Genomic DNA, 122,462 nt, shown 5'->3' with positions numbered 1-122,462 from the left:
GCATTTAATGAGGATTGTGAACCTTTAGCTGTGGGTGTTCATGATGTTCCCTAAAGCTGAGGGAAAAAGAAAGGCCCTGTAATCAATCACAAGGATAATTTGGAAATTACAGAAGAGTGGAATATAGGCAGCTGGAGGAGGAAGAGGAAGAGGACCGTGACCTTGACATCATTGAAATGGCCGTGTAATTATGCGTGGATTGTGGAAGGAGAGTGTGGGACACTAAGCAATATCATATAGGGCAGGCATGTGCTTCACTTTGCTTGGTCGAATCTGAGAAACTTCTAAGCCTTGCTTCAAAAGGAGAATGAAGACTTGAAGAGTGTGATTGATCTGTCTATGTCCATACGATCATTACTGTTCCCTGCGATTTAACTATGAACTAGTTAGTAGCTTCTTCTAGTGTTAGTTGGGAACATTTAGGTTGCATAACTGAGAATTGAAGTGGTAATAATATTGGCACGTAGATTGGGGAGTACTAGTGATAGATACTTCACAACAATCTCTTATATATGTTAGTTATAACTAGACCAAGACCAAATTCAATACCCATTAATGATGCGTATATGCAACGAATGTAATTGGAACCAATGAAGGTTGATGTAATTTAAGCAAGGAAAAGAAATCGTTAATTACATCCGTATCTTGTTACAGTTAGGTATAAATTTTTGTAATGTATTTATTTTTTCTTTGATTCTATTCCTACGATTATGTGATGAAAACAATTATATTTAATAAAAAATTAATAAAAAAATCACTTTAATACTAAACTAATAATAATAGTGCTACTAACTTACCATTTCAGATATGTCATGCAGTTTATTCTGATTTGTAGAATATATATTTATAAGTCATTCGTTTTATTCAGCCGAACATATTTTTTTAAGTCGTTCGTACTGTTTATATTCTGTTAAGTTGTTCATTTCACTTTTAAATAACTCAATTCAGTATTTGATTATCCCAGTCAAAGAACAGAGAATACTCGACTTAATTTCCTGGCCAAAAAAGAGGGCTGGGAGGTAGTGGGTACTAATGAGCTCTGTGAAAGTTAAAAGGAAGAAGCTTCGACGCCCATGCATGTGATGTGCCACCAGCTCCTGTCCTCCCACCGAAACCCAAGGACCTAGTTCTAGTTTCATCATAAAAAGCCAAAAGAAGAAAGAACTCGTAAAAACAGGTACACACATACATCCATATTATCATTGAACTTATTTTAGCAAAAGCAAAAGCCTGTTACCTTCCAAGCAAAAGAGAGATACAAAAACTAAAGGGTTACTAGTCTTAAAGCAGTAAAAACCCTTTGGAAAAAGCAGTCTGGGCGGTGAAAACTCTTCCACAGTGGAAAGTCTATCATTAATCTACTCGGAACCTCATCCACCATTACGGAGAGAAATACCAAAAGACTAACGAGATCTCGCCGATTAACTTACACGTCAAGCTTTTTATCGGGAAAAAAAAAAAAAAAAAGCCTTAGTATACAGTCCTACAATGGCAAATTGGTATTGAAGTTTGCATATGGCCAAGTGCGGTGTCGACTGATGTGGGATGTGTCATGTGCGGGAAGTCTTCCTTGTTTGGTTATAGCAGTTCAGAATTAAAGCGATTGATTGATAGCAATTGTGGGTCTTCTTCTTCCTTGATAGAAAATGCTTTTTGTCAACGTTTGGGTTTGCAAACCTTTACTGCCTTTTCTTTTATATTTTCCTCTTTTCCTTGAATGTGGTGAAATTTGCTGCGTGATTAGCGCCATGGATTGTTAATAGTCTCAGCCTTTTCAAAGTGTCCTTGGTGATCAGCTCCTACCTTCTTTGTTTTTCTCGTTCTCTTTTTCCTTTTTGACCTCTGCCTTAGTGTTTCTTGCAGATTTGAGTTTTAAAATAACTAAGTGGGAAGCTTGTGGCTTAATTGATAAAATACAAAGTCAGAAAAAGAACAAGAACAGTGATTTCAGCTGAAAGATTCATTATTTAATATAATAAATCAAGCATTAATAAAACACAGATTTCCCAGAAACCCAGATAAGATTAACAGGAATCAATTTTCGGGATATGGGTTCCAGAGAAGAAGAGATAACAACAACATATTGGGAATTAGAAAAGGAATCCAAGGATTAACATCCGGCGCAAAGCGTTTTCTTCTCAGCCTCTTCCTAAAGTAGAGTCTCTTCTGCTCTGGATCCCACTGAGCTTCCTCTACTCCTTTAGCAAGAATCAATGGTGGAGGGATCTGATAAGGGCACTTGGACCTCCAGGAAGTCTCAGGGGGCCCAAGTTTGAAGACCCTTTTGAGGAAGAGAGAGATGCCCCATTTGAGATGAGTATAAGAAGGGGATTTGGTACAGAGGACTGGTGGGTAGTCCCAGTTTAGGTAGCATGGAATTTGGGTGGAGATGAAGAACTGGGAATGGAGAGGTGGTGTGGTTGTTGGGTTGATGAGGATGTGAGTTAAGGCATTGAGCCTTTGCTCCCATGTTGTGTCTTCGTCTCCCATTCTTTTGTGCTTATCTCTCAACATGAGGTTGAGGGTGCTCACATTTTCATTCATAAGTTGGTAATTTTAATTCAATTTCACTGTCTATCTAAGTTAACTTACAGTATCATAATTTTTTATTTTTACCGCCAAAAAATAGAGAGGAAGGAAAATGGAGCTCGGATACAGCTTCCTTCTCTTTGAAAATGGTGAGTGGTTAGGACAGAGGGTCCATTTCATTACAGATTATAATTGAATCTAAAGCAGGGGAAACCATGGAGCTCCATTTTCCTTCTCATGAAAATGGTGAGTGGTTAGGACAGAGGGTCCATTTCATAACAGATTATAATTGAATCAAAAACAGGGGGAAGTTTTAAGGCCATTACAGAGGACTAAAGCAGCAACCGACAATGCAAAAGCTTACGCAGCACAGATGGATCGATGCCCAGTATATTAACCAGTCACCTTTTACTTGTAAATGTCTCACTGATTGAGCACACTAATGTATCAATCTGGATTTCAGAAGTATAACAAGATATGCATCAGGTATGTTTTGAAACTATTATACAACGAGAATCTGACATATAATCATAATTGTAAAGCTAAGGTCACTGATCTCATAACATTTTTTTTTTCCGAGAAAATTGATCTCATAACTTGAACCAAGATATCTGTTAGCAATTATCCAAGTGTGGAGAATTCGTGTTCATTCACCCTCAGGACTTGTATAGGTCTGCGAGTGCATATAGGTCACGTCAATAGAGCAACTACCTTGGAATTTTGAGGAGAGAAACATCCAGGCCATCATTATTGGCAAGATGATGAGGGCAGTAGCCTGAAAATTAGCGACTTTGATTAATGCCATGTAATATAAAGCTAAACAAGCTATATATGAGGCTATTTCTCTCTACTCTAGCAATAAGTCGTTGTAGTATAGTGGTAAGTATTCCCGCCTGTCACGCGGGTGACCCGGGTTCGATCCCCGGCAACGGCGGCAATTTTTTTTATTTTCATTTATTTTCATGCAATTTTAGATGGAAAAGAATATGTTAAACTTGACTACATACCACATAGAAAACCAATTCCTCATTAGCAAGAGCTGCAGTAAATTCATTCTTCTCCAATGCCTCTTTGATGGAATGCTGCAACTGCATGAAGAAAAGGTTTTCAGGAATTCATTAGCAGACAACAGAGGTGTCTAGTTGATGACAACCTGAAACAATGGATGGGCAGATGAAGCAAACATGATGTTTCGACTTTATACAACATAATCTAAATGTACAGACAACTGGAATAGTACGATCGAGACCCAGTCAATAAGGTTCCTTAAGCTGCATCAAATAGGGAGGGATCAAACGATGCAGTGGTTTTTCTTAAAGAGACATTAACTTTCTGACTAGGAAGTATGATAGTACAACTGCCGGATTGCAAAAGAGACACAAAGACAAACCAACAGATGATAATACACTCCAAAGATAGAATTGAAATAGTAAGACACCAGTTTTCTCTTGTCTTGCCTTCTTTTATCAGTAATTCCATCTTACCACGTACTTAACAACAACTATTTGCAAGAGCAATAGACAAGTAGTAAAAAAAATATGGTAGCAGAAGGAAACTAATTTACAGTAATGGCGCCAAAAAAGTAGCTGTTGCAGTTGTAGAAACTGGAGCAATCCTTGACAATCAATTTCTCAATGTTTTCCATATATGTTTCTTGAGGTAGTTAGAAACCATCTGACTGATCAAAAACCACTATATAGCATGCTTTCTTTTCAAGATCCTCAAGTAACTGATTGATTCAACTTTCTGCTTAGTGAGTTTCCTAATAAAAAGACAACACCCTAGAGTGTACCGCAAACTTCCACAAACATTTATGGCATCTTCAAGGTCTCAAGTTAAATAATTAAAAGCTTGTCCCTTGAGGATTCTTGGTATGTAGAAACACAACAATGAAAGTAGGCAATTTCTAGAAAACCTACAACTATACTAGACATCAGAGATAATGGGAGGTTATAAAGCTCTATCACAGGAATGTCATACTAAAAAGTAAGAACTCTGAAGAAATACTAATTAAGACAACAATTTTGGCACTAACCTTATGGTGAGACCTCTTAAATGCTATAAAGAATCTTTCCAATTGATGCAGGGTTCGTGAGAAAAAGGATCTCACGTTAGACCCAAGCAGCTTCAGCAAATGGTCATCAAGAAGGTTGTTGAAGAACTGCAAGACATCAGATTTAATGGGCTAGTGTTAGATTATAGATAGAAAAATAATGTATCAGTTGTTGACAACACTTTATGCTGTCATTTTCTGAAAGAATTTAAAGTTCAATCCAGCAAAATTTCATTCAAAATTCCGGACATTCATATAGACCAACTTTACCTTCAAGAATGTGCATCTTGTATAGCTTACTTGCCTTTGAACCCTCAAAGTCCTCGACTATTTCAAAAAGCAACTAACAACTATCAGTGAACTAGCAGAATGCATCAAATAAGGAATGTCAAGCCAGTTTGAAGGAGGAAATACTTGTTGAATATGAAGAGCCTGCTGCAGTCTCTGAAGTTGAATCCATTGCTCGGTAACCATGTCATTCATCTGCAAGCAACAAGAATCAAATCATCAGCAAACTCAACACTCAATGACAACATCACACTCATAAGACCACAGACAAATTGCACCACCATATTTACCTTCTCAGCCTTAGAGGTAACCATTTCAAGCCTCTCCTCAGCATCTTGTGCTTTGGACTGCAAAACATGAATGTCGAAATTGTTCTTCCTTGAAGCGGCCCAGAGACGCCGTACCTATCAATTCAAAATCCTAATTCTCAAACCAGTAATCCAATTCTTCAACTAATTACTGACTGAAAATGCAAAAAAAAAAAAAAAAACCTCTTCTTCTAGAGCATTAAGTCTTTGATCACCATGCAATGAGTGTTCCTGTGATAATACAAACGAAATTGCACCTACATCATTTTCATTGTTCATATGAGCTGAATCGAACCAGCTCGAAAGAAATGAAAACAAAACCTTGAGAGTGGATAACACAGATTGCAAATGGTGGATCTTCTGCGACATGTCGTCAATCAGCTTCTCGCGCTGTTCGATTTGATCGATTCTCTCATTCAGATTCCGAACGCTTTCCGCAAGAACCGATTCTGCAGAAACGACATCAATAGCTATAACAGCAAACGCTATAGCCTACGAACTCGAAAAAAGAAACGAAGAGTGGAAGTGTGAAATTACCTAAATGAGCGATTTTGAGCTTGAATTGGTGGAGTTGGGATACGACGGAGGAGGAGGAATCGTCGTTGGTGGTTTCGGAGAGGGATGGAAAAAAGGCGGGAAAGAGGAAGAGGATTGGGATTAGATGAATTGCTGCTACTCTCATTCTGTCCTTGCAGGAATTGACTGTGACTGAAGCGCTTCGTGTTTTTTGCGCCGATCTCAGAAAATTTGCAGGGAAAATTTTCAATTTCCGGTTTCAGTGAAATGAATCAGTTAGTAGTTACAGCGCCGGTCGAGTCAACAAGAGGAAGAAGGAAAGTGGAGGACGACGACGTTTTAAAAAATGCAAAAGAGTGACAATCACTTTGTCGACGAGGGTTCGCCGATAGTATTTGAGCATCACTTTTACACTTTTACTTTTACCCATGAAATATTGTCAGAACTCAGAAATGTCAATTAAGGGACAATTTTTCATTGGCATTTGGCAATGACTGAGCATTATTTTTTTACTGACAAATAGCAAATTTGTTGTGCTTATAAGATATGCTGACTTATGAGAATGCAAAATTCTTACGTAGGACAAACGTACCACGTGGTTGGTAGGGTGGTGATTAAATAAATCAGTTGATTGCTTGGTAAACTAATTTCTAAAAGAGGTGGTTGTTAAGTAAATAAGTTGTTTTCAGTTTCACCAATGCAGCTACAATAGTCATGAAAATTTGGACATCACCCTAAATCTCTAGCAGACCAACTTTCATCAGCAACATTTGAACATCACTTCTGTGGATGAAGTATTCGTCGGGAACATTTGAACATCACTCTAACCGAACATGTCAGCATTGCTTTTACTAACGAAATTCTCTTCGCATCAATCTAACCGAAGAACTAATAACTTGATGCAAGATTATTAGAATTCATTAGCATGAACTGCAAATAATCAAGTATAATGAGGTAAAGAAATGGTAGATCCGTAGATACAGCAGAGTAGCATGTTTTTTGTCTCATTTTTTGTGGTTGTATAGCCTTGCATATCTTCAAGTGCATGATAAATCCTCTAAACTCTGGATTGTTATTAAACAAAACTATTAATTAGCCCTTTACAAATTTACATTATTTTGTTTAGGCTATAGGCTATATAGCCTATAGTGGCTGTCTCTGTACTGTGAAACAATTCAGGAGAAGGAAAACCCTCTGTACCCTCTTCACTGCCCCGACCGGTTAGATAAGTCATAAGTGGAACAGATATGGCATGAGAAAGCTTTGCTTATTCATCATTATTGATTGCAATCTGAAATAACTGAATAGTTACTTCTAGCACTACTTTGGGTGAGCTTGAGCTAGCCATCGAACTCGGAAGGGAATCGGCACGGTTCAATTCCCCAACTCTTCTCAGCATAGTCGCGGATTGTTCTGTCACTGCTAAATCTACCAGAACCGGCTGTGCTAAGGATGCTCATTTTAGTCCACTTCTTTGGATCCGCAAATGCTTTATCAGCAGCAGCCTATTTTGCACGTAGATATAGAGTTATAGAACAAGAGGAAGTATACTTTGGCACTCCCATGAAAAGTAATGATTACCTGTGCCTCTAAATAGCTCCCAAAGTCAGAGCTGAGCAGATAGAAGTCGTCACCCTCCACACTATCACATAGAGATTGGAAATAGTCTTGAAAGCCAAAATGACCATCTCGGATCAGCCTACACATTATTATAATTATCACAACAAACTTAGAATCTGATAAGATAACAGCTTGCTCAGAAAAGTTACATCCGGCACATGGCATCCAACACAGGTCACACAAATATCTCTCAATGGCTAATTTTAAGTGTGCTTCCTATGGTGATTGTAGTTGCATACCTTAAAACGCGTGCACATTGCAGTGGCACGTCATGAGCAGGTCCTTTCTCACGCAATTCAGGAACTTCATGAATCTTTGCACCAAACAAAAACTGCAGAAAGTAAATCTCCAATCAGTTAAAGCTTCCAGCTGTATTACGTTGCCTAGAAAAATCTCGATTGGGGCCATTCTGTTCTTACAAAATCTCAATGTATTCAACCACACATCATCTGATCTTTGAGGAAAAACCAATGCATACATAGTTGCACCCTTGAGTATAACCTTAGACAACACTTACCAAGTTCTCTGCCCCTATTTCTTCAACAATTTCAACTGTAGACCCATCTTCTGTAGCCAAGAGTAAACATCCGTTCATGAGAAATTTCATGCTGCCAGTTCCAGAAGCCTCATGTCCTGCAGTGCTGCACAGGAATCATCAGATGGTATGCAGCATATACACATACTAAATATATTTCTCTAAATAAAGAAGTTCGAAACTTTAGTTGAATCATTGCAAGCCTCATATGCACCCATCTTAACAATAACACCGCTGATATTGGGGGATTTTAGTAAACTACTTGAGCCAAAACATAAATGAAAAGCTTGATGAGATAACCAGTATTCTAAAAACCAACTAGTCATTGGTCTATAGTTTCATATATCACGGTATTCTAATTTGAAGTTTTACTACAAAAATAGCACTTGTCTACAAACAGTAATGTTAACATCTCAAATCTGAAAAGTGCAGTAAAACTTAAGTTGGAACAAAATTCAAGAAACTCAAAGTAGTTTTTAAAGCAATTGTCTTTCCATGGGTTCAATCATAGTCCTTCAATGTTTACAAACCTTAAGTGCTGGGAAAGGTCAGCCCCTGGTATTACCACTTCAGCGAGCGATACATTATAATCAGGAATAAAAACCTGAAACAAAGAATTTGCATCAAATCGCAGATGACTGATACCATGTTGACATGGCAAGACCAGAAACTTCATTCCCTATGCTAGTTCCTCACAGTAGCTGTGCAAAAACAGAAGATAGGAAGAATGCATTCAGAGACATAATTCTATCCCTTACCAGCTTTAGAAGATCCCCAACGTCGCTATCATTATTTATCTTTTCTGCTACAGCATGACAAAGTTTGATAATCTTCTTTGCAACTTCATAACCAGGAGCAGCTTTTCCTCCAATAATGCAGACACGGGGTACAACCTTGCTCTGTTGACTCTTATCCATGTTCTGCAGCAAAGTAAAAAAGACAACTTATTGATTAAAATTCATAAATGGTAAGCATATAATGGTACACAATTGAATGAGATCAAACAAGGTTCCAACTATGTCAATTCTCATTCCACAATTAACAAATTACTTCCCACCAACATTCAAGCCAAAAGATGATAATTACTGTGACCAAGTATAAAATACTGATGCACAAATGCTGGAGGGTGGTAAGGTAGCTCCATTTAGAACAACAAAAAAGAAAAAATCCAAGGCTTCTTTGTTAATGAGTTCTATTAGCGTGGAATACAAAGTTCTTCTGAAAAAAAGCTTCACCTTGATACAGTCATATCGATGAATGATGCCAAGTATATTGAGCAATTGTCTTTTGTACTCGTGTATTCTCTTTGTCTGCACATCAAACATTGCATCTAAACTAACCTGCAGTTAGAAGTGATACATTGCAATGTTAGATCATAAAGAAGCTTCTATAAGACCTGACTACTAGACAAAGGAAAGAACCAAATATACATTCCAAGAAATTGCGGTCCCAACCTTCACACCACTCATTGCTTCAATGTACTCAGCAAGCCTCATCTTGTTAACCTTCTTAACCTACGCCATGAAAATATTTGCAATAAACAAAGAGCAGCAACATAATACAATCTCGGTTTCTAAGGAAATGCACAAGTATGAAGCCTATAGTGTACCATCATCCATTCTTGTTGAAGATCAGCATCATCTGCATATTCTCTCAAGCCAGTCAGAAGGTCAACATTACGAATCCAGGCTTCTGTTCCAAGCCATTTTGAGAGAAGAGCACACAGGCTAGGATTACTCACCACAATCCAGCGGCGCTGAAAAATCAAATGTCAGTACATTATCACATTCACATATACTTGAACATAAACTGTATGCTACTAGTGGATATCGAATTATCAGTCCCTGATACACCACTGCATCATAAGAACCTTTGTAAATATGTTATGAGCCATACGCAATATTTGTCAAAATAATAATTAATAATTTATTTACTAGTGTGCGTATGCTTGTATGTATGTATAAACAGAATCGAAAAGTCTAATGAAACTAGTAAAGTACTTGATAGACGACATTCTGAACGTTATACCTGGGTGACGCCATTTGTCATGCATTGAAATTTCTCAGGCCACAGTTCATAGAAGTCCTGTTAAAGAAAAGAGGTGTCAGTCTGTCGACTAACCTAATAGAAGGTACTTAAGCAGTTTGGATTATCTTGTAACTTAGTTATAAGACAAGAAAAAATGACAATGATGCAAGGAAAACAAAGTACCTTGAATAATTTTGTTTTTAATAGTTCTGAATGTACTGTGGAAACACCATTCACAGTATGAGCACACACAACCGACAGGTTTGCCATTCGGATACTCTGTCAACTCCAATGGTAGTCAACGATCAATTTACAAAGTATTTCATATCAAACCAAAGAATTCTTACAGAGATGGGTAAGAAGAACTACCAAAAATTCATATGCTAATATAAGGTTCTTATGAGAGGATTATGCATAATATCACACAAAGGGTTGATATAATAGACAGAATAAGCACAGTGGTCCAATACCAAGACTATAGAGTATACAAAGACTACCAGGAGAAACACAGACTCATATATACCATGAAGTATGAATTATAATGCTTCTAGAGGTACCTTTACAGCAGCTTCCTCAACAATAGACATCCGAGAGAGACGATCATAATCTAAACCAATCCTCTTCTTCAACTCTTCGACAAAATTGAAGTTAATGTCATATATAATCTGGAACAACAAATTAGTGATAAAGATTATTAAGTGACAAATAAATCATTTTATACTGGTTATTATCAGAATATATATGTATGGAAATTATCAATCGTCTATATGGTTGGTTGCATGACAATCTGATGGAAAGAAATGAACCCTTGCATGAATTGATTAAACATCTCAAGGCCTAGCATACCACTTATATATATATATATATATATATATATATATATATATATATATATACACCCTTATTGTATTGGAGAAGGAGGACGAAAACGTCTTCAGAAACACATTTTACAAATAAAAAGCAAAGCATGCAAAAAATAGTCATTAGGAACGCACTTGTAAATGGCGTGGGAGAAGACTACCCAGTAAATCAACAGGGATTTTCTCCAACCCTTCAGCAATTACTGCATGTATTGTGAAAGAAAAGAGTTTGCAAACAATATCCCAAGCTTTATTCCAATCCAAATGCTCTTCGTCGACAAGCACTCTCATGACCTCGACTATCGCAAGAGATGGGTGAGTATCATTGAGCTGCAGAGCAACCTAATTAAGACAAAGAAAGGTGAGCCAACAAAAGAAGGGAAACCAGAAAAGCAAACCTGAATGACTGTATTAGAAGAACTCCAATGCACCAATAGAAAACGGAAATGATCCCTTAATTCACAATACTAAGTCATAAAGCATTCTTTTCCCTACAATTCAATATACATGATAATATAACATATATTAGTGAGATTCAAACCTTATCAGGAAATTCATCAAAATTACTGTGAGCATCTTTGAACCTCCGTATTATGTCTTGTATGGATGCTGAGACAAAGAAATATTGTTGTTTTAACCGCAGTTCCTTCCCCTGTAAACCAGGGAGAAAAAAAAAGTCAAAAGTCAAAACGGTAATACGCAATGTTATAAGCAACAATAAAGTTTCAAGGTTATTTCAAAATGTAACTAACCAAATTAACAAAAAGGAATTAAACCTGATAAGAACGATCATCAGGGTACAAAACACTACTTATATTTTCTGCTTTCTGTCTAGAAACAAGAGCATTGATGTAATCTCCAGTATTAAAAGCTTCCTGCATATGAGAAGTTTTGCATAGGAAAATTAGCCACCTCTAAAAGTTATAGGAGGCAAGAGATGAATGCTATAATTTTTTTTTTTTTTTAATGGAGAATACTGTATCCACTTTTTCATTTAGCATTTTCATGGGATGCTGTCTATCAAAAAAAAAAAAACTACCAAATGCATGATAATAAAGATAAGTAAAAAAATTACCATATCACGTTGATCACTTGGTTTTCCAGCCCATAAGCGGAGAGTAATGGTGTTCCTGGTTCCGTAACCAGGTATAGGATTATCATAAGCCACAGCTTCTACCTAGCAGTGTGTAGACAAACCACTAAGCTGATGAAATAATCGATCATATCCATAATGTTCACAACATGTAATCCACATAGCAAATATAAAAACATTATCAAAAGATTTCCTCAAGGATTGAACCCTCAGATGATGGAATAGAGTTCATTGCCTTACCAATTCTCCAGGGTTCCAAACATTACATTTTTCTCCGTTCAAGATTTCCTCTTCAACAGTCCCATAGAACTTATTCATGTAGAAAAACAATACGAAAAGTTACCAAAACTTTTGTAAGCTAATAGAAGAAATAATGAATATCAAAACAAAATGGAATGAGAAATAAACACTTAAATTAAAAAAGAGGATATGCTTGCAAACCTTCACTGGATATGTTACATGAACCCGCTCTGTCTCCCAGGGATTCCCAAAGTTCAACCAGAAGTCAGGTTGTTCATGCTGAATGCCATCCAGTATAACCTGGCGGAATAGTCCATATTGGTAGCGTAGTCCATAACTGCAAGTTGGAAATTGCAACATTACTAAATAACCTCCCATTACGATAATACAGGGGGTAAAAAATAAAATAAAACACAGATTATTTTCACAGATTATTTTCATATTGATTAATATATTCAGATCTCAAAGCCATCGAGCATGCAAAATATGACGATAATAGGTGAGGCACATAAACCTATTATGGGATCATACTCTTCATGGATTTCCCATAGTCTTTCTATTTCTAAGGATAATGGCTTCCATATTTCTTTATATACAATAGAGTTCCCTTCCTTTCCCTAGACTTCCCTGTCTTAAGGGAAAGACACCATAGAGCTAGAAGGGCCGTTCATCGATCCTAGTATTAGAGACAAAACTTAGATCGGGGTATTATAAATTTAATTAAAATATGCTAATTATAGAGTTAACATACCCCCATGCAGGATAATCCAAAGTTGCCATAGAATCCATTTGGCAAGCTGAAAGACGGGCTAGGCCACCATTACCAAGGGCAGCATCTCCTTCCTTGAAACATACAAAATTAACTTATCCATGGGACAATAAATTGCCATCTGTACATGCTATTGATACATAAATGACAATAATCTTATATCTTTCCAAATGAAGTTAGATTAATAGTGGTATATTCACATAAATATAGTTGGTGTAAATACGTTCTACCTCTAATAAATATATGATGTTCATGCAGCATATATACATGATGTACTGATGCCAATACCACATTTAATACGGTAAAAGATTGATATAAGATTCAATGTTTCCTGAGAGAGCAAAATGGGGGAATAATATCAATGACAGTGTATCAGTTCCGGCTACTTTTTTATGTTGCTCTAGAAACTCCCATCACTAGAATTACTACATCATATTTTCCAAATAACAAAAGAACTTTGAAAGCACATGAAAGGGTATCCTTGCTAACCTGCTCGGCCAGAACTTCAAACTCAAAGCCAAGCTGACTTAAAGCCTCTGCGTATTGGTCTCGGATACCAAGGTTGATGACACTATTCGACAATGAACGACCTGACAGTTCAATAACAAATAGCGTTTAGCAGCAAGTCGGCAACTACATCAAAGCAACAGTTACTCCAGATGAAGTGAGCAACAATTACTAGTGATCAACTTAATGGCTATTAAATCATAATGAAAACCAATCTATAAGCATAACCAAAATGCATAAAATGTAAATGGGAGTGCATCAATACCCATAAGAAACTCAAGCGAGAGGAAGTACACGCGCTTCGGATCTTTCCTCTTGAAGTAAAGCTGAGTATCATGTGAACGCTCAATCAAGCGATCTCTTACACTGTGCGCTAAAGCCTACAAATTCGAATCAAAAGCAACTTCAACACGAAGAACTTTTCCCGCCAAAAATTAAAAACGCTCAAATTCACAGCTGTATCCAAACTAGCTAAAAACACAATCCAGATGATCAACAAGAAGAAGAGAAATTTAGATTTTACCTGATAAGCTTCAAAATCATCAAAGCTAAACCTCGACCTGGCCACGGTGTACTCAACGTGGTAAAGAATATCCTTCTGAAGACTAATCGGGTCGTTTTTCAAGAACCCGTCCATCAACCCGAACATCCTCTCCGCCTTAGCGCCGCGCTCGCCGGAGCCCAGGCCCAAACCCGGCCTGCGGACCACGACTCCTCTCGTGGTTGTGGTAGGCCCCGCCGTGACGGACCCGGCGCAGTCGTCGTCGATGGCGTCCAGTAACGCCTTCTGGATCCGGTCCAGGCTCTCCGGGTCCTCGATCCTCGCGCCTCGGGAATCGGTGACGAAGAACCGCTTCACGAAGTAGTCGCCTTCGAATTCCACGGTGGCCTTGTCGACGCGGAGGCCGAGGACGTCGAACACGCGCGTGATGATCCCGAGGAGGCCGATGCGGTTGCGGGCGCGGATCACGAACTGCGTGGTGGAGGACGCGGCGGCTCCGTCGGATTCGGAGTAGTAGTCCTCGGAGTTTTCCACCGTGACCGAGGAGGAGGAGGATGACGCGGCGGAGAGCGGTTGGAGACATTGTTCGGCGCGTAGAGGTCTGGAGACATTGTTCGTCGGCGCGTAGAAGATGGACGACGGCGACGGCGGTGATGATCGCGGGAAGGGTGAGAATGTGAGGGTTGGTCGGTGGTGGAAGGTGAGGTAGCGCGAGGGTAGAATCGACATTGCGGAATGTGAGAGGTTAGAGAGAGATCAAGAGGTTCACATTGGCGTTAGGGAAGAGAGAGAGAGGTTGGAGGTAGAAGAAGGAGGAGGAGGAGGTTTGAGTGTAACTGTCTCTATGTGTGACTGTGAGTGAGAGAGCGTGGGAGTAGGAAAAAGAGCACGGACTTTTTTTATTTCACGGATTTCAAGTGAGGGGTGGCGTGTGGGCGACCTCATTGGGATACGGTGAGGTTTAGTTTATTGCTAACATTTGGAGGGAAGTGTAATCGGCTCGATTTGACTGTGGCCGATTTTTGATTGTTTAGTTCGTAGAAGATATTGATTAGGATTGAAAGTTTGTAAGAATACATGAGTAATATACGGAAAATCTTCTATGTACCCGTAGGATCAAATGCGATTTCAGCCCTTGATGTTTGTGATCAACGTTTCGTCACCATTTTTTTTGTTATTCACTTAATATTATCCAACCGTCTGTTTCTATAGATGTAAGTGCACGTCGGTGTTTTGAATCTCTTCCGAGTAATGTAATGTTTTATGAATTTAAACTTCAGTAGTATGACGAGTGTATGGTGGTACTTTGAATCTCTTCTGAGTAATGTAATCTATAAATTCAAGCTTCAGTAATATGGTAAAGCTCAGAAGAATATGCATTATGATTATCAGGTATTTCTGTGCGTTTATTCGAGTTAACCTTGATTTTAAGAACTTAAACTAAGTCTGAACTTAAACTTATTTTGTAATCAAGTCAAGTCGTCGAGTCAAATTCCCAGTTGGAGAAAGTAATGAGCTATTGACTCCCATCCTAAGTTTGGAGATTATTTTGTAATCATGGAAGAGAGTGAAGGAGATGATTGCAGAAAATTCAAACAAAGGTTGGATCTGTTTTGAGTTTTCTATGCGTGCAGGAAGGGACATTGCTTTTCGAAAAAACCAGGAAGCACGGCCTCCACCGTTGCATTGCATCCTTCAAAGCAAAGTCACAGGTCACAAAACTCAAGGAGGCCCAAGCCAAACCACCTCTCCCAAACTAGAGAAATTTGGGATCGAGGTGTGGTGACTCGTCTGATTTACTATACAAATTGATATTTGTGCAAACAATAAAAATAATGCCACGAACGAATTTTTTTTTTGAGTCCCAGAAGTATTTTTATTTTTATTTTTCAAACTTGAAAATTTTAAAAAAATAAAAAAAAATTCATGTGGAAGTTTTGAGTGCCATCACTTCGGAATATGTCCTAAAAATTATGTTTTATCAATATTAAAACTATAATACATGAAAATTTTGAATTAAAAGTGGTCTTGACATAATTTAACATGTTCGGGTAAAACATAATTTTTAGGAATTACTCTAAGTGATGGACCTCAAAAATGCCAACCCAATTATTTTTTGTGCGATTTTCTCGGTTTTTCAAATTTGAAAAACTGTAAAATGAAAATCAAATCACTATTTTTAAAGTTTGTCAGTTGTAGAATTACTTTTAAAAATCATAATTTACCAGTGAAAAATTTTTGGTGAGAAAATAAGAACAAGAATTTTTGGCCGAAAATCATGTGCTATAATCCACACTTTTAGGTAAAATCATGGCTTTTAACTTCTTCTTTTTTATCAAAAAAGTTTCACAATCGGTTCTCACAAAATTAAAAGTGTACATATTTCCATTAGCCTAGTCTTGCTTACTTGCAAGGCCTACTAATTGGTCCGACTTACTTGCATGGACATTGTTAACCTCACTTACTTACTAAAGTGAACATAGTTAACTACATTTATTTCCATGAGCATGAACATTGTTAACCTCGCTTACTTAATGATGAGCCATTATTTATCACACTCCAATAAAGCTAATTTCAGCTCCACCTCAAGACTCCAAACTCAAAACCAAATCCTTCTCAAGACACGTGGCTCTCTTGCTCTCCAGCACTGCCACCTTAATACCACCACTCCAGTCCTAGTCAACAAAATTCCACCCACCACGACGTCGTTTCGCCCTCCTATACAAAAGCGAAAATTCAAGTGGTTTTTCACAGTAAAACTCTTGTCTGGAAACTTCGCCACCGTTCTGGTCCCTTCTCTCCCCCTCAGCTCACCTCAATAAGAGCCATACCTTCTCTCCCACCACACCCATATCACCAAATTATTTTCAAGCATTCAAGCTTTGATTTTGAAGCAGTTGATTACAGAAAGATTCAAACTTTGAAGGAGAGTCAGGAAGAAGAAGACATGGGTGTAGACTACTACAAGCTTTTACAGGTAGAAAAGAGCGCCACAGAAGATGAACTGAAGAAGGCTTACAGAAAATTGGCTATGAAGTGGCACCCTGATAAGAACCCCACCAATAAGAAAGAAGCTGAGACCAAATTCAAGCAGATCTCTGAGGCCTATGAGGTTGGTGACTCTTACCCTCTACTTTTCTCTTTGTGTTTTTTCAGTTAATTTGATGCTAATACTTGATTTCTGATCTGGGATTTGGGGATTTGAATGCATGTTAGATCTTTTTTTTTTTTTTTTTTTTTTTATGTTTGGAATGTGTTGTGTGAATGCTAGAGTTTGATCTTGTGTGAATATATCGTATGGCAATAGAAATAATCTCTGCGTTTTGAAGATATTAATAGTAGAATTCAAGTTTATAATTATGGTAGAATCTTTTTTGGATGTGTTGTGTGTGAACGCTAGAGTTTGATCTTGTGTAAATATATCGTATGGCAATTGAAGTGATCATATATATCATCCGGGTTTTGAAGATTTTAATAGCGGAATTCAAGTTTATATGTATGGTAGGATGTGATCCTGAGTCTTTGGATTTGCAGGTTCTGAGTGATCCACAGAAAAGAGCAATCTATGATCAGTATGGTGAAGAAGGCCTTAAGGGCGGCATTCCGCCTCCAGATGCTGGGGGGCCTGGTGGTGCCACGTATTTCCAAACTGGAGATGGTCCAAATGTGTTTAGATTCAACCCCAGGAATGCCAACGACATTTTTGCAGAGATCTTCGGGTTCTCTAGCCCGATGGGTGGTGGAATGGGAGGAGGTGGTTTTGGTAGTGGCATGAGGGGTGGAAGATCATCCTTTGGTGGAATGTTTGGGGATGACATGTTTAGTTCTTTTGGAGAAGGCAGACCGATGAGTCAGGGACCAAGAAAAGCTTCTCCTTTGGAGAGGAAGTTGCCGTGTAGTCTTGAGGAGCTCTATAAGGGAACCACAAAGAAGATGAAGATATCTAGGGAAATCGCAGATGCAAGTGGGTAAGTGCTTCTCACTCTGTTTATAATTGCTTTTGTTTTTGTTTCTAAATAAAAGTAGGTTATCACAAACATCTTTTTTTAATCCTATTCCATTTGCATTAAACATTCATGATGCAACGTTGGCTCCAATGTGAGATCAAGTCGTTGTCAATTAGGCCAGTGGCTGTTGTTAGCTTACCTTACATTGCTAGGATGATGACTGCAGTCGCATTTGTTTTCTTTAATGTCTTCATGTCTTGAGCAATGGGAAGTTAGATGGCTGATCTTACTGTAGTACCATTGTGATTGTTTGTATTCATGTTTTAAACAAACATTTGATTGCTCTGTTAGGATGGCGTGAGTACATCCTTTAGCTGGTGATCTACAAATTGCACCAGCAATTGTCTTCATGTGAATCCCATATCTGTTTAGTGGCCTAACTATCATGTTATGCAGGAGGACATTGCCGGTGGAGGAAATCTTGACCATTGAGGTCAAGCCTGGCTGGAAAAAAGGAACAAAGATCACTTTCCCAGAGAAGGGGAATGAGCGTCCAAACGAAGTTCCTGCAGATCTTGTATTCATAATCGATGAGAAACCACACAGCACATTCACAAGGGATGGGAACGACCTGGTGGTAACACAGAAGATCTCGCTGGCAGAAGCACTAGCAGGTTACACACTGCATCTCACCACACTAGATGGGAGGACCCTCACCATCCCCATCAACACTGTCATTCATCCAAACTACGAGGAGATAGTCCCTCGGGAGGGTATGCCTATACCAAAAGATCCCTCCAAGAAGGGCAACCTTAGAGTGAAATTCAACATCAAATTTCCAACTAGGTTGACTTCTGAACAGAAGGCTGGAATCAAGAAACTTTTGGCTGCATAATTTTAATTTTATTGCTGCTTTATTCGAGTCTCAAGAGTGTTGTGAATATTTTTTGAGATGACTTGTATCCTAGTTTTAATTTTAAGGTTTACATTTGGTTGTAATCAGAAATAAAGATTAGTTCCGTGTGGCGGATTTTCTATAAGCTTATAGAGTCGGAGTAAGTAATATAACTCTTTCCAATATGGAAAAGAAAAATATGGAAAATACATATTGTAACACATTTGCAGTATAACTCATTTTCGTTACACTCTTGAACATAATTTAGGTTACACCGCATATCACAGCACTCCTACCAAGTACTTGTATCCAGACCATCCATATCCATAAATTGGTAATGCCTATAATACCAAGGATGGTAACAAAAATGAGAACTAATTGAAACCAAGATAGATTTCCACCTCCGGATGAGACCAGCGCACCAGTGGAGCTGCAATATCAAAACGCAGCTAGTACGTCTCAGATACTCCCACAAACAATTCAAAGCACATACTTCAATCACTGTAATCATCATCGTCTGAAGCTGAATCAGTGCCATCATCATTTATAATCCTGTTTGGGACTTCATCTGAAGCATCACTCATATCTACATCCCCTTCCGAATCTTCTTCTCTCGCTTCCTCAATGCCATTATTATCATCTTCAGAAGCATCCATCTCCTCATCACTAGGTTCTCGTAGACCACTGTTCCATCCGCTGGAGGTCCCATCAAATCCAATTTCCCAGTTCCCTTGTTCATATCCCACTGCTTGTTCTTCGTCGTCAGATTCCAGTGCCTCTGCTTGCTCATACTCCTCTCGTTGTTCATCACCTTTTATATGGATCATATTGATATTTTCATCATCCCATTCCCCAGCCAAGTTTCTGGGTGATTCCCCTCCACTGTCGGGGCTACTGCGTAGGTCAGTCACATGACCCATAAGTGTCCCCTCGACAGCCCTGTTCTTCATTCTCCTCTTTCTAACAGTACGTCGGCCCCGTCCACTCCCTTGTCCCTGCATTCTTCGCCCCACAGGTCCTAATCTTTGACTCATATTCTCGTTCTCATTACCTCTAGCTTTTCGCCGACTACCACCAGATTTGGACTTTTTACCACGTCCTTGCTCACGACCTCCTCTACCACGTTTGAGGCTGTTTCGTGCACTTTTCAGGTGAGTACTTTGTTCGTTGTGGTCTGTCTCTGTTGGTTCGATCTCCCTATCATTTCTCATTGGGGTGAATCTCAAAGGAATCTTCTGCAGACAAAAAGCAGGAGTAAGATCACTTGTTAAGTATTGTGGTGAACTCTGTATGAAACACCACCTGATATTCAACAGACATGGCAAAATAATGCCCCTTTTAAAAAAATTTCTTGTGTTGGACTTTTATGAGAATTCAATGCATTGCATCATCTTACCGAGTGATTTATTTTTTGATTTTGGTAATGTAAAGCACATTATCTTTCAACATATATTTTATGAGCAGCCTGACTGAGAGCATGAGAGAAGAAAACGACAACTCACAATATGTTCTCCGACTTCCTTGTCGCCATTGGGCTCAGGTTTCTCATTCGGTATATATGTAATTGCTGAGTCCATCTCATAAACCCTCAGAGCCACAGCTGCCGTGGTATGTGGTATCCAAGGAAGTACAGAAACTGATTTGGTGTCTAGATAATCACGATTAGCAATCACTGACTGTTTGCTGGAGCCCAGTAATTCATCAGTCGCTGCAAAGTTTGATGACACAAAGTCTCGTTTCATCGCAGTCTCAAACACAGTTAACATCTGCAAAGAAGTGTTCCAAAATTGATCAGCTCCTCAAACAAAAATTATGTATCCGGAATATACGTGATGCACCATGGAGTAGACGCATGCGGAATTGAGAATTAACAGATAATCATAACGCCAGTTGATATTGGGTTCAATCAAAGAAATAGAACTGCAAACAAACCTGCAGAAGCTCTTCAACTGATGATGACGCATTCAGTTTTGCTCCCCACGTCTTTCGACAGTCTTCTGTCCAAAAGGATTGAAGGGCTTCGGGTGGAACAGATACCTGTCAATCAATTTTGAAGGACGTTAACACCGGAATTGAACAACTCGAGATACATTAGATGCCACAGGCTGTAAAGCAAGCAACAGTTGAAATTCTTTCTAAGTCGTAGTATCTCACCTCAACAAGAGCCATGAAGGCCTTGAGCAATTTGCTGGCCAAAGGAACAGAAGTACCAGGAACATGGATATCGCAAGTTTCCAAGTTCCTTCTCTCTTTACATTGTATTACATGTTCAGAAAAGTCAAGATTTTCATAGGTAGCACCAAACGTCTGATGGCAGAAACTGCAGTGGGAGTCTTCAAAGTGGTAACAACTGAGGCAGAAATCGCAAAAATCAAAGAGCTGTCTGCACCTCTTTTTCCCATATTTTGAGGCACATAATGCAGATGTACTAAAGCATTCTCTCCAGATCCACTTCTGAAAATCTTGATACCTACTCAAGGCAGCCCTTTTCTCATTTTCATTTCGGTTAAGCTCAATTCTGAAAGAAGAGGACGTCTCCCCAATGTCAGTATTTAAAGCAGAAACTGTACTTCCAGGGCTGTCGAAACCCGAAGGGTAGTCGGGACTAGAATCCATTTCATCAGCTTCTTTTTTAACATGATTTCTACTTGAAGGATGCACATTTCTACGAACATTTTCCTTGAAGGATGCCTCAATCTTTTGCAACATTAAGCGTAAATGGGATTCTCTAATCCCACGTGTATCCAGTGACATCAAAAGAGTGTCAAATGCCTACAAAACAATAATGCATTCAGCAAATTAAACCACCGAAGTAACGCAAGGTAATTACCATTTGCAGCTCTAAGGGATTAGGAAAGAAGAGTATGTATAGTCATAGCATCAGCGAAAGGTGGAAAAGGCAAGAAACCACTAATTTGACATGTTAATGTTGATTTAAGACTGGGTTACAAGTATTTTGAAAAGAAATATAAATCTAATAAACATACAAGTCATTCCATAGGCCAGCAGGCCAAAACCTATTGCAAATATATTTTAGGACTTGAAAAAACAAGGCATGCTGGCGACATCAACCAAAAGACCAAAACCTCAATGCTCTGATACCTCAATGGTGACAGAGCAAACTTCCCCAGGAAGCAAAACACACCTATCCCTCAGTCCCATCTGCTTAAAAAGGATTGACATGGTTTCCCTAAGGGTGAAATGTGACTAGCAAGACCGTAAACCAACAAAAGTCAACATGAATACACACACAACTGTTGTTCATTTCAAGCATGATCTGTAAAGCAGATGATAAACATGTAAACATTTTAAGTACCTCTTCGGTGTCAATAAGCCTCCAATTTCCATTGTTTAGTTCAATAAAGATTCTGCCTGAACCAGGATCATTGCTTGATGCAGATGCAACAAATTGCCAGTATCGATTATGCCTGCGATCTTGGCCAAGAGGGAGGGACCTGTAAGCATACATCTCCTCTGCTCTGTGGGCAATATATGATTTCAACTGTGAACGTGACTTTTTTGATGCATAAGCCAATTGCTGATTCAAGATGTTTTCAGGACCCATGGAAGTATCTTGAGGTACCATGGCCCTTTCAACAGGCACACCATTCAGAAGTACTAGTGAACCATGATTCGAATTTTGAGTTTCTGCAGCTCCTTCCTCATTGATTCTATTATAAACATCCAGTAGAGGACTTTGGCCGTCTTCCACTCCGGGAACATGTGCTTCAGCTTTGCCTCCCATGAAAGATGGAATATCAAATTTACTCACATTCTCTTCTTTTAGGCGACTTTTGTCAAGCTGTGCCTCCGCCCACATTTGCTTCTTAAGAGCATTTGCTGCTTCTAAGCGATCCTGTTGAACAATTGGTGTCAAATTTAATAAAGAAAAGAAGACACTACATTGATGTTCAAATACTTCAAATAAAATGCTTACCTCAAGAACAAGACGAATAGAGTTTCCTTCATTTGCAATACCAATTAAGGAAACGAGAGAAATAAGACGCTCTTCGACACTGAGATCAGAATAATCCCCTTCTGTAAGCCCTTGAACCCATGACTCACCTGCCTTGCTCTCATCAATCTCCATATTTTCTTGATCAAGATTGCTAGTACTAATTTCTACACCAGAAACACACTGCTTGGAGGAAGCACTTGGACCGTCTGCCTCTTTGGAAGCAGTAACGGGGAAAGATGAAACATCCTTATCAAACTCATTTTGCACAGTTGGTGCAACATCAATGCATAAATTTTCCTGTCCATTCTCTGAAAAAGGAGTCACTTCATTAAACTGATCAGGGGATTTCTTCACTATGGCTGGAGTAGCTACGTCATCAACTTCAGGGTCCTCATCAACGTCATCACAATCAGAGTCTTCATCTCTCTCAACCTCTTCGGCATCATCTCTTTCAACCTCATCGACATCTTCTGCAGCTAAAATCCCATTTTCAAATATCTGAACCTTCTTCCTAGCTGCAGAAAGTATGGCCTCAGCATCAATAGGGTCCTTTCTGTAAGCAGATCGTACACGATATGTTGAAGGCGCAATTCTTTCAAAAAGCTTAGTATCTCTTGTCAGAGCAACTGAAATTGAAGCCTCTGGAGTCTTGCTTGTTGTCAGGTCTCGAAGGCCAGATTTCTTACAGAATGATAATCAATGACAAACGAATGAAAAAGAAAGTCAGGAAAGAAGCACATAATTCCAATACCATACAGACTTGGCTGTTGTCACAACATTGTTTGTGTTAAAAGTGCTTTAAATTCACCTGAATCTTGTCAGCAAGTTCTAACACCGTCAATCCCTTGTTTCCCTCAAGAGAAAGGACATGAAAAGCTGCAAACTTTACAGTTCCCGGTGTCAACCGATGTCTGGATCTCCGTGGAGCTAATAAGCCCTTTTCTTGCATTATTGCAAATGCATTTTCAGCTGCTGAACCATTGCGGATAGTTGAAATTACATCACGACAACCTTTACCCTGTAATTACAATGGGTCCCATGAATCTTTTGATTTTTCTATAATAAACATTGAACAAGCCAAAGGCCTAATTTCTAACATCTGAGTGCACTCTACCGAAAGAAAAAATTTCATACGAACAACCACATTTAACGTCATTCGTTATTGACATAGATGGCGCAACATTAGAACGCAATGCCAAATCTGGAAGGCCAAAAGTAAACATTATGACACTCTTTTCACCTAGCATTCAGTATCAGTTTAAATTCAATTTTTAATTAAGAAATACAAATTTTAGGATTTTTTTTCCTTTGCTTTATAAACTGATACACCAGAATGATGCCCTTCGAAATGTAAAAGTATTGAAAATTAGAGAGGGAACCTCATCATTATCAGGCAAGTATGACCATGAGATACTCCTTTTCTTCAACTGTGGTCCAAATCCAGCAGAGAGTGCTAGTTGGCGAAAAATTTCAGGCCATGTTAGCAGATTTAAGTGCTTCTGCCAGTTCCTTATGTCAAATCCCCACGCATATGCCTGAACACAAATAAAACTCAGTAAGTTCGAAGAAAAATTGGGGAAAAGACATAAGATAAGCAAAATAACTGGTGCAAGCATGCAGAGAGTGGAAATTACTCCTTCAACAATCTGTGGATGTCCACCTCCAGGATTAGCAGCACCATTTTGATTGAGACCTAGTCCAGTAGAAGGTGTCCTTGCAACATCTTCTATATCCTTTATAATCAACCTCAAGAGAGCAACATGAATCTCTCCTAACAACCTTGAATCCTGATATCAAAATTATATAATATCTCAGTGGGCAGAAAACAGATGAAATGCGCAATTTTGAAATAAAAACACTTATTGGCGGCTCACATAGTCATGAAAAGCTTGAACAAACTCATCCACAGTAAAAGGCCATAACTCAAGAACATCTGCAAATGTAATCAAAAATCTCCAAACCTGTCAAACACACCATCATGTTATTCAATCATCAAAATGAAGGCGTTAACTCGAAATATAAGCAAAAGAGTACTTTATAAAATAACGAGTAAGTGACCTTTCTAGAAGGGATCTTATGCAGAACAGCCTCACAGTTAAACTTACAAACCATGAGCATAGATCACCAATCAGAGTATACTGAGATTTCACTTTTAAGACAGTTGTATACATACACAAACACTAGAATCCAGACCTTAAGAAGTCTCTAATTGCCACTTAACTGACCCAACTACGCCAAGATCAACCCAACCCAAAAGTTTAAGGTCGGTAATCAAAACACCATCGTTTTGGAGGTAATAATTAGTCTCCAGTACTAAAAGCAAAGTACCAAATGATAGGATTACAATGTCCACAAAACACAAAGAATAAATACTTGTTATTACTTTACCACAAGAAAACTAGGAAACACAAGTACAGACAAGTATCAAGAGACTACCAGGATATTACAGACCAGTGATCATGTATTGTTCACAAGGAATTAATGTAAAACCATAACCTATACAAGAAAAACTCATATAAGAGGAAAAAGGAAGAACGCACCATGAGAAAGTTACCAATGTTCTCCTCTGAATCGATCCACGGATGAACTGCAAATGGTTTTTTCAATAGCACAGACTTGGGTGGAAATGCCGTCAGATCATCTAAAGCACAAAAATCATGTGGTCAGTTCAAATGGTTACAATGGAATATTATGTAGCAAAATAAATAAAGATAATCCCATTATCAAACAAGATATATCTGATATTTCAAAATCAATTGCCCAAAAGAAGGGAACTGTTTGAGTGGGAAAACCATGGAAAAATAGTAAAGCTTTTAGAAGAGAATGCCAAGCAACACTTACCTCTGAATTCATCAAGGTTGGTGTCGGGATCAATACTAATTATTGAGGATAATCCCTTGCTTGCAGCAGCCAACTCCATTAGCTCTAGTTGCTCATCCTCATAAAGTTCCATAGATTTATTAAGAAGCCTTCTTGCAGTAGCCTTCTCAAGTGCAGCTTTGCGTCTCACTTCCTCTCTCTCTTTTCGGAGCTCTTCCCTTTGCCTCCTTTTCTCAGCCTGCAAGATGTACCCAAGAGAGATAAGGCAAAGAAAGGGGCACAGAGAAACAAGAATATGCAATATTGCACTGAAAAATCAAACTATGAAACAAATGCACTACATTAGTAGATCCCAAACTTACTCTTATATGTTCTTTTTGCAAAAACTTCTCCCTTCGTTCGATTTCACGTTTTTGCTCCTTCTTTGATCTCTCTTCCTCTCGCTGCCTCTCACGCATCAACCTCTCTTCCTCCTTTCGCCTTTCACGGTCTTGCCTTTCCACTTCTTTCCTCATTCTTTCCTCATTCTATAATAGAAAAATCAAAATATCAGCATACAAACTGCTATACTTCAGTATATAAACTTATTGCTGGAAAATCAAACCTTTCTCCTCAGAATATCTTGTTTCTCCAGCTCCTTCCGAATTCGAACTTCATGAGCTTCTACTTCTTTAGCCATTCTGACTTCTTCAGTCTGCAAGAGGCAACTATTAAAGTCTTCCTTGGCTGAGGACATATACTTTGAAACAAATGCAGTTGAACAAGTATACCTTGCGTTTCCTCTCCATTCTCAGCATAGTGTCATTAATTTGACCATCAGACAATACATTAGAGTTTTCCGGTGCAATAATAGGGGGTTCACCATATTGAGTATTCATTCTAACATTGATAAAGGGGTCCCTTTGAGGTAAGCCATCATCACCAGGAGATGAAAAGGCCACTGCTTGCCTCTCCTGTTGTGACAGAAGACGAGCCCGACTGTGGCCACCGTGAACCCTTGACAACTGTTCATTTCCACTTGCAAATGGTGAAGCTCTTGCAGTTGGACCATCAATTGCTGAATCATGAAAATGAGATTGAGCAACTTGTCCATATACATCAGGCCGAATAATGGGGTGGTCTTGAAGATATGGATATTCATGGAGAGATCTTGGAGTACCCTGAGAAGAAGCGCATACTAACTATAAGCCAAAATAGGACCAAGGAACCTCTCAAGAAAGAGATTACTCGTAACATGCTACACAACTCTGACGGATATTAAAAATGCAATTTTCTTTCGCTATTTGAAAGAAGAGAACATATATTTGCCCATTATCATCTGACAAAAACAATCATTTTATCGAAGAAAAGAGATGCATACTTTATTTAGTTTTGCATCATGCCGCTTCTGCTGCTCTGCAACTGATTCACCAAGCAAAAATCGGAAGTATTAGCAGAAATCCAATTGCATACCAGAAGCAATCAAGCAAAAGGCAATAATGCAACTGTGTTTCCTTTTAGGTAATAACTAATTACTTATGAGTAGCAAGTGTAATCTAAATGCATTCAGAAACGTTGCTAAGCTTATGAAAAGACCAACATATATGAACATGGCAGAGAAAGTACATTTCTGGTTCCTCATGATCAAATTACGACCACGCATGTTATAATCACAAAAATAGTCAACAGAATTGTCTTATACAACCATAACAAGCAAACAATACTATGCATAATTCTGCAATCAAACGCTATATAAGTCGGGTACAAAGCATCTCAAACCAAGCTGTATACCTAGAGGTGCCCCGAATGCATCCGGGGGCAATTGATCAAACTCTATCCCAAGCACAGGGCCATCTTCCCTTAATGGCTCTCCCAATTGAGCTTCCACAATAGCAATGGCTCTAAGCTCCGTAATCGACTGCTGTGACTCATAATGCCTCCTCCTTGGCATATCCTCAACAACAACACTCCTGGACACCACATTGCGGTCTGCATGACCAAATGGGCTCGAGCCGGAGCCTGAACCCGACCCATAGTCACTCGCCGGCTCCGACCCATGTGCCAAGTCATCAATTGGAGGCTCCGGCAACACCGCCACTGATTTCCTCTGCTTCTTCGCCGGTCCTGGACCCGGACCCGGACCCGAACCCGAACCTCCTTCCTTCTTATCCTTCAGCCTTCTGTGACAGAACCACATCTGCAACTGCCGATCGGAAAGCCCCAATTTCTCCGACAGCTCCGCCCTAATCGACTCCGATGGGTACGTCTCCACTGATCAAAATCAAAAACCCACAAAAATTAAACACAAACCCAGATCAAAAAATTCAATCTTTCACAAAAATTCGAACCAGAAATTTCACGAATCGCGAAATTCAAACTCACACGCATAGGCCTTCTCTAGGGTTTCGAGCTGAAACGGCGTCTTCATCTGGCGCTTGGGCTTGCCTCCGTCGCCGGAATTGTTCAATTTACTATTGCTATTCTCATGGTTCCGATTCTGATTATCTCCTTCCGAACCCTCCATCGAGATCTGGGCTCTCAAAATCTTCAACCTTTTTTGGAACCCTAGAATTTTATCCCCAAATTGTTTTCATGAACAAAGACCAAGACTTTACGAAAGCAAACAAAGAATCTGAGGAACCCTTTTTCTAAACGATTACCGTAACAGTCAAGGTAATAATAATAAGCGATTGAGAAAGAGAAAGGGGTAGAAGAATTATCATGATGGAATAATATTGATTTTGATTTTGATTTTGATTTTGATAAGAATAATGTGAATAATATATAAATGTGGAAATCGAAAATTGATAATAGCAACAACAACAGCAACAAGTGCAGCATCAAAAAATAGGATGAGGCAAAATCAGGAACATAAGACCAACAACAGTCTTTCCTCACTCTAATTCCACCTTCCATAATTTTTTTTTGTTTTTCTTTAATTTTTCTTTTTCACTTTTTTTTTTCCTATTTAAATTTTGTTTTTGGTGACTTGGTTCTTTTTAACTCGTTCCTCTGTGTGTTGGGCTAAGACGCTAAAAATGAGTAGAATGAATCTCTCTCTTCATTAAAAATTCCTTGTAGATTGATGATCAGAGATTTTGAAGGGTTGGTATGATTTGAAATTTCCCGATGAATCTTTATATATAGTTCTAGACTCGAATGGTTAGTCACTTAGTCTTATATTATCTCAATACATCTTTCTGTTTTATTCTAGTCTTAACTCATTTCTCTACCTTCTTCGTCACGTAGGTTAATCCGACGAACACCTTAAAAGTTCTTCAATACCTGTGAATATTGCAACCATGATCTAAGAAATTTATTGTTACATCATTCAGGGGCAGAGCTCGCACACTCTCAGCTTGTTCAAATAATATCACAAAAACAATGTCACAAATAAGCACACGGCGTACAACCTCTGGAAGCGAAAATCCCATATTAGCCCCACAATCAGGGAATCGAACATAACTACTTGGTTGAATCTCAGTTACCTTCATCAATTCATTATAGAAACACAAACGATTCCCAGGCATCGAAAAGCAACATAATTTTTATATACGTGTATTTATGTATATAATAATCTGAGTTTGCTGATGCAAGATAAGTACAATGAGGGATAAACAAAAGCAAACAAGATATATCTCCAATTATAGTACAGTTCTTCGAATTTCCGGCAAATTGTCTTCCATCTTCAAGAGTGACATCAGGAAACAAAGCTCTACACTACGAATGGGAGCAACGAGCGAACTCTGCAAACAGAAACACAAACACAAACAAAACATGCATAGAAACACAAATTGGAAGTACATTATAACTCTCATGGAAAAAAAGGAACCTCATCTGCAGTGGGGGGTTATCATGAATAATGTTGCAAGAATTTCAGATCAATGTTACAGTCCGGATTTCCAGCCAAACCTATTAATGAACGACCAAAAAAAAAAGATTGATCATCTCTATCCTCTATAAAACCTCCATGGTATATCATGAAACCCACCAGTCAAGTAACGAAGCATAATATAGAAATGCAGCATGCATTATATACCAAACATCGTACTTTGGAAAGAAAAAGAAGCTCATCTGTTGTAAATGTTGGCCATCGTCTGCAGAAACTCATCTCTCCTTACTCCATTGGACTTCATAATCTGTCATTAAATAACAAAACAACAGGTCAGTAAATCTTAGACCTTGTCTATTTGGCTCCCTAATATGCCATTGAAAGAAGAAATGTGTGGAAGCATCAAAGCAACAAAGATAGAGCCAAGTATGTAAACTAAACATTTTACTCTCTACAGAGAGCTTTTAAAAGCACCTTTTCTATGTTGTGTGGGTAAGGCGGTGGTAGAGCATCATTTGCCATAGGACCCCAGAGCTTTACACACCTATCTGATCCAGAACTTGCAAGAGTAGGAAAATGTGGATGGGGCTCTACATGATCTAGACCACGTGATCTAGCACTACCCTTCATAACACGAACAAGTTTACCTCCTTTCTTCTTCCAAATATATATATATATGACCACAATCACTCCCACTCAAGACATAATCATCATTGGGGCCAAAGAAGCTCACTGCTCTGGGTGTCCATGCATTTCTATTTCCCAAGAAAACTTGTGGCTTCTCAAGCTTCAGTATCTTTGGATAACGCAGAAGATGGCGAGGGACCCAACCCCATATTCTTCTGGAATAGATATATATGCTCATTATAATAAGTCACAAGTAGCTCACTTGAGTTTGAATTAGCGTAAGCCAACCCTGTGATGTGAACACCATTTCTCTCAATCAAGTGGTTAGGGCAAAATGTGTCCACTGGTTTATCTAAATTCCTTGGCGCATCGCGCTGCAAATTTCTGATGTCATAGACAATTGCATAGACATCATCAGCTCCGATGCAAAAGTAATTTGGATCACTTGGGTCAAATACCATGGCATACACCTCTACCCTCTCTTTGATGTGCTTCTGTTTTGTCAATAATGGGGTGCAACGAAGTAGCTCCATAACAGAGTTGCTTCTCAGATCAAACTGAAAAAGCAAAAACTAAAACTTTGACACTCGAAAGTAACATGAGAGCATATGTATCTATAAACAGCATATCATAAAGTTTACATACTTGTCGAATCAAACCATCCTCACTACAGCTATACAGTATGTGGGGAATATCAGGCTTGACAGCAAGCCTATACACACACTGACAGTTTGTTGCCAAGCTTTTTACAACAACTTGACCATCCTCCAAGATCTCACCTAGTCTCACCTGCAAAGAAAGAATATGAATCAAAACCATAGTACAATATAAAAAACTAGGGCCATTAGCCAGGAAAGATTGCTAATAGAGAAGCTTTTAGATCTCATTTATCAACATGGACACAATAGATATTGGTTGGAATGATGAAAATGGTTCTAGCTAGAAAGCTCATGTATTTCCAATTCAAACAGTTTAATATTGTATGCTTCATTTGTTCATCAGAAATAGGATAGAGTACTTAGACCACCCAAATTCTTTCATCTTTTCCCATCCTGTATTGTAATGCCATGTTCTGAACAGGGCTCATTACTTCATTATCTAACCCACCCTTTAAAGATTCATAGATCACCTCGGAAAAAACAAAACAAAAATCAATCAAATCAGGAATGTTTAGATTTTCATAACGCACCATCTACTGAACAGCCCTAAATAACAATGCAACACTAGAGCATTTTGATGACCCCATCCAAATCAACAGCAGCAGCTCTAAAGATAATGAAGTGAATAACAAATGTGAATGCAAAATATCTACATAATAACAACGAAAGACAAAAGGGACAGCACCAAAATTTTCTTCTATAATGGAACAAGGCAATGAGGCATACACGAAAAATTCGTAGACAGAAATTCTACCTGACCATTACAACAAGCAGTTTCCAGTCTCTTGTCATTGGTATTATGCATTATCCAGGTATCTATTACCGGTGCGCGGTGCCCGGAATCGTACGAGAGCCTTCTAGTTTGAGTTTGAGTTTCCCAGTTCCAAACTGTGACTTTGCCAAAGCAACCTGTGGCAACCACCAGCGTTGAATCTGACTATTACTACAGAGGACCCTCGATCATACCCACCGAACTCTCTATAAACACTTAACCGGTTCTCACCATGCTCTGCCACAATGAGTAAACAAAACAATGAATACTGGGCATTAATGTAAGTGAAACCCAGATGAAGAAATAAGTACAAGCAGATCATGAAATCACAAAATCTCAGAAACCCAGCTCAGAATAAGCAAAGAAAACAACACCCAGATGAAATAACAGTAGCAAGTTCATGAAAATCACAGAATTCTGAGAGTGAAAATGTAGACCTCATTAACGGAGAATTGGCGGGCGAAGCGTGTGGGTCCCATTTCACCTGTCATCTCTCGGCGAACCCGTCTTTGATTCCCATATTTCACCGGCGTTCGGAGGAGCTCAGGGAGGCTTTTGGGAGGAGAAGACTGATAGCAATTTCGCGGGAAATAACCAAGAGTCAAAAGTGTTTTCAACTCCCTCGCCCTTTTCCTCCGAGTAATATACAGTAAAATTCGTATAAATGAATATTATTAGGAGAATTATAAATAATTATTATTTTAGAGGAGTAATTATATTATCGATAAAAAAATAAATTATTATTTTAAAGAGAGATGATCAAGATTCAGATGATAAAGATGTTTATTTGAAATAGACATTTCACGCTATGATAACTTTAAATAATTATTTGTTACAAAATAAAAGACGTACGAAATTTGGTGTATGCATTGCAGAAAATTAAGGATGGAGTTCAAGGAAAAAAGGAAGGACTATAGAAAAGTATTTTGAAAAATTGTTGAATTGAGAAAATAGAAATTGTTAAAAGTTGTCTAATATGTATTATGAGATTTCCCTTCACATGACTAATCATTAATTTAGGGAATTTCAGTTCTTGGAGCAGCGAGCCTTAAGGCGTCATTTGGGTTTAGCAATGAAAGACATGGTAGCTAGCCCTTGGAAATCCTACTGAAATTCTTCTTTTTCTTTTTGCCCTTTTAATTTTTGGGTTGACCTTCCACTAATCCATCCAGTCTATTACTTGCGTTAAAGATGGTTGATTACTTGAAACAATACCTACTATTGATCTTCTTCCCTTTTTTACATACTTTCCTTATTGAATCTGGATTTCCTCACTGTATTAGTAAAGTAATTGCTTCAGACTAGTGCACGCTTATCCTATCCTTACTTGGAAAGGACTCCTCTTGTTACTTGGAAAGTCCAGATTACTTTCCTATAAAATTGGTGCATGGCAATAACATTTCCTTCATTCATACTGGTCCAAATCAAGGTTCAATATCCTCTACAGAAACCTCAATCCCCAGCATTGTTCATTTCTATTATCAGGTGAAGAAGAAGAACATGGAAAACTCGGAGGATTGGTGCTTCATCTGCAAAGATGGTGGGCGTTTAATGCTATGTGACTACGAAGGCTGCTCAAAAGTTTATCATCCTAAATGTGTGGGAAAGAGCAAATCCATCCTCAAAAGCCAAAAGAGCTGGACTTGTAGGAAGCACTTGTGTTCCGAGTGTTTTAACGGATCAGTCACAATTAGCTTCTCATGCCTTTGCTGTACATACGTATTATGTCACCCTTGCTACACAAGTACTACTAGTGCTGCTTCTGAGTTTTCACTGATAAGAGGGAAGGACAAGGAAGGCCTATGCAAGGAGTGTTTGGAGCTAGTTAGGCTCGCGGAATCAAACTCGGAATATAGACCAGATGGAAAGAGACTAGACTTCGAGGATAGGGATACATTTGAATGCCGATTCAAGGAGTGTTGGGAAATCATAAAGGAAAATGAGGGCTTGACTTTGGATGATGTCTATTCCCCAAATAGTAACAATGATGAAGGTGACGACGATGATGATCATATAGAAATTCACAAGTCAATATTGGGAAAAAGGAAGGCAGAAGCAGAAGAGTTTATAATTAGTGACAGTGATGATGATGATCATCTACAATTTCAGAAGTCTATAATACTAAAAAGGCAGAAGGTAGAAGCGAAATTTATAGGATGGGGATCAGAACCTCTGATTCAATTCCTCCAATCTGTTAAGAAAGATACAAGCAAACAATTATCGCATCGTGATTTGGGATCTGCAATCTATGAGTATGTCATCGATAGACACTTTATTGAGTACACAAATAAGAAGACAAAGGTTAGATGTGACTATAGGCTGAGTAAAATTTTCGGAAAGGAAGAGGTAGATGTGGTCGATGTACTTAGTTTTCTGGATCAACATTTGGAGAATGTTGAAGAAACCTGTTATGCATCTATAGTAACTAGTAACATGAAGCTTGTCTACTTGAGAAGGAGCTTAGTGGAGAAGTTGATGTTGGAGCAGCCCGAAAGTTGGGAGAGAAAGGTGGTGGGAAGCTTTGTGAGAGTGGAAAATGTTGAAGGAAATAATTCTTCTGATCACAAACTCATACAAGTTAAGGGCATAACTAAGGAAGACAAGAATGATGAGATTCTTCTGGAACTGCTTGGGAGAGAGGATCCGATTTCAATTTCTCTGCTATCGGATTGCGACTTCACTGAGGAAGAATGTGAGGATTTGCAACGAAGCCCGGAAATTTGCCTGCTGAGGAGACATACAATTGCCGAGATTGAGCAGAAGGCAAGAGAGCTGCACGAGGATATAACCAAGGATTGGATTGAAAGAGAGTTGGTCCGGTTAGAGGATTGCATTACTCATGAGAAAAAGCAGAACGGATGGATCAGTGGAGATCTAAGTGAGTATTGGCGCAAGATAGAGATGCTACAACAATCGTCTGAACATGAACGACGCTTGAAGCAAGTGCCACAAGTGATTCCAGAAAGGAATAAAACTTGCTTGTTCTTCTGATTTAGATTTTAGAATGCTTACTCTGTAGACCAATTCACGTAAATAACACAAAGCAAATTTTAATCTCAAAATTTATATGTATAATGCATATCTTACTCGACCTTGCCATTTGAATAAATACTCCTCGTTTCGTTGAGATTTCAATAAATAAAAAAATAGTCATAATCTGCTGGCCAATTCAAATAACTAATGCATATCTTAGACGCTAAACCCTAACATAATCCGTAGCTTGATCGGACAACTTATCAAATTTTAGCTCCTCATTACTAGAAAGTGAAAATAACTTGAAGATTAATAGGTCCTGGAAAGTAGATTTATATACATGCCAACCCTTTTTCACCTTGCTGCTAAGGAGAATAACTTAAACTCATTTCTTGGGTGCCAAAATATGAATTTCATTGGGAAACATGTGACTTATTACATCTATGACTAGGGTCCAGGACCATTCGAATCACTAGGCCCGTAATTTACTGCTCAGTATGCCCTATCAACTTACAATCTTCGACCTGAACTACCGAAAAAAGAGTGGATGGTGACGACTTAATTTCTTATCATTTCTTAAGTAGTTCTTAAGAATTGATTTGACATAAAACCTCTTAAGAACCCAAAATTGAATTAATTTGATGTAATACCTCTTGAAAACTCAAAATGGAATTGATCGGAAGTAATAATCAAAAAGCTATGAAATAAATAGAGAGGAATGCTAGCAATCTTCCCTTTCAACCTTCTCCACTTGTTATCTGCCAAGTGTCTTCTAACTTCACTCAATCCTATAAATTAAATGCTGTGAAAATCAATTTTTATTTCTTCCAAATTTGCCCATAATTAATGCAATATTTCTTTTATAATTAATGAAAAGATCTTAAACTTTACATTATTCTTTTCCATTCATTTCTCTTCTTCTCTCTCTCTCTTTGAACGTTTTTTTTTTCTTTGATACCCAACGTTTGTGCTCATTCTCTCCCTCTTATCATTTTTTTTTCTGGCTCAAACCTTAAATAACGAAGTATAGGTATAATCTCTCCTAAAGTTTGAGTTAAATTCTTCACATTGTTTTTCTGGAATGGAAAAAGGTCTCTAGCTAGGTTCCTCTTCTAATACTCTTTATTTGTTGAAACCCAAATTTTTCAGAAATCTTATGGATCAAATCATTGCTATATATAAATTAAAATTATTAGCCAAAGTGCCAAACCCAATTCCTGTCCTAGGGGTCGTCAACGGGCCGGGCCGGGCCGGGCCTTGCTATATTTTTAAATAATAGCGGGCCGGGCTTTATTAAAAATAGACGGATCCAAGCCCGTCCATATAAAGCGGGCTTTGCGGGCTTTTTCGGGCCGGGCCGGGCTTGGCCTTGCGGGCTTTTTTGGGCCGGGCCTTGCGGGTTTTATGTATAAATAAATATTTAAAGACACAAATATTTTTTTTTTTAATCAAGCTTTGGAAATTCATTGGATAATGATCAAATACAATCAAAGATAACATATCTATAATTCCATATTGTACCAAAAAAAAATCTTTATTTATATATAGATACTAATTTATTGATAAATAAATTTTTAAAGGCACTAATTTTTTATAAATCTATATTTATACATCATACACTCCAAAGAGCAACATATAGCAATTCAAAGAAAATGAGAAAACTGACAGTTGGATGTGATTATTACAATAAAATAAGAGTGTGGTTAAAAATTTAGTCAATTTCACCATAGTTTCAAACCCGATCGGATTGGTCAACTGTAGTCACTTGCATGTTTTCTTGGTTGACCGATGGTGTGATGAACGCAAAACTTGCTTATTTTTTTACATCACGTTTGTAAATATTTCATCGATGGATGTGTGTGGACATAAGATAAAAATTTCAATTTTTAATTACAAATACGTTGGCCTATACTAATTTGTCTCCTAAAGTTGTATGACTTATACATTGCATTTAAATTGTTGAGGTCCATTCTAAAACAACCGTGAAGTGGAAGATGAATTTGGAGAAACCAACCGCTCGATTGAGAGATTGTAATATTTTATGGTGGTTGTAAAAAATCTAGCCAATTTGGTTATCGTTTCGAATTCGATCAACTAGGTCAAACGTAGTTACTCTTATAAACCTATATTTATATATCATACACTCCAAAGAGCAACCCCTATCAATTCAAAGAAAATGAAAAAACCGACCGTTGGATGAGTTTATTACAATAAATTATGAGTGTGATAAAAAATTTAGCCAATTTCACCATATTTTCGAATTCGATCGGATTGGTCAACCGTAGGCACTTATATGTTTTCTTGGTTGACCGATGGCGTGACAACCGCGAAACGTGCTTATTTTTTCACATCACGTTTGTATATATTCCATCGATGGATGTGCATGGACATAAGATAAAAAAAATTAATTTTAATTACAAACACATTGGCCTATACCAATTTTCTTCCTAAAGTTGTATGACTTATACATTGCATTTAAATTGTTGAGGTCCATTCTAAAACAACCATGAAGTGGAAGATGAATTTGTAGAAACCAACCGCTCGATTGAGAGATTGTAATATTTTATGGTGGTTGTAAAAAATACAGCCAATTTGGTTTTCGTTTTGAATTCGATCAACTAGGTCAAACCTAGTTACTCTTCTAAACCTATATTTATATATCACACGCTCCAAAGAGCAACCCCTATCAATTCAAAGAAAATGGGAAAACCGACCGTTGGATGTGATTATTACAATAAATTATGAGTGTGGTTAAAAATTTAGTCAATTTCACCATAGTTTCGAACTCGATCGGATTGGTCAACTGTAGTCACTTGCATGTTTTCTTGGTTGACCGATGGCGTGATGAAAGCAAAACTTGTTTATTTTTTTACATCACGCTTGTAAATAATTCATCGATGGATGTGTGTGGACATAAGATAAAAATTTCAATTTTTAATTACAAATACGTTGGCCTATACTAATTTGTCTCCTAAAGTTGTATGACTTATACATTGCATTTAAATTGTTGAGGTCCATTCTAAAACAACCATGAAGTGGAAGATGAATTTGGAGAAACCAACCGCTCGATTGAGAGATTGTAATATTTTATGGTGGTTGTAAAAAATCTAGCAAATTTGGTTATCGTTTCGAATTCGATCAACTAGGTCAAACGTAGTTACTCTTATAAACCTATATTTATATATCATACACTCCTAAGAGCAACCCCTATTAATTCAAAGAAAATGGAAAAACCGACCGTTAGATGAGTTTATTACAATAAATTATGAGTGTGGTAAAAAATTTAGCCAATTTCACCATATTTTCGAATCCGATCTAATTGGTCAACCGATATTTAGAATATATATATATATATATATATATGCACATATTTTATATAGAAGTATAAGAACTTCCACACACACACACACACACACACATATATATATATATATATATATATATATATCTATATATATATAAACACACACACACATACATGATATATTGATATATATATATATCTATATATCTCTATATCTCTATATATATATAAACACACACACATATTATATATATATATATATATATATATATATATATATCTATATAAACACACACACAAATATATATATATATATATATACAGTCCGGCTACACTAAGGACGTCCTTAGTTTTTCTTAGGTACGGATTTCCAGTTTTCACCCACTTTCCGATCAAATTTTCACATCTTAACCGTTCAGTTTTTAGGTCCTAATGTATAGATCACCTCTGCAAAATTTCAGCCAAATTGGTGATCATTAAGGCATCCAAAACTGCAAATTACAACAATGTAAATGAACGGTTCCAGTTCGACAGATTCGGTTCGTTCGTGTAAATTGCAGTTTTGGACGCCTTAACGATCACCAAATTGGCTGAAATTTTGCAGAGGTGATCCATACATTAGGACCTAAAAACTGAACGGTTAAGATGTGAAAATGTGATCGGAAAGTGGGTGAAAACAGTAGATCCGTTCCATAAGAAAAACTAAGGACATTCTTACCTGAGAAAAATCCTATATATATATATATAAACACACACAAATATATATCTATATGTGTGTATATATATATATTTATAAACACACACACACATATCTACATACATATATATATATATATATAATATTTTACGGGCTTTTACGGGCCGGCCCACTACCCACCCGAGGCGGGCTTTGCGGGCTTTTTAACGGGCCGGGCTTTTAGCCCTCAGGGCCGGCGGGCCTCCATCGGCCCACTTGATCCGCGGGCTTTTTGATGAGGCCTATCCTGTCCTCCTATGCATCTCAATTCAAGTGATTGCTGGTCTGCCTTCATAGATTTCAAAACCCATAAACCAAAATTGAATATATTATATATATATATATATATATATATAGAAAGAGAGAGAGAATTAGATTTTGGGTTTCTATCAACATAGATAGTTATCAAGTTTGGAAATATTATTTATCAACTCTTTCTAGGTTTGTAACTTTGTATTGAACAAAAAGGAATGGGAAAAAAATAAAATGAAAAAAATAATAGAAAGAGACAAAGAAGTGGAGGTGTGGAACAGAGATAGAGAGAAAAAAAAATAAGGAAAAGTAAGTTATTGCATTAATTATGAGCAAATTTGGAAGAAATAAAAATTTATTTTCACAACATTGAATTTATAGGACTGAGTGAAGTTAGAAGACACTTGGCAGATAACAAGTGGGGAAGGTTAAAAGAGAAGGTAGATGGAGAATGTTGCTAGCATTCTTCATAAATAGAAAGTTAGAAACCAAAGAAATGAGAACAATCTTTTTCTTTTACGTCAACTCGTTGCCCTATAAATAAGGTTAATAAAGAGATTGATGACAAAGCGCACAATAACATAGTTAGGGTTAGTAACTGTGCATTTTGTCATCCATCTTTTACTAAGACATAAAACAGATTGAAAACTTATTTTGGGAATTGATAATGAAAACCCATGAAGCAAAAATAGAAAACAAAGATATAAGAAACAATTTTTCTCTTCTCCATCATCATTTTTAGGAAACATAGGTCATCTTTTTCAAAAATTAATAGTTGGGGTTAGTATAGCTACTAGCTAGCGTGCCTTGAAACAATTTGTAAGCTAATGGATGGAGTTGATTTTAAAGAGATAATCAAACACCCATAAAACAAAATAGAAACCAAAGAGATAAGTAACAATTCTATTTTTTTACGTCATGCTCATTGCCCTATAAGTAATAATGATGAGAATAATGGTGAGAGTTAGTGCTTCATAGATTATGGGAGTTAGGAAGGTTTAAGGTTCTTGTAACGCCCTAATACTTATTCATACTTATGACACATTATATAAGTAGGCTAGTTTAGTTGAGTAAGGTGTAGATGAGTATTTTGTAGAAGTTAGACTAATTCTTATAATCAGGTATCCTGAGAGTCTCCTCCATATCTCTCTCTAGGAGCTCTGTACATGTCTTTGGACTGTACATCTCCCATATTGTGTGTCATTCATGCATCATATCTCCCTTCCCCAAATTAGTTTTCAATATTTACGCTTCCACTGTTATCCAACAGATATAAGTGAGAAAAGTTAAGCAGCAACAACTAATGGAGTCAATCAGTCAAAGAACGAAGAAAACAAAACAACAGACCATCCGACCTGGTTTAGGGAAGCAACTTATGTTGAAAAAGTTTAGCTGTGAAGAATATAGAGGTTGAGGGGTGAAAAAAGTGGAGCTACGAGCATATGATCTGCCAGAGTGGGAAGAACAAGCAAACTTCTGAAGTCTGAACAGCAGACTTTAAAGACAGAAGAATCTGCTGGGAAAGAACCACCCAAACATACCAAAGCCATACAAGATTGTAAACATCAATTCATCCAGTTAATGTAGGCGCTGTGCATAGGCACTTGTTAAGGCAGAAAAGGAGAGATAGATGAAACCATTTCGGCTACAAGATATCAAAGCAGAACAGAGCATAAAAAATCCGAAAACCATTCTCAAATACCGCCAAGTGTATCTAGCCAAATATTTGTTGAGAAAATACTAATGGGCTGCTATCTTAATGCTGCATTACTCAATTAATCCGTTAATGGTTCGGGTCATCCGCTAATGTGGAGTGAAAGTGTGAATCTTACGAAGAAATGGGAATGCAAAACTCACTTCCCCCATAAAAAACTAATGGCTCACATATAAAACATCTTCATTCTGTCAATAGGAGACTTCTAGAATAAGAGCTCTATATGAGAGGCAGATTAAATTGATACATTATTGAGACCATTGCAAATTAGAATGTCTTTGTATTCTGAATCAATGGGGAAAAATAGAGGAAGAGGAAAATAAACAAACTCTGACTGACATAGATAATAGATACTCAATCTGCCATTTCAATCTGAAGGAAATTTATGAAATTTACAATGCGAGATTTCCTCGATGTCCCATTCTTCCTTTCTTCTCATGCAGCTTTCGCTTGCTGGTTTAAAAAATAAAGTCAAGGGAAAAAAAATTATATTAGATGCATAATATTAACAATTTTGGTCTTACTTAGATAACAAGTAAATGCTCTTCAGAATCAAAATTCATTATTGATGATGACTAAATCAAGGATTTTAAAGCACAAACACCCTTCGGCTAACTGAAGTAAACCAGTAAAAGTAGAACACAAATCATTATAAGGCCATAAACAAGTGTGAATTAATGAAAAGAGTACTATTGTCTGTAATAATTTTTGTATCATAAGAATGTAACATGAACTTATATCTGACTCACCCGTTTCTCTTCCTCTATCTTGGCCTTGAGGTACGAGTAGATAGCAACTCCAGCAATTGCAATGGCCGTTCCAATACCAGTTTGTGTTGAAATCTTGTTACCTGCGGTGGTTATCAATTCGTTACAGGAAAGAAAAACTCAAAAATCTTTATTGATCCAAAGAAACAAAGCTGAAGTTTACAAAGGGGTAAAGAAAATCAAAAGCAGATCAATGAAAGCAGAAGAAAAAGATAAGCATCATTACCAAAGACCACAATTGAGAAGCCAATCACAAACACACGTTTCAACACATTTCCAACTGCGTGTGTAAGAGGAGCCACTCTCTCAAGGGTGTTGGTGGCGAGCTGATAATTGAAACCCAAAAAAAGGGTCAAAAACTTATAATCAACATTCAAGATATTAACATTAAGGTATCATTTAAGGTAAGGACGACAGTTTTACCTGATTGTAGAGATGGTAAAACAACCCCACCCAGAAGAGGTCAGTAACGAACTTGACAAGGCCTACTTTAGCAATTGCATCAGCAAAACCGTGCTTAAGCAGTTGAGGTCCCTCCACCTAAGATATAAGACAGGACATGATAGAATCAAATTATTATTTCATTTCGAGAACCAACACTTCCTGCAGGGATCTCAGTAGAAGTTTTACTCACAATGAGAGCAGGTGGAATGCAGACAAAGAGTGCGATGATTGAAATGTAGGCATACAAATTGGTGCTATCCATATCAGTCTGCAAAAATCAATAAAAAAAAAAGGGGGTTAGTAGCAATGCCTAATGTCCTATTCAAAAGAAAATGAAAACAAAAGTTTCAGAGAGGCTAAGCTCACCATGGCTTTCTTCGAATAGATACTCCTGTAAGTGAAGGAGATATTTGAAATCATAGCACTAATGAAGCCAAGCCAGTTGAATGACAACTCAGTGAGTGATGCCATTGACACACCTGCATTTTAAAATGCATAATGGTCTGATGATTAACTTATATACCCAGATTAGGAAAAAGATAGTTTGAATACATTTTGCAGTATTCTAAAAGAAGAAAACTTACAACTTTGCTTACTGTAATTCTGTAAATTCAAAAAAAACGAAGCATATATACTTCAACTAACTACATGATCGAACGAAAATAAAGAGAAAGCATACCAAGAACAACAGGAAGCAGAGACAACCACAAGGACAAGGGGATTGACTGTCCAAGCACGAATTGAGAAGCAGAGGCATTGAAAAATGGCTCTAGAGCTGAAAAAACAAACAAAGCTTCAAATGTTAATGCTATAATTACAGTGCACATGGTAAAATTTGGTCATTTACTAACTACTACAGTACTATTATTACCAACAGTAACATATAGTCAAATTTTCCTTTTACCTTTGATGGTGTGTGTGAATGAGACGGCAACAGCCGCAAATGAGACATTGCTGGTGACGTGACCAATTGCGTGACACACCGCAACAGGGATGAGCAACTTCAATTGGTTCGAGTCCATAGGCTACAAGGAGTTTTACTACAGTTAAATTCTCAATTGTATGGATTTTTACTACTGCGTCTACAAATTTAACTTTTCACTTTTTTACTTACAGCGCGCTTAGGAAGGCCCACGGCCCAGCTGATCAGACAGTAAATCACCCCAACTCCCAAGTGTATCACCGACACGAAGCTGTAACAAACTTTCTCCAGATCAGAATTTTAAAATTACCAAAACACCCTCAGTCGAAAATGGCGAAGACTTACTATGGATACGGGAAGTAATTGTAGATCTTCTTGTTCAGAATGTTGAAAATCACGTTCAGAAAGTACCTGCGGGTGAAGGACAAGTTCGTAATTTCAACTCCTTGAATTAGTTAGTTGAGGAAAAAAGTTTTACGAGCCGTTAGGCGGGGGGGGGGGGGGGGGGGGAGTGACGTCACACGTACCACATGAAGAAGAAGAAGCCGGTGACCAGAGCCGGGTACTTCTGGATGAACCCGACCTTAGCTTCTCTGTGAAAAAAAAACAACACCGAGAGTCAGAGAAACAAAGGAAGAGAGAGAAATCGTCAGGCCGAGTCAGAACGGAGGAGACGGACCTCACCCGGCGGAATCGCCTCCCTCGGCGGCGGCGGCGAGGCAGGGTTTGAGAATCTCCTTCCTTGACGACGGCGGGGAAGCTTCGAGAAGCAGCGCCGGACGGAGCTGCCTCCCCCAGATCAAGTTCCCGCCCTCGCTGACGGTCCCGATCGGCCGGCGAGCCGGGGAGACGAAGGAGACGGCGCCGGGCTGGCGCGGGGACGACTTGCGGAGGCTCGGGACCGACGCGAAGGCGGTGGCGCGTGACAGCACTCGCGACTCCATGGTTGGGTGAAGAGGAGAGAGGATTCGGTTCTGGGAAAACTACACTGAGCTCTTATGGAGCAGAGAGCGGTTATTTGCGTTTGTTTTCATTCGTGAGGGTTGGGATCGGGTGCGGCGCGGAACACGGTAAGGGGGCGGGGGGGGATCGGACGGTGATGGGGTGGATATGATGGGGGAGGAGAGTGAAGGGTAGGGAAAGAGAGAGGTGGATATGATATGGGTGGTGGGAGCCCACTTATCCCTATTGAGAGGCTAACGAGCCACGAGGCGGGATGTTGATTTTGAAGGCTTATCGTTTTTGTTTCCTTAAGGGAAATTCGTCCAAACAGTGTCTGAACTTTTCCAGACTATTAATTTTCATACCTATACTTTGAAAAATGTCATAATGGTACCTGAAGTTTTGGCCCCGACCTAATTTCCGTACCTAGCAACAGTAAAGTCGTCAAGGGCGTTAAATTTTGAGGGGTAAATCTGGAACTTTAGGTATTCTCAAGGGAAAATCTTCTAAACAGTATCTGAACTTTTCCAGACTATTAATTTTCATACCTATACTTTGAAAAATATCAAAATGGTACCTGACGATTTAAGCCCGACCCAATATTCATACCTAGGAACAGTAAAATGGTTGACTCCGTTGAACAGTACCAGAAAAGTATGCCAATAACTACCATGCCCAATACGAGATTCAAATACCAATATCAACATGGTATACCTAGATCTAAATATTCATATACCCGTATCCAGAAGAACTCAGGAAGATCGGCGTACGATGCCAGACCACCGCCAACAGCCGTACTCAGACCCATACTTGATCGGAACCCGACCTTCATCTACATCGACGACCTGAATTCGGAATCGTCCTCCGACACCCCAGAACCTGACTTAGGGTCTCGCGTCAAGGCTGTCTAGCAGATTGCCCAAACTACGACATCTCGTTTTGACAGAGATCGGAATCGCTTCGCCATTCCATTTCCGACAGAGATCGGACCCAGACTTGACCCAAAGTGGAATTACCAAAATTTCAGATTCCTTTGCTATCAGACTCGTCGGATTCCAACCTAAAGCATTGAAATTTCCTTGTGCATCCACCCGAATAATCTCCATGATTCCAATTATCTGGTGAACTAGGCTTAAAACCGAGCAAACCCTTGCAAACCAAACCATTTTTGCTGTTATAGCTACCAAAATTTCCACATGCATCTACCTAATCACGACTTTTCTTTCCTTCTTCTCTGTTGTCTTCTCCCAAACCCATCAAAAAAAGAAAAATTGAAATTGATTTCAGCTGCAAATAATTGAATTTGATTTTTTGGATTGTGGGTTTTGGGATTTTTGATTGAAATCGAAGCAGAGAAGATGCTGGAGAAGATCGCGTTGCCGGCGAAGCCATCACTGAGAGGGAATAATTGGGTGGTTGACGCCTCACATTGTGGATTCGATCTGTAATAGCGAATTCCAACATATCTTCTAGTACCAGAGCTTCTGTTAGGAGTAAAGAACCCGAGTTCAATTTTTTCTCCTGATAGAAAACTGAGGTAGGTAGCTGAGTTCTGCGGCTCTCAACTGAGGTAAGACGAAGACCTTTGACTTCGAGGTCTGGGGGGCAATGTTTGAACCCAACGGTAGTTATTGGCATACTTTTCTGGTACTGTTCAACGGAGTCAACGGTTTTACTGTTCCTAGGTATGAATATTGGGTCGGGCTTAAATCGTCAGGTACCATTTTGATATTTTTCAAAGTATAGGTATGAAAATTAATAGTCTGGAAAAGTTCAGACACTGTTTGGAAGATTTTCTCTTGAGAATACCTGAAGTTCCAGATTTACCCCTCAAAATTTAACGCCGTTGACGACTTTACTGTTGCTAGGTACGGAAATTGGGTCGGGGCCAAAACTTCAGGTACATTATGACATTTTTCAAAGTATAGGTATGAAAATTAATAGTCTGGAAAAGTTCAGACACTGTTTGGACGAATTTCCCTTTCCTTAATGTATTCCTTTTCTTTGGGCGAATCCGTGATACTGTTTATGGTTCACGGGGAAAAAGATAATTCGGTAATTGTTGGGGGACCTTTAGTGTCAAGGTATTTGGTCGGCCGGTTTGACAAATCGTGGTCGTCTGACTAATTCGATGATCAGACCGCTCAACAATATCTCGTTATTTATGTAAGTGGAAAAAAAAATAACAACAGTGTTATCGTAGCTATTTTGAATATGAAAGTCTATATCAATGAAATTCAAGTACAAACCTGCCATACGTGACAAGGCTGTCTCAGTAAAGACTGCAACTTGATGTTCAAAGCTTTATGGATATATTTGGCTACAATATGGATATTTTCTACTTCATTAGTGTTCATTGTTTTAATAGTATAGTTAAAGGCGTAATTACACACAGACTCTGGTGAGCTACACCCCACGCTAAATTTTGAAAAAAAAAATGTCAATTTGTAGCTTAATTTTAGTTTAAATTAAAAAGTAGCCCACCCTAAATTTTTAAACTTAGCCCATATATTTTTTTTTGGTCATATGTATGTTATCTCTTTGCTTGAAGTATTTTATTGTATTTTTTTTTTCTATTCTACTTTAAGAGGCATACTTGCATCAAAAACTTACTTTTTTTGGATAAATTATGTCAGAAAAAGAGTTAGTTGAGAATTATGATACAGATTCAATAATTAAATATTTTCTGTTCTATTCAAGAGCGCATGATAAAATATGAATAGGTATGTTTTTTTGTCTTAGACTTTTGTTATCGAAAATTCTATCAAATGTTTCAATGTTGATCCTTTTGATCAGTTAGCTATTTGATTATTTGATATGTATTTAATATATGGGGTAAGGCTATGGTATGTTAACTTTTCTCATACATCAACTATTTTTACCACTATGAGGACTCATTTTAGCACTTTAAAATTAAGGATTCATTTTACCACTTTAAGGATTCATATTACCACTTTAAGGACTTATATTATTATTTTGAGGACTCATTTTACCACTTTAAGGTAATTATATGCATGTCATACATTAACACATTGTAGAATTTTTATAATATATGATGAGGTTTAAATTTAAGGAAGGAATAAAACATGTTACTTGTAAACTTAAAAAAAAAAAAAAAAAAATTAAGCATTTGTAAACTTTTATTAAAAAAAATTTTTTAGCCCACCCCATTTTAAAATCCTAGCTCCGCCAATAAGTATAGTTACTTCTTAGCCTGTAAACCTTGAATTGATTTAGTTTTGTTGTAGTTTTATGAAATTTTAAATGTGACATTTTGTAGCGTTTTTGATAAATTATTACGTGAACGTTGATATAGGATAATCTTTGTCCGATATTTGGTAACCAAATTGGTTATATGTTAAACAACAATTATCCACAGGAGCCTAGTTCAGAGTAAAACAGTTACAATTAAAGTTTAGAAATATGGAAAAAGTAAGGGGAAAAAATGGATGAAGAGTATAATCACTATAATGGCATATGGAATTTTTTCTTTTTCCATTTGGGTTAGGAAAGTTTTGAAGTGTCAACTCAACTTCACCATTTGGTTGGGCCTAAACAAGACACGACATGACTCTAACATAATTGTCGTTGGACCCAATCCATATATATACACGCACAAAGCTCAAGTATTCGTCTCCGGGCCCGATTCGATTCTCAGTGTCTCTAGTAAATGCTGCAGTGACTGTCCGCACCGATGCCGTTAAAAGCCTCCGGTATATTCCCAGACCGTCGACGACGACGGAAAACTACGCCGAATCAGAAAGACACCTACAACTTCATAATGGGTAGTAGCAATTTGCAGATTAAGGTAGCCACTCCTTCTCCCTGAATTGAATTTACATTGTTCCCACTTCAATGCACGCAAGGTGTTTGATGAAATGCCCCACAGAGTTTTGTGGTTTGAGTTTACTGATAAACTCGTGGGTAATGTTGTTTTTGTAGTTCTGGACTAGTTTGATTCAGTTACTTGCGTGGAAGTGAGTGATAGTGAGAAAGAGTGGTGGGAAAAACTATGGGGAGTAAAACCCTGTTTAAATGGTCGAAGCAAATTACTACTTCCCAAGTTGGGCAGCTGATAAAAGCTGAGAAGGACCTCCAGAAAGCGCTCATCATATTTGATTCCGCAACAGCTGAGTACACCAATGGTTTTCGGCATGATCATAGCACGTTTGGGATCATGATCTCTAGATTAGTCTCTGCAAACCAGTTCAGGTCTGCGGAGGCGCTGCTTGATAGGATGAAGGAGGAGAAGTGTAGTGTTACGGAAGATATATTCTTGTCTGTTTGTAGAGGGTATGCTAGAGTTCACAGGCCACTGGATTCTGTCAGGGTGTTCGACAAGATGGAGGACTTCCGGTGCAAACCAACTGAAAAGTCTTACATTACTATATTTGGGATTCTTGTTGAAGAAAACCAGTTAAAGGTTGCTTTTAGATTCTACAGGTATATGAGGAAAACGGGCATTCCAGCTAGTGTTGTTTCACTTAATATCCTGATTAAAGCGCTTTGTAAGAACAGCAGTTCCATGGATGCAGCTCTTCGGATACTTCGTGAGATGCCTGATCATGGGTGCACCCCTGATTCATATACATATGGTACTTTGATTAATGGATTGTGCAAGTTAGGAAAGATTGGTGAAGCAAAGGAGCTATTCTGTGTGATGGGAACAAAAGGCTGTTCACCGTCTGTTGTTACGTATACTTGCTTGATACGTGGTTTGTGCCAAAATAACAATTTGGATGAAGCTGTGGAATTGTTTGAAGACATGAATGACAAAGGTATCGCCCCAAATGTGTTTACTTACAGCTCTTTGATGGATGGTTTTTGCAAGGGTGGACGTTCTTCAGAAGCAATGGAACTATTAGACTTAATGATTAGTAAACACCATTTGCCCAACATGGTTACTTATAGTACTTTGCTTCATGGACTCTGTGAAGAAGGGAAGCTTCGAGAGGCTTTGGAGATTCTGGACAAAATGAAGCTGCAGGGCTTGAAACCAGATGCAGGGCAGTATGGGAAAATAATAACTGGCTTCTGCAATGTTTCCAAGTTCCAAGAAGCAGCAAACTTTCTTGATGAGATGGTCCTTGGTGGGATTTCACCCAACAGATTAACCTGGAGCCTTCATGTTAGGATCCATAATGCAGTGGTTCAAGGCTTGTGCAGTAGTGCCAACCTAACTCGAGCTTTTCAGTTGTATCTTAGCATGCGCACCAGGGGTTTCTCAATTGATTTGGAAACTTTTGATACTCTAGTGAAATGCATTTCTAAGAAAGGTGACCTGCACAAAGCTTATCGAATTGTTGATGAGATGGTGCTTGATGGATGCATTCCAGACTATGGAATTTGGAATGCTGTGGTCAAAGGGTTTTGGGATCGCACAAAGGTGCGTGAACCTGCCGAGTTGTTGCAAGCTGAGCTGATGAGCGAATTAGCTGATGAATTCTGACCTATTAAGTGCTCAGGTACACTTGTATCCCTTATCATAAACATTTATCTACCCCGACATTGCTTTGTTACTCTTCACAAATTATACAATAGTGAGAGCAAAATAAGCTCCTGGACATGTTATGATCGTCTAGACCAATTTCTTATTATTTACTTGTTTACATACCTCAGTCTAGCAATACAGGAAAATGCTCTGTACCTTTGGCATGTAAGAGTGTAAGACAAATAGATTTGACAAGTAGTTCTTATATCAGTGCCCGTAACAATCTTTGTAATCATCTGATCCATCAAGAATTTGGAACTAGAATATACAAACAGAACAAATTAATAGTATATCCACATTGACAGAACTTGGAGGAAGCCGGAATCAAAGAAAGAATATGTAAGCTTCAATAACAGAGCTCGACAACTTAAACAAACAGAAGATAATCGTTAGCTTGCAGATAGGGGGAAGCTAATTCCATGGCGCTTGGTTGGAAACACAACAAACAGCATACTGCAGAAGACACCAATGGCAACTGGCAATGATGTGAGAACCTCCTGAGCCTTATCTGACGGCGTTGGGTAGAAGCAATTCACTACATTCTGATCAAATAACGCAACAGCTCCAAATACAAGTATGGACATGAAGGCGTGGAGGAAATCTATAAACTTCAGTTTGAAATTTGCTGCAACATCTGGTGCAAGGGTGGCTGATCCATCGATGACCCATAAGCCTTTGAATGTAGCAAATCCATAGCAGACATTTCCCTTCTTGTCCCTATAGCTGTCAGTGAAACTCAGTAGAAAACACGAAGCGCCACAGAGGCCTACAAGGCCAGCAGTCATGGCCCTGCTGACCGAGTCGCAGTTGCCTTGGTTCGTAAATATAGGTGCCAGAAGTTGAAATGCAAGAACTGTCCCAGTAGGTAAAAGATTAGCCAAATGAGCTGTGCTCTGAAACGTCTGGTTGATGGCTCTCTGTATCAATGTTCTTTTCTCATCTATTTCCGGAGCTGGTGTATCATGCAAGAGGGGAAGTTTTTGCTCACCATCATGCTTGGATTCCTTTGATCCTATCTTGATCTCCATTGACAACGAATGCGTATGCTTTGGTCTCTTTGCTAGGTTTGTTTTGAACATGTATTGTGTGAATTCTGTTTTTATACAAGTATATAGAAATGAAATTTGAGTGGAAGTGAAGGGAGGAAGAGTAGTTAGTCCTGTCTTGCAAGGAAGAGAGACTGAAATTTGGGTAAAGCAACTAGGAGAAGTCCCACAATGCTTATCAAGCTTCTGTTTTTTATTGCTTTCCGTCCAAGCTTTCAGGACGGTTATATACAAAAGCTCGTTAAAGTTGCCATAAGGAGAATAGGAAAGGGGTGAGGATCGGGTATTCAGGTTTAAGATTACAAGGTTTTTTTTTTTTTTTTTTTTGCAAATTTACAAGGTTTTTTTTATCCAAGGAATAACCTTCCTAGAGGTTCAATATATGAATAAATCTTCAGTACATAAATGGTAGACTAGACTTTTGCGGTGGTAGACTCTTGTAGTGGTAAAACGGTAAAACAATTATTTTGTATCTACCGGTACAAGAAGTTGGTCTATCATTACATCTGGTAATCTACTACAAATGAGTTAATATATTAATGTGACAAAGGAGAAGTCTAATTTTATAATATTCCTGAAATTTGTGAGAAGATCCACTCTTCGGATTTATTAGGCTGCCTTCTAGTTTTGCTTAGACACAAGAAACTCTGTGTTTGGATGAGTGGTGTTTGCTTTAAGGAATTGTTGTTGGATCATATGATATTAGTATAATGCCATACTCATGCCTTGCACGTTATGACAATATATAAATAGCTTAGAAACATATGTCATGCTTGGAACTTTAATGCCAAACAGTCCCCCATTTTCATTATTGGCCACAAACCCAGCCCATTTTTTGGCTGGGCTGAGGATATACCACATTTCTCACGGGTTCTGGGAGCTTGAAGATAGGAAACACTCACGGGCATCTAAGAAAAACTTTCTGGGTGTCTACCCTAACCCTAACCCTAAGAACAAGAATCGAAAGGCCTCACTTTCACATCATAGTTATAGGGAAGACAGTGCCATCTGGGCCAAATGTCCTGATCAGCATAGTTATGCAGAAGAGAGAGGTCATATCAAGTAATCAAACCAATTTGACAATTCTTTTCCCTCCTGAGTTATGCACCACCAATTAGACCGACCATTGCCACTGTCTTGATCATAGATGTGATACATAGACTAGGATCGATGGTCCTGCTAGGACTATACTATGGTAGCCTTCAGCTTTCTTCACTTTTTACAAAGGCAGAGTAGCAGCTTCTACCCTAAACCCTTGGACTCTTCCTTTGGCATCCGTTATAGACTTTACCACAACTCACTTTTCAGGTAAAAGAGAAGCAGACTATTATTTACTTCACATCATCACATGTGTGCAACATCACATAGCTGGGAATAGTTTTAGTTTTGTCATTCTCCCCTCATCTTCTTTTTCTTCTTCTGCTTCCTTTTTTTTTTTTTTTTTTGAATTTTTTCCAAGTCTCTGAACTAGACTGCAGAATCTGATCCAGTTCCAAATGGTTAGGTAACTGACTACCACCAAGAGCCTGAAGTTGTTTGAATTCTATAAACAACTATCTTTGTAATGTGTAGGAAGTTCTGGATCATCCATCCAATTCTATAAACTCTGTGATGTTACTAGGAAAGTATGTTTTTAAAAAATTTCACTGTTTATTATTCTTCTTGCAAAAAATGTTGCCTTTTATACTAGCATCTGAGAAAGATGTCAACAGTTTCCCATTTTATGTATAACTTTCTGTTTCTTATATTATTTTCCGAATTCATCATGACTAGGAACCCTAGCTTCCTACTCCCCAAATGATTTCAAGATTGTGAAATATAATGACACCAGTAAACTTTGGACCCATATATATTATAATTTTGTTTCTTTATGAGCTTCAAGATTTTATAAACAAAATGTCATGGCCTGTGAAATTAATTAATTAATTAAAAGGATTTTCAGTACATTTTAGACTTGACCCCATCCATAAATCAGACCCTACAAAATGCAGAAGCAAATCATTTGGGCAGGAAAGAGAGATGGCTCTACAGGGTGTGCTGGTGTGATGATGAACTGTCCCAATTGCAATGAGAATGAGCCACACTTTTACTTACAGATCAGTCTTTGAGAATGAGTATAGCCTATTTGCACAAACAAGCATGTAGATCAGGGAGTGTATGATCCTTAAAAGTCCTAGGCGTTTAGCATTGTTCTTTTCACCTTCCTCTTACTAATGAATAGCTTGGACCCTTCTGTTTTGGTTGTTGGTTTCACCTTGCAGGTTCTACTACCAATTTGATTTTGTTCTGCTTTTCCCTCAGATTTAAGAACTGGTTCAGAAAGCAAAAAATCAATGATGTCATACCCATGATAATGCTTTATGCATATGCAGAGTGTATCCAAAACCATATTGATTTTGTATCACAACTATCAATACTCAATTTGTTATACATCAACTTTTCTTTGTGTGAAAGTGTGAACCATGCACACTTCATAGCAAGCTTTATTCGTTTGTCTAGTTGCTTCTATCTTAGCCTGTTTGGAGCATTTGAGCAAACATCTTATTTCACGTCAAGGAAAAAAAGCAAAGCATAAAAATGAACTAGATAATTTAATTAACTCGTGACATATTGAGTGTCGCGATTGCTTGCACTGACACTAGTAGATTCTCTCATACTTAAAATTTGAAAGTTAATTATTAGAGTTCAGTTTTGAGGAGTGGTGTTTAAATTTAAATAACAAACAAGGACTTGATTTAACGCTTTTCTATATTTGTGGGAAGTTAAAATTCAGACTTTTGACTTTAATTTTTTACAATCTTGTGTAAGAACCAAGTAACCAACTACCATCCAAATGAGGAGAGGGAGGGAATCAGAATATTGCGGTTGCCTATTAAATTTTGTTCATGGCGTATAGACTTGAAAATAAAGAGCAAAATAGAAACTGATTCAAGCTCACGGGTTCTGCTCAAAGAAGACAAATTGTCACATCTGCTTCCTAGGTTAAATTAGGCCTAACCCATTTCTTAGGTTGTCGTTAACGATAAATTATAGTGTGTTAGTTTTTAAAGAGAAGCAACAAGAAGGATTGAGGGCAGCTGCACCGTCTCTTATTTAAAAAAACATTTCACACCGAAACTAAAATTTTCTTCCAGAAAGTGTCATGGCATGCCTGTCATTTGTCTGCGTTTCCATGATTCTATCCATAACTTTCAGTGGCAAAGCAGATAGATACGGAAGCACAAGCAACCAAGAAATCTATATTGCCAAAGGCTAGTCATGCGTCAATCACTTTTCTACAACAGTTTTTCTGTTTTTGGCTCCTTTCTCTACACTTTTTCTTTCTTTCTTTGATATTTCTTCAGCTTAAAGAATGGCGAGGGGTTCTTCCTGTATTTGACTCCTCAAATCTCCATCATAAAGGAAAAGAAAGAAGAACCCTGGAACTCTGGAAGGAAGAGTAACAAAGAAATAAGACTCATGACTTCATTGACATCAATACTCAAACATACCTTTTACCAGAGTCGAAGAATTACAATACTTCAGTTTTATTAACTTGAGGTTTAAAGTTCAAGTTAGTCAAAGATGCTGAAGTGTGAATACAAAATTCGATTAAGTCAAAAAGGGCTGGCCTTCTTTCAACTTTATGTTCCACCAAGTTACGATTTTTTTAACTCATGCGTTTAAGGCGATTTGATGAACATTATCATAATCTAAGCAGGCAAGGCCTGTTTTCAAGCACATGATTTTTGCGAAAGTTTGATGACATTTGGTGAAATTTGGTGCTAATATACTTTCTTTGATCTCTTTTCGCCAACCCTGGCCATGTAATCTAAATATTAACTAGCCTGATTACCGTTTGTCAGCAGTCTTTCTCGAACTTTGTACGTCAATTAATATCATAGTTGGTCTTTAACTTCGTTCATCGTCTTTATGGAGTGAATTGAGATAGATCGGGTATTCTAAAATGAGGGAACTTTGTTGGAAAGTACTAGAGAAAACATTTGGAAAGAAATGTAAACTCGGGAAAAACTGGTGAAATCTAACCAAAGGCTGGATTATATTCCCTCAATTTAACAAAAGAGTAAAAAGTCTACAGTTTGGAGAGCAGATAAAATTGTCATTTGAAAGACGCTTTGAAACTAAACGGATAGTTAAAATGGGGCACAATAGAAAACCAATCCAACTTCAGGGTGTCCTAAACTCGTCCCATTTTAATATGATAATAAAATGGTTAATCAAAACTCTTAATGATGAATTGATGATAACATATTATTCCCGCGCTTAAGACTCCAATGGCCATTTAACACGTAACATAATCCTAGTCAGAGAGAGTCTGATTTGTTTAAAGCTTCTAAAACCCTTTTCAATTTACTGATCTATGATATTTAGCATACAGCTAGATGTGCATTTGGTGTTGGTTTCTCATTGAGCATGGTCTGTGCCAAGAATGTGTATAAAGAAGTGAAAAAGTTTTCTTTGCCATAACTTTACCATTAAATCCTTGGGATGGATAAGCAACACTCTTTCAGAATATGCATCTTTTGAATAGATCATGATCTCAGAGAATTAGAATAAACGCAATCTTAATCTGCATTCATTATCTAATCCATCCTTCCTTGCTTAAAAAAATGAACTCTAAAAACGCATCCCATATGCTAAGACTAACAACTAGAGGAATAAAATCTTTTGGGATCTTCCCAAGTCTAGCTACCACCACTAATGATTCAGAGTAGCAGCAAAGTGATGAAACCTGTTAGAAAAGAAGAGAAAGCAACACTCCATATGGAAGAGGAATTTCCCACAAACAGTTCACTGAGTTCAGAATTATCTTTTTCTCACACATAAAAAGGGAGATTGATAAAGGAGAAGATGGGGGCATGGGAGAGAACTAGAAAGGTGTAGTTGAAGCATAAGAGGACAATTATGATTGTGGTTAGGAACAGACTCAAATGGGTTGGATCCACCATACCCATGACAACCTTTATTTTGTATCTTTATCAACCATATTAAATTGAACCAGGGTCACATTTCCCCCCTCAAAGTTTGTAAAAGCCTTCTTGATCTATTGATCTTGACCCTACATATCTTGGCATGTAGGTGCCACAAATACCTCCCTAATCTTTCTAGGGTTTATGGCCTTCCTCCTTATGGGTGTGCTGCTTTTTTACCAATTCTTTTTGTATTTTGGGTTTCTTGATGAATTATTCTCTTTAGTTCCATTGACAATAAAGTTAATATCATCATTGTATTTTGGGTCTTCATCAGTTGGACCACTATTTCTTCTAGCCACACAAAAATTGAGCCTTAATTAAACCATCATTGACTCCCAAGGATTTTGATTTGGGTTTTACTTAGTTGGACCAGTACCCTTTATAGCTTGTGGACTGCAGATAAATGTCTGGTTAGCAGTTCAGCAATTTGGGTACTTTAGAATCTGTCAATTAATTAATCAGAAGTGTCATAATCTCTAGAAAACAGGGTCATTTTAGTTTTACTTCGAAGACTAAATAAACATAGCTCAAATACCATATATAGGTCAGAAAAACCTCAAGTCAAGCAAAGAGATTAAACCAGCAGGAATCTATTTCAGTGGTTAGTGTTTCTAAAAGTTCCAAACTCACATAATAAGCACTCAGTACCTCTGAGGCATTTTACAAACAAATGATATGCAAAGCACCCTAATCAACTTTCCATCAATCGAAAGTTATCCTTTTGTCCAATTTTCCAAAGTGAATCATAACACTAATGCTTCCCTTACAAACAAACAGCAATGATTTTGCAGATTTAGCTTTTGCCAACACCAGAGTGACAAGTAGCACCATCAATTTCATATGCATATGCAGACACTCACACACACTGTTATTCATGTTAGAGAAGTGCAAAGCAAACCTCATGCAGACGTTATCATGACTGATAAAGCGAGGCTGGTTTTCAAAAGCTCTCCATTTTCCTCTCCTCTTTTTTCCCAGGTGACAATCCCCATGATCTGCAATAGTCTTCAGCTAGATGGGAGTACTGTGTGGCTATTCTATTCCCCAAGTGCATAATGAGCATTCCTGCTCACTTCACCTGCAATTGTTGTGCCACCTTTGGCATGCTGCAATGCTACTCTGTACAATAGTACTTAGTAGCTTACTTGGCATCAGCTAGCATCAGTAAAAGCAAAAGGACTTTTTGATTTATTAATTTACTTTTCTTTTTTCATTTTTTATGACAACTTTGATTTTCCGAGTAAACTTTGTGGACCTTTTTTATGCCCTTACTAGTACTTGAATTTATGAACCTATAGCTCCTTATTCATTGAGGTTAAGGTGCTCAATTAAATGTCTAGAGGCGCTAAACCCTAATGTCGTTGTTCAATAAAACTTGTCAATCTCTTAAACTTTTTATTTGAAGTGATTGTTGGAGAAAGGGGATTCTGATCCCGGCCTTTTGTATAGGCGCAACATTTTTCAATAAGTTTCCCTAATAAGTAATAACTATCGTTGCTTCTCAACTTCCTAGCTTGTGATCTAGATAAGATGTTCAATGAAATGCATTAAAAAAAAACACAAATAACTTGTATATTTTCCATCACTACAAGAAAACATGTGTACGTGTGTCTAAGTCTTGTTGTAAGTAAAAGCATTTGCATTGGGTACCAAATAGTTACAGCATTGTGTCTATCACTCTCTTAACGTTTCTCAAGTAAGAATCGAAGCAGATGCCAAGGACCAAGGTCATGATAACTGGGAATCGATTAATAGAGGTAGGTGGTCCGGATGAATGTTATAACACCTGTTAGGTACCCTTTTATAACGAAATTAAATCAAACTTTCACAAGTTAGAAACTCAATTTATGATATAGTACTACTCGCATCAAATTCGTCTTCCGACATCGAATTCGTACGGTTGTTACTATACTGTACATTTTATCTGAAATAAGGATAGAATTCTGTGTGTTATTGATGCACCTGGCAACCACTATTTCAAAAAGAAAAGAAAAATAGTGAGTGCTATGAAAATTTTCATATAGTAATCATACTATGTATATCTGAATCCACATATTAATTTGGATTTTGGAAGATGGGATATATGCTCCCAGCAGCCAAGTTTGAAAAATGTTCAGCACGTGCCTTTGTTTTTTGTTCAATCAGATTCCTTCACTCAAAGTCTCAAAGCTTCTTGGTGGCTGTTTATGCCGAGAGAGATAATGTAATTATCTTTTGGGCTAAATACTGTTTAGTACCCTGTGGTTTGTGCCCAACATCAATTCAGTCCCTCGACTTTCAATTTCATAAAAAACACCCTTGCATTTATCAAATCTCATCAAATAGATCCTTCCGTCAACTACAGCTGTTAACTCGCTGACATGGCATGCCATGTCAGCTCCTGTGGGCCCCATCTCTAAGGCAAAGATGGGTATTTCGGTCATTTCATTATTCAGATACAAATCCCTTCTTCTTCCTCTCGTTTCTTTCATCTGGCGAGAAGATGTGCAGCGGCTGTGCTCCGGCGAGGAAAAGCTCGCAGATCTCTGGGACCAAGTCGAAGTCACATCGGCGTCGTTAGCTTCCTCGCAGCGGTGTGAAGCGGAGCCCGGTCCTCCCTTCTCCGAACTAGCAGCGATGACAGCAGGACGAAGCCCGAATGCTTCTCGAGTTTTCCGACATATTTTCCGACTCCGGCCATGGCTGCAAGAGAGACCCGTGGCGGTAGCTTCGTCTTGGCGAGGTGAAGAAGCCTATGGTACCTTCTTATCCATCTGTTAACTTGGGAGAAAGAATCGAATAGGAGAAGATATTTGAGTTTTCTGACGAATTTCCATGTTTTCCCGCGACGTTTGGTTTCAATTCAGGTCTCAAACTTTGTTTCCCTTGCCAAGCTCTACCTTGCTATATACTTGAATTTAAGTTTGGAAGAGATTAGCAAAAATTGGAATTTTGGATTTACTGATCCACCGTGGTTCACTGTTCACGGTGGTGGTTTTGGTCTTCCTTGACCAATTTCCGACCATGACATGAAACAGTGAGCATAAATTGATGATTTGATGTTTCTGGAATCGTTGAAGTTGTAGAATTGTCTTTCTTTTCTTGTTTTGATTGAATGAGTTTCTAATTTTTTAGGATTGTTTGATTGGATTTTTGGTTCATTCTGTTTCTTGGAATGAAATCATAGTTGCTGCTTTGATTCTTTGGGAAAGATGAGTCCTTGCTCTGATTTTTTTGGGAAATGGCACTTTGGTATGTGATTTATGAGGTTATGATCTATAAATCGGATGCTTTTGTCATTAAAAAGATTGATCTTTTGAAGTTTTGATTTATGAGCTGCTCGTTCAATTCCTTCTCTGTCAGTCAGTCGTAGTGCTTTTATTTTTTATTTTCTTTTGACTCTACTGTCTGGTAGCTGGGCTTCACTTTTGTACATGAAGGAAACGAGGGGAAGAAGAAGGGGTGATTTGTATCTGGATAATGAAATGACCAAAATACCCATCTTTGCCTTAGAGATGGGGCCCACAAGAGGTGACGTGGCATGCCATGTCAGCAAGTTAACAGCTGCAGTTAACGGAGGAATGACGGAAGGATCTATTTGACGGGATTTGATAAATGCAGGAGTGTTTTTGATGAAATTGAAAGTCGAGGGACTGAATTGATGTTGGACACAAACCACAGGGTACTAAACAGTATTTAGCCCTTATCTTTTTATAATTTTTATCCCGCCTTTATTATTATTTTAAATAATTAACCGGCTACACCGATAATTATATATTTTATCCGTAATAAGGATGGTTCTAATATTTAAGAGTTGTATGTCATTTGATGATTCTTTTATTTTACAAATCCTTTACAATAGTGAATAATTTTTAAACCACCGGTGTCTATCCATCTATGCAATCGCATGATTAAAAACACTCGCTCCATGACTCCATCTCTTCACTCCAGTGTTCAAAAATGCAGAGTAGCTAGGGTTTATAAATGTGCTGTCATTCCCCGACTTAGCCACCAAAATGTCTCTGCAGCCTCAGTGATTCTTAAATCTTTCCCTTGATTTCCTTCACCTACCCTTAAACCTTTGAAGTTTGAATTCGACAAGAACAAACCAACGTTTAAATCAGGTGTAAATTGAGTTGGTGAAACTTAAAGCAATCCCAACAACTAATACCATACTCATTCACCAAATAGCTCGGTCTTTGGCAAATCCAGTATGCTGGTAAAAGCAATAAAATGGCATTACATTCTCCATCTACAACTCTGACATCTACTGCATGCCTACATTGAGAAATGATTTGGGGAAGACAAACTAATGAAGGTGATTTGGGGTACAAGAAAACAACCCATACCATTTTGAACTACAAATTTACAATCATTTAAGTAGCTATGAGTTACGACCACTTGATATGTTTGTTAGGTTAGTAATGCTTTTGAGTTGCTACATTATGTCTCCTTGACCACTTCAATGACTGACTATAAATATATATATATATATATATATATTTTTTAAGGATATATCTTGAAAAACAAAAAAAAAAAGGAAGGTAGATTTTTGAGTTTCTTCACTCAAATTAGCTCTTGAAAATGCTTTATTACTAGTGAGATAATGGCATGAAGAAATAAAGGGCTTAAAGTAGACCTGTAAATGGACCGGATTTGGATCGGATTGACCTAAATCCAAATCCGTTTACTTAAAAAAAAATTCGATCAAAACCCGCTCCGTTAACCCTGCGGATCGTTGATAGCTCGATCCAAATCCTTATCCGCCGGGTTAACGGATACCCGATCCGCTAATCCGACCCGTTATAATTTCAAATATTTTTAAAATTTTAAATAGTAATATTAAATTTATATCATGATACCTCAAAAGATATTAATAAAATATTAAAACAACATGAAAAGTATCACCAAAAGTAAAATTATATCATCAAAATTCTTAATGCTTCTTGGAATCTTGGGTGATAGACTGTCCTTTAGATTTCTGCAAAAAATTTGTATTAGAAATTCTTCATATTTTATATTTTTAAAAAATAATAATATATTAATAAAAAATAATATTTTATTATTACAAAAACGGGCCGGATCATTAACGGATCGGATCGACCTAGATCCGTATTTGATCAGTTAAATAAATGGGTTAACGGATTCGGATCATTAACGGATCAAAACTTTCGATCCAAACCCGTCCAATAGTCACGGATTTGAAGCGGGTCCGGATCAAAATCCGGTCCATTTACAGGTCTAGCTTAAAGTGGTTTGGCACTCGTGGTATGTCAAAACATGTCAAACTTTGGTGGTGGCTCAGATTGAAAATGTTGTGCTCAATTGTTTTGACAGAATTGATCGACTTCGAGGTCCAGTGTGACTTTAAAAGCATGTTGGTCATCGCTATGACATCTAGTTTCTCGGCCTTCATCCATTCCTTGTGCTTCACTGACTCTTGTTGGTTTTGTGCGTCTGGTTAATCGGTTGATTAACAGCGTCCTGAATTGGCGATGGCAGCCAACGTCCTGGTTTTGACTACAGCGTCATGGCTCTAGTTTGGCAGTGGCAGAGACGTGGCTGTACTAAGGGAGTAGTGGCTAGGCCTGAGTTTGGATAAGTTTTTGTTAGGATTTGGGTTCTTGCGGGGCTTCACTAGGTTGTTTACTATTTGAATTAGGTTTTTCTTAATTTCAATAATTTCTAAATTTTTTAGGGAACTATGCTTGTTTATTTTTTAACAAGCACTGATTAGTGTAGATTACTTGTCTATTTGCTATGTTTTAGTGTTCATAGCTTATAGACTCGCTTTTATTTAGTGAGTGCTAGTTGTTTAATGAGTGGTTTATCCCTATGTATCATCGTACCCTCATAATTTTTTGTTTGTCTTTAAATAACAGCAAATGAGTATACTATGATCATTTTGACTTGATTATAAAATTTATGGATTGATTCAATAAACAAGAAGATATTAAAAAAAAATTGTACCAAGACTAAGGCTCGACGAATTGTCACTTCTCAAATCGTGGAGTTCGGCTTGCACGTGGGTTACTATGTCCTTGCATGGCAGCTGAATCAACACGTAGGGCACACTCAAACCCTGTTAACATGGCTAATGTCTGGTTTTGGGGCTTCGTTGCCTTCCCTTAAAACTCGCCCATGCCATTTTTGGGTAATGGATCCAGAAAAATATGACAGTGAATCTCAAAATGCCGTGGAGTATTTGCTTTGAGATTTGAGAATATAGCGTCGAGAAAAGGCAAGTTTGAGAACAAGGTCACAACTTTCACTGCTTTGTTTTCTTGGCTTTCTGCGGTGAAAACCCAGAAGCATGTCCTACACTCCTACATGCAGTACTCAGTACTGTGAGTTTAAGTGTTGCATGCAAATACACAAATAGGAATTTGAGGGCTTCATTCGTCCTATTCTCTTCTTAACTGAATAATTCTCCCTTCTGCTTCAAACTATTTGTTTCTGCAAAATATTGTACTCACAATCTCGCTGTATCACACGATATCTTCTGCAAGGTAAGAAGATCAATCTGTCTCAATAACAAAAATGGATTACAAAAATGCAAACTCACCCCTTGATAACTTGCTTGGCCCAGACCAGAAATCTTTGGAGATATGATAATTACAATTCGATTCGTACCCGATCGTCTAGTATAAATTGTGTTTTTCGGTTGTGCCTATATTATTTTAAGATGTAATGATAAATTTCATTAAACGCGATAGTGTTATAAAGAAACTCACAGCATTGGGTCTTAAGTAATATAATTATTTTTGAAGTGGTAATCAAAAGTAACATTTTACCTCAACCTTTCATTATTTAGAATATATGGGATATTTTCTATTAACGTCTCAACTTATTCATACGGGGTAACCAAATAACCGAAACATCTATATGCAAAGACACTTGGATTTTTCTTTCGTAAAATTCGAACTTCAACTAAGAAAACACAAAAATGTGACATTTCATTTTCAGAATGGAATGAGAGTTTCTCAAAAATATGGATAAATTTATTAGGGCTGGGCACGGGCCGGGATGGGCCGGTTATATGTTGATACCGATCCCGGTACCGGAAATATTTTTCGGGACGGGCCTTGGTTTTTTTGAATATGGTACCGATGGTACCGAAACCGAACGGGATCGGATCGGGCCCGGGCCCATTTCGGGATCCCAGACTCCCTTGTTTTTTCCTATCACCTGATTCACTTAAGGATATCTGGTTTTCCAAATTTCACTCATCCCAGAATGCAAATACATATTTCTAGTAGTCCTAGCACTACAACCTACAAATCTACAATGTTGACACATTCAATTTTGTCTTAAAACAAATCAAATGAAGCACATCTGCCATGAAAAGAAGAAAAGAAGAATGACAAGTTGACAACAATCACAACATGTCAATATGACAAAATATCAAGTCAAAAATCTGCAACTGATTTAATTGTAGATCCCATTCATTTCATTGATCTCAGTATGCAGCCCTGCAAGTGCAAGATCCTAACAAACTAACTCCACTAGTACCCAAATTTGAAAACAAATCAAACTGTACAAAAAATGTAGTTATGCACTAAAACAATAGAACCTGCAAATTTGACACACTTGCACAGTTGCACTATTTCACAATCTAATATGAGTAATATCAAATTATCAATTAATCAACACTTCAACACAATGAAAGACCAAGCAAATCAGAAACGAATCAACTCAAAGTTCTGCAGAAGTGCAGATAACAATGCAGAAGTGCAAATCAAAACAAAATTCTGCAGAACTGCAGATAACAATGTAGAACTGCAGAACTCAAAGTCTAAAACACAACAACACAAGTACACAACAGTGACAACACAACCATTACCAATTCTGTAGAGGGTTTAAAATCAATAACAACAACATAGATTATGAAACAAATCGAAAGTTTAAAGTCTTAAGTCTTAACAGAAATACACGAAGTCAAAACATTTGAAGTCTTAAAACATAATTCATCAAACTCACAAGGTGCAAACTGAACTAGTCAATAGAAATAGGAATCGAAGAATTGGTTGAAATTGGTCAGTTTAGGAGAAAGTGTAAGAATGGGGTAAGAGATGAGATTGGGGATTTCGGAGAAGAGAAGAAGTGAAGAATGAAAAAAGAGAAAATGGATGAATTGGGGATGGATTCGGAGAAGAGAAGAAATGAAGAATGGAAGAAGAGAAAATGGATGAATTGGGGATGGATTCGGAGAAGAGAAGAACAGAAAAACAGAAGAAAAGAATAGGGAATTAGGGATTGGGTCGAATGGATGAATGGTCGATAGTTCATAGTTAATATCGAGATCGTGTGCATTCAGTCCTACATGAAACCATTCGTAGGACTAATTAGATGTAGTCACGTCATCAAACGGGACGGGATTAAACGGGACCGTTAGGGTCGGAACCGGTACCGGGCTCGATTTCTCATAACGGGACGGGTTCGGGTCAGGGCCTACATTTTTCAAAATTCATCCCGTATCGTCCCGCCAATTTTCGGGCCGAGATCGGGACGGGACCAGGATATCGGTTTCAGGTGCCCAGCCCTAAAATTTATGAATAATGTTAGGTGAACCACTTTTTTGGGTACCACATATATCCCACTTTATGTGACAGCTAATGTGACACAACCACATCATTTAATAAAATTCTGTAATAGGTTGAACTTTATGCTACATTTGCTGTTATATAAAGTGGAATGTATATGGTACTCCAAAAAGTGATTCACCTATGAATAAAGAAATGTAGAAATAGCCAAAAATCAATTAAAATTTAGCTTGCAAGGGCAATTTCACAAATTCTCACAACCCAAGATTTGGGAAGTTTGAAAATTCCCTCCTTTACCCGTTTTAGTATTAAATAGTGTCCCGAGTTCTTAATTGATTTGAAACGACGTGAAAGTAACTTGGGGTTAACAATTCTTAACTTGTGGTTTTTACAGTGCGTTTATCAAGATGCCTCTGCCTCTGGCCCTCTGATTATTATAATCTTCAGCGAATCACGGAAGTCTACTTGATCCGATGGCTGATAGAGACTGCTTGTACTCTCATCACAATCTCTGAATAATATTTTACTGTGTACGGCAATCACCTCAGCAAAATCTTTGTGTTGATACAAACACAACCATGAATTAATATAGTTTCAGAATATTGAAAAAAAAATGTGGGAAGGAAAAGAAAACATTATTTGAATATTTGAGATAGTGGAAGTCTTGTCGTACATAGAAATGTTGTAAAGCTAGCTACTAAACACATTAGGAGAATAGGAGGTTTACAACAAAAATAGAGCTGGCCTTCATTATAAAACGAAGGACTTTGGTCGGCAACTGTAAATTGGATCGATCATGTTCTGGTATTTGGTTCCTTGACGCGGATAATTCATTAATTTAGAAAAGTTGTTCACCTGATTGGCTGATCTTATATAATTCATAATCAACATCAAAAAATTCACTATGGAAAAATTTAGAATTTTTTTCTGCGATAATCATGTAAGTACTAACAATACTAATATATACTCAACAAAGTTCGATAGCTTGTTAGAGCAACTCCAACCGTTTCTTCATATTTTGATTTTTCTCTATTTTAGGAAAAAGAGACTCATTTTTGCTCCAACAGATTCTCTATAACTATCTCCATTTTAGGGATAGTGAGGAAAGAGAAAACAAAATTTTCTAAATTGACAGCAATTTCTAAAATTTTATGGAATAATTATGGAGATTTTAGAGATTGCTGTAAAATAGGGAATTTGTTGGAGTTAGAGACGACAAAGATGCTAAAACTTTGACTTTTACTTCCCTATAATACATAAATGATAAGTAAGCTGTTGGAGTTGCTCTTAGTATGATGCACAACTGAAAGATGTATGGTTCAATTTATATGTGGTTAGACGATGAATTTTTTATTTTATTTAGATACGTGCAGTGCAATTAAATGTATCATAAAAATTTCCATTTCCATTGACATCATTCGTTATTCAAAATTCGAAGGGTTTATGATCAATATCTCCTTGTTGATGTAAACATGATAAATGCACTAAGAATTGTTCAATATTGGTAAATGTTACGTCGATCTCATCGGAAACCTAGCATGAATAATGCTTTCTTGGTACATTTAAATGTTTAATGCATAAAACCATGACGTCGGCAAAGCTCATCTTCTTCTTTTTTTATTTTTTTATTTATTAGTAACGTCGTTTTCGTGGACTGAAACTTGACAGTAACCCCGGCCATCCCTTGTCAAAAGCTCCGCCATAGGCGGTGCTGCTTTTACAGTTTAATCTGTATATAACCGTGAGGCGTCAGACCACAACAGTAGTCGTCTCTCACTTTAAGCAGTTGCCCACGCTAAACATATCCATCTCTCTCTCTCTCTCTCTCTCTCTCTGTAACCCTAGCATCTCACACGTGAGGCAACACCACCTTGCTCATGCATAGCTTGCTTGCTTCAAAGTTCAAACCCAGGCTTCTCTTACGTACAGTTTCTGAACCAAGTTCCAAAGCTCGCTAGCTTCCTCCGGATCTGCACCACCCATCAATCGGCATCGCCACCACGATGACGCACCCACGTGTCGACGTCTCAACCTCGATACTTTCCCTCCCATTTTGACCATTGACTCAATAAGTAGTAGTATATTTTCAAAATTATGTCATATTGTTTTCTTGAATATTTCCAGGCTTCGACACTTCGATTATCCCACTCAAGTCTTTGTCACATTAATTGCTCCCACCGACTGTGTATGACTGTATGTGATTAGTATTTTCATTCAGAGTATTTTTAGCAGGTTGTCTATTTTAATTTTTTAATTAATTTAGATATAGCATGTTTAGTTTTTTTATATATATTTTAGCAACTGCACCACACCGGCTCTCAATTATAACTTTTAGCTATATCGCTCCTAAATATAGAGAGCTCGCTCTATATAATTTAAAATATTCATTTCAATTTATTTTATGTAATTTATAAATGCATTTAAACTATTTAATCTTCATTTTGAAAAATAATATAAATTTAAAACTAGCTAAAATAGAGAGTACTGATGCACACTTATTTCTAAAGTGGCTGGCTAAAATGACTTTTTAGCTACTTTGGCTAAAATATGACTAAAAAATGGTTAGCATTGCTAAAGATGCTCTCACAAATTATTGTTGTAATATAGAAAATTTTAGAATAATCAGATGTATACTAACAATATTTAAGTGGGTACGAGTAACACATATTCGCTATATTTTTACTAGACATACGTAAAATATGTTAAAACATCTTTTCTCGTCATTGTATAAATGAGAGATATGACTGTCAGATGTAGTTACGCAACATGACTGAAGAGTGTCTAAACTAATATGTCATTTTTTCAGTATCTCTTTTATTTAGCTAACATTTTTTTTAAAAAAAATATCAGAAATAACATTTGAACCAAATTATAAAGAAATTTTTACAATATAGCCTATCAGAATGCATTAAAGATGCCATTTCCAAAACCCCTATTGTCTTGTTAGATAGTAATTCACTTAATAAACCGTTAATAGTTCTAATTTTAACTCATTCAAATTAAGAGCATGACGAAAGATGGTAATGAACATCAAAATTACAAAACTCCAACATTCTAAATTTCCAAAAATGAAAATTTGAAAGACAATATATTTTATAATTATTCAAATGTCCCCTTTCCTTTCAATAAAAGAAAAATTAACACAAAGTAATTTTCTACTTATGATTATATGAAAACAAAAAAGGACTTATGGGTTACACTCTTAACAATTATAGTTAATTATAGTGAATTATCTTTAACTACACAACATAGACAAAGAAAAGAGAACTAGAAATCCAAAATGTGCACTCATCAAACTTGGGTGTGGTGGTCACTTCCATAATTTATCTCCCAACACAATCAACTACACTTACTTACTCCAATCTCCTTTTTCAAAAAAACAAAACTCCCCATATATAAGCAATATTCACCTCCCCTCTGTCTCCCACACTCACTTCCTCACACTCACTTTCCTTCTAGAACCAAAACCCCAACAACAACAAAAATGAAGACAAAAGTGCTTCTCTTCTTCCTCCTCCCTCTCCTCCTCTTCTCCTCCACCTCCTCCTCCTCCTCCTCCCCACTCACCCAAGAAGGCCTCTACCTCCAACACATCAAACACTCCCTCGCCGACCCCGACTCCTCCCTCTCCTCCTGGAACGACCAAGACGCCACCCCTTGCTCATGGGACGGCATCACATGCAACCCTTCCACCCACGTCATCACCTCCGTCGACCTCTCCAGCTTCAACCTCTTCGGCCCTTTCCCCTCCCTCCTCTGCCGCCTCCCCAACCTCACCTCCCTCTCCCTCTACAACAACTCCATCAACTCCACCCTACCCTCCGACATCTCCACGTGTCAGAACCTCCAACACCTCGACCTCTCCCAGAACCTCCTCACCGGCTCCCTCCCCTCCACCCTTGCCGACCTCCCCAACCTCCGCTACCTCGACCTCACCGGCAACAACTTCTCGGGAGAAATTCCCGAGTCTTTCGGGAGATTCCAAAAACTCGAGGTCCTCTCTCTCGTCTACAACCTCCTCGACAGCGCCCTGCCCCCATTTCTCGGCAATATCTCGTCCCTCAAAATGCTCAACCTTTCTTACAACCCGTTCTTCCCGGGTCGGATCCCGCCCGAGCTCGGAAACTTAACGAACCTCGAGGTCCTCTGGCTGACCGAGTGTAACTTAGTCGGCGAAATACCCGACTCGCTGGGTCGACTCAGTAAACTCACCGATTTGGACCTCGCCATTAACGCCCTTCACGGCCCGATTCCGGCTTCGTTGACGGAGTTGACCAGCGTGGTTCAGATTGAGCTCTATAACAACACCTTGACCGGAGCCCTGCCGCCGGGAATGTCGAAGCTGAAGAAGCTCCGGCTGCTCGACGCGTCCATGAACCGGCTGACGGGGCCGATTCCCGACGAGTTGACTCGGCTGGAGCTGGAAAGCCTGAATCTTTACGAGAACAACTTCGAGGGGAGTTTGCCGGCGAGCATTGCCGACTCGCCGAACCTGTACGAGCTCCGGCTGTTTCAGAACAAGCTCACCGGCGAGCTGCCGCGGAATCTCGGCCAGAACTCGCCGCTGAGGTGGATAGACCTGTCGAACAACCAGTTTTCAGGGAGCATTCCGGCGAGTCTGTGCGAGAAGGGGCAAATTGAGGAGATGCTGATGATCAACAATGCTTTTTCCGGCGAGATTCCGGCGAGTCTCGGGGAGTGTCAGAGCTTGACACGTGTCCGGTTGGGTCACAACCGGTTGAGCGGTGAAGTTCCGGCGTCTTTCTGGGGGCTGCCGCATGTCTATTTGCTCGAGCTGGTTGATAACCAGTTATCGGGGCCGATAGCCAAGACAATTGCCGGTGCGGCTAACCTTTCGCTTCTGATAATCGAAAAGAACCAGTTTGAAGGTTCGATACCGGAGGAAATTGGGTGGGTTGAAAACCTTCTGCAGTTTTCCGGCGGTGAGAATAGGTTCAGTGGGCCTTTGCCGGAGACAATAGTTAAGTTACGACATCTTAGCACGCTGGACCTTCACAACAATGAGCTTTCCGGTGAGTTTCCGATTGGGAGTCAGTCTTTGGTTCGGCTCAATGAGCTCAATTTGAGGAATAACCAACTGTCCGGGAAAATCCCAGATGGAATTGGGAACATGTCTTCGCTGAATTACCTTGATCTCTCCGGGAATCGGTTTTCGGGTCAAGTTCCGGTTTGGTTGCAGAATATGAAGATCAACGTGTTCAATTTGTCGGATAACCAGCTTTCGGGTGAGCTCCCTCCTTTGTTTGCGAAGGAGATGTACAGAAATAGCTTTCTGGGAAATCCGGGTCTTTGCGGAGATTTGGAGGGGTTGTGTGAGAGCAGAGCCGAGGAGAAGACCCAGGGCTACATATGGTTGCTGAGGTGCATTTTCATTCTGGCTGCCTTGGTGTTTGTGGTGGGTGTGGTTTGGTTTTACTTCAAGTACAAGAACTTCAAGAAGGCCAGCGGTGCTATAGATAAATCCAAGTGGACTTTGATGTCGTTTCACAAGCTGGGTTTCAGCGAGTATGAGATACTGGATTGCCTTGATGAGGATAATGTGATTGGGACTGGGGGGTCTGGGAAAGTGTACAAGGTTGTGCTGAGCAATGGTGAGGCTGTTGCGGTGAAAAAGCTGTGGAGGGGGAAAGTGAAAGAGTGCGAAAGCGATGATGTTGAGAAAGGTTGGGTCCAAGATGATGGCTTTGAGGCAGAGGTCGACACTTTGGGGAGGATTAGGCACAAGAACATTGTGAAGCTTTGGTGCTGTTGTACCGCAAGAGATTGCAAGCTTTTGGTGTATGAGTACATGCCAAATGGTAGTCTTGGTGATTTGCTGCATAGTAGCAAAGCAGGATTGCTGGATTGGCCTACAAGGTTCAAGATTGCTCTTGATGCTGCTGATGGGCTTTCGTATCTGCACCATGATTGTGTTCCTGCTATTGTTCATAGAGATGTGAAATCAAACAATATATTGTTGGATGGGGATTTCGGAGCCAGAGTAGCGGATTTTGGAGTAGCTAAGGTCGTTGATGCAACTGGAAAAGGGGCTAAATCCATGTCGGTCATTGCAGGTTCTTGTGGTTACATTGCTCCAGGTTAGTGATTGAATTGCTCATTGGCCTACTTAAATTTATGTTTTTAACATCACTATTTAAATATGGGATTAAGTTCATGTCATATACCCATGTTCTTGTATAAAGTTTAGATATTTAGTTCTTTATTCTCCATAATGATCATTTATGTGCGCACAACTTTCAGATTACAAACTTTTACTTTAAATGTTGTTGTATCGTTCTGAACCAGTAAATTAATGAACTTGCAGAATATGCATACACACTGAGGGTGAATGAGAAGAGTGACATCTACAGTTTTGGTGTGGTGATTCTGGAATTGGTTACCGGGAAACTTCCAGTTGACCCAGAATTCGGAGAAAAGGACTTGGTGAAGTGGGTCTGTACCACCTTAGATCAGAAAGGAGTGGACCATGTCATTGACCCCAAACTCGATTCTTGTTACAAGGAAGAAGTATGCAAGGTCCTCAATATCGGCCTCCTCTGCACCAGTCCTCTCCCAATCAATAGACCATCGATGAGAAGAGTGGTGAAGTTGTTGCAAGAAGCGGGAACGGAGAAGCATCCTCAGATTAAGAAGGAAGGCAAATTGTCACCATATTACTATGAAGATGCATCGGATCATGGAAGTGTAGCTTAACAAGTTCATATGGGTATGGGGAAAGTTTTATGTAAGCCATCTTTTCTCATCAGTTTTCGAGCTTTCCAAAAGCTAACCTCCCAAATTTCAATTCAACCCCAACCCCAACCCCAACCCCTCTTGGTGTTTGGTTTGAGGGAAAAGAAAATTGGAGGAGATGGGTAAAAAGAAGTTACGGGGAAGGAAGGTTATGAGGGGGGTTTAAATTCAATAGTGTAAATTGAGTGACCACCACCAAAGTTCTTGTTCTACTAATCAACCTTAATAGTTTGCTCCATGGAAGTGCTGTCTAGTCATTGTGATTTTTCTCTGAAAGCACTGAGATGGGGGATATTATATGAAATGGGAATTTTTGAATTCTGGCATTTATGAGCAAACCCTTGAGCATTTCTACTTTCATGAATGGCACCACATGTCCAGCAATTATACCTGTGCTGGTGGGAAGCCTGTGACAATGTTCCAGGGTTTAATGCTTTGACTCATTCTCTACAGTAAACTCCTACAGTAGTTTTTCTTCTTTAACCAGTTCATTGCAGCAGATCGAGGTCTGTATTAAAGTTTCTGTAATAACTCCAAATTTGTAATTCTAGATCTGGGAGCTGTTAGATTGTGCATGGTTTGCGGTTTGCTTCGCATAATGAACTCTAATCAAACAACGGTTACAGTACGCTTCAGTATCCAGTATCCTGATCCGGAGCACTGTAGGGTATCCTGATTCAGAGGATGAGCTGAAGACAGCTATATAATAAACAAGTCTTATCCCATTAATAAGGCAGTAATGTCATGGAGGTAGGGTTGGGGTACCATCCCAACCAAGTGAAAAGAGACCCACTTTGCTCATTGATGTACTTGTGGAGCCTGGAGATTGTGGTTATACATCATCTTGGAAAATAACAACAGCAAGGACATTGATATAACAGAGGTTGATTTGATTTGATTTATAGAGAGAGAGAGAGAGTCCTAAGGTTGTTAATTTTCTTTGGTTGGTGGCTTCAGAAATTACTGATCAGAATAGGAATAAATTCACAGAGTCCTGCATACCCCAGCCTATTGAGAACGGTACCTAGAATATCTATGACAGTAGAGAGTCTACACCCTCCCCCATTGGGCTAGTGTAGTAAATGGAGTAGTAAATTGTCAGCGCTTCATCTTGTGAATGCAGAATGGGACCAAAAATCTAAAACCTGTGTTGCAGTTCCAACCATGTATATGAATGCCAGCAACCAGAGGAAATGTAGGTTGCTGCTATCAATAGGAGAGTGAGTGATCATTAAGATCCATCCCTAACTTCATTTTTGACAATTAGTATAGTATAGTGCAGGCTCTATAAATCCCTCATCCTATCTCACCAGCCTTTTACCTGATTCTGTTATTTAGAATTGTTGACCTAGTGTTAATTGTAAATGACTGCAATACCAAGCAAGGGTATAGCATTTCCTTATTGGTTTCCGCCTCTAATTGCTAAGGAGATATACAGAAATGAATCTCCTTAATTTCTGGGAAGGATGTTTCCTTAATTTCCGCCTCTAATTGATGTTTTCTTGTTCAATGACACATTACAGAGTCTAATAGACAAAGTGTGGTTGGGTACAGAAATTGGTTACTACGCATAGCCAGGAAATCCCAAGGATTGTAACATTACTTTCATCTTTGCTTTTCCCATGTCTCATTCTATTTTAAATAGATGCCTGAGCATCATTCCTTGGCATGGCAGGAAATCCCAATCACTGTAATATTACCTTCATCTATTCTTTAATTTGGGTCTGATTGTGTCATTCCTTGTGGGGGTTATTTGTATCTGCCTTTTATTTTCTATGGAAGCCATCATACTGTCTTTGTAGGATACATATGGTTGTTGAGGTGTATGTGGTTTGTTTTGCCTTTAAATACTTGAACCTTGCCTTCTTAAGCAAACCTATAGATTGTGTTTTAAAGAATTTATAAGATATTGGATTGCCTTAATGAAGATAATGAGATTGGGAAAGTATACCAGGTTGTGCTTGCTTAATTACAGAACTATATCAACCATATCATATGTGAGATACTGAATTTGCCTTGATGAACATGAAATGATTCGCAGTGGGTCATCTGGGAAAAGTAGACAATGTTGAGAAAGGGTTGGGTCATGTATCACATTGGTAATTAGTTAGACTTGCACAGTTAATAGCTATATTGGGCTCCCTGTCAATGTAACTGCTCTTCATTTTTGTATTTGTGTTTCTATATAGTTCAATTGGTACAAAAAATCAGTTACTGAAATTTTCATGTTGGATTTGTGAAGGTGGCCAGCAGTTTGTTATGGGTTTCATATATGTAACATGATTTCATTTGAAAGTGTGCATTCAATTACATGATATAAAAGCATAAATATGTTCAACACTAACGGAATTTTGTCATTGAGAATGCTCTCACAGTAGAAAAATAGCATGGAGTTATTATCATCTTAGTTATAGATTCAAAGCACATAATATGTTGGAGGAAATTAAAAATATTTAGAAATTAGAAACTCACTAATTCCTAAAGAGACAATGTAGAGCAGGTAAAGGTTGGGTCATGTATCACATTGGTAATTAGTTAGACTTGAATAGTTGATAGGTGTATTGGGCTCCCTGTCAATGTTATACACATCCTTCATTTTTGTATTTGTGTTTCTAGATACTTCAATTGGCACAAAACCTCAGTTACTGAAATTTTTATGTTGGATTTGTGAAGGTGGCCAGCAGTTTGTTATGGGTTTCATATATGTAACATAATTTCATTTGAAAGTGTGCATGCAATTACATGATATAAAAGCATAAATACGTGCAACATTAACCAAATTTTAACATCGAGAATGCTCTCATGGTAGAAAAATAGCATGGAGTTATTATCAAAATTTGGCATATTAGTTATTACACATATAAGTTATAGATTCAAAGCACATAATATATTGGAGGAAATTAAAAATATCTAGAATATAGAACTCATTAATTCCTAACACTTCAATCGTTTCCTATTTTTTTACAAATTCAGTTACATGAAACAAATAGTCAGAAAATGTATTCAGTTTGCTTTCTTGTTTGTTTGGGTATTTTTGGGCCTTGCTGTTGGTTTTCCTTGGGAGGTTTTGGGCCTCTTTGCGTAATAATTTCTTTTAATTAAATAAATTTACTTGTTGTTTGACCAAAAAAAAAAAATTGTCTAGGTTTATCTCTCTCATTTTTAACCCTGTTTGTTGATGAAAATAAAGCAACACAAACTTTTACCAATGAACTCATTCTATATGGTCAATACATCTGTTAAGTAACTTTAAGTTCTAGTCTTACTATATTACACCTTTATCAATTCTAACTTTTTTCATGTAAACACATCATATGCTACGTGCGAAATCAATATAAGTTAAGTATCAACACAAAGAAGATATTTAATTCCAATTTCGTGGATGTTAATGTTATTGTTTTATTTTTTACTGGTGTTATACTGTTATTGTTGATCTTCATTGTTTTATATTCTGAAAGAGCCCATAAACATTTATCAAATTAGTTGGGCTTGCTCTTCCAAAAAAAAGAAAAGTTAATCGGGTCTTGCATTCGGCCTCGTCCAAATGAGTCTTGAATATTTGTCCAGGAGTACGCTGAAAACCAAAGCCATCAAAACTTTCTACTTGTGCCAGTTGTTCCTATATATGCCAAACTAGACAAGTTTCGATACGGATAAGTGGATTACCCAAGTGGGTTCGTTTTCACATAAAAATGAAAGAGGACCCAAATGGATTGGTGAAAGCAACCCAATCCTAAAGAACTACCTAAGCATGACAAAGCAAAAGAATTTAAAAGCAAATGTCAGTATGTAAATTGCCTCTAACCTGTAATTACAATCTGATTAAATTTTTTAAAAAAGAGGAGGAGACCAACTAATTATGAACCAACATAACTAATCTAGACCAAAACTTTCCCAAGTTTCTTACCAATCCAACCCAATTCTCAAACAATTAGCTGCTCACTTTTTCTTACTTTTCTGTTTCAACGCTTTCTGGTCATTTTACCATCTTTCAAATCAAACCATATATAAACCTATTTCCACACTCCACCTCCATCACCAACCAACCTCTTCTATTCTTCTTCTTCTTCTTCTTCCTCCCTTCTCTCCCACTTAATTTGACCACAAGCAACCACCAAAGAACATGAATCACAGTGACCATGTTCATATTGCCTATTACTTTGTCATCTCCCTCCTCACCACGTCTCTTATTGTTCTCGGTCTTGTGCTTCTTCTGACCCTCCTCTGCAAGAGGAAACAGAACACTGATGATCAATCTGAAGAAACTGTAATCCCAGCTAAGATTTGTGCCAGAGTATACCCTTTAACCGATATTGATGCCGCCACAGATGGCTTCAACCGCAGAAGAATCGTCGGTGAGGGCCGTTTGGGAACTGTGTATGCTGCAATATTCGAAAAGGGGGAGATAGCGGCCGTGAAGAGAATTCATCCGAGGCTTGTGTTGGGAAATATTGGTTTTGGGTTTTCAAGAACACTTGGCTCTCTCTCATTGGCTCAACACCCCAATGTAGTGCCCATTGTTGGGTACTCAGAAGCACCAGGTGAGAGAATCATTGTCATGGAGTTTGTGGGTATGGTTTGCTTGGATTTTTACTTGCATCAAAACCCAGATGGGGCTTCTCTGTTGGATTGGAACCACAGGCTTAAAATTGCAGCAGGGGCAGCAAGAGGGCTTCAGTACTTGCATGAAGGAGTTGCTCCAAATATTGTTCATGGATGTGTGAAGGCTTCAAATATCTTGATTGATGTGAAATTCTGTGCTAGGGTTTGTGATTATGGTCTATCATTTTTGGCACCAAAAGAGAAGAGGGGTCTAGTTGGTTATGTGGATGATGAGTATTGGAGAGGAGGTGGTGTGTGCAAAGAAAGCGATATGTTTGGTTTTGGGGTGGTTCTGTTGGAACTTCTGAGTGGGAGACGATGTGATGAAGGGTTTCTAGTGAAATGGGCAATGCCATTGATTAAGGAGATGAGGTTTAGTGAGTTTTTGGACCCAAGACTTGTTATTCCTCATGACATTAGGCCTCTTGTCAGATTGACCAAAGTTGCCTCGACTTGTGTTTGTAATTCCAGAAAGAGCAGACCTTCAATTAGTCAAGTCGCAACTATCCTCAACAATTTGGAGATAGATTCAACGTGAACAAATTTTTTTAAGTAAGTCATTTTGATCACTTTTAAACTTATTGATGAGAGCCGCTCTAGATCGCAAAAACAAACTCTTTCGACAATTTTCACAATTCTCCAGCTGCATTATTTGCCGGTTGTTCCACATCAAAGTCAGTGTCATCATGAACTTGTATTAGGAAAAGGTTGCAATCCTTGGTATATAATTAGACTTAGGTAGCTACTAGGAATTGGAAATTTGGAGGTTTTCTTTTAACTTGTATGCTATTCTTTACGAAGAGTGTAAATGCACATAATTTGGGTGATATGCAATAGTTTTCACACATGGGCTTCTCCCAATGGTCGGTGTGCTTTGGATGGGAGAAATGTTTGAAATGAAAGCTGCGACTGTGACTTTGTCTTCTGGTGCCGAAAGAGGACCCAAAATTTTGTAGTCTTCTTTGAATTTGATTGTGTGTTGTTTTTCGCCTTTCATTTTTCTATTTGAATGCACATATTTATAAATGGTATTCATATAAATGGAATATCAATTGGTTATGTATTATCTAATCATATTTAGTGTGGATTCACATTTCATATTCATTGTATGGTTGTTGGGTGCTATCCCTCCTGTTCTGACATGTGAACACTGAAAATCTAATGTTCATTCTTTGATTTACTTTTGTTATTATAATTCATAACTGTTGTCTTTTGGCAACTCGTGAAGGGTGAAAAAAAAATATGGGTCTTAATTGTTGATGTCATATGTAGTTGAACTTTATTCACAAATTCTCTCTTTATACAAGATTCTGATTGATTTAATTAGGATTCCAGTCTTCGACGTTTTTTTTTTTTTTTTTTTATCAGGTAGTTAGCTGTTAATAACTCACACACCCATGCAGTGGTATCCCAGCGCTAGGACACATGCACCGACATTGCGGCGAAAGTCAGGCAAAGCCAGACAAATCCACTGCACCGCAGACGCACGAATCCAAAAGATCCCTCAAATCTGCTGGCCACGGGATGGAGCTGGGATTCGAACGCTAAACCTGGGGGTTCCAGACTAGGACGTTCGACCAACACACCACACCACGTGGTTAGTCTTCGACGCTTTTAATCGACATTTGCCAATGATTCTTTTTATTTGTGTCCACAAGAATTCATAACACAAGGTAGATTATGATACTTTGATAGTTGAGTATCAAATAGAACCTTATTGTAATTAAAAGAGTGAAAACTGAAACGTATCTTTCTCAAATACAAATCTAATGGAATTAGTCCACCAACTAGGCAGCTACTGTATATTGCATGTTTTTTTTTTTTTTTACAAGGACTATGTATTCTCAATATTCTATATATATTAAAGGAGATCGCATAATTCACTGTTTATATGTCGGCTTAGTAACAGTTGCGGCTTGAGCCGAGCCGATAGTGAAAAGACAATTTTGTCTTTTTTTTTTTTGAATTACAATCGGCCACTTTTGTTCCTCTCCATGCTTCTAGACCAGATCTTTTTCCACGCTTTTGTTCTTCTCGCTTCTGTCTCCCAATACTTACTTGCAAAATCAGATTCCAAAATCACATAAACACAAAGAAAAGCAGCGAGAGCATGGAAATTCAAATCAGCAGAGACGAAACAGCCCAGTAACGTGAGACGCATCTGAGAGACCAATATACAAGGTTAAAAGTAAGGATATCCACTACAGGATGAAATGATTAATTAGTATAGACTAGGGGTGGGCGTCCAGACCCGAAAGACCGAGGACCCGACCCGAATTGAGGAAAAAAGACTGAATCGGTTCGGTTTTAGAATAGAAATTTTTGGTTCGGTCTAAAGCCCGACCCGAATTCATGTAATCGGTTCGGTCTCGGGTTTCATATTTTCAGGGCCCGAAAGCCAGAACCGACCCGAATACTGTAGCACATGCCACATGTCAGTCCATGATTGGGTGTTAACTCAACCTCAGCCTCCCTCTCTCTGCGACTTTGCTTGTATCGACCTCAGCCCCAAATTTCAGATCTGATGAAATCTCCCTCTCACTCTCTCAGCCCCAAATTTCAGATCTGAGTTGTCTATCTCTCTCTCCTTCCATTACCAGTTCCTGCTCCGGTCTCGATCTCCAATCCTCACTCCTCCTAACCGAACCCCTCTTCACTCTCCCTCCATCCAACGCACCACCGACAAACTGGCATTGAGGAGGAAGAAAATATATATATATATATATATATATATATATATATATATATATATATATTATATGAATAGAAGTGCAGAAGAAGATGAATAAGAAGTGTCGAAGAAGACTAGAAATGAAAGAGGGAGGAAGGAAAGGAAAAAACAAAAAAGAAGAAGAAGAAGAATATATGAATTAATGAATAGAAGTATAGAACTGCAGAAGAAGAAGAAGAAAGTGTCGAAGAAGACCAGAAAAGAAAGAGATAGTATAAAGTAAAAGAGGGCAGAGCCATTTATCTTGTTTTGTTTTATTCCAACCGCTCAGGACAAATAAATATAAACGTCGAACATAATGTTTTGAGAGTGTCTCATGCTCCAGTGGTTGGGAGCAAGGATTTGGTGCAAGAGGTCAAGGGTTCGAACCTTGCCTCTAACCAAATTTTGTGTATTTTGCATATTGGGCCCGAAAAGCCCGAAGCCCGAACCGGCCCGTTTGGGATCGGTTTATGTCGGTTTCCATTTTCGAAAAAGCCCGAACCGGCCCGAACCGAGTGTTTCGGGCTCGGTCTCGGTTTTACCAAATTTCGGGCCCGACCCGACCCGTGCCCAGCCCTAGTATAGACTTGATATAAAATTTAGACTTTTGGGATCTTGTATTCTCAGCAAATGAAAAGGAAAATGAAGAACAATGTTTTTAACAATCATCATCAAACAGGAGTGCTACATAACTGAGGGGATTGGTAGGAACATCTTATCGATTTGATCTATTACAAAATAAGAGACGAGGAAAATTCTAGTTTGATTTTGTTTAAACTCTACCTTGTACGTCATTCATCTGAGATTGCTAGCATCGGAGCCCAGATCTCGGCTACATAGTTAGTCATAGTTGCATTCTTTTACTGAATAGTTCAATGGGCCAGGCCCTTCATTTCTATGGACTTATTTAGACGCTGAATTGAGGGGATCCCGTTGAGTTTTTTTTTCTTTTTTTTCTTTGTATTTGAAGTTTTAGTGGCGAACTTGTGGGCAAAGGTGTATTCCTTTAATTTTAGTTTGCGTCTCCATCTCGTAATCAACTGATGCCTAGCTGCCTGAATTTTTGCTTTAGCCATATTATCAGTTATCAATAGTTCGTCAACCAAATATATATAAAATTATTTTTCAAGATCATTAGGTTAGCCAAAGACAAGGTTTAGGCATAATTCACCTTGGCCTAGGGCCAACCCTGCAGGACACCTTCACTTCATATGATTCGAAAGAAAGGAAAATCATTAACAATTTAACAAGAGAAAGAAGCCAAATGCGCTCGAATTATTTAAACAAATGACATTTTTCTTTTGTTTTCATTTGCCAATAATGGTCTTTTCGGTAAACATCACAGTTGACCGTCGTGCAATGCAAGCAGTAATTGCTACACAATCAACACACAAATCTCAACATCCATCTCTCTTTTTCATGCTCGTTACAAAATTTATTCGTAAATTAATTGATTCCTCCTCAATGAAAAGAACTACCATTTATTTTGGACAACCCTGGCTAGCAAACAATCACCACGTACTGTTAGAGACATCCCTGCACAGTGGTCTTTCACAAATGACATGTTTTTCGCAAAGCCAACATGATAGCCGATGCATGCCTTCATTTTTTTAATTTTTTTTGGAGTTGAGGTTATAAATTTATAATAACGTACTAGCACACTGTATTTTAGCCATCTAATCTTCTGCTAGTTGATTTTTGACGATTCTTAGTTTTGTAAACTTCTAATAGCATACATTCACAACTAATCTATTAATATGTATGCTAGCTTTTGACGATTCTCGTTCTTTAAACTTCTAGTAGCATATAGAATAACGTTTCATCTACCTTATATGATGATTTCCCAGAAATCTTCCTTGCAGCTAGTGTACTGTATTTTCATCATAGAAACAAAAGGCAACTAACAAAAAATATTAGTCCAAGTCAAGTCTCTCCTTTGACGAATTCATTGACTTGAGTAAATTACCTGGCCTTTTGTGTTCTTCGTATCTAGCTTCACCTAGCATATAGAATACCGTTTCATCTACCTTATATGGCGATTTCCCAGAAATCTTCCTTGCAGCTAGCTAGTGTACTGTATTTTCATCATAGAAACAAAAGGCAACTAACAAAAAATATTAGTCCAAGTCAAGTCTCTCCTTTGACGAATTCATTGACTATTGGAGTAAATTACCTGGCCTTTGTGTTCTTCGTATCTAGCTTCACCGGCCAATCACCATGTAAGTGAAAAGTAATTGCTGATTATGTTTCCTGAAAGTAACCCATATTTGCAGAAAGTCTTGGATTCCCATGCAATCATTACCTTTATGTCACAATGTAATTGCATTTTCTTCTCTATATTCATGACCTATTTGACTGTATATGATCCTCATCCAACTAGATATATAATAAACTACAGCTTAGTTTCGCTTTAGTGGAACAGCCAACTTCTATGCTTCAATGGAGCAAATATATACATGAATCACCTATCCAGTTATATCCAAAATAGGGAAACAAATCAAAACAAGTTGGTTGACAAAGTCCTTATAAAACCCTAATCCACACGCTAAGGCAAGAAAAATCCAACAGAGCCAAAGCTTCCTGGTGAAGCTTTCTGTGTTGCGTGGCTTCGCCCAGAAGGCTCATGCAGATGTGTATATGAAATGTATATTCGGCTGGTACACGAAATATATACGCGGCACAGACGCGCAGTTATCCTCTACAACCATGAGTCATATTCTCATTGAACAAAACAAGCCCAAGTGGAATAGAACTTGACGTGGCTCGTGGTGATTGGGAGGTGGTAACCTTCTTGAGGAAGGAAACCCTAGGACTACGACGGTCGACGTTATTGTAGTCGTGCTGCCAAAGCTAAAAGTGACATGTATACTCATATAGCATTTAATCGAAATTAATCACGTAATAATTTCATGTCAATATGTGAATACGATTCATAATTCGTAGGCAAACTAATTAACGAGGTTGATAACTCATGCAATGAAATGGAATTGGGATTACGATACTCTTTATTAGTTGTTTTGTTCGTTAAATTTAAATAAATTTAAAGAAGCATCTTGATCTTCAAAAATAATAACTAGACTATTGTTTCTCCAAAATTAACCACGTTTGATCAAAGCTACAAAATATCATACAGTAGAATTTGGAGCAGACATAGGGCATTTCATCGAAATCTCCAACCACCTTCATCTCCAAAAATATGTTCTTTGATTCCATATTTTATCCTTATTTTCTGATGGGAGAAAGAGAAAGACAGTGATTCCTTGCTTGGGATTAGAAGTCTACGTGAAGAAAAAGAGAAAAAATGGGAATATACAACAAAGATTGGTATTGTATGGTATCAAATCAAACCCCCAAATATGCAAAAATGTTTGTTCGTACGTATGTGTCTTATAAAACTTGTACACTATACCATATCTTTAGGGACACTCTAGGTTGACACTGCAGCTAAAGCCTCCAAAGAGGTAAAACGTCTCCAAGAGAATAACCTATGTTGCCCCCTCTCCACTCTAACCCACCATTTTTTTGTTTTTTTTTTTGTTTTTTTAGATAATTAGGGTTTTTCTTTGTTCTTCGCCACAAGTTGAACTTTTGTTAACCACCTGTTGTGGTAAGGCTGATCGAGCAGCTTAATTACCATAAAACCCCCATATCTAACATTCGAGTCCCAACTCCTACAAATTTATGACCAGCAGGTTTGATTGGTCTTCGGATTCATGCGTCTGCGGTGGGAGATTATTCTGAATTTGCTAGAATACCTTTGTGAACCTCAGTCCGGATATTGACTAAGGGGCTTGCTTATGTCACTTCTGATCCAAGCAAAAAAAAAAAAAAAAACAAAACAAAACAAACAAAAAGAAGTTAAACCCTTGTTTAGTACTACGTGGAAAAGAAGAAAAGAGAATACCTGGCTAATAAGATAACACACACCGATTCTTCGATCCGAACGTGTACACGCAATACAAACCCAACTTGTCCTGCAAGCAACCTTTACTATATCTAGAAATTTCTTGCCTCTCTTAAATGTTTTTATATAGCTTTTTGAAACTCAGCTTAGCTCAGCCCACAGCCGTTGTTTCTTCTCCTCTCTCTTTCTGTTGCGGCGAGGATTTGGATTTGAAATTTGTAATTTATTATCTGATTAAGGAAAACGTGCTCGAAAAGCGACGGTTTGCTTGCTTAAGAAGACCTCTAGCTGAGATCGAGTTTGGTAAATTATATAGCAAGAAAAAGTGGAGCAAATAGGGGGGAGCAAATTTGGGGTCTGGTATGAGCAGCCTCAGAAAAAGTCTAGCAGCACAGAAAAGGATCAGATCAGCAGCAGCAGCATGACATGGCACTCAGATGACGATGAGGAAGAAGAGAGGGCAATTCAGTCAGTTGCTCCCTCTTCTGCAACTTATCCTCAACATAAGAATAATAATAAGAACAGTGAAATATCATGCCCATCTTGTGGCCACCCTATAGATATTCAAGACCAGGTACTTACTGATAATTTGATATATATTGTTTCGTAATTTCAGTTTTTAATATTTCAATTATTCCAGTTCGATTTATATGAATTTTTTCTTTTCTTTCTTTCTTATTAATTGATCGAAGGCTGGAATTCATGATTTGCCGGGACTACCAGCAGGGGTGAAATTTGATCCGACGGACCAAGAAATTCTTCAACATTTGGAGGCAAAAGTGCTCACTGATACCAGAAAGCTTCATCCACTCATTGATGAATTCATACCAACGCTTGAAGGAGAGAATGGAATTTGCTCTACCCACCCAGAAAAGCTACCAGGTTAATTTACATAAATTTGTATTGTTATCAACTTTGTTTTTTTTTAGTGCTTAGATGATTTCGGTTTAGTATTTACTTTAGAAGTAAAATTGCAGTGGAAAAAGCTATACATCACAGTTTAATTTAGCTCAAAAGATGGATCAATGCCTGAATCTTGTATATCATGATTTGGGTAAACTTGAAATTTACAAATCTTTTACTTCTTTTTAATCAGTACATATTCACAATCTTGGAATTTCATATTTTTCATCTTGGTATATATGTGTCTAACTGTCTATTTCTAGATATCACATTGATGGCATCATCTAACTACCACATGAGTTTTACTTGAAAAAAACATGATTTTTGCTTGTTAATTTTCCCTTTTTCTCGTAAGAAAAGAAATTTCAAGCGTCTGTTACATAAAATTATATATAACAGATACCATATGAATTAGAGTTTACTATAAATAAATTATAAATGCAATTGGAGTCACATACCATATGAACAACATTAGCTTAGTGGATGTCATTTTGCACTATTGGATAAGGTCAAGTTCCAATCCCTTCACCATATAACCATATGTGGTAAACTGCTGATTATAGGCTTTACTAACAATATATTATTTCATCTACTGGCAGACACTTGTTTTTTTTCTGGTTTGTTTTGGTACCAGTTATACTGTTTTCTTCATCTATACATCAGCCTTTAAGTCCATATATATATGCAGGAGTGAACAAAGAAGGACAGATCCGCCACTTCTTTCACCGACCCTCAAAGGCCTACACCACCGGAACTAGGAAGCGAAGGAAGGTTCACACCGAAGAAGATGGAAGCGAGACGAGATGGCACAAAACAGGCAAGACAAGGCCGGTCCTCACCAACGGAGCAGTCAAGGGTTTCAAAAAGATCTTAGTCCTCTATACCAACTACGGCAGGCAAAGGAAGCCCGAGAAGACGAATTGGGTGATGCACCAGTACCACCTTGGTAACAATGAAGAAGAAAAAGATGGGGAGCTAGTGCTATCTAAGGTCTTTTACCAAACGCAACCTAGGCAATGTGGTATGGGCACTCCAGGCATCAGAGATGGTGGTCCTCCATTGTTGAATCCATTTGATAGTCATCATCATAAAGGTCATGTGAATATTCGAAGTGGGCAAGATGGTAATTCTCTTCCTCTTCCTCTTCCTCCAAAGAAAGCTGGTGTTGTGGAATATTACAATCATAACCAACCTGGTCCTTTCATGAACTATGATCATCCACATCTGATTCAAGGAGTCCAGAATAGGGATATTCCAGCTCAACTAATTCCTAACATGGTTCTTCAAGGTGACGGGTCATCGTTGTTTCGATATAATACTGCAGATACAAGCAAAGGAAAGCTAATTGAGAGGAAAATATAGTCATGGGTCTATATCATGGCCATGGATATATGGAAAAGTTTTTATATTGAGGTAGCTTAGCTAGTTTAGGGCAGCAGTGACATTATACCTTCTTGCCATTTATACTCTTCCGTTTTGAATTGGACAATTTGATTATTGACTTGTTGCTGTACAATATTCAAAAAATGACTTTCTTATGAAAAAAAATTATGGATTCATTCATTCATATGTTAACATCCTAAAAAATTTATGGATTATTGGAAAGATTAGGCGCCAAGCATCCTCTAGTCTTTATTTATTATTATTATTATTATTATTATTATTATTATTATTATTATTATTATTATTATTATTATTATTATTATTATTATTATTATTATTATTATTATTATTATTATTATTATTATTATTATTATTATTATTATTATTATTATTATTATTATTATTATTATTATTATTATTATTATTATTATTATTATTATTATTATTATTATTATTATTATTATTATTATTATTATTATTATTATTATTATTATTATTATTATTATTATTATTATTATTATTATTATTATTATTATTATTATTATTATTATTATTATTATTATTATTATTATTATTATTATTATTATTATTATTATTATTATTATTATTATTATTATTATTATTATTATTATTATTATTATTATTATTGTTCATATCCTTTCATAGAAAAAAGAAATCTGAAAAAGAAATCTGAAAATTCATTTGGGGAGTTATGAAATTGAACCTTGAAAGTTATGGTCGAAAACCCGAATTTCCATTTCCGAGAGGGGGTATAAATAGGAACCTAAGTCATTTTTCACCTCGATTAAAATCGGAAACCTAAAATCCTCGCCACTCGACCTGCGCAGCGGATCCAACGGGTTCTTGGCCTTTGGTCTACCCAGACCGCCGCACAGGCGCCATCTGGAGTGCCTCTCCATGCCGGTGACGTTTCCGGATTCGATCACTTTCCCTCGATAGTTGACCATCGCAGCAAATTGAAGCGAGGAAGCCTTCGGCAACCACGCAACACGACTTAGTTAGAGCTCTCTTCTCCGGCCATCTCAGGCGACGCCACCAAGCCATCGATTGGATTGGCTGCGCGGGTTGAGTGGCGAGGATTTTAGGTTTTCCAATTTTAGCCGAGGTGAAAAATGACTTACCCAAAATGGTAAGTCCCTATTTATACCCTCTCTCGGAAATGGAAATTCGGGTTTTCAACCATAACTTTCACGTATGAACTCCCTTTTGGGCGTGCTATGTGTCGACAGACTCGGTGTAACGTCTTCTACAACTTTCATGAAGGAAGTTTCCTAGTTTGCAAGGAATAAAAGTCAACTTTTGGGAGTATTTAAAAGCATCAAAATGAAGTTAAAAGTAAATTAGTTTTCATTTACCGTCCGAATGACCAGTAAACTGGTAACAAAATATCTGAAACAAATAAATTTTGCTGGGCCCGGCCCTCTAGGCCCTAATAATTTTCTATTTTTTAAATAAATTTTTCCTTTTTCTATAACATACAACTTATCTCTTTTTTTGTAGGGAAAATTTCGCAAACAGTACACCAAGTAAATGCCACTAATAATTCTTATACACAAAGTTTCAAACCAAACATTTCGGTACACGAAATTTGAAACTCGACCCACTATCAGTACACGAAAAAAAGGAAGAAGAAAGAGATAAAAACGAAGGAAAAAAAAAAACAGAAAAAAAAATTATTAAAAAAAAAAGAATTGAGGGCATAATGGACATTTTGGTGTCAAAAATTGACGTCGTGTACTGATAGTGGGTTGAGTTTCAGATTTCGTGTACCGAAATGTTTGGTTTGAAACTTTGTGTATAAGAATTATTAGTGGCTTTTACTTGGTGTACTGTTTGCGAAATTTTCCCTTTTTGGTAATTGATTTCCTAACCTTTCTTTTCTTTAATTCTTGTTTCCTTTGTTAAATAACAATTACTTTTTGAGAGATTTAGAGAGAGAGTTAATTAAATATAAACACATTAATAATTAGCACATCTCTCTTTTGGTCCGATATATCAGGAAAGAAACCTAAACTTTGGAGAAAGCATCGGGGAGTTTGCAATCTGTCCGGCGGCGCCTCCGCGTCGAGCGTGGCTCCGCCCCTCATCGACGAATGGTGGATGTTGCCGGACGGGTTCTTGGGGTCTCAGGGTTCCTATCTTTGTCTTCGTTTCGTCGATCTGGGCTGGGTATAATTCTTCGCTCTTCTCAGACGATGGCGCTGGTGTGGATGATGGTTGATGGGCGTTCGGCGGCGGCGCAGATAGGGGTGTGCAAAACATGGTACAAACCGGCCAAAACCGACCAATAAATATGGTTTGGTTAAGGTTTTTTAACTTTAAAAATTGAAAATCGGTTCAATACCGAACCAAACCATTTATGAACTGGGTTGGTTTGGTTTCTCTTGTACTTAAACCGCGGAATCCGAACCGACCGGTATGTTTGAAATATAAGAGAAAAAGTTTTTTTTTATTTTATATATATATATATATACACATAATAAATATATATTCATTTGTCCAGTTTGTTCTAAGTAAGTTCTAAATCTCTAGTTATAACTTTATTCTCAAATGGGTGTGTGTGTTTGGTGGGGTGGTAAGACTTTGGTCTCATATATAAGAGGTCAGAAGTTCGAGCCCCATCAAAGGTGGGAATGGGGTGGGGTTTTTTTTAAAAAAAAAAAAAAAAAAACTTTATTCTCAAATGATATACTATCATATTGAATTCAAGGCCCAAAGGCCTAAAACCTTAGTGTCTATATATATATATACAGTCCTGGTCACCTGGTCAGCAACTGACCAGGGATCATTTGCTCAATCACCGTCCGATTTCAATCGGACGGTTTACAACTCTCTTTTCCTCTCTCATCACTTAACTGTGAACCGTCCGATTGAAATCGGACGGTGAGTGAGCAAAAATTCCATGGTCAGCAGCTGACCATTGGAACGGGATCGTATATATATATATATATATATATATATATATATATATATATATATATATATATATATATATATATATATATATTTTAGGAAAGCGAACCCTGATTCAAAATTTTATTGATAGAAGAAAAAAGGTACAAAAGGAAGTGGGGGACTAGGCCAAAACCACTTTTAAGGGACAAAACAAAGAGAGAACAGATATAAAATCCAACTATAATCAACATTCTTGCTAAAAAACAAAGAACAAACATGCTAAATAAAGCGATAAGTATTAAGCAGACAAAGTTCTCTACCATAAATCCCAGCAACAAAGCTTGGCAACTTTCGCCACCAAATAGAACCATTGTTAGTAGCACCATAATCCGCAAGCTTGTCAGCAAAAGCATTGCCTTCTCTGTAGATATGAGTTACCTTAAAATGTATAGAGGAGATGAACACCATGCAATTTAACCACGCTACTTTTTGCTTCCAAGGAACCAAGTGTGGAGACTTGAAATACTGAACCACAAGAGCGGAGTCCGTTTCAAGCCAAATATTAGTCCAACCACATGCCTTGGCTACATTAAGAGCTTCTATAACTGCAAGAATTTCAGTCTCTATTGCACTTTGAGCAGAAATCCTGTGTGAAAAGGCTCCCTGAAATAGACAACCATTATCCCTGAACACTCCTCCAAAACCAGCTGCCTGAGGTCCCTTGAATGATCCATCAGTATTCACTTTTAGCCAACCATACGGTGGAGGTTGCCAGCGGACCGGGATAAAATCCGGTGCCTTAAGCCGTAAAGGAGATAAACCAAGGCACTGGAAAATAGGCAAAGATCCCGAAGAGGTAGAGGAGGGAGAGAAATACATTGATGCCGAGTCTTTAAGAGAGAGCAAGAAAAAGTGTTATATGAAAGTACTACCCCCATACCTAATTTTATTTCGCTCTGTCCAAGTGCACCAGATCACATTGCATATAGTGAAGTACCACATCTTCCTGGCTGCAGGAGTAAGTGAATCAAGCAACTCCCTTGAAAGAAAAGAATGATGAATCATCTGTGGTTGTATCAACAATCTAAACCAACTAAGCACCCACTTCCAAAAATCTTGCATCCATCTACAGTTGAAGAATAGATGATCAAGAGATTCATTGTTCTACAAAAATCACACCTAGAGCAGAGAGAGTAGCCCTGCCTTTGTAATCTGTCGTCAGAAGGTAACCTTCTATGTAAGAACTTCCAGGTAGCAATACTCTTTCTAGGCTGAATTGCCTTATGCCAAATGAATTTGAAGTTTTCTAACACAGGCAAAGGAGGAGCAATGGAGTGATAGGCATCCCTAGCTGACATACGGCCTGATGATGACCATGACCAGATTGGAGTGTCTGGCATGTCATACATGGGAAGCGAGATATTTGAGATCTGCATAGCTATATTAGGAAATGAAGAGGAGAAGAGCGCAGGCAAAGACCACTCTTTATTAGTAATATAATCACTTACTTTGTCTGTCAAGAAAGTTGAGCACTCTATGTTTAAGCCCTGGGATGAGATGATAGAGGAGCCCAACCAATTATCAGTCCATAAACGTATTGATCTCCCATCCCCCACAAGCCATTGAACGTTGGAATAAAAGGAGTTCCATACCTTTTTCAATCCTGTCCAAATGGAGGAGCGCTGATAACTCCTGATCGGGTGGAAGGAGTCAGTAAAGTACCGATCTCGCAGAAGCTTGGAAGAGGTGGAATCCGTTTTAATAATACCCCAACAGCGCAAGTAAAGCAGTGATTTGTTTAGCAAAAATAAGTTTTGCAATCCCAGCCCGCCATGAGCAACAGATGTACAACACTGATTCCAGGCCACCAAGGTATTACCTTTTTTCAGGGGGTCACCTGACCAGAAGAAATTTCTTGTCCAACCTTGGAATTTTGTCAACAACGGTTTAGGCCATTCATAAACTTGAAAACTATAGATTATCAGGCTTAAAACCTTAGTATATAATCGCTATAATTTTTTTGATCATTTCACATCACATCTCTGATCTCTCAATCTCTCATTCTTTGACCTTTAATACTATCATACTAAGCTAGTATGGATGGCTAAGTTGTTAAATAAGTGAATCACTTTGAATCTAATTTAGGTTTTAGTTTTGGACTATCTGTTTTAGATTTTAATTATTGAATTTTCAATTTAGATAATTTAACATAATTTCAATTCTTGAGATTGAATTTTTACTATGAATTTGTTCATAAATTGCATGTTAATATTATATAGGTGAAAACCGCCTAACCGACCAAACCAAACCATCTTTAATTGGATTGGATTGGGTTGGATTGAGTTTTTTTTTTTTTTTTTATGACCGGTTTTCCAAAATGCCTAAACCGCTCACTTTGGCATAGAGACGGTTTGAAGTCAAAACCGATCCAACCCAATCCGTGTGCAGCCCTAGGCGCAGACATGGAGCAGATGGCCAGAGGCCAGATCATGGCGGCGGCATGTCATGGATCGTATGGTGCTGGGTTCTTCTCTGTTCTAGGTCGCTAGGCGGAGCCTGCAGTGGGGGTTTCTAGCTCTCAAGTTGACGATCTCAGATGCTGGCAGGGCACAGGGATGGCTTGTTACTAGGATTGGGCATCTTCGGCGAGGTGAGCTTGAAGGGATAGTGTTGCAGTGGTGGTTTGCCGGCGGCGCATCTGGGGAAAGGGAAGAGGAGTACAGTGGCTCCCTTTTTATTTTGTTTAGAGGCTTGTTTCTGGTTAGGTTTTTTTGGTCATTGGTATGTCTCTACTCCTTTGAGCTAGGGTTGGGTCAATTTGAGGTGCCATGGATGTGGTGTCTTTCCTGGGGACAAATTGGATTATTTTCGGTTTTATCTTATGGTCAAGGTGCTGACGAGCGATCCTTGCACGTGGTCTGGTATTTTTGGGACACGGTGTGGAAGAGGACGTTTGTTTTTCTGGCGGTTGTCTATGAGGTGGTATCGAGATTCTCGGGAGTTTCTGTAGCCCGAGAGGTTGGGCGATATAGGTGGTTAGGGGTTGGGCCCTTTTGGCTCATGGATGTCATTCTTGATGACGGACCCGTAACTAGTTTGGTTTTTAGGGAGGAGAGTGGGGAGTTCATGTCCACCACCGGTCATTCCCATATTATGTAATCTTGGTTATTTTCAATAAGGGAAAATTTCGCAAACAGTACACCAAGTAAAGGCCACTAATAATTCTTATACATAAAGTTCCAAACCAAACATTTCGGTACACGAAATCTGAAACTCGACCCACTATCAGTACACGACGTCAATTTTTGACACCAAAATGTCCATTATGCCCTCAGTTCGTTTTTTTTTTAATAAATTTTTTTTTCTGTTATTTTTTTTTCCTTCGTTTTTTCTGTTATTTTTTTTCCTTCTTTTTTTCTGTTATTTTTTTTTTCCTTCGTTTTTATCTCTTTCTTCTTCCTTCTTTCGGGCTCACTCCCTCGCTTCCAACGCCGCCCTTGCCCTCCAATTTGTGAGATTTATGGTCCTACAGCTTATATTTGTAACTCAGCCAATATTTAGTCATGTGAAAAGAAAGAAAGAGATAAAAACGAAGGAAGAAAAAAAAATAACATAAAAAACGAAGGAAAAAAAATAACAGAAAAAACGAAGGAAAAAAATAACAGAAAAAAAAATTTATTAAAAAAAAAAAAAACTGAGGGCATAATGGACATTTTGATGTCAAAAATTGACGTCGTGTACTGATAGTGGGTCGAGTTTCAGATTTCGTGTACCAAAATTTTTGGTTTGGAACTTTATGTATAAGAATTATTAGTGGCCTTTACTTGGTGTACTGTTTGCGAAATTTTCCCTTTCAATAAAGGATTCTTATTCTAAAAAATATATATATATAAACACATTAACTTATTATAACTTATAAGTTAATTCCAATATATATATATATTAAATATGATCAACAAAAAATAATGAGTCTTATATTGCCTATAGGACCATGGAGCCACATTTTGAGGAAAAAAGAATAATATATTTCTTTTTGTTAAACAAATTAAAGCCCTTTTAGGCCCATTTCGGTCCTATTTGGCCTTATTTGGAAGGCCGGCCCTAGTGACTCGGGCGGATAAGAGTTAGCATATTTAAGCCCCGGCCCGACCCTACCCGGTCCTAAATTTTATTGATTTTGACTAGGCTGGGCCCGGCCCGACCCTAAGCCCTAAAATTTAGCTATGAGTTTCCTAAGCCCATGATGACCCCGAGACTACATCTTTGGGACGAAAGTGGATTTAGGAAACTCAAGTCTGGAAAATCGAAAGGAAAACTTTATATCACAGGGGCCTTGCCACCGAAGAACTGAGCAGCAGACTCAACTCCACATACGCCTACCGCCTACGTCAATTAAATCCTGTGGCTCAGCTAGCAGAGCCTGAACCTTTTGATGGTGATGATGACTGCGGATTTGGAAGTATCTCGCTAACAATGGAAGGTGTTTAATGATTACCACAGTACTGAGGATTATTATGTTGAGCTTCCACTACTAGAGCTAGAGCAGTTGCAAGTACTAGTGGAAAAACCATGTAACCTCTACCCCTAGCTCTCTCTTTTAGCTATGATCTTTTTGTTATGTTCCATGTTGAAGACAAAACTCTATTTATAGCCTTCCCAGTTCTGGTTTAGCCTTCCAAGTTCTGGTTCCTTCATTTGACGAGTCGTTAATAATGAAATTATTGAGTGGCAATGACATCTGTTTATGATGCTATGATATAACCTTTATAAGTAGTGTAATTGGATGGATGAGTAATTTCCTAATCAGTTAATCTTCTATTGTCAATTATGCACACGTTCATGATTATTTTCAGCTTGTTTTGATGCTCGATTGGTTTAAAGACAACGAAAAAACGAACAGATTTGTCATCCAAATTGAAGCTCGATTTCTATTCACTTGTTCAGCGTTGAGTTTTAGAACTGGATTGTAATGGGAAACAATAATTCACAGAACCCCCAGAGCAGCGAGCTCCTCCAAAGAAAAAGAAGAGTGGTACTGGCTGCTTAAATTACGTCTACACAAAGCACACTCGCACTAACAAATAAAATCCCGCAATCGACCAGACTGAGTCCAACCTAAAATATAAAACCGACCAGACTGAGCAACATCAACATACATACCCACACCGGCTTTTAGACATAAGAACATAACTACGAAGATAAAGACAAAGTACTAGAGTCGCCTAAGGAGTTGTTACGGTCATAACTTTTTGTACATCAGCTCTAGCGTTCACGACTTTTGAAGAATGCACTTCTCATATAGTGTGAGGATCTCCCTTTTGTTGGGGTTCCTTAACTGCAGCAGCTCAGCACCAAAATTATGCTTTGTTAGCTCTTGCTTCAGTTTCTGGACTGTGAACTTTGTGTAATCTTCTGGATTGGTTTGCTGACTGCGGCTATCCTCATCTCCCCGGAATACTGAACCACCATCTTCTGTTTGCACATGCTTCAGAGGGCTAGTAGTACTCCTAGACTTCTTATTTACTCTTAAGATCCGGTCACTCAATTCCCCGTCTTGAACAGAGTCCACGTCCATGTCATAGTCATCTACCCTTGAACGCTTCCCATGTGAAGCAGTCCTAAGCTTACTATCCAATGCAGTTTCATTCAGGCGAACAGAAGTCAATTCTTGCTGGAGTTTATCGAGTTTTGCTTGTGCAGATTGTAGCTGATGAGAGAGGGCTTCTGCCCTATTGTTTGCGTCTGCATGTGCTGCACGTTCACTGTCCAGAAGACCTTGAAGGACTTGAACTGTACTAGTTCTCTGCTCATTGTTCGACTCCAATAATGATTCTATTTCTTTCTCCCTTTCTTCAACTCTTGCCTCCAGTAGAGAAATTTTGTGATGAGCTCCCCTTTCTGATGCACGGATTCCGTCCAACTCAACTTCCAAGTCTCTTTTCTCCCTCTGTAGACTTTCAATATGCCTCTCAGCCCTCTCAATTTGAGCCAACCTTTCTATTGCCAGCCTCTGCATGTCCCCCTTTTCCTTTTGAGCCATGTCTGCTTGAGCTCGTGCTTTATCAGCAATATCAGTTGCTCTAGTGGCTTCTTTTTCAGCAATTTTACACCTTTCTTGGACTTCATCCAATCTTTTGATCTCAGTTTCATACGTCTGCTTTAGATGGATCTTCTCCTGCTCCAGTATCTTCTTTTCTCTTTCAAATGAATTGGCCTTGTCATTTGCAGCTTCTAATTTTCTGCTCAGCTCCTTGATTTCAAGCTTTCCTGATGATATTTCAGCATCATAACTATCAATTTTGGACCTGGCAGCCTGCAATCAATATGTTCACAGTCAAGTACTACCATTGACATATAAATAAGTTAAAACACAAAGACACCACGCGCAATTGAAACAAACATATGCAAATTACAGAAAACCAAAGCCTTTCAGGCTTTAGTAGACAGATGGTGGATTGAGTTAAACCACATAAGCTTGTAGTAAACAACAGAGATAATAGAATAACAAAAAAGTGGGGAGAGAGAGAGAGAGGCACACACACACAAAATTTATAACACAACATCTAGAAACTCAAAATTACCTTTAGTTCCATTTTTAGAGTCGTTAAGCACTGCTCAGCATATTCAATCTTTGCTGTCTTTTCCTTTATGTCTTCCTCCTTCATATTCATCAACAAAAAACAAATCAAAACCCTGTTTGATTATATATAAGAAACCAGAGAATTGGAGTGTATGTGCGTGTGCACGTGTGAGGGAGAGAGAGAGGGGGGGGGGGGGGGGGGAATACCTTCGCAGCCAAACTACTCGTGAATTCTTCCCTCAAAGCATCTTCTCTCCTTTGTGTTTCCTTACTGGAACGTTCTTGGACAATTGCTGCCTTCTCTAGAGCAGCTTTTGCCTCTCTAAAAGCAATGTCATATTTGCGTTTCCAGTCCTCTGCCTCCTCTTGGGCAGACTGAGCTTGTTCCTTTGCAGCAGCCAGCCTTGCTTCGCCAGCACTGCATCGAGACTTGAGAACCGCGATTTCGGAACCAGCTTGATCTTCCTCAGCCTTCTGCTTGGAGAGAACATGCTCATATTTTCTTTGCCATTCCCCTGCTTCTGCTTTTACAGAATCCAAACTCTTACGCAAGCTAGCACACTGATCTCGCAGAGAAGTATTATTTCCTTGCAAGTTGTTAAAACGGACATTGTATTCATCATTTAGCTTGTTCTTGTCATTGAGAGCGTCCTCGTAGCGTTTGACATACTCCATCTTAGACTGCTTGCTTTCCTCTGCCCGCTTTTTCAGTAAACCCAACTCATCTTCCATGGCACGGGATCTCAACCTCAAGGTGCCATTCTGTGATTCAACTTTGTTGATTTGCCTCATGATGAGATCAAGAATTGGACCTTCCAAACTGTAAAATTTGGACGAACGAAAAGGGAGGCAAATATCTTCAACAAAAAATTGTGACTTCAACAAAAGCAAAAAGCAGGGAAGTAAAGAAATACACACCTCTTTCTTAAAAAGAAAGCCAGTTGCTGCCATTTTAGTGGACCCCGACTTGCCTTTTCATACTCGGACATAAGGTCACCAAGAACCTAGAACATAAAATGTGAGATGCACATTTCAGGACCCATTAATAAACATGTTGAATACGTGAGGGAATTGATTGTGGACACGTCTTACCTTCAGAACATTATCAATATTAGCATCACTAGCATGGCAAGTGCTCCTCAGCTTCCCTTCCATCCTTTGTATAGCATTTACACATTGCAACTCTGCCTCCATATATGCATTCTTCTTATAATCCTGTATAGTAGCCGATTCAAATCAACACATTTATATGATGGATGAGGTCATTGATATATGTATCCAAATAAAAATGAGCACATTAGATTTCTTTATCATGTTTAATGTATGAAATCACATAGATCTATGCAAACTATTTATCACAAGTCAGTGTTAAATGTATATGATCACACAATATTTTAATCATTTTTAGTAATTACAAAGCAAAATATAAAGATGAACAAGGAAAAACTATTTGCAATGCAATCTCAAAAATAAAATAAAAGAGATGCTAAATGCAAAATCTGTACTCAACAGTGCATATCTAAGTGCTTGAGGTCAACTGAAAAGAAAAAAATATATATATATATATATAATGCACTTCTTGTGGCCACAGCCTACTAAGACTAAATTTTTATCCAGTATCATACTTCAAATTTCTTTTTGAGCTGTTTGTGAAGATTCCCTTCATATTTTTTCCTTGTTGGACCACCCCCTACAGCACAATCGTTAAAAGCAGCCAGTGATTTTTGGACTGCCTCTTCATGAGCCTCCCTCAGTGCAGCCTGCAAGATATGGACAAAAGATAATTAAAATCATCCACGATCAAGGAAAAATGAGAAGGAAAAAAATTATTGCATAACTTACTTCTTCAGGCAACTTTGAACGGTCAAAAGCAGACCTATAAGCATCAACAGCAGAATCATATGCTCTTCGGCACTCTGCTTCTTCGACACTCTGCAAATTAAAAATATGTAAACTGAGAATGATGGAAGTGAGAAATGAAATAATGATCGCTCATAATGTTTATTTTAGAGTTGTTAACTAGTTCCCGGATAAATTTTTAAACCCTCTCCTTCATTTATTTTTCTATTCAGCAATTAATGCAGATTAAAGTGAAATTAGAATGTCCCCTGTAATTTTCAATTAAGATTAACCAAGTAAAATTTAGATATCGTATCTACTTCCAGTTTTGGTTACTAGTCCCTTGATACCTCCGCATTCCAGTCAGAAGGAAAGATGGTGTCCAACATTTATACAGCAAGAAAATACTGTCATGGAAGCAAATAAAGTACTCACAAACACAAACCTGCCATGAAGATGAGATGGTAGGCACTGCACCATTATTAAGAGCATCAAGATAGGACTGAAGGATACCAACTAGAACTGGCCCTGTCATCATAGTGGCCCCAACTTGCTTGGGCCTCGTTCGTTTAAAAACAAAACTTGTCAAAGCATCCAGCCCTGACCTAAACTCAGGCCTTAACTTGTTCAACTGCATAAAAATTCTTCAAGTTGAGCACAGAAATAATACACAGAGAGTAACAGATTTGAGTTCATGACCATTGCAGAGAGAATGTGAAGACAGTAATGAATTACTGACCTGAATTTGATCGAGTCTCCGGAGCTCCTCTTCCTTGTCCACAGGCCGCAAAAGGGTGAAGCATTCTCTATCTGGAAATAGAGCTCTAATGGAGTCCCGTATCTATTTCGAAGATTTGTATGTTAAAAAAAATGCCTCCAAGTCAAACATGGATAGCATAATTCAAAAATGCAAGTGCTAAATATGCCTACGATGTTATAAATAGACGTTATAAATAGCTCCAAAATGCATATCCACTACCCGATGCAGATTCAATAAAGCATTAGAAGGCAACTTCTTCAAAGTACAAAGTCAATATAATGCAGCGATCTTCTCAGAATTAAGGAAGATACCTCATTTTTGGCAGCTACGTCTTGTTTTCCTTCAAAAGGCCTCAAAGCAGTCTCTAGATACTCACGGGGTGTTATCTTTCTACCATCCTCTACTAAGTCGAGATAGAAGTCCTGGAACCAAGACAAGGGGGGTTAACACAACTGGACAGCCATAGTACATATTGTATTAATTAAGTTGAGTAATCATGAGGTAATTAAAAGAACAATAACAGCCAAAATAATTATGATAGTAGAACTAAAGTCATGAGAATAGTAGGATTACAAAAATAGTTGCAGAGAAAAGAAAAATATAATTCAAAACAAATTACCCTTAGAAGCCAGACAAAAACTGGGGAGAACTGCCCAATTTCAGAGGCTGTGGTTCTTCCTCCAGAGGCTTTAACACGGATATGTTTGGTCACTTGGGTGACAAGAGCAAGACGATCAAGTGAAGCTTCATCTATACCACCCATCTAAGAGAAAAGCCAACATCAGGAAAACTGATAGAGGAAAGACGGATGCATACTGCATCAAATTGCAAATCTCTTTTTCCCTTCACACCCTATCTCAAACCTATTTACATGAATAATGGCCACGCCATGAAAATGCTCGAAACAAAGATTTGAAAAAACAAATCCTAAAGCATAATTAGAAAGCAGCAAGCCACCAGGATCAAAGTAGCAGCAGAAGTCTCCTAACCTGATTATAAATGAACATGCTGGATAAGAGAACAGCCAAGGAAAATATTTGTGTGCTGTACGTTCCCTGTCAGATAAAATAAGTTACAATAATTGCAATTAGCTTACAAAGTGACTAAAAGATGCAATGATAAGGAACAACATGTTAATAAAATGAAGAGAGACAAATATTTTAGTAAGTAAAGGAATGAGAGCTAACTGTCTGATCATAAGCATCTATTCCTTCAGTATCCAACAATAAGAGATTGTATTCAGTTCCATCAAGGGCAGTTCTCTTCAAGGGTGCACTCCACATCCATAGTCCTTTAGTACATGGGCGATGAGTCGATGCTACTTGAAATCCACTACTCCTTCCAAGAATCTGCAACACAGGAATATCAGCATAATTCTATATGACTTGTAGTGACATTAAACTGGAAGGAAAGCAAACATCAATTATACCGATTGTGCACTTCAACACATAAGTAACCTTCTATAAAAAGACTTGACAAGACTATAGTCTATGGAGGCACTGACTAAATGAACGGAAAAGAAGATGTCCTGAACCATTATAAAGTTAAGAGAAACCTGATGGCTAGAAATACTTGCAGAGCACACTTACAACAGAGAGACAATAATAAAGGAAACTGTTTCTTTACTACGCCCCATCTTTAATATCGTTAGAATAATCATATACTGACTTAGGATTCAAGACCATATTATTGAAATTTGCATCTCACATAACAATATTGCCCATAAGATACATATACATCCATGAGTTGGAATCAACCATACCCCAACATAGTTGGGAAAAACAAAATTAAGGTTTATTCTGACAAGTACACGAACTACAGATAATTATATAGATGAACTGATGCAAACACAGAGAACTACATACTTCAAAAAGTTAGTAATGTGATTCCAGTGCTATAAGGGAGGTCGAGTGCAACGACCCGTTTCAATGGCTTCAACTAGAGCCAAACAAGGCATCACAGAGCTCAGACAAAAAGAAAAAGCACAACAGAGTCCAACAACATGCAAGATCCTGGCCTTCGACCTGCTTCAAGCCATGACCTCCATATACATCAATTATTCGACACTGAGTAGTGAAGCTGCATTACTCTCTCTCCTCTATAATTTACCATTAGCTAGGTTGCAACAGTTCTAACTTAGCCTCCTAAGGTTATTTCAGCTAATTACTTATAAAATCCACAATAGCCTACACCTCACACACTAGAACCACTTCACTTTATCATAACAATTAGGGCAAAAGCTAATCCTCCCTCTTACCTAAAAAATCACAATCCCTAGACTTTCACAGGAAGAAAAAAAACATATAAAAAGCATGAAACTTTCACGAACTCTAATCAAAACGAAGATCTAACCTGGTTGAGAATATAGCTCTTGCCCTGGCGAGCGCGACCGCAGACGGAGACGACACCAATCGGCTCCTTAACGAGCTGCAACACCGCGACGGCTTCCGGATCCATCCGGAACCTCCCTTTCTCGTCGGCGTAGACGAGTCGAATCGGCCTCGCCGGCCCGGTCACCGGCCGCGACGGCTGCGGCGGCGAAGGCGAGGACGACGACGACGGAGAGGAGGAAGATTCCGGCGAGGCATCGGAGGCGTTGCCTCCTCTGAACATCCGAAACATCTCTGCACCGTTCGTTACAATTCTCTCTGTAAAAATTTTTTGGTTCTACTGGTTTTGTTTGATAGGGCAAAGAGGAGCAGATAGAGGGTTTAAAATTGGGGGAGGGAAAGGGGGTCGAGGTTTTTGAGCTTTACCAGAGAAGAGAGAAAGTGGAGGGTGGGAAATTACGAGTATGGGTCTGATGGGTTTGCGTTTGTCGTTTGGGGTGGGTTGAGTTGTGGGAAGGGGTTTCTTGTATTTGTCACTGCTTTATATCGGAACGGACAGCGTGGTTATAAAGCTATCGCTTTTTTTTTTTTTTTTTTTTTAAAGTCTTTTTCAGAAGATTTTGGAGTCTCTTATTTTATTTTTGTATATTTATTTAAAGTATTTCTATATCCATCTTGTTGAGCAACCACGATTTGGCACGTCGGAAAAGTCCAATTTTCAAAGTGGTTTCGATAGACCATGATGATATTGGAACTTAAAAGAAAAGCAAAAAAGAATAGAGCTAGAAAGAAATGCAAATGTGGTTTTCTTTTTTTCGAGCTCTATTTTCATCGGAACACAAAAGCGGAAGGGATAACCAATTAACATGAGGCGCAGAGTAACTAATGAGACTACAAAGTCGTCGATAAATACAGTCGTCGCCAAATCGAGTTAAGCAGATGGTCGGAGTGAACTAGCAACCACCGACACCAACAGAAAGCCAGCCTTCAGCTTCGGTGGTATCACCCTCGGTGTGGACAATGATCAATCATTGTACAAATGAATAAACATCAGATCCCAGCAGACATCAGTGTGCGGATAATAGTACTAGCATGACAATACCAACATTCAGAAAGTGTTAAAATAGCGCCACACTTAAACAATTGATTGGTGCACAACTGGTTTAGGCTGTAAAACATTCACACATTGTTTCCCCCAGAGTTCAATACAACAAATCCAGAATCTAGAGAAATTAATCCCGTTGCATAGGGTTTTTTCAATATTTGTCTTACAAAGTCTGAAATGAAGTACAGGACTTCAATTTAGTAGCGGTACTTGGTTGAGTAATCCTTGGGAGCAATCACCAGACCACGTCCCTTCCTCGCGCCACGGTACACAGTCTCCACAACGTCAATGAACTCCTGCTTGTCCTTGAGAGCCCAGTTGATCTTGTTGTTGTTCCCAGTGCCAAGATCAATCATAATGTGCTTGTTTCTGAAGAAGAACATGACTGTTGAAGGGTCATACAACTCATACATGGTGTTGAAATCAGGAACCTCAGTGATGTCCACAAGGTAAATCACAGCAAAGTTCTTAAGAGTCTCCGCAACATTTGCTAGCACTTCATCCATCTAGTACATAAGACAATAAAAATCCATTAGCCTGCATTTCAATCAAGACTAAATACGTCATAGAAAGAGCAGCTACAAAGATATAAATAATAGGGATTTACCTAAAAACAAATGGCAAGGATTACAGTGTGATTTCATGCACAAGCACTTCTAAATGCATTACTAAATAACATTATTTCAGAAAGCCTAAGCAGAGATAACACCACCGTTTACGTTTTTGATGTGCTACAGTAACATGCTTCTACAGGCTCCTTAATTCCAATCTAAGGTTTGATAGAGGCTAACTAGCATTCGATTAATAAAGTCTACATATACAGAGTTGCTAAAAGGGGCGTAGCATAAATCAAAAGGCAAACAAAAGACTTTGGTTAATGCATCCAACTGAACGACTCGGTTAACAAAGTGCTTACAAGTACTTAATCTATACAGTTCATCATGGCCCCTCCATGGTTTACATTAAGTGAATGAGGAGTATGTTAACAAGTATCTTCATGAGATTCATAATACTAAGGGCCACAACAGTCGCAGAAAGACAATGCTTCTTTCACTCTAGTCTTTGCAACAACTGAACTCTAAAACAAAGGTCATCCCATATCCAACTGACCCTAAAAAATTAAACAAAGAAGGAACACATGCTCAGTCCCGTATACCAATTTCGGTTTTGATTCCATTCTTTCCCAAGACATAACAAATTTATCAAATCACTAAAAACTTGGATCTTCGCCACAAAATTACCAACTATCAATTCACTCCTATGTATACATTGCAACCCACAATCAAAGTACTATATGCATATATTCCATACACATTTCTCTACTAAAACCCTAATTCAGTCGAATCAAACCAACATGCATATCACGTCTGTAATTAAACCCTGATTTCTTGTAAAGAAAACGCTGAATTGTTTGCTTTGCTAAAGAATATAGAGCTGAATTGTAATCAAACCGAGGATTTCGCCAACCAATTGAATCAATTTTCAGTTAAGAATTGAAAACAACAAGAACAACAAAATTAGGGTTCGAAGCTCAAACCTGCATACAAGTCTCATCCCAATCGTGGCCGAACCGGATGACGACGAGACGCTCCTCCTCGGCGAGAATAGCCTGGTCGACGGCCCAGCCGGAGTGAAGATGTGGAAGCAGATACGACATCGTTTCGATGACCTTGTCACTTCTCCAAATTCCCAACTTCTCTTTCTATCGAGACACAACGATTAACTTTATAAAGCCAAGTCGGCTATTGGAATCCAACTCCTTTATGGGTTTTGGAGCCCAAGGCTGCTATGGTTAAAGCACTTCTCATGTTTTGGGTTCAGTTGTGGCCCAATTGCAAAGCTACCATAAATACTCCTCAACAAAAATAACTTTGGAAATTAGAATGATGCATTTGTTTGGTACCTCAAATTCATAAACCAAAACTCTGCTACCCTTTATTATGTCTATAATTTTGATACTTCCTCCGTTAAATTTCAAACATTACGGTCAAATTGATAATTTCGTCAAAACTCCATATACTCTAGTATTAAAGACGTAAATTATATATCTTCCACAAAACATCTACAGATATAGAACTTCAACTCTATACTTTCTAACGTGTCAGTGACATATAGATATATAAAAAGATCGTTGGTGCTTCATCATTATTATTCAATAATAGTATTTTCAAGGTTTATATTTGACTTTTGGATACAATAAGAAAGCTTCAGATTGGCCTATGAAGGTAGTACTGTGTGAGAACAAACTAGCTAGCTAGCAAGGATACATTCGGGGACTCTAATGTTTACAATATTCTATGATGTCATCATATATCTAAGCTGGCTCTAAGAAATTAATTTAATGAACCAAGAGGATCTAAACAATTAGATAAAAGACATATATAAATCTATATGAAAAATCAAAAATCAAAAATCAAAAGTAACTAAGTCTATTTAGCTTTATGAATATGCGTGTTATGAGTGATACATATAATAAATTAATAATATTTAAATCTTAAAATAATCCTGAAATACCTCACGTCTTCAATTTTTAAGCTTTCATCATGCTTATGTCAATAACAATTAGTGAGGCTTGAAATGGCAACATTAACACTGCTTGAAATGGCATCACTAACACAACCCATACCTACCTGCATGTGGATCAGGTTGGCAAGCCATCGTGTCATACAACTATTGTTTATTAATTAGTGGATCCAGTATAATGTTCATGGACATTGTATTTGAGTTGTATCTTGTACCTATATAACTAGAAGTCAAACAATTCACAGGTATATCATTGCTCATCACAAGTTATGACACAGCTTTGATCTTGTACATATCTACTTGGAACCTCACTAACAACTGGCATGGGTTAGTGTTATTTTCATAAGGTCTATAAGTCAATGAATATGTTTGTTAAAATTGTATGGACTCAACTCATAAATAAACAAATTTATCTTACAACTACGAAACATAATAATCTAAATTCTGTGAATTTATTTACACCCTTATTTTGGATTAATCGCAATATCTCAAAGACTTTTTGGGCCCAAACAATAATTTATTGAAAAACATGACGATCAACTGAACTTTATATTCCTTCATATAATCATGTTTATAATTCAGTAATTACACTAAAATAAACTCCGTGAGTGAGTTAGGGCACATACAAAGTTGTCTGCACAAGCTAAACAACCCACACCTACCTATATGAATGGTCATTTCTCACAACTAATTCCAGCAATCTTAATTAAGCAACACCATCACTCCCATAAACTTTCCAGTTTCGTTAAGTCCTTTATTTCATCAGCAATTACATCATCAACGGCAAAAGCAAGGCTCCAAAGACAATTCGTCACTAGTATCCACTACTTACAGATGTCTATTTTCCCAGCTCAATTATTTTCCAATCAATTCATATCCACCCAACGAAGGAATAAATCTATATTCAAGAAAACAAACAAAGAAGAAAATCACATGCATGATCTGCAATTAATTCCAACAAGTTCTTCTCTCCATTATACAAAGTCAGGAAAACCAAATTAAACTTTGCCTGGAATTCCATTTCTATCATCACTCTCTTAATTCTCGAAAAGGAACCGCCCAGCTATCACAATATTCAAGAACCAAGAAGAACAAAAAGGTAAATGGGTAAATAAAATCACTCCGTAAAAAGTAACTAATTGAAAGTCAAAGCCAGAGAGCTCCAGCTTCTTTCAACACCGGAACTAGCTCGCCGGAAATATGCGTCGCCATAACCCTCTCCAACCCACCAAACAACTTCCCGCCGACAAAAACCACCGGAAACTGCGGCCAATTGTTAATAACACTCTCATCTCCAACGATCGTCATCCTCTTACGTAGCTCAACGACAACAGCGGCCTCGTCGTCCTCGTCCACGTCGAAAACCGCGGGATTCACGCCGTGACCGAGTAACAACCGCGTCACCACGTGGCTCATGCAGCAGCCGCGCCTCCCAACGACTATAACCGCATTCTCCGATACCAGCTTTTGAACGGTAGCTGCGACCGTCGACACGGGAGAAGATACCGAAACCTCCTCCCGTGTCGACACATGCAGCGCCGGGGCATCTGACGCCCACGATCCGTATGGAATTGCTTGCATTATTATTAAATAATTTTACTAAGAAATTTTTGGGATATCGCGATGAATCCGAAAGGAGAGCGTCGAGAAAAAAGAATAATTTTGCTGAGATTACTGATTGAGAGGAGAGAAGGGAAGATGGGGTTGGCGGTGGAGAAATTGCGTAGGGGAATGGTGGGCTTTTATAAAGTGGGGGAGGAGGGAGAGAGAAGGGAGGAGAGGCTCACGTCAACGGCAGTTGCGCACTGTGGTACGTCACTCGGTACTGTATATGACGTGGAGTTGCGTCAGCCGCGTCGGTCGGTAATCGACAGATTCCAATCTAGTAGACTAAGCTAGCCGCGTTGGGGCCCACGCTATCCCATTCTTACCGGCTTCCGGCGTTTTGGAATCATCTCCCGTAATGGGATGTCCGATAGCGAACCCTAGCTAACAGGGAGGTTTTACGATCTTAACCTTTCATTTCTAATCTATTTTCACAAATAAGAATATAAGATGAGCTCATGCTAATTAAAGAAGATGAGGTTTATAGTGATACACTATAAGCTTTATTCGAGTTTATCGTCATAATGTTTTTTTTTTTTTTTTTGATCAGGTTATCGTCATAATGTTATTATTACAAATTTGAATAGAAACTAGTGTTTTGTTCATAACATAAAAGCATTTAAACTAGCAAACGTTATTTGATCAAAATAAATAATAATGAAATTTAAATTAATGCGAACCGTTAGAACTATTAATACACGGTTACTAGTACTTTTATTACGAACTTAACCTATATTTATTAATGATAAATACATAATTACCACCTCATCATATTTTAGAGTAATCCACTGTAGTGGGGATATGACATCTTATTTGATACTTCACTTTTACTTTTACTCTTACTCTATGTCTCTCTTTAATTCTTTAAATCTATAATTTTGCTTAATTCGTACCTAAGCTAACCTCTTAATAATCGTCCATTTCCACCGGATTACTACACTTTCCTTGTGGTTTATTGGCACAGAGCATAACCGGTAAAGTGGTTGAAGTTCGACACCTACACCCTTTTGATACAGAAAGAAACGACTCGGATAATGCACGTGAAATCTAGAAAACAAGTGATGAAATCTTTCTGATATCACAATACTCATCCAAAACAAATCGATCCCAACTCACCCCCCGAATAATGCCAAAGCCGTTCCCGGACGGTGCTAGCTACACGACAACCCACATGTCGTCACACACGATCGCTACCCACCACTCCCTGACCTGAGCATCACACATCCACTGTTCCGCCACGTGGTGCTCGGATATGAAGAAGATGATCATCGAACATGGTCTGTCGTAACCTATCGCTATCGGCCACGTCATCACGCCTATTAATCTTAGCCTGGTCTCTCCTGCTGACGAGTGAAATGATTTGGACGTGGGTTTTGTTTTCCATGATTTTTTGTAATTTTAAAACAAAAACGTTCCACGTTTTCATGAAGGAGTCAAATTATGTGTTGCCAAAAAAAAAATAAAAAATGAAGGACTCAAAGGAAGACTGGAGGGTGAGGATTTCGGGTGAGAGAGAGTGTGTGGTAGAGCAGGGCTTACGATATGCATGATTGAGTTTGTGGGTCACGAAACACACGTGTCGTCTGATCAGGTGGGGTCAACGCTTTGATTATGTCACCCCAAAGTGTGATGGATGATATTTTTTGGTTGTTAATTAATTAACCAATTTAGTATAAGATTTGGATGAATCTAATGATCTAATCTTACGATTAAGATGGACATTATTGGGTTTTAAATACAACTAAACCACGTACCAAATTAAGGAGTCCCTGGTGATATTGTCGGAATCTTTAATCACCCCATGTGAAGAGATTTTCATATATAAAATATGTGATTTTTGTCCAATATCGTTTGATAAATTGACATAAGTCTCTATTTTCTAAATGAGAATTTGTAAATTTGACTCATCAAAAATTAGATTGTGTAATTCTTGATTGTTGATGTAATAAAAAAAAAAATTTGATGTAATAAAAAAATGTGACTTTTGAAAGGAACCTCATAAAATTTCCGTAATTATTAAGTTGTTAAAGTTTCATCTATATTTTCAAGTAAACGCTTGAAGGAAAGAGATAGATAGATACTTTTAACCTATTTTGTTGTGGGGGTCGTATTATGGTTTGGTATGATCGAACTTGCATAAGAAAAGAAGCTTCTATGTCGTTGGGGGAAGAAGAACTGGGGGAATTCTTTCTTATTGGAAGGAGCGGGACAACCAAGTTAGGTCTGCCGGACTAGTACGTATGTACGTACGTGATGAGATAATTGTAGTTGATAATGGACTCTGGTATATCTGAGAAAGAAGAGAAAACCTAATTGAATTATTGCGTGGAAATGGGAGTTAAAAGACGATGGAATAAAGAAGAAAGACCTGGAGTACCTGGGGTTTACTTTGAAAACTGAGCAGAGTTTGGTTTACTCGGTCAACTGTGAAAAGAAGAACACATAAATTATGATTCAATATTTCTAACAGTACGTACATAGATTGATTGAAGAATGAGCCAGCAGTTTGAACTTTGAAGACTAGTCTAAAGTATCCGCTATTACATGCCATTTCACACGACTGAGAACACAGCCCACCTCATGGCTATCATCATCTTGTTCTTTTTTCTCTTGGTCGTTTTGTTGTTTTACAACTTCAGTTTCTTCTAGGCTTTTGGAAGAACTACTTTGCTGATCGAAACGGTGCTGGCCAAGATTGATTGGCTAGTTTATCAATGACTTATTTCTCTACTTATCAAGTTCTAGATACATACGTACACTAATTTAGGTTTTAGCGTCAATGATCGTCTAATTTTTATTATTTTTTTTGGAGAAGAAAAATTCTCCCTATCGCACCATTTTATTAATAAAAGAAGAAGAGTGAAGGAGGGGACCAAAACCAAAACCTCCAAAAAAAAAAAACAACAACAACAAACTAACTAAAACGAAATTGAGGTAGACCTATGTCACTATCACAATATGATACCATAAAATGTGGAGGATCATCCCACCACACTAAATCAGAACAAGACGTACCATGATTTGCCAAAGCATCAGCTATTTTATTTCATTCCTGAAAAATATGAGAAGCTCTAAAGCTCATCTGAGAGATTTGGTATAAGCAATTTAACCAACAAACTCGAAGAGACTAAGGGACAAGAGAAGGTGTACGGATATAATCAAGTACTAGAGATGAATCAATCTCCAACCAAATATGTTTCTAATCTCGAACCCAAGCAAGCTCAATGACCTTTATGACAGTCATTATATCCGCCGCAATCGAACTAGGAATCTCAAGATTTAAGGCAAAAGCTCCAAGAAATTGACCTTTATAGTCCCGAAAAATAGCACCACAACCACCAACCCCTTCTTCATCTTTCCATGATCCATCAGAATTAATTTTCACCCAACTAAGAGAAGGTGGGAGCCAATTAACTTCAACTACTCTAAGAGCACGACGAGCTGTTTAAAAGAGATTTCACTTTTTAATTCTCCGATCATCTATACGGATCATGTGATTTACTTGAAAAATTTTGTGCAAATCAAGTGAGAAGTATTCTTCACTAGTGTCCCAATTGATGAAAACATATTCGGTTGAAACACATTACCTTTCTAGAAGAACTTAAGTGCCTAAAATATCCCCAATTTACTTTATTAATTCCAATAATTGTTCTCACAAATATTTATGATTATGTGAAAACATTTGCGCCAACTATAGAAGGAGTGACAAATAATAAATCAATCTAAAAAATAGACTCTCAAATTGTAAACTAAATTTGTCGGTGCAGGTGTCCTGGCGCTGGGATACCACTGCATGGGTGTGTGAGTTACTAACAACTAACCCGATCAAAAAAATTGTAAACTAAATTGTTTTATATTAGTAACTGGTTTTTTCACATTTTACTTGTTTAAATATAGCAAATGATTGTCTACGAATACGAAATCATATGCAAATGATTGTCTACAAATACAAAATCTACGTAAACGTGGATCACTAAAAGAAAACTTCTAGTTTACTCTTTAATCTGTGTGCTTGGCGTCAAGCTTAGGCATTATAGTTGTTCCTTACTTTAGCTCTTCTAGCACACAAGCCACAATTACATAAAAATTAGGTTACGCAAAAATAACGACAAAAAGCCTTGAACGTGAACCATTCGTTCTTTGTAAACGTCATCAAGAGCTAACCTGATGACGCACTTGTTGCTTAATTATGGAGCACTTTCGGTTCTTTATTGTATAAAATCATAAAGTTACTCCTAGCTTCGCAGCTAAACCATCCTTTAATTTTCTTTATGGCAAGTTGGCAACCAAACAGCTTCCGGCTAGTGGCTGCGATGGCGGTTCAAGAGTCAACACTCCTTGGTGTCATGGCGGCTGCCGGTGCTTTTTTTTTTTTTTTTTTTTCACAACTTGGAATCTTGGATAATGTAAAATAATTAATTTATACTTTAGAATCACATGTACCTAATTTTTAAAAATTAACGAAAGTAGTTTGTGCAATATGTTGTAAATATTATTATTTATGTGGCTGTCCACGTAAATACTCATTAGTTATATACTTTGATGTAAACCGTACCTCTATATATAGAGGCTAATGAGACTGAATGAGAATATTTATACTTCCCCTCCAACTATTCTCTCTATATTTCTCTCTACTTTATAACACAATATTCATTATTGAGATATTTTTGTCAGTTTGTGGTTATTGATTGATTGTATCCCTTAAGAAGATAATTTATCAAAATTATTTCATTTGATTATTAAACACAAATTAATCAACAGGCTTTAACATGCTTTACCTCACCCTTGAATATTCTTAGTCTTTACATGTCTTCATACAGAATATGCGATATTGCGATGTCCTAATCAATATTGTGAGTCCTCACATTTGTGTATGTAGACCCACAACTTCACATGACATATAGTGCACAAAATTATATATAAATCGATCATTCTCCAATATGACCTAATAGTATCAAACACTAGTCCCGGACAGAACGACGGCCGTGATCTCTTTGTAGATTCAATTAAGGAATCATGTAAGGTGACATAGGGTTTAGGATTAGTGTTTATGAGCAACTGTTCAGAGAATAGAGAAGTAACTATACAACCTACCCATCACAGCAAAAACAGATGGAGCTAGCTCAAACTATAAACTGCTGGCTAGCTCATCTTTGAGATTTTTTACTACTACTCAAATCAAAACCATCAAATGATGGTCCAGGCTTCTGGTCTCGATCCTCCCCCTCCGGTACTTGTTTTCCCTGTACAACATTTCCAGCATTGTCCATTATTTCTACTGCTACATATTCAGCGTCGAAATCCACGGTGGAGAAAGAAGCCGAAGCATCAATGTGATTGAAAGAAAGTGTAGTGTCTAGTGAGAGTGAGGTTTGAAGGGAAGCATCCAACGACATTCGTGCCGAGCTCTTAAGAGCAAGGTTCTTCCTGGCTCTTCCTCTCCATTTTTTCAGTCCGGTAACCACCGTCTCCGTGAAGACAGCTTTTCTCATCGACGTACCCATCTGTTCAAAGATTTGAGTTAGTATCAACAAACACTTGATTCTTGAAGCTGATGTAGGTAATTAATTAGCAAAGGAGTGCTATGTATCATACCTGAGTGACCAATGCGTAAAGAGGTAGAGTTACATAGCCACACAGGATTTGTACCATGATACCCATGGCCAGCCGTATTACTATATCCTCAGTTTCTCGGTGGAAGCATGATTTCAAACCAAATTTGTACTGTATTTTGAAACATATATATATGTTAGTACAGCCCAAAGGGAGATTCCCTTTATCAAATAAAGAAATTCAAACTAGTACATATTCGAGTGAAAATTGATGACACTCATTAAAGATAATTTTCAGATATTTCACTCACAACACTCTCGCGCGAGTTCAAGAAATTTTACCAACACACCTTATTTTGAGCACCGAGAGGAAACATCATATCATTTCCTTCTCGGTGGCTTCATTAGGAATCCGTATCACTAGTAGGCTCCCATCAAATCATATTTCTTGGTTAGCCGGACATTATACACAAAGGGTGTTGGTGAAATTTCTTGAGGGTGTCATAGAACTTCACTCCATATATAGCAAGTTGAAACAGTAAATAATTAATCAAAATATGCTCACCCAAGTCCAAGTGAAGAATGCCAATTGAAATGAATTCTGCAAAAGTTTAAAGAATAGTTTACATGAATAGTCAGGCCACCATAATTTTTATTTTGAAATTGAAATAAGCTAGGTATATTAGAAGAATCAATACCTGATACAGTATGAAGTGCAAAATATGGAGAAGCAATTTGGGCCAGCCAAACCAGAAAAAGTGGTCACTGGGCTTCACAAGCAAAGTCCCTCTTACAACATGAGATTTATCATGGCTATCTACACACATCTTCGTTATGATGCCTTGTAGCTTTGTTCCCACAAGCAATAGCATCTGCACAAAAATAGCAAAGCATATGAACATTACTCACTTCTACTGCCACATAAAGTGATAAGTTAATACAATGAGTTAAGTGTGTGCAAATAACATTTCTCGTAGTGTAATAACTTAAGGCCTAAAGCATGCAAATATCAAGTATATTCGAGTTGCTTACCAGTAAAGGAATGAACGGTACCCATAGATAATTATAAAATCCTGCAGAGACACAATGAATAATTGTGTCAGCTATCCAAATCAGACTTACATTTATTAACTACAACTGGATCTGATTGATTAAATAAGTGGATTCAGGGCATGTTACCATGTGCATTCAAGAATATGACGAAGACTGAGTACATCCAAATCCACCAGCTGCAAGAATGAATAAGATATGTTAATGTCCCAAATCCCAATTCTCAGGAGGATTTGAAAATAGATGTAGATATATATGATAATCATGAATTGTCTTCTTAGTTATGGTACCTTGTAGTCATAACTACTCCATAATCTTTCTCCAAAGCCCTTCTGATATATTTGTGGAAGTCAAAATTGCTTCCTTCTGCAAAATGAGCCTAGAGGAGCAGCAACATAAAAGCATTATTTAAGAGCTTGTTTAGATTAAGAACTTAATTACATGTATCATGATGAGTTTGGATTATTTATACCGTTATGAATCCGTGTCGAAGAGTGAAATAATCCACTTTGGAAACAGAACTGAAGAACTGCCTTGCAAAACAGGCCTGCAACATTCATATGTAGAGGGAAAACACAACATTAAGTTTTTCTTCAACTTGTTTTAAAGGAAAAAAATTTGGCAACTAAAGTTAACTTTGATTGAGATTAATTACCGGCCAACGGAGTATTCTGTGGTCACTCCAACATTTCAAATGTCTCTTCCCAAATGAGGTTTGGTGTGCCAGCTGAAATCTCCTTGGATCTGCACATTATTTGCAGTAATCATGCTTAATTAGTCACACAAAAACACAAAAAATAAAAGGTCAAATAAAAAATATTTAATCAAACTGGTCCCGGCGAGGCTCGAACTCGCGACCTCCGGCTCATAAGACCAGCGCTCTAACCAACTGAGCTACGGGACCAGTTGTGCTTAATTTTATGAGGTTATCATAAACTAAATTAATTAGTAATAATCTTGTTGTTAATTAATTACCATAAGAAAATTGATACTCCATGGTTCTGGTTTCTGCCTCCCAAGACTGCCAGCTCTTCATCTACAAAACAGAAGGAATATAAAACATTCACAACATAAGCCAATCTAGTCAAACTTGGGTCCAACCTTTCCCAATTCAAGCAAGAAAGAATGGAAAAAGAAAGGAGAGTTGAAATTGTGGAAATTAAGGTCCTCTACAATTTCCCTTCCTTTTAATTTCCAATAAACTGGAAAACATCTGTGAACCACTCGTTGTCTTCACACCGACACCAAAACTTCGTAACATTAGTGGTTAAGAGAATCTATCTCTAGACTCGAAACTGTGGGTTTGAAAAACTATTGACGCTTACCTTGGCAAAACCAAGAGTGGAAGTGAGAACGCAAGACAAGACGTGGAACAGTGCGAGCACAAAAATAAAGTATTGAAGCTCATTGGCACCGGACCTCGACATCAATGAAACCTTTCCCTGCTCTGCACATTTCGTTTCCTCCACAATATCTTCACTCAAGGTGTAGCTCTGGCAAGGAAGAAAAGACTCTCCGGCAGCTTTCGGGATGCAGATGTTGGCAATCGGCTTTTGCCCCACGGTTAGCAGCAAAGAAATGAACCCCAGCAACATCAACTCTGCAGATAATGAAGATCACACGTTCACGATTGAGTTTCAGATTAGATAAAACAGCAAGCATGTGATCTGGACCAGTTCTAGCTAATACGTAATAGTTAATTACCTGATTTGATCTTATCAAGAGCGAGAATGAGAGACTTCCTCCTTATCTTGTTGAAATACTGCAAAGAGATTAAAGAAGATGATGATTAATGCACTAATAGAAAGGAGGTTATCAGTTTCATACAGATACTTAATTTGCAATAGAATAGAATGTTGTATAATGTACGTATAGTATAAGAAAAAAGGAAGGGTAGTTACATGGGCTAAAAGATGAAGCAAATGCTCGATGAGAATGGAGATGAAAATCAAAACGAAGCAGACGGTGGCGACAGCCCATGTTGGTGTTGATTCAAGTGTGGTGCTTTCACTACTGACTTCCTCTCCGGCCATCTTTCCTTCTCTAAACTCGGTTTGGTATAACTTATAAGCTAGCTAGCTATTGCAAAGGTGCTTTGGCTCATGAGCTAGTATATATATATTTGAGGGTCATACACACAACTATAGCTAGGAGCTTCTTCTATGTAGGTTCGCCATGCCATGTCTGACTCTCCTCCTGGCTCTGTGTGGAATCTGTGACGTCTACGCAAGTATGAAGACAAACTCATGAGTCTGAATGCAGTAGAAATTATATGTATACAACCCTATACGACGTAGAAATAGATTAAGATGTTTAATAGGGTCCACCGTCAAAGCCCACCACAGCACACCTTTCATTCTCTATGTACAATAATGCTGCTCTACGCACTAAAGGGTTGAAGAAAACGACAGTCAATGCGAAAGTTCTGCAGAAAAAAAAAAAAAAAAATTATTCTGTGAAAAAATGTAGGATATTTTAAGGGTTCACAAACATTGTTTAGTCATATATGCTCCCGAATCTACTCAAAGCGCGTGACAACGACAAGCAGCTATGGCTGGATCCATATATACACATGTCTATACCATTTTTTTTTACTTAATTCTTGGTTTTACACAAATGATTAACGTGTATTCAGTGCAATGAGGTGTATTATTTTTACTCAACGGTTGACTTCTATATTTTTGTTGTGAATTTTGCAAAACGTTTTTTTTTTTTTAAATATGTTACAACATTTTAGTACAACGATATATTTTAAGAAACAATTCAAATCCAAACCAGTAAGACTAAAACTAAATGCCAATCCAAGAAGAAACGCTTGCCAGTAAGACACACACATTTTTTTAAATTTTTTTTTATCAGACTTCTTTAATCTTGATGATTTGAAATCTGGTTTATAATAAGAAGATGCGGTTGTCATTTCAATACCAAAAGAAGATCTTCAACGACCGAACACGGAGGATTGACTATCAGCAGTTTCACAGTGCACAACTTGCTACAGTAAACACGTCGACCGTGTTTTATATAATTTGAATCAACAACAAAATCATGGACCATGAAGAAAACGGTGAAATTGGCAGGTCATTAGCAGCAGCAAAGTCTCTATGTTTCACTTATTATGAGGTCCCTTTCACCATGACTAAAGAGGTCTATCACCTTAAATTATTGAATGGACTTTGGAGCTTATTTCTTGGATTCATTTGTCTATCTACTTAAATCATGAAATTTCTAGAAATTCAACAAGATTATAAAGACTCTCAATAGTGTAATTTGAAATTCTAGCTTCAAAAAATAACTGTCCCTCGGAAACAGACATCATGCATAGTGCTGCAAATCCATTAAGCCAATGGTATTTGGTCAAAGTTTTGTTTATAAAATGGACCAGATGAAAGCCATGCTAATAAATGGGAACATAATGAAGTCAGCTATTTTAGTCCAGAGAACTAGAAAGAAATCTCAATATATTACCAAAAAATTATGGGTTTAGCTGATATGTTAGGTAAGAGAATCACAATGGTGAGCTGAACTATCCAATACAAACTGATCACCCAGAGCAATAATTCTCAGTTTTCAATTGGTGTATTCTCTAACAATAGCTACATTACAATACATATACATAGATAATAGATATAGTTGATAATAACAAAAGGGGTTTTGTCTATTTACCCCATTTCTAGGGATTTTTTTCCCACTTACCCCATTAAGTTTTTTTAATTCTCTCTTACCCAATACACTCTAAGGGAGTCTTCTCTAATACCCCATTAAGATTTTTTTTTTTGTTTTTAATTTTTTTTTAATACCATTTTACCCCTCACCCCTTTGTTACTTAGAGAGAGAAATAGAGAAAATGGAAGAGAGAGAAACCATAGGAGACTTCGCCGGAGCCTGTCACCGGCCGCCGGAATCCGGTCACCGGCCGCCGGAATCCGGTCAACTTTTGCCGGAATCCGGCCAACTTTCGCCGGAATCCGGTCACCGGTCGCCGGATTCCGGTCACCGGCTGCCGCCCACCGGAATTTGCTGAAAATCTCACCGGAAAGTTTTTTTGCCCCCAATAGACATCTATTGCCCCCTAATAGAGGGGCAATAGACGTCTATTGCCCCCCAATAGACGTCTATTGCCCCCCAATAGACGTCTATTGCCCCCCAATAGACGTCTATTGCCCCAATAGTCTATTGCCCCCTAATAGACGTCTATTGGCCCCCAATAGACGACTATCAGCCATGTATTGCCCCCCAATAGACGACTATCAGCCATGTATTGCCCCCCAATAGACGACTATTGCCCCCCAATAGAACTTTCGTTTGTCGGAATGAAAATTAATCTTCCTAAAATTAGACAAATAAAACTTTAATTAACGAAAAAAAAAAAAAAGATTACATCAATTTAAAACATCTATTGCCCCGCAATAGATGTCTATTGCCCCCCAATAGTCGTCTATTGGCCCTCAATAACATGTGTGTTGAAACAAATACACGTCTCTTTTCAGTGAAACATGCGAGTAAAAGTGACCAAGTTATAACAAGTGATGGTCGGCAGCCCAAATCAAGTAGGACCCAAATCGAACAGCAAAGCCGAGCTGACCTCTATTGTTGTTTCTATTTTCCCGTTGACCAGCAGATCTTGTTTATTTCTATTTTCTACTTGTCTTTATTAAAAAAACCCAATCTCACACACACACACACGCGAAACACACGCACTGAACCTCTTCTCGTCAAGTTTTCTATATACAAAAAAAAGAAACACACGCGCTGAAAGAACGAGGAGAACCGCCGCCGCCGAGACGAAAATGGTAAGAGCATGCAATTCAGTCCGGCGAGCAAGCCGGAGAGGAGGAGTGTCCTTACCGTCCAGATAAAGATCTTGCGGCTGACGATGACGCATCCCAGATCCACGTACTTCTTCTTCTTTTGCTCCCCGGTGGGGCCCAGCAGCCAGCTCTGTTGCGTCTCGTCGAGCGGCCGAGACGACAGCGCCGCCCGGTCGAGGTCCTGCAGGTTCCGGCTGCGGTCGTCGTCGGTGGCCGAGTCCGCCGTGTTGATCTCCAGCGAGCCGCCCCATGGATCCCTATCGTACATGGCTGAGGTTCAGTACTGGAGAGATATCTGAGAGAGAAATATGAGCCAGAGGCTGGAACAAAGCTTCGTGCAGGGATTTGATCTTCAACCCTACACTACCATCACCGGTGAAAGAAAGGAGAGAGAGAGGGCGCGGAGGAGAGAGAGAGAAAGAGAGAGATGGCGTCGGTGATGGAGAGAGAGGAGTGGAGTGGCATCTGTGTAATTATTTAATTAGGCTGAGGGTAAATTTGTTATTTCTCCTTAAATTGGGTTAGTGGGAATAAAAATCTGTTGCTGGGGTAAGTGGGATAAATTTGGCCAATTTTGGTGCATTTGGTCAAGATCCCATAACAAAAAGAATCATGTAGCTAGGGACGATAAGTAATAATGGTATTGAACAATTGCAAATGAGTAGAATTTGTTCAGTTTCGGATAGGCCCTCTTTCAAGAGCCAATCATAGATTCTACAGACCGTTTCTTAGAGCATAATTAATAATAAATCCGACCAAAAAAAAAACATAATTAATAATAATACAATCAAGTCACTCGAAGCGCTTAGTTACAATTGTTTGTTTTTTTTTTTTTTTTTACCTCAAAGTAGTTCAGTTACATAAAACACAACACACGCAGAACCTGAGAAAAACCTCCGGCGCCAAGAGTCTTCACTCTCGTACTTCTTACATAATATTGTGGTAGCAATTCCTGCAGAACAATGTCAACAGCAGAAAATAAGAAGATAAACCAAAGAGCTAAAGTGATGCAGGCTCTGTATCATAAAAGGTATGCATAGGACGATCTCATTCTTAATATTCAAGCAAAGAGATGAACCAACAGCAAGAATCTTTTGGTATTAACTAGGGTCACTTGTATGGTAACTAGTATTGTGTTTTATAGGAAAGCAAAAGTAGGTACATAAAATCATATGCATAAGGTTTTAAAGTTTTGGCTCAATACAAGTTGGTAAACCAGAAATGTGATCCAATGCTCAGACGCGAACAAAACAGAAAATAGAAGATTGTCAGTTCTTACTTCCATGGAACATCCCAACAAGCCCTGCGTCGTTGTCACTATCCTTGTAAACAACTTTCCATCCTTTCTCCACGCCAGTCAAAAGCCCATTCCTGAACGTAAAAATTCTCAACTGGTAAACCAGACACTACCCATATCATAGATAAGATGCACGCTACAAAGTAATATTAACAAGAGAATCTCAGGGAGCAAAGTGGTTGCTTACTTTGGTACAGGGAATTCCAACTGCTGCAGACATCAAAGGAGGCTTTGAATGAAACCGTGGTTCAACATTGGGGAACAAAGAAGCTCCAGGATCTAATGTAGATGCAACTGAGGTGGAGTTGTCCACTTTATTTGGGGCATGTGTTTCCTCAGACAGTGAGAAACCAAAGAGTCTGCAGCTACTTTTGCATGATGAAACCATGTCTTGACTGCCTCTCAATGAAGACTGACTTGAATGAGGAGGATGTGAAATAGCATGTTGAAAAGAATTCATGCCTCCATGACCTTCCCTGCTGAAGCTCCGTTCACAGAATGAGGATGGTGTTGGCTTTCCCCCATCTGATTCAGAATAAGGATTGCGTTGCATAATTCTCTGTTCCTCTTGGTTATGACCATTGTATACGGAATTGAACTCAGCTCCTGCATTCATTGCTTGCTGAAACATCAACACAGATGATGGTGATGACACTTGTACAGGAGCAGCTCGGTGCATAGGTGTATTATTGCCCTGCATCATCGTAGACCATCCATTTCTAAAGCTTGGCACCTGAAAACCATCAAAGATTCCAGGGGAACCATATTCACGAGCCTCACTTGTAGCTGGAGCTCTTCCATATGGTGTGCTTGGAAATATTTCTTGACCTTGCAAGACCTTCTGGAATCGGAAAGATTCACCAAAGCCTTTTGAGGCAATCTCAGAATTCACAAGTGAGTTTCTGAGATCATTACCTCTAGAACCAATAGAGCCATGAAAGACTCTCCTCGATTCAGAGGGATGCTGATTTTGACCCCCTATAGAACCAAAAGGAGTATCAAAACCCGAAATTTCTTGACCTTGCAAGACCTTCTGGAATCTTAAAGATTCCCCAAAGTCTGAGGCTCCAATCCCATCTGTAAGAAAAATTATTGACAAAAACAAATCAGTAACTCTGCAAGATGAGTGTTATGATGACACATCCAAATCTGAATGCAATACATACGAGGAACTGGAAATTCTTGTTTTTCTGCAGATAAGCCCATCCTGGACCTCTTCAAACCAGATGCCATTAAGCCACTGGAATTAGAAATAGAACCAGATGGCTCAATTTCCCATGGGGAAACCCGGCCATGCTGCTTGCTAGTATCTATATCATCCCACCTTACCTGCAAGATCAAAAGAGATGTTTAAAACAAGCGTGTATATGGCTAAACGAAAAAGGCATGAACTACAAGTATGGTTTGGTGTATGCTACAAAGAGAGAAACATATATTCTATGATATTAAGTCAATAAACATTCTAGGCAAGGAGGCAGCGTAAATAACAATACCAAAGTGATATATTTAGCATTTGCCTTTAGGTCTTATACAAGCAAAGGTACATAGACAAAACTAACAAAGTGAGGAATTCTGCATATGCCCCACCACATATAGGTTTAAAGAATAGGTAGAGTTGGAAGACAATCTTGATATAGAAAACTGTTATGCATGCTCATATTAAATCTTATGATATACAAGTCCCCGAATACATTTTTGGTGATTAGGAGGAATTGATGTTCTATTATTCATCCCAGAAGAACAATGAAAACAGATATATAGACAGGGCTACGTACAACTAGACATTTCCATTTGGAACCAGACCATCTCAGGGGATCCAACTCACTGATCCCAGTTACCAGTCCAGTGTATCTGCCAAAAAAAAAATCTAATCAAAATTTTGAAAATGAATACAATAAATTAATTTGAATTCAAATATGGCAAACCTTCGCTCTGCTGCATCTTCCGTTTCAAAGCGCATTTTAAACCTCATTCCAGCACAGAAGGAATGACCAAGGCTCCTCAAAAATTTATGGAAAGGTATTATGAATTCTGATGAGCTGGCTCTACAAGATCAACATGAAAACTTAAAGCCAATACTAATTGGAAGACTATGGAGTCCAAAAAGGCATGAAATAAAAAGCATGGGGAAGAAGATGAAAAAGGCAGGCAGCACACTACCTTGGATTGTAGTACACGTTAAAAGCAGTCTTCATAGTTATTGCATCCACCACCTCTGCGACAGAGTTATAGTTTAAATGCTGGCTACAAGGAGTTGGATAAGTAGCAGAAGCTTTTACTTGGGCTGCTCTTCTAACTCCAAGTCTCAGTTCTCCATCCTCACCCCTATTATAGATATTGTATGAGAAGTGTGAACAAGGACATCCCAAGTTTCTTCAACTAAAAAATTTATGTACCTCAGAAACAACACAGCATCTCCAGAAACGAGCTTCTTCTTGTTCACAAAGGCACTCCATCCAGTGGTGAGCAAATGCCTGCGCGGCTGCCCTGCTCGAACCAAAAGAAAAAAGAATAGAAATAAAAACCAGAGTCCATTTCACAGAATTATCAATAGAACTCCAAGAAGATCAATATTGTTCCGGTATGAGGTAAATCCCTATCAAATGAAGCACACAAACATAATTTCATATGCGCATACCCCTATAAATATGTCTGAACCTCCACTCCAGGCCATGTAGATCCTTTGCCACCAGCTCCTGTGAAGGCCTTTGTTGACTATAATCCTACAATCATAATCCATATTACTTGGCTACACTCAAATAAATTTGTTATAAAAGTGTTTTCAGATGAGGGAAATCAAAAACAAAATGTGCTAAACTACGTGTTGAGGGGGGAATGAATGAGTACCAGGGGAGGAAAACAATCCTCAGCAGCACGGCGAGGGACAGAGAAGCCTCCATGAGTGCTAGTATCGGAAGCAGTAAGGGTTTTGCAGAACATATGGGGTGTAGTCGATTTCTCTAATGCCTCAGCATCCTCATCCCCATCTGCATCAGTTTCCCCTTCCCCTAGTTTGTGCTCAAATTCCTACACAGATTAATGCAAAAATGTAAGTAACCGCAATGTTTCAAATTACCAAGATAGTAAAGGAAATGAAAACCTTGGACCCCCAAAACTCCAAAAGAAATTGAAAGAATGAAAAAGTAACCAATTCAAATTTGCTAAGAACGTAAATTGCCAAAAGTGGGAAACAATAGCCACTAAATCTCTCAGAATGCCAGAGCAGGAAAGAGACACATCAGACATGGAGTGAATGTGAAATCATAAATTCTTGGGTATAACTTGTTTTGGGTTTCTGACAGATGAAATAAAGTCCATAACCATTAGCCCTCCAAACCATTTAGCTCACAATTGTGAAATTACATTTGACAATTGAACTGAGTTTTAACTTCCTAACAGAACAAAGAACTGAACTTGAACTCCAAACTCGCAAAACTAACATCACCAGCATTAGAAATTTCAAACAACTAAAATCTCTCTTAACCAATCAAAACCAGAAGAAACCTCACCTCACTTTCAGGAACCAACTGAACCTGTGCGTAGACTTCATCACTACCAGTCTCCGCCTGCAAAAACAACAACCACAAACTGTTTAAACCCCAAAAACAAACAAAACCCAAAATTCCCCAGAAAGACCCAAACTTTAAGCACTACAGACACTCACATGGAGCTTAACATCGACAACTCGGCAGAAGAGATGAGCAGGAAGATCATAAACCGACGCCGGAAAATCATTCACTTGCTCCAAGTGCCCTTGTGGAAGATAAACCACCACACTGCCTTTCTTGGGCAAAGAAATCAGTGGTCCAGCACAAGCGTGCCACAGCTCCAAGCAAACAGACCCAGAAATCAAAGCATTAGAGCCGGAGGAATTGGACGAGGACCCAGAAGACGGAGTCTCCTCCTCCTCCTCCGTCGTGCTGTTCAGATCGATCAGACCCGCCATACCCAAAAAAACAAAAACAAGAGACAAAGCTAAAGCTAAAGCCTTTATGGTCCAAAGCCTCAAACAACTGGTTTCATTTGTGGCATTTTAAGGCATTTGCTAAAACAAGGCTCAAAAATAAAGACTACCCTTTAACCAAAACACTCTTTTTTGGTGTATGTGAGTGAATAAAAAGCTCAGAGCTTTAATCTAAAAACTTTGAGACCCAACAACAACAACAGCTGAGAGATGGAATAGAATAGAATACTCTCAAAAAACTTAAAAATTGGGTGTTTTTCTCTGTTCTCTTTTTCCCTGCAACTTTTTATTATTATTTGTTGGAGTCTGTCTCTCTCTGCTGCAGAGCTGCAGTGCTGCAGCCTCTGCAACGCTGCAACTGCTTGGTGTGATGTGTGGCAGAGACAGACAGAGAGAGAGAGAGAGAGAGAGAGTGAGTGTCTGTGTTTTTGGGTTAATTCTTAAATATTTGATCTTTATTTTCTCAAAAAAAAATTATAAAAATCAAAAGACTGAAAAGTGAGGAGGAGAACTGTACGGCTCTCCCATCCCTGTATTTCCGGGCGGATGTCTATTCTGTCCTCTTCTACTCCATCAAATCTCACTCGTATCCCTCTCCTTCTTCCTTAATCAAATTCTCAAACTTCATTACATTTATTTTCAGAAATTAAATTCAATAAAAAAAACAAAGACACTTCTCTTTTTTGTTGTAACCAAAAAAGACTTCTCTTTTTTGTGAAAGAAAAGCTTAAGTTCATCTTCCACTCAGTCCCTATTTGGGTTTGTCTCCAGTCTCCGAGTGTTTTCTGTTTATGGTTTACCTTCTTTGGCTATGGCCTCCATGATTGTACCCTGTAATAAAACTGCATTAAAGTCGATCATTAGGTTTCTATTTCAGTGTTTCTTCCCCATTAGACACTGGGTTTGGGGTATATTCTAGGTTTCTTGCATAGCTAAACAACTATAAATCAGTTTACTGTTATAGGATATCTTCCCAAGACTAGGGCAACCTAAAACCCTAAATCTAAAGTGGCTTTACTATTTTGGAACCCTATGGGGCTATACAGCACACACAAATACACAATCATTCCTCACCTTTGCAACTAGCAATTTACTCAACTGCTTTAGTTACCCACGTTATCATTTTGCCATAAGAGTCTGGTTTGCTCATTACTTGTTGCTTGTTATGCAAAAAAAGTTTTTGTCAAATGTGGGTCATTATGCCTAACCAATTGAGGAACAAAGTAAAGTGTGGTATTGCCCTTGATTCAGGTCATATTAATGTAAACGATGATGGGGTTTTTCGCTTTCCGTAAAGGAACTTAACACGGATCCACTGATTTTTGTCGGTTTTATTATTACTTCTAAATTTATCGACAAACATCTAATCAAAAGATTTTATTGTTGCTCGATTTCAATTCAAGATTGAGCTTGTTTTTGTACTATATTTTTTTATTTTTTTATTTTTATGAACCTAGACGAAACGAGGATAATTTATTGAATAAAAAATAAATACAGAGAGGGGGAACTATACCAAACATCTCGACAACATCAACAGAAACGAAAATTAAGAAGACCCATTCGGTCCCGATTACAAAAACTATGAATGATAGGCGGAGTCAAATCCCACCAAACCATACATTTAGATATAATTTGATGAATTACATTTTTTTATTAGGTCAAAATTGCTAATTATATCATTTGTTGACATTATTCATTCTCAGTCACTATTGCTTAGTACTTGACATGACTTCTATAGCTATATGCTAATAAGTAACATCTGGTCTGATATTATAGGAGTTTTTTTTTATTTATTCATGGGGTATATTTTATGTGCATTTGTTTGTAAAAGTCAAATTATAATCTAGGCATGGAAAAACATATAAAATATTCCAAAATTTTGTGCTGAATGTCAAGCAATTCTAGTGAACTGGGTCAAAGACAAAGCATACCTTGGAATTGGATCACATTTAGCACAATTTTCCAGGCTAATTATTCACAAAACAAGGTTTTTTTCTTTTTTGACTATATTGCATGAAATTAAAATCTCATGTACCTTGCTCTACAACCAAAACAGGAAGGCCCCCCAGTGCTGTTATTAGTTAACTGTTTGATTTGATGCAACAAAACCCAGATCATTAGTATCTCCAAACCAACAAAACAGGTGTCAGAAACCACTTGGTCAGGATCAGAGTCCACAATAACTATGCTGTTCGAAACCCATTAATTTTGAGCAAACTCTAAATGAACTATGCAGATGGAACAGTCTCTGACTCTCTATGCAGATGAAGATGATCCCTGAAAATCAGAGCACAGTTTTTTACCGAAAACTTTTTTTTATGAACTAGCAGGGTAAGTGACTCTACAGTTAATATGCGATCTCAGTCTTTAATATTTGTGTCCCCTCTTGTATTCGACGGTTTCATTAATCAAGGCTTGAGGGCAGCCGCACCAGCCCTTAATTTCAAAAAAA

At 38.1% G+C, this 122,462-nt stretch overlaps 17 protein-coding genes, 2 non-coding genes and 1 pseudogene across 26 annotated transcripts; 7 read left to right on the top strand and 13 right to left on the bottom strand.

Moving 5' to 3' along the window:
* Nucleotides 1-1,917: 1,917 nt before the first annotated feature.
* Nucleotides 1,918-2,560, bottom strand: LOC133733642 (uncharacterized). The gene has a single exon (XM_062161292.1). It carries the CDS (start codon nt 2,542-2,544, stop codon nt 2,035-2,037), a length of 510 nt encoding a protein of 169 aa, XP_062017276.1. The 5' UTR covers nt 2,545-2,560; the 3' UTR covers nt 1,918-2,034.
* A 358-nt stretch (nt 2,561-2,918) lies between these two features.
* On the bottom strand, nt 2,919-6,056 carry LOC133733279 (uncharacterized). Its single transcript, XM_062160923.1, has 9 exons — nt 5,716-6,056; nt 5,500-5,627; nt 5,362-5,409; nt 5,161-5,274; nt 4,997-5,065; nt 4,853-4,909; nt 4,565-4,690; nt 3,537-3,617; nt 2,919-3,304 (listed from the first exon to the last, which is right to left on the bottom strand). Exons 1-9 carry the CDS (start codon nt 5,858-5,860, stop codon nt 3,176-3,178), a joined length of 897 nt encoding a protein of 298 aa, XP_062016907.1. The 5' UTR covers nt 5,861-6,056; the 3' UTR covers nt 2,919-3,175.
* On the top strand, nt 3,392-3,463 carry TRNAD-GUC (transfer RNA aspartic acid (anticodon GUC)). The gene has a single exon. It is a non-coding gene; the product is annotated as a tRNA-Asp (tRNA).
* A 672-nt stretch (nt 6,057-6,728) lies between the features above and the next one.
* LOC133729564 (uncharacterized) lies at nt 6,729-14,712 on the bottom strand. 2 transcript variants are annotated; one of them, XM_062157104.1, is made up of 22 exons: nt 13,870-14,712; nt 13,612-13,726; nt 13,329-13,429; nt 12,822-12,913; nt 12,272-12,407; nt 12,071-12,139; nt 11,813-11,914; nt 11,514-11,612; nt 11,279-11,389; nt 10,873-11,079; nt 10,435-10,542; nt 10,061-10,156; nt 9,878-9,934; nt 9,459-9,605; nt 9,304-9,363; nt 9,085-9,189; nt 8,608-8,769; nt 8,380-8,453; nt 7,832-7,955; nt 7,554-7,645; nt 7,276-7,393; nt 6,729-7,199 (listed from the first exon to the last, which is right to left on the bottom strand). In XM_062157104.1, exons 1-22 carry the CDS (start codon nt 14,575-14,577, stop codon nt 7,035-7,037), a joined length of 3,048 nt encoding a protein of 1,015 aa, XP_062013088.1. In that variant the 5' UTR covers nt 14,578-14,712; the 3' UTR covers nt 6,729-7,034. The 2 variants fall into 2 exon arrangements, 1 of the variants encoding a protein (XP_062013088.1); XR_009856422.1 differs by lacking the exons at nt 6,729-7,199; nt 7,276-7,393 and having other exon boundaries at nt 7,624-7,645; nt 7,832-7,947.
* Nucleotides 14,713-16,600: 1,888 nt separating this feature from the next.
* On the top strand, nt 16,601-18,835 carry LOC133729563 (uncharacterized). Its single transcript, XM_062157102.1, has 3 exons — nt 16,601-16,960; nt 17,383-17,816; nt 18,252-18,835. The coding sequence occupies exons 1-3, from the start codon at nt 16,796-16,798 to the stop codon at nt 18,688-18,690; spliced, it is 1,038 nt and encodes a 345-aa protein (XP_062013086.1). The 5' UTR covers nt 16,601-16,795; the 3' UTR covers nt 18,691-18,835.
* A 16-nt stretch (nt 18,836-18,851) lies between these two features.
* On the bottom strand, nt 18,852-28,415 carry LOC133729562 (homeobox-DDT domain protein RLT1). Of its 3 annotated transcripts, none has more exons than XM_062157100.1 (18): nt 27,830-28,415; nt 27,239-27,718; nt 26,829-26,869; nt 26,239-26,628; nt 26,073-26,162; nt 25,831-25,995; nt 25,490-25,706; nt 25,189-25,289; nt 24,523-24,609; nt 24,283-24,435; nt 24,028-24,183; nt 23,457-23,666; nt 22,628-23,329; nt 22,007-22,546; nt 20,845-21,462; nt 20,623-20,727; nt 20,193-20,456; nt 18,852-19,922 (listed from the first exon to the last, which is right to left on the bottom strand). In XM_062157100.1, exons 1-18 carry the CDS (start codon nt 27,969-27,971, stop codon nt 19,185-19,187), a joined length of 5,199 nt encoding a protein of 1,732 aa, XP_062013084.1. In that variant the 5' UTR covers nt 27,972-28,415; the 3' UTR covers nt 18,852-19,184. The 3 variants fall into 3 exon arrangements, with proteins under 3 accessions (XP_062013084.1, XP_062013083.1, XP_062013085.1); XM_062157099.1 differs by having other exon boundaries at nt 18,852-19,925; nt 27,830-28,411; XM_062157101.1 differs by having other exon boundaries at nt 18,852-19,925; nt 26,239-26,527; nt 26,830-26,869; nt 27,830-28,411.
* A 654-nt stretch (nt 28,416-29,069) lies between these two features.
* Nucleotides 29,070-31,667, bottom strand: LOC133727934 (protein ALTERED SEED GERMINATION 2-like; annotated as a pseudogene).
* Nucleotides 31,668-32,837: 1,170 nt separating this feature from the next.
* On the top strand, nt 32,838-34,328 carry LOC133731357 (zinc finger CCCH domain-containing protein 19-like). Its single transcript, XM_062158750.1, has one exon. The coding sequence runs from the start codon at nt 32,838-32,840 to the stop codon at nt 34,326-34,328; it is 1,491 nt and encodes a 496-aa protein (XP_062014734.1).
* Nucleotides 34,329-40,540: 6,212 nt separating this feature from the next.
* LOC133729560 (triose phosphate/phosphate translocator TPT, chloroplastic) lies at nt 40,541-43,514 on the bottom strand. Its single transcript, XM_062157098.1, has 12 exons — nt 43,134-43,514; nt 42,977-43,042; nt 42,795-42,860; nt 42,642-42,720; nt 42,432-42,552; nt 42,207-42,302; nt 41,894-42,006; nt 41,718-41,795; nt 41,507-41,623; nt 41,310-41,409; nt 41,066-41,166; nt 40,541-40,769 (listed from the first exon to the last, which is right to left on the bottom strand). The coding sequence occupies exons 1-12, from the start codon at nt 43,391-43,393 to the stop codon at nt 40,752-40,754; spliced, it is 1,215 nt and encodes a 404-aa protein (XP_062013082.1). The 5' UTR covers nt 43,394-43,514; the 3' UTR covers nt 40,541-40,751.
* A 3,504-nt stretch (nt 43,515-47,018) lies between these two features.
* On the top strand, nt 47,019-48,970 carry LOC133729558 (pentatricopeptide repeat-containing protein At5g46100). The gene is made up of 2 exons (XM_062157096.1): nt 47,019-47,199; nt 47,334-48,970. The coding sequence occupies exon 2, from the start codon at nt 47,404-47,406 to the stop codon at nt 48,838-48,840; it is 1,437 nt and encodes a 478-aa protein (XP_062013080.1). The 5' UTR covers nt 47,019-47,199; nt 47,334-47,403; the 3' UTR covers nt 48,841-48,970.
* Nucleotides 48,971-49,197: 227 nt separating this feature from the next.
* LOC133729559 (protein DMP6) lies at nt 49,198-50,087 on the bottom strand. Its single transcript, XM_062157097.1, has one exon. The coding sequence runs from the start codon at nt 49,959-49,961 to the stop codon at nt 49,272-49,274; it is 690 nt and encodes a 229-aa protein (XP_062013081.1). The 5' UTR covers nt 49,962-50,087; the 3' UTR covers nt 49,198-49,271.
* A 16,750-nt stretch (nt 50,088-66,837) lies between these two features.
* LOC133729557 (receptor-like protein kinase HSL1) lies at nt 66,838-70,751 on the top strand. The gene is made up of 2 exons (XM_062157095.1): nt 66,838-69,521; nt 69,749-70,751. The coding sequence occupies exons 1-2, from the start codon at nt 66,908-66,910 to the stop codon at nt 70,135-70,137; spliced, it is 3,003 nt and encodes a 1,000-aa protein (XP_062013079.1). The 5' UTR covers nt 66,838-66,907; the 3' UTR covers nt 70,138-70,751.
* Nucleotides 70,752-74,072: 3,321 nt separating this feature from the next.
* Nucleotides 74,073-77,492, top strand: LOC133729555 (serine/threonine-protein kinase-like protein ACR4). 4 transcript variants are annotated; one of them, XR_009856421.1, is made up of 3 exons: nt 74,073-75,330; nt 76,147-76,375; nt 76,849-77,492. XR_009856421.1 is itself a non-coding variant. In XM_062157093.1 (2 exons), the coding sequence occupies exon 1, from the start codon at nt 74,300-74,302 to the stop codon at nt 75,314-75,316; it is 1,017 nt and encodes a 338-aa protein (XP_062013077.1). In that variant the 5' UTR covers nt 74,073-74,299; the 3' UTR covers nt 75,317-75,330; nt 76,114-76,836. The 4 variants fall into 4 exon arrangements, 3 of the variants coding, with proteins under 3 accessions (XP_062013077.1, XP_062013074.1, XP_062013076.1); XM_062157093.1 differs by lacking the exon at nt 76,849-77,492 and having other exon boundaries at nt 76,114-76,836; XM_062157090.1 differs by lacking the exon at nt 76,849-77,492 and having other exon boundaries at nt 76,147-76,638.
* A 4,043-nt stretch (nt 77,493-81,535) lies between these two features.
* On the top strand, nt 81,536-83,873 carry LOC133733275 (NAC domain-containing protein 73-like). 2 transcript variants are annotated; one of them, XM_062160919.1, is made up of 3 exons: nt 81,536-81,969; nt 82,122-82,277; nt 82,987-83,873. In XM_062160919.1, exons 1-3 carry the CDS (start codon nt 81,930-81,932, stop codon nt 83,658-83,660), a joined length of 870 nt encoding a protein of 289 aa, XP_062016903.1. In that variant the 5' UTR covers nt 81,536-81,929; the 3' UTR covers nt 83,661-83,873. The 2 variants fall into 2 exon arrangements, with proteins under 2 accessions (XP_062016903.1, XP_062016902.1); XM_062160918.1 differs by having other exon boundaries at nt 82,088-82,277.
* A 7,625-nt stretch (nt 83,874-91,498) lies between these two features.
* On the bottom strand, nt 91,499-98,617 carry LOC133729554 (uncharacterized). The gene is made up of 14 exons (XM_062157089.1): nt 98,129-98,617; nt 96,964-97,125; nt 96,766-96,831; nt 96,396-96,539; nt 96,088-96,198; nt 95,756-95,857; nt 95,462-95,647; nt 95,020-95,109; nt 94,803-94,937; nt 94,270-94,392; nt 94,096-94,181; nt 93,385-93,997; nt 93,179-93,256; nt 91,499-92,910 (listed from the first exon to the last, which is right to left on the bottom strand). Exons 1-14 carry the CDS (start codon nt 98,396-98,398, stop codon nt 91,867-91,869), a joined length of 3,210 nt encoding a protein of 1,069 aa, XP_062013073.1. The 5' UTR covers nt 98,399-98,617; the 3' UTR covers nt 91,499-91,866.
* Nucleotides 98,618-99,222: 605 nt separating this feature from the next.
* LOC133729553 (thioredoxin-like protein YLS8) lies at nt 99,223-100,929 on the bottom strand. The gene is made up of 2 exons (XM_062157088.1): nt 100,749-100,929; nt 99,223-99,717 (listed from the first exon to the last, which is right to left on the bottom strand). Exons 1-2 carry the CDS (start codon nt 100,866-100,868, stop codon nt 99,409-99,411), a joined length of 429 nt encoding a protein of 142 aa, XP_062013072.1. The 5' UTR covers nt 100,869-100,929; the 3' UTR covers nt 99,223-99,408.
* A 1,726-nt stretch (nt 100,930-102,655) lies between these two features.
* LOC133729551 (glutaredoxin-C9-like) lies at nt 102,656-103,463 on the bottom strand. The gene has a single exon (XM_062157087.1). It carries the CDS (start codon nt 103,313-103,315, stop codon nt 102,881-102,883), a length of 435 nt encoding a protein of 144 aa, XP_062013071.1. The 5' UTR covers nt 103,316-103,463; the 3' UTR covers nt 102,656-102,880.
* A 4,846-nt stretch (nt 103,464-108,309) lies between these two features.
* On the bottom strand, nt 108,310-112,173 carry LOC133729550 (MLO-like protein 12). Its single transcript, XM_062157086.1, has 13 exons — nt 111,843-112,173; nt 111,646-111,703; nt 111,267-111,541; nt 110,917-110,977; nt 110,597-110,685; nt 110,414-110,488; nt 110,232-110,320; nt 110,071-110,120; nt 109,924-109,964; nt 109,590-109,763; nt 109,457-109,492; nt 108,935-109,063; nt 108,310-108,843 (listed from the first exon to the last, which is right to left on the bottom strand). The coding sequence occupies exons 1-13, from the start codon at nt 111,972-111,974 to the stop codon at nt 108,487-108,489; spliced, it is 1,566 nt and encodes a 521-aa protein (XP_062013070.1). The 5' UTR covers nt 111,975-112,173; the 3' UTR covers nt 108,310-108,486.
* TRNAI-UAU (transfer RNA isoleucine (anticodon UAU)) lies at nt 110,772-110,845 on the bottom strand. The gene has a single exon. It is a non-coding gene; the product is annotated as a tRNA-Ile (tRNA).
* Nucleotides 112,174-115,364: 3,191 nt separating the features above from the next.
* LOC133729549 (auxin response factor 3) lies at nt 115,365-120,463 on the bottom strand. Its single transcript, XM_062157085.1, has 12 exons — nt 119,711-120,463; nt 119,556-119,612; nt 118,894-119,073; nt 118,685-118,769; nt 118,443-118,533; nt 118,207-118,371; nt 117,972-118,091; nt 117,822-117,897; nt 117,213-117,375; nt 116,234-117,123; nt 116,029-116,120; nt 115,365-115,701 (listed from the first exon to the last, which is right to left on the bottom strand). The coding sequence occupies exons 1-11, from the start codon at nt 119,990-119,992 to the stop codon at nt 116,067-116,069; spliced, it is 2,163 nt and encodes a 720-aa protein (XP_062013069.1). The 5' UTR covers nt 119,993-120,463; the 3' UTR covers nt 115,365-115,701; nt 116,029-116,066.
* Nucleotides 120,464-122,462: the final 1,999 nt, after the last annotated feature.

Source organism: Rosa rugosa, chromosome 2 (genome assembly GCF_958449725.1).
Source record: "Rosa rugosa chromosome 2, drRosRugo1.1, whole genome shotgun sequence".
Classification (NCBI taxonomy): Eukaryota; Viridiplantae; Streptophyta; class Magnoliopsida; order Rosales; family Rosaceae; genus Rosa; species Rosa rugosa.
The sequence above is the reverse complement of the archived record's forward strand: the minus strand, read 5'-3'. Positions and strand labels throughout refer to the sequence as shown.

What these genes read in the sequence shown, in the direction of transcription:
- LOC133733642 (XM_062161292.1), bottom strand. Translation starts at nt 2,544, where the DNA reads ATGAATGAAAATGTGAGCACCCTCAACCTCATGTTGAGAGATAAGCAC.
- LOC133733279 (XM_062160923.1), bottom strand. Translation starts at nt 5,860, where the DNA reads ATGAGAGTAGCAGCAATTCATCTAATCCCAATCCTCTTCCTCTTTCCC. An exon ending in AGGCTCTTCATATTCAACAA is followed by an intron (nt 4,910 to 4,996) that starts GTATTTCCTCCT and finishes TTTTTGAAATAG; the next exon opens with TCGAGGACTTTGAGGGTTCA. An exon ending in AGGAATTGGTTTTCTATGTG is followed by an intron (nt 3,305 to 3,536) that starts GTATGTAGTCAA and finishes GCTAATTTTCAG; the next exon opens with GCTACTGCCCTCATCATCTT.
- LOC133729564 (XM_062157104.1), bottom strand. Translation starts at nt 14,577, where the DNA reads ATGTCGATTCTACCCTCGCGCTACCTCACCTTCCACCACCGACCAACC. An exon ending in CTCGCTTGAGTTTCTTATGG is followed by an intron (nt 13,430 to 13,611) that starts GTATTGATGCAC and finishes TTGAACTGTCAG; the next exon opens with GTCGTTCATTGTCGAATAGT. An exon ending in TTGGATTATCCTGCATGGGG is followed by an intron (nt 12,408 to 12,821) that starts GTATGTTAACTC and finishes TCCAACTTGCAG; the next exon opens with TTATGGACTACGCTACCAAT.
- LOC133729563 (XM_062157102.1), top strand. Translation starts at nt 16,796, where the DNA reads ATGGGTGTAGACTACTACAAGCTTTTACAGGTAGAAAAGAGCGCCACA. An exon ending in AGATCTCTGAGGCCTATGAG is followed by an intron (nt 16,961 to 17,382) that starts GTTGGTGACTCT and finishes TTGGATTTGCAG; the next exon opens with GTTCTGAGTGATCCACAGAA. An exon ending in GAAATCGCAGATGCAAGTGG is followed by an intron (nt 17,817 to 18,251) that starts GTAAGTGCTTCT and finishes CATGTTATGCAG; the next exon opens with GAGGACATTGCCGGTGGAGG.
- LOC133729562 (XM_062157099.1), bottom strand. Translation starts at nt 27,971, where the DNA reads ATGGAGGGTTCGGAAGGAGATAATCAGAATCGGAACCATGAGAATAGC. An exon ending in TTCAAGCTTTTCATGACTAT is followed by an intron (nt 24,436 to 24,522) that starts GTGAGCCGCCAA and finishes TTTTGATATCAG; the next exon opens with GATTCAAGGTTGTTAGGAGA. An exon ending in CCTTCATGGCTCTTGTTGAG is followed by an intron (nt 20,728 to 20,844) that starts GTGAGATACTAC and finishes ATTGATTGACAG; the next exon opens with GTATCTGTTCCACCCGAAGC.
- LOC133731357 (XM_062158750.1), top strand. Translation starts at nt 32,838, where the DNA reads ATGGAAAACTCGGAGGATTGGTGCTTCATCTGCAAAGATGGTGGGCGT.
- LOC133729560 (XM_062157098.1), bottom strand. Translation starts at nt 43,393, where the DNA reads ATGGAGTCGCGAGTGCTGTCACGCGCCACCGCCTTCGCGTCGGTCCCG. An exon ending in ATTCACACACACCATCAAAG is followed by an intron (nt 42,303 to 42,431) that starts GTAAAAGGAAAA and finishes TTGTTTTTTCAG; the next exon opens with CTCTAGAGCCATTTTTCAAT. An exon ending in TTTACCATCTCTACAATCAG is followed by an intron (nt 41,410 to 41,506) that starts GTAAAACTGTCG and finishes TTCAATTATCAG; the next exon opens with CTCGCCACCAACACCCTTGA.
- LOC133729558 (XM_062157096.1), top strand. Translation starts at nt 47,404, where the DNA reads ATGGGGAGTAAAACCCTGTTTAAATGGTCGAAGCAAATTACTACTTCC.
- LOC133729559 (XM_062157097.1), bottom strand. Translation starts at nt 49,961, where the DNA reads ATGTTCAAAACAAACCTAGCAAAGAGACCAAAGCATACGCATTCGTTG.
- LOC133729557 (XM_062157095.1), top strand. Translation starts at nt 66,908, where the DNA reads ATGAAGACAAAAGTGCTTCTCTTCTTCCTCCTCCCTCTCCTCCTCTTC. An exon ending in TTGTGGTTACATTGCTCCAG is followed by an intron (nt 69,522 to 69,748) that starts GTTAGTGATTGA and finishes ATGAACTTGCAG; the next exon opens with AATATGCATACACACTGAGG.
- LOC133729555 (XM_062157093.1), top strand. Translation starts at nt 74,300, where the DNA reads ATGAATCACAGTGACCATGTTCATATTGCCTATTACTTTGTCATCTCC.
- LOC133733275 (XM_062160918.1), top strand. Translation starts at nt 81,817, where the DNA reads ATGACATGGCACTCAGATGACGATGAGGAAGAAGAGAGGGCAATTCAG. An exon ending in CTATAGATATTCAAGACCAG is followed by an intron (nt 81,970 to 82,087) that starts GTACTTACTGAT and finishes AATTGATCGAAG; the next exon opens with GCTGGAATTCATGATTTGCC. An exon ending in CCACCCAGAAAAGCTACCAG is followed by an intron (nt 82,278 to 82,986) that starts GTTAATTTACAT and finishes ATATATATGCAG; the next exon opens with GAGTGAACAAAGAAGGACAG.
- LOC133729554 (XM_062157089.1), bottom strand. Translation starts at nt 98,398, where the DNA reads ATGTTTCGGATGTTCAGAGGAGGCAACGCCTCCGATGCCTCGCCGGAA. An exon ending in TTTTTGTCTGGCTTCTAAGG is followed by an intron (nt 96,199 to 96,395) that starts GTAATTTGTTTT and finishes TCTTGGTTCCAG; the next exon opens with GACTTCTATCTCGACTTAGT. An exon ending in ATATTGATAATGTTCTGAAG is followed by an intron (nt 94,182 to 94,269) that starts GTAAGACGTGTC and finishes TTTATGTTCTAG; the next exon opens with GTTCTTGGTGACCTTATGTC.
- LOC133729553 (XM_062157088.1), bottom strand. Translation starts at nt 100,868, where the DNA reads ATGTCGTATCTGCTTCCACATCTTCACTCCGGCTGGGCCGTCGACCAG. An exon ending in GGGATGAGACTTGTATGCAG is followed by an intron (nt 99,718 to 100,748) that starts GTTTGAGCTTCG and finishes CTTATGTACTAG; the next exon opens with ATGGATGAAGTGCTAGCAAA.
- LOC133729551 (XM_062157087.1), bottom strand. Translation starts at nt 103,315, where the DNA reads ATGCAAGCAATTCCATACGGATCGTGGGCGTCAGATGCCCCGGCGCTG.
- LOC133729550 (XM_062157086.1), bottom strand. Translation starts at nt 111,974, where the DNA reads ATGGCCGGAGAGGAAGTCAGTAGTGAAAGCACCACACTTGAATCAACA. An exon ending in TGCTTCATCTTTTAGCCCAT is followed by an intron (nt 111,704 to 111,842) that starts GTAACTACCCTT and finishes ATCTCTTTGCAG; the next exon opens with TATTTCAACAAGATAAGGAG. An exon ending in ACAGAATACTCCGTTGGCCG is followed by an intron (nt 110,489 to 110,596) that starts GTAATTAATCTC and finishes TGAATGTTGCAG; the next exon opens with GCCTGTTTTGCAAGGCAGTT.
- LOC133729549 (XM_062157085.1), bottom strand. Translation starts at nt 119,992, where the DNA reads ATGGCGGGTCTGATCGATCTGAACAGCACGACGGAGGAGGAGGAGGAG. An exon ending in GATGCTGTGTTGTTTCTGAG is followed by an intron (nt 118,372 to 118,442) that starts GTACATAAATTT and finishes TATCTATAATAG; the next exon opens with GGGTGAGGATGGAGAACTGA. An exon ending in GAAGATGCAGCAGAGCGAAG is followed by an intron (nt 117,898 to 117,971) that starts GTTTGCCATATT and finishes TTTTTTTGGCAG; the next exon opens with ATACACTGGACTGGTAACTG.